This window comes from Ovis canadensis, chromosome X, assembly GCF_042477335.2.
Source record: "Ovis canadensis isolate MfBH-ARS-UI-01 breed Bighorn chromosome X, ARS-UI_OviCan_v2, whole genome shotgun sequence".
In the NCBI taxonomy this organism is placed as follows: domain Eukaryota; kingdom Metazoa; phylum Chordata; class Mammalia; order Artiodactyla; family Bovidae; genus Ovis; species Ovis canadensis.
This window is the reverse complement of record NC_091727.1, coordinates 130,793,186-130,894,832: the sequence shown is the minus strand read 5'-3', so window position 1 is coordinate 130,894,832 and position 101,647 is coordinate 130,793,186. Positions and strand designations below refer to the sequence as shown.

The window sequence follows — 101,647 nt, the reverse complement described above, 5'->3', positions numbered from 1 at the left end:
CCAGTGTTACATAGATATCTAGAGGATGTTTCATAAAAATATGAAATCTTTATAAAGAGTGAGCTCATGACAAAAATTATTTGGGTCCATTTAATAAATTAAATGTTCTGGGAAATGATCTGTTTTTTATGACTAATGCTTTTAGTAAAAACTGGTAGAAACCTAGTCAAGGCCTTAGGATGTCAAAACTGCAATGATTAAATTCCTGGTTGCCCTGCATTCTAGAACTGAATTAAATCCAACCTACATTTACTTGTATGTATTTTTAGCTTTTAAATGGAAATATAAATTGAGTTCTTTTCCTCAGAGCAGTCAATTCAGTGATGGAGGCTGAGTAGAAGGAGTGGAGAATCAGTCAAATAGGATGTCTGACATTATTTTAGCTCTAAAAAAATACTTTCATGGACCAAATAACCATTTGTCAAATTAATTTTCCCACTGATTATTTTTATTAGCCTCTTATAGGATATAACCGCATCTAAATGCTCAGTAACTTGTGTATGGTAAAGATCAGTTGCAATTGGAGGCCACAGTGGTTAATTCTTAGAAATGTATTACTATTTCAACCATACAGGGAAATGTTCTTAGAAAATTAGTCTTGTTAAAAAGCCAGGATATGCAGAAAGGCCATATTTACCAGAGGGCTTTGTGGAGAATTCTTGGAACAGAACTCAGATGGAGAGAGGGGTTAGTTGCATTTTGGCTGAAGGAAGATGTATGGGTTCTCTGATCATTTCACAAAGAACACATCCTTTCTCCTCAGAAAACTGCAGCTCTTTGTCTGAACAAGAGAAGGAAGCTTAAAGAAGGCCTAAAGAGAAATGCTAGGGCCCTAACCTGATGCATATTATACATGACACCTCCCCCATCACTCCTGGGATACAACAGGTGAGGTTAAACACTAGGGCATAAAACCCTTGGGTGCCACTCGTCCTTGTTTACACATTCATAACCTGGGCCTAGGGATAGCTCTGCAGTGAGCTTACTAAGCTTACTGAGCTTACTAAGATGTAAGCTCCTAGGGAAAGCAAGTTCTGGTTGACAATTGGGTTGTCTAACATGGGAATAGAAAGAGACATAAAATGTGGGGTCTTTTTTTTTTTTTAATCTAAAAAGCAAGGATTTACTTATTCATTTAACAAATACGTGCAAGGACCAACTATCGGTCCTATCTTCCCAAATTTTACATTTCATAGCTCACTTGCTCTCAGCCTTCAAAAATGTTACAAGGGCTCTATGAGAAGCAGTGGCATGTCATAGTGATTTAGGGCATTGGGCTTGGTAGGGAGACAGATCTGGATTTGAATATAAGCTCTACTGTTTGTTTTCTAGCTGTGTGATCTTGAACAGGTTATTTAACTTCTCTGAATTCCAGTCTTCTCATCTTAGTTATCTCATTTGTAAAGTGGGTATACTGCAGTACTACCTTATAGCATGGTTGTAAGGATCAAATGAGATAACACATGTAAAGAAAGCACTTAGCATGGTGCCTATTCTATCATAGACACTCAAAAATTTGTAATAGTAGGATGATGATGATGAAGTAATTCCACTTCTTGATTTATTCCCTCTCTTTTCCTATCCAGTTCTTTCTCACTTTAAACTCTTGGCCAAAATTTATGTCCCAATGAAGACTTTCTTGACTAACAACTTACCCTGATCTCTCCTTTGCTGTGGTGGTTTGGTCACTAAGCCATGTCCGACTCTTGTGACCCCATGGGCTGTAGCCCCACCAGGCTCCTCTGTCCTTCGGATTTTCAAGGCAAGAACACTGGAGTAGGTTGCCATTCCTTTCTCCACGGGATCTTCCCAACCCAGGGATTGAACCCATGTCTCCTACATTGGCAGGCAGACTCTTTATCACTGAGCCACTAGGGAAGCCCAACAGATACCATCAGTTCAGTTCAGTTCAGTCACTCAGTCATGTCCGACTCTTTGCAACCCCATGAACCGCAGCATGCCAGGCCTCCCTGTCCATCACAACTCCCAGAGTCCACCCAAACCCATGTCCGTCGAGTCGGTGATGCTATCCAACCATCTTATCCTCTGTCGTCCCCTTCTCCTCCTGCCCTCAATCTTTCTCAGCATCAGGGTCTTTTCCAATCAGTCAGCTCTTCGCATCAGGTGGCCAAAGTATTGGAGTTTGAGCTTCAACATCAGTCCTTCCAATGAACACCCAGGACTGATCTCCTTTAGGATGGACTGGTTGGATCTCCTTGCAGCCCAAGGGACTCTCAAGAGTCTTCTCCAACACCACAGTTCAAAAGCATCAATTCTTCAGCACTCAGCTTTCTTTATAGTCCAACTCTCACATCCATACATGACCACTGGAAAAACCATAGCCTTGACTAGACGGACTTTTGTTGACAAAGTAATGTCTCTGCTTTTTGATATGCTCTCTAGGTTGGTCATAACTTTCCTTCCAAGGAGTAAGCGTCTTTTAATTTCATGGCTGCAATCATCATCCGCAGTGATTTTGGAGCCCAGAAAAATAAAGTCCGACACTGTTTCCACTGTTTCCCCATCTATTTGCCATGAAGTGATGGGACCAGATGCCATGATCTTCGTCTTCTGATTGTTGAGCTTTAAGCCAACTTTTTCACTCCCCTCTTCCACTTTCATCAAGAGGCTCTTTTGTTCTTCTTCACTTTCTGCCATAAGGGTGGTGTCATCTGCATATCTGAGGTTATTTATATTTCTCGCGGCAATCTTGGTTCCAGCTTGTGCTTCCTCCAGCACAGCATTTCTCATGAAGTACTCTGATATAAGTTAAATAAGCAGGGTGACAATATACAGCCTTGATGTACTCTTTTTCCTATTTGGATACCATAGCAAGGATTAATTCACTGATAGTGACTTGAGTGCAAAATGGCAGATGGGATGAGCTGTGACCTAGATGCAGTACTAGACAGTTGGAGATCCAGGGACCTTGTTTCTTTCATGTCAATATACATAGCACTTAGCACAGTAACAGACTAACACTAAGCCCTCACTGATGATTGATGAATGAGGCTAAAAAGAGAAGCGTATACTCTCCCAAACAAATATTACCTACTTCACAATTCTATCTATAGTAATACCAGAAGTATTGGGGTTCCTCAACTTAGTAATAGCCTTGCTGGCTATTAACATGTTCTTTTTATCTCCATCGTCTCTCCCTGAAGCTATTTGGTGTCTCACCTTCAGCTGGCAGTCAGGACATGACTTTTGCTAGGCTGCTTCTATATAAAGCCCTGGCAATAGGAACTGCCTAGATTACCACCAGTGATTCACACACCTACACAGAGGGCTTACACCCACACAGGGTCATGGGGTGGAGGATCCAAATTCCAGTTCAGGTCTTGTTTTACTGCACAATATCATGGAATTAAAATGACTCTTTCATTTCTTTTTATAAACTATTGTAGATGTAGTGATCTGTACATACTATGTGAATTTGGGTAGCATGTAAGAAAAACCTCATTAATTCTCACCACTGTTTAAGTTAAAAGTGTGGGGTTGGCACTTAGAAGGGTGGGGAGATGATTAACTGCTTCAAAGAATAGAAAACTGTTTTTATGCGGTACATAAAAGCAACTATTTTCCTGCAAACAATCTTTGCCTGTTCATTAAACGATCCCCAGTAGTGCTTCTCTTTGACATGATTTTAGTACCAATTCATTTGTGTTATTGTATTACTTGAAAATAATAAAGCTGCATTTCGTATGTTGTTAAAATTTTAATAGGAAGGCTTGTGTGACAGGAAATCACTGAACTCTGGAAGGGCATTTGAAAGAATATTTTTTTCAGGCATATAACAGTAATGTAATCAAAGCTAATGAAATATAGAAATCTGTTCAGAGAACAGTGAAAATGATTTTAATTAATAGTCTAATTGCTTTTATGTAAATGAATGCTTCCTAAGGCACTAGAAAAATTGGTTTTCTTGTACAAGGTAACTATTCTCAGTGCAGAACTTATCTACATCATAAATTTCCCTTCATCACAGAATGAGCCCTAGCCCTTCTCCAAAATAATGAAATATTATTCTATAATTCCAATTATAGCACTTGCCAACTTCAAGCAAGTCTGATTTAGTAAAGTTTTTCTCTCTGCAAAATAACTTCATAATGAAAGTAGAGCTCTATTTTCTTTATTCTATATACTTGGACTGTATTTCTGGCAATGAAAAAAGTTAAATCTAAAAGAATATCCACATTGTTCATTTGTGAAAATTGTTTTAACTCTTGGATATCCTATTAATACTTCTCTGAAAAAAAATCAATGTCCACAGCCCATTAATCCTCACTCTGTGAATACTTAAAATGTTAGTAAAGTGGTAAATAAAAGATGCATCTCTTTCAAGCACTAATACTTCACATACCTGGTCCCTTAGGCTGCCATTTAATGGACCTATGCTCTTAACCTGTAATTACATTTTAAAAACAGGCAGTTGTGGTGTTCAGTGGTTTTTTCCTGACATTTATCTGGGACATTTTTATGCTATAACTTCTTATGGGAATATTTCCATTCCCTTACAATAAGATCTTGGAGACAGTACATACTGGGTTGACCAAAAAGTTAGTTCAGGTTTTTCCATAAGATGGGATGGAAAAACCCAAATGAACTTTTTGTCCAATCCATATTTTTATTTTTTATTTTTATTTATTTTATTTATTTATTTTTTTAAATTTTAAAATCTTTAATTCTTACATGCATTCCCAAACATGAACCCCCCTCCCACCTCCCTCCCCACAACATCTCTCTGGGTCCAATCCATATTTTTAAAATACCTTCTCAAATTATGTACCTATTGCACGTGAGAGAAAGAAAATCTTTGCTCAGAGCAGGAGGGTAATTCAAGACTTCTTTGCATTCAGCAAACAAAAGGGCAAAAAAACAAAAACACAAACCACCTATTGTCTTAAATGTACCTGCAGATAAATTTAATTACTGCATAGATTGTAGTATTCTGATTTCTGAAAGGCTACACAGTAAAGCACCATGTTCTACTGAAATATGAAAAAAAAGGTAATCTAAATTCCTTTAGTATGTTTGTTTTCCTGTCCTGTAGTTAGTTTCACCCTTGTCTTTGACATACCACTAACATTCATAACAAAAGGAAAGCAGCAAAGACTAATATACACCACAAGGCAGATTTCTATAATGCTCCAATCATTATCTTTGCAGTTATTATTTATTTTGTTAATAGCAGAAGCAATTGGATGCTTCAGAAAACTCAGAGTACAATGATTTCATTGAGGGCATTGACTTAAATGAGTCTGGAAGAAGTGTCAGTTTGATAAAAATGATGACCTTTTTGACTCCTTTTTGACTCCTAGGGCTCCAAGAGCTGATCTTGGTGCCTTAGCAAGAAATTCATTAAAAAAAAAAAGCCAGTTATATTCTGGCCAGTTCTATTTTTTTGAGTGCCAGTTGGCACTGGGTAGAGGAGAAGCAATAGTCTCTGGATTTTGTCTATTTTCATGATTTGCTTCTTCTGAAGCTATAAGCAGGAGCATGTGGTCAACTAAAATGTGGCAATTATAGTTTCTACAAATGAACTATGTACACCCCCATTTGACTGTAAGGAATTTGTGGGAAAGATCCTTGCTGGATATTTGTTACTATAACATAGAGGATATTAAAAAATATTTTGATGCAACAAAAATATGAAAATAATTTTCGCTTAAAGAAAAAACACTGAACCTAAATCTCCATTCTTCTCTAAAATCCAAACACCCTCTTAATTTATAGGAAGGAACACCTACTGATTCATAGGATTTGGTCTCAGATAAAACCCTGGGGATGGGGGGAGGGGATAGGTAGAAATGCATCTTTGCAAACCCTGCACAAATCTTGAATTAAAATTCATCTCTTCACGGATATTCTCTTGTAGCACAATGATTTAGTTGTAATAATGTAAAAATCACACAAAATATAATAATAGTAGAATTGTTTCATTGGTTTACATATTTTTGGAGCGATTTCCTGACAACGAGACGCTCTTGCTTCATAAAACACAAGGGAATTTCCAAATGCATGATGAAGTCTTCGTTTCTTTGGGTCGAGATAACGTTTAAATCTTCCTTTTGAAACCAGCTAAGTGAGCCAGACTTATTCATGCCAGAAAGACTCATGAATCTGTACTTAGGGTTTATTCATTGCATGTGATCATTGTGGGGAATTTCTTTTCTCAACCCGCTGTACAACCAGATGACATAGCATTTTTCAATTCCAATCTTATAAAAGAAAGGCCCAGCAGAGGGCATGTTGAGCATTTTTATGGCTAATCCAAACACCTTGGTACTTGCCTCAAGGATATTTAAGCAGTAACATGCTATATTTGCATCTGAAGTAAAATTTCCAGTGTCTTCTGATGTCATATGGCAATTCTTTCAATTAAGAGAACACCAACATACTCAGTCAAGTTCAGCCAAATAGATTTAAATAAAACAAAAATCAATATAATTGATTACTTTAAAACCAACTACCTTGAAGATGTGAATAAATTCCCAGAATGAATAAGACCAGTGAGTTCATAGATCCTCTTTAGTGGTTACATGCTCATGGGAGTAAGGCGATAGACAGAATATAAATATGCTAAGTTATGCCATTAATTTAATTATCTGCATGCAGCTAGTCCACTGGCAGTGTTTAAATCTCAGGCTAATTTTCTTTGATCACTCAAGCTACTTCAGAGTCACCTCTTATGGGTCTGAAGGGAATGCCTGCATAAAACATAAGATTAAAATGTGCTGAAAAATGCATTTCAAAGCCAACTCCAAGTGTCTTTGATAATCTGCTCTTTTGTATTATCTGGATCACTGCTTCCCATATACTTGTATCTATAACTGAGATCTGCCTCAACTCTTTCTCAGGGGACTAATAAACAGTGACCCTAAGAAATCTAAACCTTCAGTAGAGTAATTCTGGTGAGCACCTAGTTTAGGTGGAAAATGAAATTCAATTAAAAAATTTTAAAGTTGATTCCAATATTTGAAGGAGAAAGCCAGACAGGCAAGAATATTATTTGCATTTTAAGAATATAATTCTAATAAGAGAAAGATCATCAGAGCTTTGGTAAATGACCACTACTTTAAGCATGAGTGCCCTCTATTTCTAAATACTTGACAAACTGCAATGAATGAGAAAATTGCAAGACACCAGTTCTCTTACATTTTTCTCCATCTTTTTTTCTGCCCTCACATCTAAAATGTTATTCAACTCAGCTATTTATCTTCCCATCACAGGAGTTAAAAATCTTGCTTCCCCTCTCAGTCTTAATAACCCTTTGCCACAGTTAGTATCATATATGTTTACATGACACCAAAATAAATAAAAAATACTAGTTGAACAAGGCAACTGAATGTTCTACTTTTAGCCAGGTGTTTTGCTATTATGTAGGTAAGCTTGACTCTTGAATATCTCCTGAAATTATTCATCTGTATCTCTGTTGTCTTCCAAAATAATGCACTTGAAACAATTCTTCCTATTTGCAAGTGCCAGCCTTGTTTTCTTCTGCCATTATATATAACAATTTAAATGGTAAACATTCAGTGTCTAGAGCCTACCTAGTTCACAGGCATCTCAGTTAGTCCCTTGGTTAAGACCAATACAAAAATAAACATTTGTGGATAAAATAGAATCGATCTAAAGGAGGAATTCTTAAGCTGCAGTCCTTGGAGATGCACAGATAGGTCATACAAAGTCTCTATGCAGCTGAAGTATTTTTTTTTTTTGGCCACGTGGCATGTGGGATCTTGGTTTCCTGACCAGGAATCAAACCTGCACCTTGTGCACTAAAAGGGTGGAATCTTAACCACTGAGCCACCAGGGAAGTACCAAGGTAAAGTATTCTTGAAGTTACCAGTACATGGAGTCGATTTTTTTAAAAATCATTCTAAATGTCAAGAGCAATGCAGTCCAATAGAACATTCTGCAATGATACAAACTTCTATCTCCATGCAGTCCAATATATATAGCCACAGCCTTTTGTGGCGGTTGAGCACTTGAAATGTGGCTAATGTGCTTGAAGAACTGAATTTTTACTTTTATTAAATTTAAATAGGCACAGGAGGTTGTTGACTACTGTATTGAACAGTTCAGCACTAGATGAACATTAACACAGGGTCACTGGGATAAACTTCATGAGGTCCATGGAGTCCTTGAAACTGTGCACATATTTGTGTGTGTTCATTTACTCTGTACATAAGTTTCATCAATGGACATGGGTTTGAGCAAACTCCAGGAGATAGTGAAGGGCATGGAAGCCCGGCATGCTATATAGTCCGTGGGGTTACAAAGAGTCAGACACGACTGAGCAACTGAACAACAACAAAGTTTCATCAAAGTTTCAGAAGGAACTCTGGCCCACCAAAAAGTTAAGAATCATTGCAAAAACAGAGGTAGTGCCCCTGTTTGGGTTGTATGCCTCCTAACAACATAGTTAGAACTAGAAACTTGGTGAATTTTATTGTTTTTTCAAAAATGTAATGTCTTATGAAAGCATCTGAATCCCTCGGCAAAAAAAAAAAAAAAAAAAGAAAAAAGAAAAGAAACGTGGGGGGAGATAATTTCCTAGAGTTAAATTCATTTCTACAACCAACACACATTTCTCTTTTCAAAAAACTTATTTTGAGATAATTGTAGATTTATGTGCAGTTGTATGAAATAGAGATCCCATATACCATTCACCTAGTTTCCCTGAATGTTATCACCTTATGTAACTATAGAACAGTATTACAACCAGGAAATTGACATTATTGCAATCCACTGAGCTTATTTAGATTTTACTAGTTTTACATGCACTCATTGCAAGTTCTGGGACTTCCCTGGTGGCTCAGACGGTAAAGCATCTGCCTACAATGTGGGAGACCTGGGTTCAATCCATGGGTTGGGTAGATACCCTGGAGGAGGAAATGGCAACCCACTCCAGAATTCTTGGCTGAAAAATCCCATGGACGGAGGAATCTGGTAGGCTACAGTTCATGGGGTCGCAAAGAGTCAGACATGACTGAGCGACTTCATTTTACTTTCTATTACATCTTCTATGCGGTTTTATCACATGTGATCACCACCACAGTCAAGGTTCAGAACAATTCCATCACTACATTGTTCCCTCATGTGGCCCTTTTATAGTGACACACACCTCCACCCCATACTCTTTCCTTGACTCTGCTGCTGCTGCTAAGTCGCTTCAGTCGTGTCTGACTCTGTGCGACCCCATAGACGGCAGCCCACCAGGCTGCCCCGTCCCTGGGATTCTCCAGGCAAGAACACTGGAGTGGGTTGCCATTTCCTTCTCCAATGCAGGAAAGTGAAAAGTGAAAGGGAAGTCGCTCAGTCATGTCCAACTCTTCGCGACCCCATGGACTGCAGCCCACCAGGCTCCTCCATCCATGGGATTTTCCTGGCAAAAGTACTGGAGTTCCTTGACTCTCAGTTCAGTTCAGTTGCTCAGTCGTGTCCGACTCTTTGCGACCCCATGAATTGCAGCACGCCAGGCCTCCCTGTCCATCGCCAACTCCCGGAGTTCGCTCAGACTTATTTCCATTGAGTCCGTGATGCCATCCAGCCATCTCATCCTCTGTCGTCCCCTTATCCTCCTGCCCTCAATCCCTCCCAGCATCAAAGTCTTTTCCAATGAGTCAACTCTTCGCGTGAGGTGGCCAAAGTACTGGAGTTTCAGCTTTAGCATCATTCCTTCCAAAGAAACCCCAGGGCTGATCTCCTTCAGAATGGACTGGTTGGATCTCCTTGCAGTCCAAGGGACTCTCAAGAGTCTTTGCCAGCACCACAGTTCAAAAGCATCAATTCTTCGGCGCTCAGCCTTCTTCACAGTCCAACTCTCACATCCATACATGACTATTGGAAAAACCATAGCCTTGACTAGACGGACCTTAGTCGGCAAAGTAATGTCTCTGCTTTTGAATATGCTATCTAGGCAACCATTAATCTGTTCTTCATTACTACAGTTCTTCATCTCAAAAATGTTATATAAATGGGGTCATACTGTCTGTAATTTTTGTAGATTGGCTTTTTTCACTCAGTGTAATTCTCTGGAGATCCGTTCAGATTGTTGCATATATTCATAGTTCATTCTTTTTTATTGCTGAGTAGTAATCCATGGTATGGATGTATCACAATTGGTTAACTATTCACCTATCAAAGAATATTTGATTTCTTTCCAGTGTGGGGCAACTATGAATGAAGCTGCTATAAATGTTCATATACATATATTTTAGTGAACATAATTTTTCATTTATTTAAGATAGAGGCCCAAGACTAGTATTGCTGAGTTATATGGTAGTTATACGTTTAATTTTATAAGAAACTCCAAGACTCTTCCAAATTTGCTATACCATTTTACATTCTCACTGACTGTGTGTGATGCACTTTCTCCACGTTCTCACCATCATTTGGTGTGGTCATTTTTTTAAGCCATTCTGATAGGTATGCAGTGATATCACATTGTGGTTTTAACAAACATTCCCCTAATGGCTAATAATGTTGAACATCTTTTCATGTGCTTATTTACCATCTATATATCCTCTTTGGTGAAATGTGTGTTCTTGTCCCAGGGGGGAAAAAAGCATCGCAAATAAGAATGGGGTTTTTTTACATAGGAACTTGAATAATACCAGTGAATAATATAGTTTTATAAAAGAAAGAAATGCTATTCAATCAGGAATTTTTACTGGCTATCTGCTAAGATAGAAGCCTTAACATTAATTGATACTTACAGTGGCTCAACGGTAAAGAATCCTCCCACCAATGTAGGAGACATGGGTTCAATCCCTGGATCAGGAAGATTCTCTGGAGAAGGAAATGGCAACCCACTCCAGAATTCTTGCCAGGAAAATCCCATGGACAGAGGAGCCTTGCGGGCTATGGTCCACGGGGTTGCAAAGAGTCAGACATGACTGAAGTGACTAAACCACAACCACCACCACCATCCCGGTGAAGATGTTTCTGTGGAGAAGCAGAAAAATAGAATCCAGGAACAATACTTGGCTTTTTGATTCCTTGACCTAGAGAGAATTGAGAGAATACAAATGAATGGAGAGATAAGAGAGCTTTTGGTTAAGTATTAGATTAGGTCATTTCATGAACATGTTTTCTAGCAAGTGATATCTTTCTAGCAAGTACCACAAATATTTTATATCTTTGGTATGCTTTTGATATATTTAGATGTCATTTGTGGCCTTGTTTCTTGGGTCACAGTTGTATATACTCACCCAGATAGAGAGCTGTTTACTTCAGCTCAGGCAGAGCAGATTAGGTCATTTCATGAACATGTTTTCTAGCAAGTACCAGTACCACAAATATTTTATATCTTTGGTATGCTTTTGATATATTTAGATGTCATTTGTGGCCTTATTTCTTGGGTCACAGTTGTATATACTCATCCAGATAGACAGCCATCTACTTCAACTCAGGCAGGGCAGCAGAATTACCTGCAGGCAGAACTATTACTCTCCTCTAAGAAGAGCTTGAATCAAATACCTGCAATGATGATTCGGGCATGCGTGCTAAGTCACTTCATTCCCGTCCGACTCTTTTTGACCCCATTGACTGTAGCCAGCCAGGCTCCTCTGTCCATGGGATTTCCCAGGCAAGAATACTGGAGAGGGATGCCATGCCATCCTCCAGGGGATCTTCCCAAATCAGGGATCAAACCCAGTACTCTTACATCTCCTGCATTGGCAGGCGTGTTCTTTACCACCACCGCCAAATAAATCAAGACCAAATTCCTAAATACATTATTCAAGATCAATAAAGTCCTAACCTACCTTTTCTGTCCTGTCTCCCAATACTCCTCCTCTTATGCTTAAACAAACTGAAATAATGTTCCCTCAATCCCCCTGCTCTTTCCTGACTCTGAGCTTCTGTTTCTGCTATATCCTTTACTAAAATATCTTCTCTCACCTATAAAAATCCCACCTACCCACCCCTCAAGGCCCTGCTCAGACAGATGCTACTTTCTCTATGAAATCTTCCCCCAAATCATTAAGCCAAAAGCAAACATTCCCCCATCTGCATTCACATAGGACTTTGTACCCCCTTCCAGCATCCATCTCTCTAACCACTCTTTCGTTTCAGTGTCTTGCCATTGCAATAACATAGATGAGTCTCAAATGCATTTTACTAAGAAATCAGATGCAAAAAAACAACATACTTAGTGATTCCGTTTACATGACATTCTAGAAAAGGAAAAAAAATATATAGGGACAGAAAACAGATGAAGGGGTGCCAGGTGTAAAGGATGGGTGCAGGGGGAGAGTTGACTATAAAGGCATAGTATGTGGAATTTGAGGGAGTGATGAAACTTCTATATTTTGATTGTGGTAGTGGCTACATGACTGTATATTTGCTAAAATTTATGGAATTGTATACTAAAAAAAAGGGAAGTTTATTGTGTGTAAATTATACCTTAACAAACACAGTAGGAAAAAATTAATACCAGCTAGTCAGCAAACTGAAGAGGTTGCCCTACAGTTCTTGCCATCCGCTTGCATGTGTGTGCTTAGTCATGTCCAACTCTTTGGGACCCCATGGGCTACATGTAGCCTGCTAGGCTCCTCTGTCCATGGAATTTTCCAGGCAAGAATACTGGATTGGGCTGCAATTTCCTCCTTCAGGGAATCTTCTGACCCACGGATCAAACCCATGTGTCCTGCATTGGCAGGCAGGTTCTTTACCACTGAGCCACCTGGGAAATCCTGCCATCCATTTACTGTTTTTCAAATATATTCTAATGTGCCAGGCTAAAAGCTGGGGCTACAAAGAAGAAAAATACATGATCCTTTCTCCCAAGGAACTCAGTCTCTGATGGAGAAGATATGTAAATAAATAAATGCACCATAGCATGGAAGATACTGTATATGATACAGTGGAGGTATAAAGGAGACAGTGGTCAGATGGACCTAGATTGTTGAGGTCCTAGCCCTCGAAGCTTAGAAATTTCTACTCTATTCAATATACGATGAGAAGTAACATAATCATAGCTATGTTTTAGAAAGTACAGTATGGCAGTAATATGAAGGGTGACTTGGAGTGGGGCAGAGACTAAAAGCCGGGAGATCAATTAGAAGGCTATTTACAGTTGTCTAGAAAATTAATATCACTTTTATTCCTTATTAGTAGGCTATCGAGATTAGACTAGGCTTTCAACTAAAGCTTTTATTGCCTATAATCTAGATGCACATAGGCGAAAACAAAAAAAGGGCTCACAAAATTTTCCTTGGTAAAACTGACTCCCAGTAGACTAAGATACTTAAAGGAGGGATCTGGTTGCAACTATCATAAGACTTTGTAGACATTAGAAGCTCTAAAAAATATTTATTATTCTAATGAATAAATTCAAGAATGTGTGAATTTTATTTTAAGTCACTGAAGTTCCAAAAGAGAAAATCATAAATCCTGCATGCTCAGTGATGCTTATCACTTAACATTTTGTATGTCATTTGACAGGCCAGAGGGTCAAGGTTAGTGAAACATTTTATTTTTCTAATTTGAATACTGACTGCAGTGATCAGGTGGGATTAGTCTAGCACATTTTTTCCCTGGAAAGTCCATTCTATGCTTGTTCACTGCTATGTAACACGACTTGCAGTGACAGGGCTAAGATTCTGTTTTAAAAAATAAGATAACAGCAGGCATTATAAATCTACACTAGAACTACCCTTAGACTTCCCAGGTGGAAAGTTAAGTGAAAGTGAAAGTGAAAGTTGCTCAGTCGTGTCCAACTCTTTGTGACCCCATGGACTATACAGTCCATGGAATTCTCCAGGCCAGAATCCTAGGTGGAGCTAATGATAAAGAACCTGCCTCCCAATGCAGGAGATGCAGAAGACACCAGTTCGATCCCTGAGTCTGGAAGATTCCTTGAAGAAGGAAATGGCAACCCACTCCTGTATTCTTGCATGGAGAATCCCATGGAAAGAGAAGCCTGGCCGGCTACAGTCCATGGGGTTGCAAAGAGTCAGACACGACTGAAGCGACTTACCATGCACACACTACCCTTAAGCAATTGACTATTCCATCTATTCTTGGAACTCGAAAATCTCTGCTGAAAATACCATATGTGCGGCAGAGTTGAAGGCACTGATCTGAGATAGCCTGGTTCCTGGAATGTACGTGCTGAAAAGTGTTTATCCTGTCCTGAATCCAAACAAACAGAAGGTCCTAAAACCAGCAGGATGTTGGGCCCGAAACACCTTGTAAAACCCAAACATGCTCTCATCGGGTCTGTAAACAAACATCTCAACCATCGCCACCTCAGCAAAACTAAGATGTTTAATGAACTGGTGGGATTATTAACATAAACTTGATGAACCTCTTCAAACAAATAGGAGTTCAGGCTTTCAGTGTCTACTTGCTCCCTCTTTTTCCCCCACCACACAAAAACCAAACATTGCTAAGCCACTTCATTGCCTCTGCTAAAAGGCTTTCTGTGGTATCAGAGCTGACAACATCCAGAATATTAAGCAGTCACGGGTCTCTGCATCCAAACTACTTTGCTCTAAAGAACATGAAGGATACTGATCCGATCTGCCCCCAGAGTTACACAGACACAGTTTAGAAAAGAGTGTATCCACTCTCTGCTAACTAGAAGATTAGCAGCTAGGAGAGAATTTATTTTATGGATTCCTGGATGTGCTATGGTTCAGTGGATCTGGGCATTTTTTCCTTGTGATGGTTCTGTTAGTACTTTTCGTCATTAAAGTTCCTATACTTTATATGGCATGATTTGTGATAAAGTCAAACCAAAGTAAGTTTTGTAGTCACAAAATCCCCTTTTGTTGAAGATGTGCCTGTCTCTTGCCTGTTTCCTGTGACCAACACAGTTGTGACACTTATCTAATTCTGGTGTGACTAAACTTAATTACTGTGTGAATCATGAGTGGGAGACCAGCTAATTTCAGTTGTCTCAACTGTGTGTTAGTACCAGATCGTTATTGCCAGATGCTTGTTTACTCCCAGTTTTTGATCGATTTTGAGCTCTGGCCAGCAGCAGCTAATCCTAATGCATATTGTTGGCAGCTGTGAATTTTTGACTTTGCCCCTTGGAATACAAAGGCCACCTTTGCGCACACTTTAGTTTCTAAACAGTAAACCTTGGCCTCACAGGTGATTGTGCTTATGCACTACACTATAACTATGTTTATTCTTAAATTGCTTTTCGGAAGCTTCAGTTTTACTAGGAATTACCGAATCAGGCGCCTATTGAAAAGGAATTCTATTCTGTCTGTAGGTTAAAAAAAATACTGCCCATGTACATTTTGAAGAACTTAACCCCTCCCTAATTTAGTAAACTGATCTTCTCCAGGCCTGCCAGGCCCACTCCCTTCTCCAGCAGTTCTATCATTTGCCCTAGGCAGTGATAAAATCTTAGATAATTTATTTTAGCTACCCTAGCTGATCTGGTAGGCTTTAATCTGAAGGAACACTAAGTGGTTCAGAATATATCTACACAATTTTTTCATTATTATTATCCCTATTTTGTAGCTGAGAAAGAAGAAACAGAAACTTCCTCGGTGTCACATAACCAGTCCACAACAAAGTTAAAAATAACAACAGGATCTAGTCTACTGAGTAGCACAAACAGATTGGAAATAAACCTCAGATATGTGGCCATATCCGTAGGGCTGCTGCTGCTGCTAAGTCACTTCAGTCATGTCCGACTCTGTGTGACCCTACAGACGACAGCCCACCAGGCTCCGCCATCCCTGGGATTCTCCAGGCAAGAACACTGGAGTGGGTTGCCATTTCCTTCTCTAATGCATGAAAGTGAAAAGTGAAAGGGAATTTGCTCAGTCGTGTCTGACTCTTCGTGACCCCATGGACTGCAGCCCACCAGGGTCCCCCATCCATGGGATTTGCTAGGCAAGACTAGTGGAGTGGGGTGCCATCACCTTCTCTGATCTGTAGGGCACGATTCATTAAAAACATTTTCCCCAAGCAGTTGTTTTTCTTTCTTTTAATATACAGAAATCTCTTGTGTTCACAGATTTAATTCTTTGAAAGTCATCTTACTAGAAACCTACAAAGAGAGAGTTAGAGAGAAAAGATTGCATGAGAACAGATTAATTTCCCAAGTATTTGGTTGAACAAAAATTTCTTTCAGGTTTTTCTGTAAGACTTTATGGAAAAACCCAACAAATTTTTTGGCCAACCCGATAACATTGTCCTGATACTGCAGGTGAGGGTAAAAATCACTCACATCCATCATTCCCTCCAAGCACCTCCCTTGCCCAACTTTCCCCTTGAAACCATTGCTGACCCCATGCCTTGGGCTCTTCCCTACTCATATCCCTTTTTAGCGATCTGGGATCCCCACAGTCATCCCCCCAAACTCAAGATAGCTAACTTGATTCCCCTTCCCCATAGCAGTCAACTTGTCACAATTCACTTCCAATTTTCTTCACTGTCCTTATCAGTATGATTCCTTTCTGTACTAGTTTGCATCAGTGAACAGAAAACACCCTTTCCACACATAACACATGTTCAAGCACTCCTCTCCACACAAGCACAGGGGCCAGTGTGTACAACTCGATGTAGACATTTATAAAGGATGATGAAGCACTTGACTAAATGGACTTTCATTATCTCTGTTATCTAGGATTTTTAGGGCTGCTCAGCAAGAAATCAGTGCACTCTGGTGAAGGGGTTCTTAGTAGGTTGAATGTGTTACTGGATCTGACTGAAAAACAACAAATCTTTCCCCCTTGTAGTAATACCCTCACTATGTATGTGGAGAAGTACAGCAAAGTGAACATGGCATAGAATTTGGAGTCAAATATAACTCCCATGTGAATTCCAACTCTGCCACTTATTAGCTGTGTGACCTTCAGCAAGAAACTTCACTTTTCTGAGCCTCATTTTGCTCATCTGAAAATAACAGGATTTTATTACTTGTTGTAAGAATCAAATGATATAATTAATACATGTAAAGTGTCTGGCACATAGTAAGTTCTCAATAAATATGTTTCCTTCCTACTCCTACTTTGGTAGGTAGTTTATGGAATGAAAAGTTGTACAAGAAGAGTGTAGTTTTGTTCTAAGACATGGAGTCAAATTCCAATTCGACCATTAGGTTATTCCCTAATGGGTGACCTCAGCAAGTTACTTAACCTGAGCACACATTTCTCCTCTGGTAAGATGTAGCATATAATACTTAACACATGGGTATAACGTGTCTGGCTCCTGGCAGGTTCTCAATGGTAGCTATTACTGTTACAGGCATGAGAAGACTGTTCTTAGATTCAGATATAGCACACCTACCTGTTGTAAAGCCCCTCTCTGAAATTCTGTCTTTTCTTTGAGTGCATGAAATCTTTGTTTAAAAAAATATCCGTTGTTTTCTAACGGTTGTATACCCACTTGAGCTGACTGAAGTTTACCTGCACTTGCAGGTCATGGGACATAATTTGAAAGTATGCATTGGCACCACATTTGGGGTTTAGGGTTCTGTTTCGTTTGGCTGTTTGCTCTCTCTGCACTGCCATCTTCTTCTTGCTATTGTGACCCCATGGACTGCAGCCCACCAGGGTCCTCCATCCATGGGATTTGCTAGGCAAGAGTACTGGAGTGGGGTGCCATCGCCTTCTCTAATCTAAAGGGTAACTGCCTCAAGTGGAAATTTGTTGCCATATATTCTCTGCACCTATATTATCGAGCAGTTTGGCTACAGCATGGATTTGATGCCAGGTCACCAGTTGTCCAAGATGGTACTCTGCCACTTATTTAATGGTAAGAAGCCAGATGTGGTGTCTCATTTCCTGGAGATATGTTAAAGGGCTGAACGCTCTTGTCCATCTCTGCACCACCACAGAAACTCCGTGAGACCGGAAACTTAGTCAGCTGCTGTGGTACCCTGCTGTTGCTTCTGCAGTATGCTGCTCCGTTTACCAGTTCATCATTAGATAGGCACTGCTCAGGGTGGCTTTCAGTTCAGTGTTGCTGATATAGATATTTGGCAAGGCTAGCCTTTGCGGTAGGATTTGAAGAGCTGAAAAAGACTCCTGGCCCAAATATATCTCTGTCACTGATCACAGTGACTGAAATGCATGCAAGAAACTTTTCACATGAACTTTCCTTCTTGGGTGTAAGGCAGTGTTAGAATGCAAATACCACTCTCGAGAGGAAAGATACTGGGTCATTATTGGCTAGTAATACTTAAAGTCAGAAGTACATTGAAATCCTGACTCTATTACTAGCTATATAAGTTTATGGAGTCGCTAATCCTCTCTGCCAAGAGTTGACTCATTGGAAAAGACTCTGATGCTGGAAGGGATTGGGGGCAGTAGGAAAAGGGGACGACAGAAGATGAGATGGCTGGATGGCATCACCGACTCGATGGACATGAGTTTGAGTGAACTCTGGGAGTTGGTGATGGACAGGGAGGCCTGGCGTGCTGCGATTCATGGGGTCGCAAAGAGTCAGACACGACTGAGTGACTGAAATGAACTAAACTGAATCCTCTCTGAAACAGTTTTTTTTTTTCTGAAAATAAGGAAAATTGCAGACTTCCCTGGTGGTCCAGTGGTTAAAACTCTGCTTTCCAAGGCAGGGGGTTGGGTTCTATCCCTGGTGGGGGAACTAAGATCCCACATGCCAAAGGTGCAGCAAAAAAAATTTTTTTAATGAAAATAAGGATAATAATGGAGGGTTGTGAGAATTTAATGAGATAATGCATGTAAAGAGCATAGTAAATGCTCAACGAACAGTAGCTCTTATTAGCCTTGGAGACAGTAGGACCCGGAAGGAATACATCTGGAACTGGTAAACTCAGTTTGAGAGCCAGGAAAAGTTGAAGTCTGGTACAGGGAAACTGCTCATAGCAAAGACCCTGGTGGAGTGCTGATAATACAGCTAAGGAAGAACATGGAAACTCTGGGGAGCTGGGGTAGGAAGAATTGGATGGGAGGAAGAGGAAAGACTGAAGCAAAATTGCAGTACATCTCTAGGAACTTTCAGGATGCAGTGCTCTGGGAGGTAGTAAGCTCTGACACTGGGAGTGTTCAAGCAGAGGCTGGGTGCTGGCTATCTGTCAGAAATACTCTAGTCTACCCCAGAGTAGACTACAAATCACCTGGGAATTTTGTTTAAATGCAGATTCTGATTCAGCAGATCTGGGTGGAACCTGAGAATCTTCACTTCTCAGGAGTTCCCTGACGATACTGATACTCCCGATCAACAGATCTCACTCTTAGTAGCAAAGGCTCTGTTGCAGTTTGAAGAGAAATCATAGTGAGACAGAGGGATTTGGTTAGGGAAAGCCAGAGAGTTACCCAGTCAAGGCTCCATAAAATGGGAGCACTCTAATGCAGTCAGGATCTACAGTCTGGTCCTTAGCTTCAAAAGCTTTGCAATATGATTCGTAGTATAACCAGAGCCTGGGCTCCTGGGGACTGACTCATGCTTAACCAAATTCACAAGAGACCCATATACAAGTCAGAATGCCAACTGATTAATTTCTAATGAGAAGTATAATTTCCAAGAGGAACAGATACTAGTGTTTTCTGATCAGTGCATTATCGCCCTGCAGGCATATTTATATGAGGAGCTAAATGATAATAAGAAGGTTGCTTGGTGAGGGTGGACTCATAGCAAGGGGAGTTCATAGGATGATTTTAACAGTTCATATCATCAGTCTATGATAGTCTGATACCTCCATCTCCACCACTGGGCTAGAATGGTCTAGGGTGAGGGTGTTAGCCTCAATACCAAGTCTGTTTTACCCTCATACAATTCGCATGATATATGTAAGCCTAGGTCTGATAATATCATTCCTTTGATCCGCTTCAATATAAATTTACAATCTAAACTCATCATTGCGAAAAGTTTAAAATATAGAGAAAAGGTGAAAAAATATTATAGCAAGCACCTATATACCCACCAAGTAGATTCAACAATTATTATCATTTTGCCATATTTACTTTATGTCTCTGTGTGCACACATGTGCATTGAGCCTACACTGTTTAACATAGATTGCTGAACTCTTCATGCTCCGGCACAACCCACTTGACCTGCTCCACTCCTCCTGGCTCCCCCTTTGCTCCCCAGACATACCTAACTATTGAATGGGAGTTCCCGAATGTTCCCTGCTATTTATTATCTATTGCCTATGTCTGAATATCCTTATTTTCTTTTTCCTTGATTAATTCTATTTGTTCATAAAGACAGCTATGTCCATATTGCATCCTATACTCTTCTCAGTGATAACATGTATTACACTATGCTGTTATTTGCTTGCCTCTCTTCGTGGCTCACATGGTAAAGAATCTACCTGCAATGTGGGAGACCCGGGTTCAATCCCTGGGTAGGGAAGATCCCCTGGAGAAGGAAATGGCAACCCACTCCAGTATTCTTGCCTGGAGAATCCCATGGACAGAGGATCCTGTTAGGTTATAGTCTATGGGGTCGCAAAGAGTCGGATGCAACTGACTAACACTTTGACTTTCTTACTAAACTATGAACTCCTTGAGGGCAGGGAATGTTTCATTTGTCCCTGTATACCTGTACCTCTCAAGTGTCTTGTGCTTAGTAGGTGTTCAGTAATTAGAAAATTCAACTGCCAGCTGGACAGTTCTACCTAGTTATATCATGGGTACCTTGAATTCAACATGTCTAAACTGAAATAATTTCTCTTCCTACCAACTCTACATATTTAAAACCCTCCTCCTAATTAAATGACATTCAGTCTTCCAAGTCAAAAACCTCAGAGCAGTCCCTAACTCTTCCCTCTCATTCATCCTCCAAACAAGTCTTACTGATTCTATCTCCAAAATATACTATAATCTGTCCATTTCTCTTTATGTCCACTACCTATTTAGTCTGGGCCACCTTCATTTCTCACCTGGAGAGCACTGGGTTCCCTGCAGACAGAGGATTCCCTGCAGGAGACTCTTGTCTCCTCCAAATTTTTATTCACAGAAAAGCCAAAAAATTCAGATCTGAGTTTATTACTCCCTGCTTAAACCCTGATTATATTACTCCTTGCTTTTGGATCAAGTTCAAACTCCTTAACTTTACCCAAAGGACTCTCAAGAACTGACCCGTTTGAACCTCTATAACTTTATCTCTTGTACTCCGGCTTCCAAACACTTGGTGTTTATAGTGTTTATAGAATGTGTAGTACTTGTTGTTTCTCAACATTTTCAGTTTCATGCGTCAATGCCTTTTCTTGTATTGTTCTCTGTCTAGAAAGGCTGACACTTTCAAAATCAGCACAATTGTAACCTCCTCTGGGAAGCTTTTTCTTAACTTCCCAGTCTGAGTTAGTTCCTCTTCTCTAACACCCACTACTGCCCTACACCTACCTCTAGCATATCTCTTACACTATATACATCCAGCTCTGTATACATAGTACAATGATCAGTCTGCTTATTTGTCTCATCAAAAATAATTTATGAGCTTTCTGAGAGCAGAGTTAATGTCTTATTTTTTTTTTTTATCCCAATGCTTAGCCCATGATTGACATATAGGAGATTGCAGTAAATATTTAAGAAAAGACAGAATGAATATTAATAAATGTCTCTCCAAACTTCATTATTGTAAACACCTCATAAAAGATCTCTTTTCTTTTGAACACATTGTTTCCTCAAAGTACCATAGAGTTGTTTGTCACACAAGTAATATTGATTGAATGTTGAGTGCCCTTTACCAGCAATTTCAGACAATTTCTGGAATCATACCATTTCTTTAGATGGCAGATGCTATCCTTTTATTTTACTCTAGGTAATTTTTATCTAAGAGAGTAACATAATCAGTAGTTGGGGGTGCCATAATATTGGTCCCATATACTTCCCTTGACCTCTAAAGTCTCTTTCAACACCTACAGTTCATGGTTCACAAAATTGCCCGTTTATTTGGATTCTAGGTGCTGTTTAGTTATGGTATTAATTTTCCTCTAGGTTTCTCTCAAACCATAAGGGTATCAAGTACAGAATTGTCCCATGCTTAATCTTTGCGAATAATATTGATTAAGTAAACGTTGGGCCATGGGTGTGAAATGATTGATTAGGAACCTAACAAATGTTGGGCTGGATAAAGTAAATTATATTTATTTGAACTGAAAAAATTGTTAAAACTAAACATTCTGAACATTACTTTCTCTGATTATTACCTCAAAGTAACAACCTTGGTATTCTTTAAAAAGTATTGGGTCCCTGACTGTTTCATAATAATAGTATTTAACAGATATAATTTTTCTATTCTGCTAGTGAAGTGAAAGCCTCTCAGTCCTGTCTGACTCTTTGCGACCCCATGGACTATACAGTACATGGCACTCTCCAGGCCAGAATACTGGAGTGGGTAGCCTTTCCCTTCTCCAGGGGATCTTCCCAACCCAGGGATCCAACCCAGGTCTCCCACATTGCAGGCAGATTCTTTACCAGCTGAGCTACAAGGGAAGCCCTATTCTCTGCTAAGCACTGTTCTAAGGGCTTTATGTGTATGAACTCATTTGATCTGGACAAGTCTATGAGGTAGGTACTATTATCACCCCCATTTTATAGATGATGAGGAAACTGAGGCACGGAGAAGTAATTTTGCCAAGGTTGAAGGTTATCCATGTGTCAGACACCAGAAGTATTAATTCAGTTTAATCCATGCTTATTTATTGAGCACATACTAAATTAATAACTAACAGGGTAAACGAAAATTGTATACTTAAAATAAGGAGAAATCTTAACGCCAAAGTGCCATGAGCGAATTGTCAAGGTGAATCAGGCTCATTTTTGTTAGTGGGCAATGGAGAATGATTGTGTAGATAAGGTCATGAGTTGGCGGAGACATATCCGGTTGGGTAAATCTGGTTTGTGGAAGATGGAAGAGGTTTAGTTTCAAGGAGTATGAAAACAGTCAATCTTTTTTTGAGAGCTAAGATTAGCTTTAGAAGGGGCATCTAATGCAGTAGATTTAGGATGAGGTAAAGGTGAAAGAAAATACACAGGTATGACGCTTGTTTAGAGCAGGAAAGGAAAAATTAAAAAAAAAAATAAGATAATGGGTTCTTCCTGCCCCTCCCCCCCTTAGAAGATTAGTAAATAGCCTGCCTAGGTACCACCCACCTACCCAAATTCTCTGGACTGCAACTCAGACCCTTCAGATCTGGGCTTTTTAGAAGTGCTTTTCGCATTCTGGCACCTTAAGCCTGAACAGCCTTGTGGGCAAACGTTACGAGGGAAAAAATACATTCTTGCAGTTCAAAATGGACTCGAATCCTACCAGCGAGCGTTTCTGTTCGCGCTGATTCCACAGTTCCTCACCTGTCCGTTTTTCATACTACGACTCGACACACCTGACCACACAGCTTCCGATCTTAGTCTAAAGCCTTCCCTTCCTGCTACCCTTTTAAGAGGCGGTCCCGCAGTGTCCTTTCCTCCCTCCCAGCCACCTCTACCCCCGGTCGGCGGGGCGGGGCTTCGCGCTAAAACCCCGGAGCCCGACGCGGCCCCGGCAGTCGCGGAGAGGAGTCGAGCCACAAAGGGCTTCCTCTGCGGCAACATCTCCGGCGCGCTACGTGCCCGCCGGCTCTGACCCAGCCCGCCGCGCGCGCCAGTCTCTCCCCGTCCTCTCCCTACCTGGCGCGCACCTGGCCCGGGCCGGGGTCCCGCCGAGAGTCGGGAAGGCGCGTGCGAGGGGCCCTAGGGAACCTCAGAGCGCGCATACCATGGGGCCGCTGCCGGGGGCCGGGGTCTTCTGCCGCGGTGGTTGTGGCTTTTCCCGATTGCTGGCCTGGTGCTTCCTGCTGGTTCTGAGTCCGCAAACCCCCGGCTCCAGGGGAGCCGAAGCCGTGTGGACCGCGTACCTCAACGTGTCCTGGCGGGTTCCGCACACCGGAGTGAACCGCACCGTGTGGGAGCTGAGCGAGGAGGGCGTGTACGGCCAGGATTCGCCGCTCGAGCCCGTGGCTGGGGTCCTGGTACCGCCCGACGGGCCGGGGGCGCTCAATGCCTGTAACCCGCACACGAATTTCACGGTGCCCACGGTCCCGGGGGACTGGGGCAGCAGCGTGCAAGTGTCTTGGTTGGCCCTCATCCAGCGCGGTGGGGGTTGCACCTTCGCAGACAAAATCCATCTGGCTTACGAGAGAGGGGCGTCTGGAGCCGTCATCTTTAACTTCCCGGGGACCCGCAATGAGGTCATCCCCATGTCTCACCCGGGTGAGTGCAGCTATCCAATTGCGCCCCATCAAACCCCTGCCGAGGCCATTTTTCCCATATTTCTCTCAGGGTATTCCTCCCCCTATCCCCTTGCTCCGAAGGAGAACGAGTGTCCTTTCTGTCCCCATCGAGTGAGGCAGGGTCCTCTCTTCCCCAAGCTGCACCCTGCATGGGGGGTTGGGCGGGAAAATCCTTCAGAATTTGCCTCTTTGGTGGAAAAGGGTAAAAACCAACGGATTGCGGGGGCTGGCAACTCGAGAACTGTTGGGGTTCTTTGCGTCGTCTTTTCCTGCTGTTTGTGAGGGTGCTTGCATGGGGTGGGCATTGGTGGTGGGCACTGGGTTTGATATGACTGGGAGGCAGCCTAACCGAGAAGCCCATCTGGAAAATCTCTTCCTCAGCCTTGTCCTGATTCACAGCCTCAGGCCCGCCGCAGATTTTTTTCCCTCCGCTCTCCCTGTTTTCTCTGCGTGTTTCCTCGAATCAGGTACAAGATTGTGTTACTGTGCCCTGTTAACCTCATTCCAGTTTTGTTGGAAACTATGTTCAGCCCTTGGATCCTTCTCTGCCCCTGGGTCTCAGGTCCCAAGTGACTGTTGGCATCGCTGCTTTCCTTGGCCTCTGGGGGAAAAAAAAAATCTGATTTAGTTTATTGAGTGACAAAACAGGTGCCATTAGTGTTACTTAAAAGGGAGAGGTTTATGCACGAGGCTAGCAAGGACCTAGACTTTGGAAAATGTAATCCAGGTAGATCTTACATTTGTGCAGATGAGGTGGGTTACTCTTTTTCCCTTTTCAGTTATCCTTCCAGAAACCTTCTCCCTGTTGAGGTATTCATACCATGTGTACATAGTGATCCTAGGCCCCAAAAGACAAAGAAAAAAATGTGGGGGGATAAAAAGGCAGAGACACATACTGGCAGTATATCATAGTTGTTGAGAGCTGGGCCTCAAGTCAGATGTTGGTTAAATTCTCGCTCGGTTGCTTGCTAGTCCTGTGACCTTGAGCAACTTATTTGAAGTCTAGCCTGGGTTCCCTCCTCAATCAAATGGAAAAGAACTAAGAATGAACCACTCCCACAGGTTTGCCAGGAGGATGAAGTGATTGTCCTTTTAGGAGTCACTGGAGAGATGAATCTGCTTGTTTAGCTGCTGGAGGTTTTGTGTTTTTCCTAAAACAGTGTGTCTGGCCCTGCCTAGAGAGCACTTGTAGAGTGGCTGGGTGGTATAATGGAAAGGGTACTGAACTGGAACTCAGGAGATTTGAGCTCATTTTAGTCCCTTCTGTGCCTGTACCAGCTTTGTGACCTTGTACAGGTTACTCACTTAGTCAAATGATAGTACAGAGGTAGGAGGGGGAGGCCAAGTTGCAGATTGTGCAGAGACAAAAATGAACCAAATAAACTCCCTTCCAGCTCTAAAGTGCTGTGATTCTTAGATTTTATATTGAGTAAAGATAGCCGCAACTCTGTCTCTTTTGGTTGATAATTCATTGATTAGAATGAAAAGACTTTTTAAAGGCTGATAGAAAGGAAGAATAAGGACTCATAAATTTTAAAGTCCTTCCATTTCAATTGGCTACTTACATGCAAGGTTTTGACTTTGCCTCCTCTAAATAAGATTCGTTTGCACGGATGATTTGGAATTGAAAAGTACTCTTTAATTAGAGTTCTGGTTTAGACTGCTTTCATCCTACTTCTGTTTAAGGATATAAGCTTATATTTATCTGATAGTTTTAGGGGACAATAAAATTAATTTTTTTGCATTCCTACTATGTTCCAGGCACTCTGCATACATCTTACTTATACTTTGTGGAGAGATACTTTTGTGGTGTACTAGGAAAAGCACAGGCATTGTAGTCAAGAATGAGAATCAAATTCTGAATTTACCACATAATAGTTTTGTGTCCTTGGTCAGATTTTTTAACTTTACTGAGTCTCAGTTTTCCCATATATAAGATGGAGATATTTACATTGCTGTGATCATTAAGGATAATGTATGTAAACTACCTAGCAGATAATAAATACTTAGTTAAAAGTTAGTTATTATAATAGGCTAATGCTAACAAGATGCAAAAAAATTAATGAGCAAACATAGGCGTACACAACTGTCAGGGTAAAGACAAATACACTGGGAATCTAAGCATGGCTCTTTTGTTTCAGAATACTATATAGAAATAAAGCCCTAAATAGCGATCACTTAATTAAAACTCAGAAGAGTGTTTTGATACTTTAAAAAATGAATTATTATCTGAGATATAGCAATGAATTATTATCTGACTGTAACAATGTTACACTTAGGTTAACTAGCTGAAAGAGCTAGCTAGTTACTTGAGAAATGGAATCACATTTCTCCCTTTAACTCCGGAGAAACTACTTTTCAACACAGGGGGAAATCACTTTGCATTTCATCCATGTATGTTGGTAAATATTTTGTTTGCAAAGTGCTGTGTTGTTTGCTTTGCTCATTCCTGAGAGTAATCACAGGTTTCGTTGTAATCTCTGGTCAAAAAACGATTTCTCTTGGATCCTAGTGGCAAAGAGGTAAGACTGAAGTTTAAGTGTTGATTAACTTAATATATATTGCCATGAATTCTACAAGGGCCGCCGAATATGGAAAAGTCATTGCTGTGGACTTTGTTTTACAAAACCTTTCTCCACCCCCTCTCACAGGGGTCTGTGCTTGAATTGTCCTTCACTGGAATTAGTGCTGATCATCCACACTCCTACCTATCACAGTTCTGTGACCATGAATATCCATTTGTTTCAAGTAATAGAGCTAACTGGTTTAGAACAGTAGCTTTAACACTTCTGTATATTGGAGAGAAACTCCAATATCTAACAGCAACCAATTAGAAATTCAGGCTGTTTTTATGGATAACAAATTTTCCCAAAGGGTAGCTATAGCCTTGCAGCAACCTAGCAGTTTATTTCTGTATACTATTTTCCAGAAAATCTTGATTCTTTCAGATAAAAAATTATAAATGATAGATTTCTATTAACAGCTGATCCTGCAATCTCTGGATATTTTTCATTCAAATTGATCCAGAAACGGGGAAGAAAGTTCAGAGAAAATGTTGGTTTCACAGTTAAATCACTATTCGTGTCTTATTTAAATAAGAAAATCAGATAAGAAGCGGCCAAAACTTAGAGTAAGCACTAAAGCCGTCTAAAATGCAGGGTTGTCACGATGAGACACGTTGCGCATGCTCTCGTTATTGCACAACTAACTAGACTGCTTTCCCAAGCAGATGAGCCTGAGCCTTGCATGCTTTCTAATTGAACACAGCCCACGGGTTGAAGTGGTGTCAGTACTTCCTTGTATAGTTTTCCTTGAGTCAACATGTGCAGGCATGAGTTTATTGAAAGACCTGTGCAAAGCTTCCACCTTCATAATCCATGCCGTGCTCACCAGAACTTGAAACATATCAAAAGGATGGCAGGAGAAGCATTATTCCTGAGTGCTGTAAAAAAGTGAATGAACCAAGCCATTTAAGCTAATGAATGATTTGGTGGTCTCCCTTGGAATAGAGTTTGCTATATAAAACAGTTGCTTGTTGTATACATTGTTGGAAGACTTCTTAGAGCATATTAAGAAGATGACCTTTGCCACTTTTTCTTTATTTATTTTTTATTTTTTGGCTGCTCAGTGCAGCATGTGGGATCTTAGTTCCCCAACCAGGGATAGAACCTGTGCCCCCTCCAGTGGGAGTCAGGAGTCTTAACTGCTGGACTGCCAAGGAAGTCCCCAGGTTTTTTTTCTTTAATTGAAATATACTTGTGTGTTGATTTACAGTGTTGTGTTAATTTCAGGTGTATAGCACAGTGATTCAGATGTGCACACACACACACACATATTCTTATTCAGATTCTTTTCCCTTATGTGCCATGCTTAGTTGCTTTAGTCATGTCTGACTCTTTGTGACCCCATGGACCATAGCCCGCCAGGCTCCTCGGTTGGTGGGATTTTTCCGGCAAGAATGCTGGAGTGGATTGCTATGCCCTCCTCCAGGAGATCTTCCCGACCCAGTGATCAAATCCACGTCTCCTGCATTACAGGTGGATTATTTGCCTGCTGAGCCATTGGGAAGGCCCAATTCCCTTGTAGTTTATAATGATATATTGAGTATAGTTCCCTGTGCTATACAGTAGTAGGTCCTTGTTATTTTATATAAAGTACTATGTATATGTAAATCCCAAACTCCCTCCCCGTGCCACTTACTATTTTTAAAATCTTAGGCCAGTATTTTACTTCTCTATGTCTTAGTTTTCTCCTATGTAAGATGGACATAATAAAAAACTTGCCTGATAAGGTTAATGGAATTAAATGATATAATACAGATAAAGTGTTTAACACAAAGCCTGACATTTAGGAAGCAACTATAATTTTTCTTAGGATAGGATAGTATTTTAGAAATACATTTGGAGTTAGGATAGGGATAGTTAAATGTATTTTAGAAAATGAAAATTGATTTGTATGTTTGTGGTATATAATTTGAAAATGAATAGCCACGAGTACTCCAAGGTCCATATTATCTGATATCTAACTGTAACTCTTTAGGAATAAGTTGAGTAAACTAAATGCTTTACAAGAAAATAATCTTTTGGCCTGCATATGTTTGTCATTCTTCTCTCAAATAACTGCTTGTCCCTTGAGTAACCAGTCTCTTTTCCATTCACAAGGACTTTGGAATAGGATTTTCCACTGGTTTATTACCACTCAGTTCCTTCTCAACCATTTGACATTTAGTTTCTATTCTGTTTTGAGTTTTGCTGTTGTTGTTGTTTGCTTTTTAATTTTTATTTTTTACCCCCTAGTAAGTTGACATCAAAAAGAACCTCTTTAGGCTCAAAAAGAAGTTGAGAAGAGATTGGGTGGTGATGATTTACCAAGGTAAAATACCATTCCAAAATCTATTCTCACGTTCATCCTTTTTGATCTCTCTGCAGAACTCTATTTGATATTGTTGACTGCTCCTTCTTTGAAACTCCTTCCCAAGCAGTCTCTTGCTTCTCTTTCGTTTCATTTCTGTTATTTTATTAACACATTCATCTCACACCTTTTCTCCCTTGCATTCACATCCAGGCCCCCAACACTATCCCTCTAATAAGTATCTGCCACGTCCAGTTGATTTAAACTTTTCCTTCTCACATATGTTCCCTTCTCCCTCACAATTGTTATTACACTGCTTACGGTTCCAAATGTCTTCTAGTGGAAACAAATGCTTAGCCTCCTAATTGGTCTCCCTGCCCTCAGTCACTTCTTCCTTTCAGTTCTTCTTCCATGTGGCCACTGGAACATAGCTCTGGACACATATATGCCATTACTCAAGAGCCCATTACTTATAATTTTTAGATTATGTTTCTCAGCGTGGCATATACACTCTTAATAATCTAGTCCCAACCTATTTTTGAAGCTTTATGTACCTCTTGTCTCATATTGATCCTGAAACATATTCTCTACCCTTTCCCATTATCATTCCTTTGCTCATACTTCTGCTTTTGCCTATGTACCCTTTTCTTCCCAGCTCTGTTGATCAGAAACTCACCCATCCTTCAAAACCCAACACAGATGCCTCCTCATCGTTGAAGGTTTTCATAATTCCTTCTTTTCCCCTTCTCACCACAGCCCCCACAACCAAAAACAAAATAATCTCTTATCTCCCATAGAATTCCATCCATTATAAATACTTTCTGCATTTTGCTGGTAGTTTTTGTTCATGTATTTTCTCTTCCTACTGTATTGTAATCATTTTAATGTTTTATTAATTTCATATTCCCCATAGGAACCTTTATTAACTTCCCTGTTGGCTCAGTGGTAAACAATCTGCCTGCCAATGCAGGAGATGCAGATTCCATCCCTGGGTTGGGAAGATCTCCTGGGGGAGGAAATGGCAACCCACTCCAGTATTCTTGCCTGGAAGATCCTGCGGACAGAAGAGCCTGACGAGTATACATGGGATAGTAAAAGAGTGGGACTTGACTTAGTGGCTAAACAACAACAATTTAGAAACCTTTTTACTGTATGTGCTCTGCAAATAGTTGTTGAGTGGCCTTAAATACATAAGAATGACAAAGGATCATAAGGTTCCCTAGAAAACTATCTAAAAAAAGGGATTGAAACTCAATTCACTGAACATTTATCAAGGGTCTACTGTATGCTAAGTACTGAGTTTCCTGCCTCAATATACAAAAAAAGAAATAAGATTATATAAATACTTTAAGATTGCAAGCACCCTAATTTATATGGTGGTCATCATCATGTGCTAGTTTATGGTTTTTAAATAGTAATATGACCTAGATAACAAAGAAATAATGACAGTAAGTATTTCTGTTGAACCTTCCCTTTTCTATTTTTTTAATATTAAAAAATTTGATTTATACCATTAAATTTATGTCTCCAACTAAAATGCTTCCATTGAACATGTTGGTGAATGTTGAATTCCATAATATAAAAATTCCATAATATAAAAATCAATATAGCTTGATTGAGGAATTGTTTTTCCCCTAGTCCATGGAAGATGTGTGGTGTCTCATCTAGAATGCATTTAGTCTCTATTCTTAGGCTTCAGTGGAGGACATAGAGGAGAGTACCAAAGATATTGTCTAAATTATTTTCTGATTATAAACTTAACTATGCTTCTTGCAGAAAACTTGGAAAATACAGAAAACTAAAAATAAGAGCTCCACATAATTCTACAATGCAGAGACGGTATCGTTAATATCCCTTCTTGTCTCTTTTTCCATATATAGGTATAGTTTGGTATCCTACTTTTATCATGAATATTAATACAGTATTAAGAAAATACAATTTAAAGGAAAACAGAAAAAACCATAAATGTAACCATTTTACCATTTGGGGGTGCTTTTGTTGTCATTTTCTCCCTTTGCTCTGTATATGTATTATGTAAAGAATTATAATTATATACTAGATATGCAGTTTTGTATCCTACTTCTTGTTGTAAGCATTTTCCTGTGTAATTAAAAATAGAAAGAGGGTTTTCTTATAAGCTGAAGATGGCAGTCTTTGGTGGGGGTGGGAATTGAGCTTCTTTTCCAATAACTAGCAAAAAGAAGTGCAGAAATGGTGATGGGGAGGGATGTGAATTGGAACATTTAAAACAAAAATATACCCCAGAGAGCTTTATATAAAATATGCTAACTAGTCAAAAACATGATCTGGTCTAACACATATTCATTGCCTATTGTGGCCTTGGCCTTTTGAAAGATTTGATCACCATTTGTGCCTTAGTTCCTCTTCTCCTACAGTATTCTTATAATATTCCTATATTATAGGAATTAGGTCACAAATGAAGTTTACACCCAGTTTCCTTGTTGCTTGGTTAAGCAGCACCTCATTGACTAAAATGGCTTTTCTTATTCATGATGGCCACTGAACTATAAACTATTGTTGGGTTTTCCCCAAAGTTTGCCTGATAGGGTACCACGAGTACTGCTTAGGGGTGAATAATTTATTGTATATGTAAATTTTATTGACGAATAATGTACATACCAAAAAGGTATGGAAATAATTAGTGTATAGATCAGTGAATTTTCACAAAGTGAGCACACTTGTGTAACCAGCACCTGGATCAAGAGGCAGGATAGTCCCAGAACCCCAGAAGGCTACCTTACACCCCACAGTGAAGACCCTTTGAAGCAGCACAATTGTCAACTTTGTCTTCAGAGGAAATGACTTCTTACAGCATGTGGTAGGAGCCCACTCGCCCACAGAAACAAATCCTACACTGCACTGGAGCTAGTTAACGGTGGTTGATCCTCAGCTACACATTATAGGGAGTTATTTCCAAGCACTTTTTGACAAAGTTTTTAAGCCAGTTCAGAATTGCCACATTGAGCTGTTAACACCCACTTTGGAGCCCTGTGGGCAAAGCAGAGCACAAGGGCTCTTTGTTATTTTTCCATTTCCTGTTCTGCCTCTTTCAGCTGTGTGTACGTCTTTCTGTATATCATGACATATAATTATTGCCTGAATTTACCCCTAGGCTTGTTACATTATTGATTGCTTCCAGAAAGAAAGTTTGGTGATTTATGCCCGACTTCATGGAGGCTGTTAGGTTCAGAACCTAGACATGAGTTACTTGGTTTTAATGCTTGAATGCTCAAGTTAGATACAAATCAGTGATTTTGAGTTAACCCTATTTATTTTGACCTTTTTTGAAAGAAGATGGTGCTTGAACTCACTTGGTGTGTGTGTGTGTTTCTCTCAGAATATCAGTCATTATCATTTCAGATAAAATGTTGAATAAGCTTAGTTAAATGCTGCCTGCAACTAAAAAGTCTTAGCCTTTGAAAAGAAAACACACCAAAATGTTAACCGTGGTTATATCCAGTTGCTGGAGTTATAGGTGATTATTGTTCTCTTCATTATAATTTGTCTCTATTTTATGAATTTCTTAAAATGAATGTTTTGTACTTATAATCAGAAAAATAATGTTATTTAAAAATCCAAAATACTCCTATAGTGTTCATAAATCCAAAAGAAAGCATTAATTATGTGACTATACCAATAGCAGGAACAAAGCATACCTAATGATAGAAATGATTTATAGACTATTATTAGAATTTAAAGAAGAATTACTTTGGTTTTTTGAATATATCTAACTCACAGAATTGTTAGCATGGTCCTTTCTTGTTAATACTGATTTTTCTGTATGTAAAATAAGCCTTGAACACTAAAGAACTTTAAAGACTGACTTTTTCAGTTTATAATATAGAATGTTTCTCTTCTCTTTACCCTTTGTATTATGATTGGTATTTTTCCTTTCCCCCCTTTTGTACATACCTTACCTTTCTTTTTTTTTTTCATCTGTTTATTTTCCATAAGAGTCCTGCTTGCCCTCACAAGCCCTCTTCAATATCTTTTCTACTCAATACTTTTAAAATTAATGCTAAATTTAATAGCTTAATATGAAGAATCCGATATATTGGCAGTTTTCACCCATGACACACTTGAGTTCATCTGATGACAATTTGTTGTTCAGTCACTCAGTCATGTCCAACTATTTGAGACCACACGGGCTGCAGCACCCCAGGCCTTGTCGTTTACTATCTCCTGGAGTTTGCTCAAATTCACATTCATTGAGTTGGTGATGCCATCCAACCATTTCATCCTCTGTCATTCCCTTCTCTTTCTGTCTTCAATCTTTCCCAGCATCAGGGTCTTTTCCAATGAGTCAGCTCTTCGCATCAGGTGGCCAAAGTATTGGAGCTTCAGTCTCAGCATCAGTCTTTCCAATGAATATTCAGGGTTGCTTTACTTTAGGAAGGACTGGTTTGATCTCCTTGCAGTCCAAGGGACTCTCAAGAGTTTTCTCCAACACCACAGTTTAAAAGCATCAATCTTTGGTGCTCAGCCTTCTTTATGGTCCAACTCTCACATCCGTACATGACTACTGGAAAGACCATAGCTTTGACTATATGGACCTTTGTCAGCAAAGTGATGTCTCTGCTTTTTAATATGCTGCCTAGGTTTGTCATAGATTTCTTTCAAAGAGCAAGTATCTTAATTTCATGGCTGCAGTCACCATTCGCAGTGATTTTGGAGCCCAATAAAATAAAGTCTGTCACTGTTTCCATTGTTTCCTCATCTATTTGCCATGAAGTGATGGGACCAGATGCCATGATCTTAGTTTTTTGAAAGCTACATTTTAAGCCAGCTTATTCACTCTTCCTCTTTCACCTTCATCAAGAGGCTCTTTAATTCATCCTTACTTTCTGCCATAAGGGTGGTATCATCTGTGTATCTGAGGTTATTCATATTTCTCCCTGCAGTCTTAATTCCAGCTTATGCTTCATCCAGCCTGGCATTTCACGTGATGTACTCTGCATAGAAGTTAAATAAGCAGGATGACAGTATAAAACCTTGATGTACTCCTTTTCCAATTTTGAACCAGTCCATTGTTCCATGTCTGGTTCTAACTGTTGCTTCCTGACCTGCATATAGGTTTCTCAAGAGGCAGGTCAGGTGGTCTTGTATTCCCATCTCTTTAATAATCTTCCACGGTTTGTTGTGATCCACACAGTCAAAGGCTTTAGCATAGTCAATGAAGCAGAAGTAGATGTTTTTCTGGAACTCTCTTCCTTTTTCTAGGATCCAGTGAATGTTGGCAATATGATCTCTGGTTCCTCTGCCTTTTCTAAATCCAGCTTGAACATCTGGGAGTTCTTGGTTTACGTACTGTTGAAGCCTATCTAGGAGAATTTTGACCGTGACCTTGCTAACATGTGAAATGAGTGCAATTGTGTGGTAGTTTGAATATTCTTTGGCATTACCTTTCTTTGGCATTGGAGCGAAAACTGACCTTTTCCAGTCCTGTGGCGGCTGCTGAGTTTTCCAAATTTGCTGGCTTATTGAGTGTAGCACTTTTACAGCGTCATCATTTAGAATTTGAAATAGCTCAGCTGGAATTCCACCACCTCCACTAGCTTTGCTCGTAATGATGTTTCCTTAGGCCCACTCCACTTTGCACTTGAGGATGTCTGGCTCTAGGTGAGTGATCACACTATCATAGTTATCTGGTGGCTCAAATCATGAACTCATTATGGCAAAATTCAGACTTAAATTGAAGAAATAGGGAAAACCACTAGGCCATTCAGGTATGACCTGAATCAAATCCCTTACGATTATACAGTGAAAGTGACAAATAGATTCAAGGGATTAGATCTGAAAGACAGAATTCCTGAAGAACTGTGGATGGATGGAAGTTTGTAACATGGTACAGGAGGCACTGATGACTTAGCTTTTGTCATTCTAGAAAAGAGGAAGAAACTTTATGAGAATAAGGGCAAAGGAGAATCATGGTATTCTTATTTTACAGTTTATTAATGATGTGCAGAACATACAAGCTCAATCAAAATAGTATTTAACACATCATTAAAATTGAATTACAGATCTTCCTTGACATGATGGAGTTACATCCTGGTAAACCCATCATAAATGGAAAATATCATAAGTCAAAAATGCATTTAATACACCTAACCTGCCTAACATGATAGCATATTCTTTAATATGCTCAGAACATTTATATTAGCCTACAGTTGTGCAAAATCATCTAACACAAAGCCTATTTGATAATAAAGTGTTGATTATCTCATGTAATTTATCGAACACTGTACTGAAAGTGAAAAACAATTATTGTATGGATACACAGTGGTTGTAAGTATATTAGTTGTTTACTTTCATGGTAATATGGCTGACTGCTGCTGCTCAGTGAGGATCGTACCACTCAAAAGTCACACCATCGTAAGTTGGGAACCTTCTGTGCTTGTTTTTTGGGGGCTTCCCAGGTGGCGCAGTGGTAAAGAATCTGCCTGCCAATGCAGGAGATGCAAGAAATGCTGGTTCGATACCTGAGTTAGGAATATCCCTTGGAACAGGAAATGGCAACCCCCTGCAGCATTCTTGCCTGGAAAATCCTATGGACAGACGAGCTTGTGGGCTACAGTCCATGAGATTGCAAAGAGTCGGACACAACTGAGCATGCGTGTATTTGTTTTTTAAATTGGCATTTCCTTTGAAATAATACTTTGCTATGCACAGGTTGGTGGTTTGCACAAGAAATTGTCAAATTCAAGGGTAGCGGTTATACCACTTCTTTTCCTCTTAGGATACATTTTGTGTCCTACTTTTCTACATGCTTCCTTTGCCTTTCATAGCTCAATCAATTCCACCTTAGATATAGTCTCTCTCTCTTGCTTTCGCTTTTATTCTGTCTTGCTGAGTCCCATTTTTACAAAAAAATTTGAGCTTCTTTCTGTGTGATGCCATTTCTTTTGAAGTGAAATTAGGCATAAAGAAGCCAGTGCTGTCAATATCTTAACAATCTTAAATGTGTCCGTAACTACTCCCACAGTCTCTACAAAAACTTCCCATCAACCATTTAATCCTCCTGATTAAATATGCATTTTCTCATGTCCCAGCATTTAAGATATTTTAAATGTTTTGGATTTTTTGCTTGCTTGCCTAAGTATTTCTGAGATTTTTTTTTTCTGAGAAGTTTTATTATAAATTTGGGTTTTTAAGTAATAATTTATATTTGCTTTGAAGTTTTTAGTCCTCAAAGCATTTCCCATGGAAATAATCTGGGGATTAATTTGGGAGCTCAAACTCTGTTTACCAACATTACTGTGGGAAAATGTATTGTCTCTAGTTCCAAACAACTCATTTGCAGATGAATTTCTGAAACACAACCCATCAGTGTTTCTGTTGTGGTTTTTGTTCATAATGATAGCTCCATTAAATATGGTTTATTAGGTTCTCCCCAATCATGCTAGTTTAGAGAGATTTCTCTACTTAATCAGTTTCTTTGCGATGTTGACCAAAGCACTACCTCACTTTTACATGTGTTTTACCTTAAGGAATCCCCATTTTGTTTTCCTAACCTATGATCATCTTGGAGGTTGGCTTATTTTAATAGCATTTGTAATGTTCCCAAAAGTTTCAAGAATGTAATTTTGATTTGTGGCTTAGCCATTAACAGATTTCCAAGTCCTTACATCTTTTCTCATTTTAGAGGATTTCAACAGTCATTCAGATGAAGGCTAAAAAAGTGTGATTATATTGAGTAAAGTTTTCATTAGTAGATATACACAAGCAACCTATATTTCACAAAATTCCAAAGTGCTTTGAGTTATAGGAGTGCTTCAAAGTTTTGCATCCCACCACCATCATTTCATCTTGGCAAGAGAGCAGGATGTGTAAAAGAAACGGAAACTGGCCAGTGCAAAAGCATCAGTCACTCCCTTGCCCTAGACCTCAACCCTCCCCCTACTTTGCTGCTGCTGTCTGGCTAATGTCTTTTGGTTGAACTGGCAATCAAGATAAGGAAATTGACTTACTTTGACTAATGTAATTAAAGGTTAAGAGATTACCCTTTGTTAGCAAGGAAAGATACATGATTACTCTTTTTTATTTCAACCTATTGTGCTAGAGGTGAATGTTCTATTTGAAATTGGGAGATAGCATACTGCAATGGAAAAACAGATGTCCTTGAGTCAGACTGCTCTTTTTGAATTTCAGCCCTACTAATTAATATATATGTAGTCTTGGGCGAGTTTTTGACCTGGACTTCATTTATCTTGATTTATATAAAGGAGGGGTAATTAATGCCCATTTCCTGTGATACTGTAAATAAAGTATTTGGCCTGAGGTAGGTGTTTTGTGACTGTTAGTTCTCTTGAACCTTTTGTTGACAGTTTTTTCTTTTTTTAACTAAACATAATATTTCAACTTTGATTATTACAGCTGTTCACCACCTCATTTTGAAATAAGTAATTGCTTTATATGTAAAAGTAGGGAAAAAAATGTGGCATCTAAATTGCTATTTTTCTGGCAGTTTTTGAAAAATGCAGGTAGAAATCACATAATCAAGAAACTGAAACAACTCTTGTCCTTCTCCCCTGTGTATTTCCGTTTTAAGCAGCAGCAGGACCTTAAAATCAAGATGTTAAGCTCTAACAATAGAAATGGCTTTGAACCTTTTGAGGGCTAAGTGGTCCAAAGATCAGGAACTAAGGAATGAGGTAGATTTTAACTTAAATCCCAGATCTATCATGTAATAGCTTTGTGACCTTAACCAAATTATTCTCTATAACAGGAGTCCCCAACCTCTGAGATCGAATGCCTAATGATCTGAGGTGGAGCTGATGTAATACTAATAAGTTAATAATAATTATTAATAGTAAATTAATAATTTCTATTAATAAAGTGCACAATAAATGTAATGCACTTGAATCATCCTGAAACCATCCTCCCACCAACCCCAGTCCATGGATAAATTGTTTTCCGTGAAACTGGTGCCTGGTCTCAAAATGGTTGGAGATCACTGCTCTATAAGACTCATCTATTGAACGGGGGATGATAGTTGTACCTGTTTCATAGGGTTATTATGAGACATAAATTAGACAATATATAATACACTTAGTACATAGCTTTGTTCATTAAAAAATAGCTTAACCACCTCCTTATCCTCATGTATAGCCCTATCTGGAGACTGGCAGTATATATCTCTGCGGGACTTCTCAGAACCTCTGAGAAGTATAGATGAATCTAAAACACTTTAACTTTGTCTAATGCATTATTTTCTAAACTTATTTATCTATAGAATGCTTTTTATCTCAGAATACTAAACATCTGAAATATAAATTGGAAAACACTGATTACCAAGCACTTGATAACTTCTTTCCTCTCTTTCGTTCTCTCCCCCTCCCCCTCCCCCTGTCTTTCTGTGTCTCTCTTAGACTGACCTCATACTTTAACTGTACCAAAGTCCTATCAGTGTCAAGGAGTGACTACACCAGTTATCTCACTATGATAAGAAAGAATGTTTTCAGCTGTGATGACAAACATTTATGTTTCTTGGTACTAATATGGTACCTTTTAATTCAAGTTAATGTAACTTTATAGTTGCACAGGTTTATTCTCCTTATTGACTCTCAGAAACAACTTATTGTGAAAAGATAAAAACAAATTAGACAGGTTTGTGTTTTTGTGTTCGTTTTTATAAATTAGTGTATGGGCCTAACTTAGCTTAGCCTTTGCAATAATTAATACAGGAGGAAATTTAGTATTCTCAGCTGTCAGAGGGTCCTTATTTATGAATTTTTTATACTAAATGGTACCACAATTTCTGTAGAGGCATACCAAATTCTCTTTTTCTCTGATTCAGATACCTAATAGAATACTAATTTAACATCTGTAACTTTTGCCTACGTAGGTTCTTGTGACAGGATCAAAATGAATACCTTATCTCTCAACATAATGCTCTTTCTGATTTAATGATTAATGCAATTTCCAATCTAATTCCCCTGTTATAAACTGTACGTGAAGAGAAGACACACAAAAAGAGGTTCCAATTGCAGCAAAAGTTTGAATACCCCTTTATGACCAGCCTTGTGACTGGATATTGTAGTAGGAGAATAGTAACAGGAAGTAGGTGAAGATAAACAATGACCTGGTCCTTACATTTTCAGCCTGTGTTGCCTATTTTGTGGCTAATAGTGATATTTTTGTTTGGCACTCAAATATCAATAACGGTAGGGCTTTTTGTTGTTGAGTTGCTCAGTCACGTCTGACTCTTTGCGACCTTATGGACTGCAGCACGCCAGGCTTCCCTGTCCTTTACCATCTCCCAGAGCTCGCTCAAACTCATGTCCATTGAGTTGGTGATACCATCCAACCATCTTTTCCTCTGTCCTCTCCTCCTCCTGCATTCTATCTTTCTCAGTTTCAGAGTTTTTTCCAGTAAGTTGGATCTTTGCCTCAGGTGGCCAAAGCATTGGAGCTTCAGCTTCAACATCAGTCCTTCCAATGATATTCAGGACTGATTTCCTTTAGGGTGGACTGATTGGATCTCCTTGCAGTCCAAGGGACTCTCAAGAGTCTTCTCCAACACCACAGTTCAAAAGCATCAATTCTTCAGTGCTCAGCCTTCTTTATGATCCAACTCTTACATCCATACATGGACTACTAGAAAAACTATAGCTTTGACTATACAGACTTTTATAGGCAAAGTAATGTCTCTGCTTTTTAATATGCTCTCTAGGTTTGTTGTGTCTTTTCTTCCAAGGAGCAAGCATCTTTTAATTTCATGGCTGCAGTCACTAAGGCTTTTGGATCAACACAAAAATGTCACTCTCTAGAGTCTGGCCATATTTAAGGTTCCGAGTACATTTTCCTTTCTAGTTTCACATGATCTGGAAATTTGAGGGTTAAGTGGCAAGTGATGGAGGCCATATCTGAATTTTATTTTATGCCTAGGCTATGGCCTCCTTTTGTGCTCATCCCATCCCCCACCCAATACGGTAGTAATTTATTCAGTGGAATTCTCCTTCTCAAGGTCTCACATTACAAGAAAACAGAATCAATGACTACAAGGAGAAAAGAGCACTATAATTTTCTAACATTTGTTTGTATAAGTTTTCTTTCCTTGAAACCCTAAATCTCCTGTTTAACTTTTTTTTTAAACTGCTCAATAAAGATCAGGTTATTATTAACCTGTGATGTATATATTGTAAGTCAGTAATTCCTTTACCTTGAGCCATTAAATATTCTTATCTCTGAATAGTTCTGGATATTGTGTAGTTTATTATCCCAAAGGATTGAATACATTGATGTTATGGAGTTTACTGACTAGCATTCCTCTGGAAAACAGTAATAAATAGCAACAACAAATGTTGAATTGGTTTCTCAAAATCTTACCTCCCCCAAACAAAAACTGTAGCAATGGAAAACTTTAGCATAAACATTTTAATGCGATCACAGAATACCCTTTTAACCAAATAACATACATCCTAGAATTTCTGCCTGGCCTGGCAATAGCATATCTTATTATTTTCTTTTCCTCAGTATCAGCACAAATTTAAGGTGGTATAAATACTCAACCTGTTCCAATACTTCAAGACCTTTTATGTTCTCTGAACTTCCTCATAAGTGCCCAAACAACCAATCTCCTAGTGAACCAGGATGGCTGTCTGGGTTCTAACTTGAACTTGGCACTAAAATGATATCTGTCCAGCTCCTGAATGCAATTGTGAAACTATAGTGAACTAAAACCGCAGGATGGAGAGGGATTATTGCGATCATTAATACTGCTCTGGCTCTATGTTGATTTCAGTGGCATCAGCACTGAAGCAGTAACCGTCACACTGAACCCAAGATCTGCAGAGTAGGATTAGATTAGTATTTAATTTGTTGCTTATTATAGATATGTCCTTGCTGTAGGCAGATGTGTCTTGAAGATATGCCATTGTTGAACGTAGGGAGGTGATTCATCTTAGACTGTTCATACAATTATCTTTAATGATGAATTTGTTTCCAGATTCAATCAATATTCAAATTGTCACTAAATATAGCATTCTTAAATTGCATTCATCAAACATTTGACGTGTGTTATGTGCCAGGCACTCTGTTAGACATTGTAGTTTCAGTGATAAAAAACCCAGTCCCTAATGTGAAAGAGTCCATAATTTAGTGAAACTCAGGTAAATCAGATAACCTCAAGGAAGCCTGCACTAGACAGTGTAAAACCTGACTATCTAATGTAGATGAGTCAGGATCTTACGAAAGGAGGCTGAACTTTATTTTGTAGGTGAATTAAGCTACAGAGCTTTATGGAGTCCGGTTAGGGATCTTTGGCAAAGAACTCTTTAAGAGCCTTTGGCAAAGGAATTACGTGAACATTTTTCCCATTTAGAAAAATTTATCTGGTAGCCATGAGGGGACTGAATTGAAGGACTGAGACTGGTAGCTTGGAAACTAGCTAGCAGGTTGTTACAGTGATTTAGGTGGCACTAATGCAAGGAGATCCACCAGTCCATCCTAAAGGAGATCAGTCCTGGGTGTTCATTGGAAGGACTGACGTTGAAGCTGAAACTCCAATACTTTGGCCACCTGATGCGAAGAGCTGACTCATTTGAAAAGACCCTGATGCTGAGAAAGATTGAGGGCAGGAGGAGAAGGGGACGACAGGATGAGATGGTTAGATGGCATCATCGACTCAATGGACATGGGTTTGGGTGGACTCTGGGAGTTGGTGATGGATAGGGAGGCCTGGTGTGCTGTGGTTCACGGGGTCGCAAAGAGTCAGACACAACTGAGCGACTGAACTGAACTGAACTGAAGTGGTAAAGAACCCACCAGCCAATGCAGGAGATGTAAGAAATGCAAGTTTGATTCCTAGGTCAGGAAGGTTCCCTGGAGGAGGGAATGGCAAGCCACTCCAGTATTCTTGCCTGGAGAATCCCATGGACAGAGGACCCTGGTGGGCTATAGTCCATGGGGTTGCAAAGATTTGGATACAACTGGAGTGACTTAGCACAGCACAGTGATTTAGGTGAGACACAATGGTGACAATGGAGCTGTGTTAGAAAAGAAATGGGCCTGTTTCTTATGTGGCTGATTTTCTAACTTCTCTCTATGAAGTACTTACTGATAAAATAAGTCTATTGGCAAAGTCTTTCTGTGCAGAGTCAAGGATTGGCATTGTTCTAGCTAGAGTGACTGGACCACTGTCTTGAAACTCCTTGGCCATAACATCAGTCAAGTTATAACCAAACTTCAGCCAATGTTTCTAGAAGTATGGGTCACAGACTACATGCAATCAATGAACCCACAGAACTTGTTAAACTGCAGTTTCCCGAGCCTCACCCCAGACATACTGAATTAGGGAATGGGGCCCAGGAATTTCAATGTTTTAACAAGTTTCCTAGGTAATCTCATGCATGTTAAAGTTTGAGGATCATTGATCTAGTCCCATAGTTTTCAAAATATGATCTCGGAGCACTGTTCCCTGTGATTCTTTCAGGGAACCATGAGGTCAAAACTGTTTTCATAATACCATGTAGACATTATTTGCAGAATTCACTGTGTTGACATTTACACGGATGGTTTAAAAGCAGTGATGGGTAAAAGCTGCTGGCACCTTAGCACCAATTAAGACAGAAGCAGCAAACTATATTGTATACGTTCTATGCATTTGCAGTAAAAAGCAAATGCCAGTTTCACTTAGGACTGTTCTTGATGTAACAGTAAGAATAATTAATTTTTTTGAATCTCTACACAACTTTTTTTTTTTTTACCTGTTCTGTGTGGTGACAATGGGAAGTAGTTGCAAAGCACTCATATGACTGAGTTGTGAGCCAAACTAGTTGTTGTCTCCAAACAACTGCTTTTTAATTTGAAAGAACTACGGACAAACAATAGTTATGTAGCCTTTTGTCAAAAATGAGCTAAATGAATCTGTCCTTTGTATGCCAAGTCGCTTCAGTCATGTCCAGCTCTTCGTGACCCTATGGATTGTAGCCTGCCAGGCTCCTCTGCCCATGGGATTCTTCAGGCAAGAGTACTGGAGTGCTTAGCCACACCCTCCTCCAGGGGATATTCCTGACCCAGGGATCAAACCTGTGGCTCTTGCAGCTCCTGCATTGCAGGAGATTCTTTACCACCGCTGAGCCCCCAGGGAAGCCCTTTCAAAGAAAACAAATGACAACATTTGCTGCTAATGATAAAATTCAAGTGTTCAAGCAAAAATTAGGATTTTGGAAAACTTTTACCTACCACATGACCTGACAGTTTCTAAAACTTAGACTTTTCCAGTGAAAACTGTAGCAATATTAACAACCATGATTTTTTTTTATATTATATAATCTTGAAATGAGTCATCATTTTAAAAATCTGCATAATTCAGTGAATCAGTATTCTCCAGATGACCAATGCATGGTATCACAAAACCATGCATAGATAAAGGATCCATTCAATATATTAGATCAATTGATTTTCATTTAGCTAAGTAGAAAGAATTGATTGATAGGATTTCAAATTCTCCCTTGCACCTAATATTTAAGAAACTACCACTTATTGAGTTTTGTTGTAACATAAAAGAAGAATATGTACAATTATTTGAAAATGCTATTAAAACACTCTTCAATCTTCTGATTACATATTTGTGTGAGTACAGATTTACCTTCATATATTTCAACCAGAAAAACAGTTAGGTCTAATGCAGAAGCAGGTATGAAGATCCAGCTGTCTTCTATTGTCTGACATTAAAGAGGTTTGCACAAATGAAAATGCCATCATGACATTTTTTGGAAAAATAGTTATTTTTAATAAAAATGTTAATTACATTAATATATATTTATAGCTGTTACATATGAATGAATAAATATTTCTAAAATTCCTGTTAATTTCTAATATGGTTTATATGAATAGAAATAATCTACATAAACAAAAGTTCTTTGGAGAGTTTAAAGGAATCCTAAATCCATAAATTTAGGGAAATGTTGATCTAGCCCTTGGGTTCTTAACAATGTGCTAAACATTACCACTTGTGGAAATCAGAATAGGCCTGGCAGGACTAGGTTTTTTAAATAAGAATCCTAAAAATTGTTTACCTGTGAATATGGTATCAAAAAATTATGCATCTGTGACATTTTGAACAGTATTGTTTCTAATTTTCTAGTGCCTTTAATATGCTATTTCCTGAAAGTTCCAGCTGCCTGAAAATTTTTGGTGCCATAGCAAATCTGTCACCTAATCTCTAAAGTATTATTACCTTCGAAATCTTACAGCAGAAGTACTTGGGGATACAGGGCAGAAAGAAAGTCAACTTATTGAACTACCCATGGCTGTGTGCCTCTGTTTCACTTGTTGGCTTAAAAGAATGATAATAATAAAAGATGATTTTGGTCATCTTCACTGCCACCACCCTTCCCTCAAAAAGATGATTTGTAACAGTGCAAAAAGTTAAGAACCATGGCTTTAACCAACAGGCAACCTGTACTAAAAGCTGTTTCATATTCTGCAATAGACTAGAATTTGCCTAAAGGCTAGTTAGGAGTGTCCGTCTGTCCTAAGTCACTTCAGTCATGACCGACTCTTTGTGACCCTATGGATTATAGCCCACCAGGCTGCTCTGTCCATGGGATTCTCCAGGCAAGAATACTGGAGTGGGTTGCCGTGCCCTCCTCCAGGGGATCTTCCTGATCGAGGGAGGAAACCAGTGCCTCCCTGCATTCCTGCAAGAACTTCTGCAGTTCCTGCATTTCAGGTGAATTCTTTACCTCTAAGCCACCAGGAAAGCCCCATAACACATTTAAGGGATGTGCAGTACTGGTTTGTCTGGTTCCCAGTAAACCACAAACATATATTTCCAGATACTTTTAAGAAAGCACTTGTATATTTGTTTGTTGAGGTGCAATGAAAAAAACTATTTTTTTTTAATTGAGAGCTGCTATAAAGCAGTCAATTGAAGAAACTAAATTTGGTTTGTTGGTAACTGGTAGTAACCAGAAGCGAGCAAAAAACAAGTTGTCACAAAACAGGAATTTGCGTAATTGGCTTAAAAGTTTAGATAATTTTTTTTTTTTTACTCATTTAAAAAAAATTCCACTTAGGACTGCTTGGTTTGGGGAGCCTTGGTATCCCTCTTTGAAGTACATTGACCTTCCCCAGTTGTCCAAAGAGTTTGGGCTATAGGGAAGGAAACTGGGAAACTGAGCCTTTAAAAGCTACTTGGTGAGGACTTCCCTGGTGGTGCAGTGGTTGAGACTGTGCTTCCACTGCAAGGGTCCAGGTTCAAGGCCTGGGTCGTGAACTAAGGTCCCAAATGCCATGGTGGTGTGGGCCAAAAAAAAGGCTACTGTGGACAAATGAATATTCAAGAGGTTCACTTGAATTGGTTCCAGATTTTCTAAAGGAGGAAATGTTTGTTAGAAAATTATGTTGAAATTCACCACACCTAGATCTTGTTCATTCCATATACAAGCGAATTCAGGAGCGTTGACCCCACTGTATCATCAGAATGAATGTGAGCTTAGTTTTTTAAGAGTTCTTAGTTTTAGTTTTTTGGCTTTCAGTTGCCCTTATTATTTATAAGTCACTCATTGTGAAGATTTCTTTTCTAATATTAACAGTGAAAAACTTGTTGAAAGAGATATTAGAACAGCTTTCCTCAGCTCCTTGTATTTTGTATTTGAATGCCAAGATGCTGTAAGTATGTCATCATTATGCTTAGGATATTTCATATTTTATAAAATATTTTAGAGTTCATTTTACATTTTGACACGTTAATATTAAAGTGTGTGAGGAAAAGATCCTGAAGCACAGAGCTCACTACATAGTTTGCATTTGACAAATAATTTATTCAATGAGTTTGTCTGTGTTCACAAATAAATAAGATTAGACCCAGACCATAATATCATTGGAGATATTGGAGAAGAAAATGACAACCCACTCCAGTATTCTTGCCTGGAGAATCCCATGGACAGAGGAGCCTGGTGGGTTACAGTCCATGGAGTCACAAAGAGTTGGATACGACTAAGGCAAATAAAGCAAGCATAATATCATTGGGCTTCCCTAGTGGTGCACGGGTAAAGAATCCTGTCAATGCAGGAGATGTGGGTTCAATCCCTGGGTTGGGAAGATCCCCTGGAGAAGGGAATAGCTACCCACTCCAGTGTTCTTGCCTGGGAGATCCCATGGACAGAGGAGCCTTGCAGGCTACAGTCCATGGGGCCACAAAAGCGTCAAACATGACTTAATGACTAAACAACAACAATAATTTTGTTAGTTTTTTGAAAGAAATGAATGTGATTGGTCACCAGCAGGATCCTAGTGTCAAATTTCTATATATTATGAATAATAACTATGAAGTGTTTTTTGCCAGTAGTGATGAGGATGCTAATTGAATGATGTTTTAATTGAATGATATTCAGTAACAGTAGTAAGAGTTGCTGCAGCCTATTTTATTACGTTTGTTCCCAAGATAAGCACATGCCAAAACCTTTATTCATTGTTTTTTTTTTCCTCAAACTTTAAACTTTTTATTTTGTGTTGGTGTGTGGCCAGTTAACACTAGAAGTAAAGGATGCACCTGCAAGTATTAGAGACTTGGGTTTGAGATGCTGGTTCGATCCCTAAGTTGGGAAGATTCCTTGGAGGAGGAAATGGCAACCTACTCCAGTATTCTTGCCTGGAAAATTCCATGGACAGAGGAGCTTAGCAGGCTAAAGTCCATGGAGCCACAAAGAGTCGGACATGACTGAGCACACACACACATATAGCCAGTTAACAATGTTATGGTAGTTTTAGGTGAACAGCGAAGGGACTCAGCCATACATATACATGTATCCATTATTCATTGGTGAACATTTGAGATTAGAGTCTAAATTTCCTCTTATGCTAAATTATCATCTATTCCTAATCTGTCTCTTCTCCCAAAATACCATAGATAGCAGAGTTAAAATGTGACAAACTTGAGCCACATCATATTATTAATGGTTTTTAAGTGGAAAGTTCAAGGATTCCCTATAGAATTGAGTAACTGCTACATTTTGTCTATCAAGATAATTGTCAAAGTTCTGCTGGAACCCGGAACGTGTATTTAAGCAACAAGGGTTCAGATTGGCTATTCTTGACCATTAAATTGTCGACTATAAGAATTGTAAACATGACAGCTTTTCCTTTTTGCTTTTCAACTTTGAAAATTTATCAGAGACAAAGCATTAAAATTTATAAATAAGTCCATGAAACAAAGTGCAGATTTAGAGAGATTTAAATCCTGAAATGACAGCTGTTCTGTGATCATCAGGGTTTATGCCATTAACGTTTGTTCTCCAATTAATGATCAGTTTTCTTCATATGACACTTTTAGTCTATTAAAGATTTTCCTTTTGGCAGGGAAGAGGTGCTATGATTTTTGGAAAAACAATGAAATTAATACATAGCTGGTTTGAAAATTCCATAAAGGTAGCAGGAGAAAGTTGTCTTATTCCTTTGCCAGAATTTATTTTAGAAGTTTTCATACAGCCCTGTCTACTTCAGGCAAAAGCTGCAACCCAGTGGTGTGGTTCCCACTTCAAAGTTATTTTTTGCCACATTATACTTCTTCCCTCCCTCAAACTCTAGGCCATTTCTGGTTTCCAATTTTTAAATAAAGAGTTCTACTAAGTTCAGAAATTTCAAAACAAGTATAGTTTGTTATATTACAAATTACTGAACATTGAAAGAAAATAGTCTTTTTTATGTAGGAAGCAATTCTACTAACCCAGGATCAGTTCAGAATGCAGTTTGGAAATTATTGTTTTCTACTACTGACCATGAAAATGGATACGTACAATTCATTTTTCAGGCTTAGTTCATAGTCCTAATGGTGAAAGGCTAATATACAGGAGACATCTGCAAATGCCTAGAGGGCAAGGACTATATTTTATTCCTTTTTGTGGCCCCAAGGCCTAGCATAGTGTCTGTCATGTGTGTAAATACTTAATGAGTTTTGAGGTGTTATCTTGTGTATAAGTGATCCACAAGAAGATTAACTGAACCATAGCCTTGATCTTTTTAACACTATGTTGTAATTAGCTGAGCTGTGCAACCCATATTTGGCTTCCTAGGCTTGGTCCTTTCCAAAGGAGATAGTTGTTATAGCAAAGTTGTTGGATAGAAAAGTGGAACGCTTGACAACTTGTTTAAGAATATGTATTAGTGCACTAACATTGGTTTTAAATATCAACTGTAAGAATGGTTTAAGGAAATAACAATAATATTAAAGATCGTGGTAAAAATATTTGCATGATTGTACTACTATGAGAGAATAAACTGATTTGCAAAATTCTACAGCATAAGGAACAGATTCAGTGATATAGGCTATATAATAATGACTAACTTTTTATACAGAATATGCTGTGTGAGACTTTAAAAAATCACTTACAAAGTTATTAATTTTAATTTGAGAGGTTTGGAATCAGCTGACGCATAATAACAGCCTCCTATATCTCCAATATTTTAAAGAAAGAAGAAAGCTTAAGGGAGAAAAAGACTTGGTATGCCTGCTGTGGCAAGACACACACAGACTCATTCATACGCCCCAGTCAGAAAAAGGTGTTTTTTTTCTTTTCCACAAAAAGAAGTCTGACTGTTCTTCTTTGAAGTTTTGGGGTACATATTCTTTGAGTTTTAACAGAGTAGCAAGTAGGAAAACAAATTTAACTTGGCTGTACATGAACTTTGACTGACTTTTTAAAGTAAGTATGAAAAAGTGACAAGAATAAGCAAAGTATTAATAGTTTTGTTATAATTGTATTCTACATGTATTTCGGTTTTGACTCTATAATGTCCAGTGGTGCACTGGAGTTTTCTGACTCAGCCAATTGTACCCATATTTTCCTAACTCCACATTTTTATGGCCATTGTTGTTTGTTGTTTAGTCAGTAAGTCACATCTGATTCTTTTGTGACCCCATGGGCCATAGCCCATCAAGTTCCTCTGTCCATGGGATTTCCCAGGCAAGAATACTGGAGTAGATTGTCATTTCCTTCTCCAGGGGATCTTCTTGACCCAGGGATTGAACCCGCGTCTTCTGCTTGGCAGGCAGATTCCTTACCACTGGAGCCACCAGGGAAGGCACTTATATAGCCACGGGAGTAATATTTATGACATGGAAATTGGCACACCCTACAAATCAAGGCTTTTTCCATCTCCCTTAAGAGCCAGTCATTAAATCTTACCACTCCCTCCTCCAATGTACCTATTTAATTTTCATTTTTTACTGTCAAATAATAGCTTTAGGTTTCACTGAAGATAGAGAACTGATGTAGAATGATGGTGAAGAGCAGAGGCACTGAAGCCAAACTGCCTGGGTTCAGATACCAGTTCTGCATGTATTAGCTTGTGTTATCCTAGGCAAGTTAGTCAGTCTTATCTCTAATGGGATAATAGCAATGCCTACCTTGTAGGGTTGATATAAGGATTAAATATGTTAATGCAGGTAAAACACTTAGAATAAAGTCTAGTTTATAGATCTTATCTGGCAACTTTAATTGTCCAGAAAGCAGCCAGGATTCAGGAAGTTAACAAAAATATCACTGAGCAACCAATCTAAATATCAGAGGGTACTTGCCCCAAACCCCTCAAGTTCTCTCTGGAAGCCTGTTTTACACTTTGCTTAGATCCAAGCTTGATTGACTTTTCAGAGCTGACAGTAGATTAGAGGTATAAAATTAGAAAGAGTAAAAAAGACAAGGTCTCTCCCCCCAAAAAATTACCCAAAGTGAGAGCTCATAAATGAGTCAGACTGGATGATCTCTAAGGTTGATTCTAGCTCCCCAAATCTGGAATTTGCTGGAAAATCATAACAGTTTAGGGACAAATAACCTAACTACTATATTAAATAATGGTTTTCAAAGATGATCCACTATCAATAGTAAATCATAATTAGTGTATCCTAGTTAGGAAAGTAGGGCAGTATGGATGGCTTTTTAAAATGTCCATTCAAAATTGTTGAAATTAAGTATTTGTATGAAACTTTTTTGTTAAACTTGGGAATTTGGCTTATATGGAATACCTAATTCCCTGACAATACTAGATAAAGGAGAGTGTTGCTATAGTTAACTAAAAGACAGAGGGAGTATGGCATGCCAATTGAAATGCAGAAGAAAATGAAGTACTAGCTAAAAGTTAAAACCCAAGGGACAGGGGAACAAAGAGGAAATATTTACATTCTCACTTGGAACTTGTGGGGGAGGAATAGCATAGAAGACAACATTTGAACTGAGAGGTAAGTAATACATAGGCAGAAAAGGGAGGAGGAGTGTCAGCAGATGTAGGACATTTTAGGCTGAGAGAACAGAATGAACAAAAGGAAAGTTATGAAAAGTGAAAGATACTAGCTGATCCTATGTGACTGGAGGGATCCAAGTGTTTATGAGATATGGTTGTAGTGGAGATACATCAAACTGGAAAAGTTGGTGTGGGACCAAATCATATAAGGCTTTAAATACTAGGCCAAGAAGTCAAAAATTTAATGAGTTATAAGGTGCCGCTAAAGCTTTTTGAGCAGGGAAGAGTCATGATCCAACTACATAATGGCAGAAGTCAACCAGGAAGGTAAACACTGGTGAAACTTTAAGGGAAGGGGGAAATTTGGAGTTAAGAGTGACCAGTTAGGTTACTAAAGTAGTTCAGTCAAAGAAATTATGAGGGCCTGTTATATAGGCAACAGGAACAGAATGGAGGTTCTGAAAATGAGAGATGCTAAGGAGGTTTTATCTATTGCACACATGCATGCTCAGTTGTTAAGTCGTTTCTGACTCTTTGGGACCCTGTGGACTGTAGGCTGCCAGGCTCCTGTGTCTATGGGATTTCCCAGGCAAGAATACTGGAGTCGGTTGCCATTTCCTCCTCCAGGGGATCTTCCTGACCCAGGGGTCGAACCTGTGGCTCCTGCCTCGTCTGCTGCATTGCAGGCTAATTCTTGACCACTGAGCCACACAGGAAGCCCGTATTATCTATTGGGCTGGCAAAAATGTTAATTTGGGTTTTTCCGTATGATGTTCTGGAAAAACCGAAGGGAACTTTTTAGCCAACCCAATACATGACTGACTAGGTTAGCAGGGGGTATTCAAATGTGATTCTGATGTCACTAAACCTGGTGACCAGTGGGTTGTGATGCCATTAACTAACCAGGAACAGTGGAGGGGGAGCAGTTTTTAAATAGTCGCAAGGGTATAGAAACTAGGGGATGTATAATAATGCTTAGAAATAGGACTTTTATATGATTAGAAAGCTGATTCAATAGATAGTTGTACTACATATAGCATATATGAATATGAATTGGGGTGATTGAAGCACAGCATTGTTCCTTATGTGTGGACAATGTACATTTCTTGACTGTCCTCATTTTTTAATCTCCATTTGACCACAAAGGCCAGTATATTCCTGAGCATCCACCCCTGCCACCCACCCCATATCTTCTAAAAGAATGAAAATGTACTTCTATTAGTAAAAAAACATTTAGAAAGACACATCTGTGATTTAAAAAGAAGTCTTTAGAAATATCATATATTCCTAAACCTCGTTTTTAGAATGATCTATACAAATATTATACATTTTACAGTATCAGAAGTGAATGCTATAGTTAATCAAAACTTTATAACCAGAAGCTTTCCTGACAGATAGCTTGTAGAGAAAAGCTAAAAAATTACAAAATAGAATTGAAATAATTTCTGTGCTTTTAGTGCCAAGGCTAGAAACTTAAAGCTCCTAAATAAAGAGAGAAATCAGCCTCTCTCTTGCAAAATAGCCAGTTATTTAGGACCATTTGCATTATATACTGATAGAGGAAAGAGACACAACAGAAGACATTTTAGCCTCCTTCACTTCCTGCTGCTTTTGAAATTTTATTTATATAAGTGAGGAGAAAGTGAGTCTTCAGTGTTACCAAACTGAGTAATGGCAAATGAGTCAGCAGTAATAAAAAAGGGTTTAACTGAATGGCTATCCTGTGATAAAATAATGTCTTTTGGAACTTCAAGGATCTCTAATACCCTATGAATATATTTTTTGAGTTAGTATCTTCAAGTGAGGGGAAAATCTTGATCTTTCGTAGACTTTGGCCACTGGGGGCCATAAATTGAGGAGATTATTTAGGTAATAATTCTGTTATAGACATTGCCATTTGAGGTTTGTACTCTTGATTTGATCATTGAAAGTGTGAATAGTAAAGAACTCTAATCTTTTCCTAAACATTACCGGTCTCAGGTCATTTAAACTAGAAGGAATACAAACCATGATAAGCATTGGACTGGTAAGAGTAACATTCTCACACCATTGGGAAAGATTGGGAAAGATAATATCTGTCCTTTATTTTTATCACAAGGTTTATAAAGTTGGTAAAGCGGGAGATGTTACAGAGATTTAGCCTTTTAGACTAAGACTTATAGACTATTACACTAAGTAAAAAGTTCAGTCTAATTTCAGACTTGACTTTAGTTGGAGTTGAATGGAAACACATTTCTATCAATTGTACATGTTACATTCATTGCTAACCTGATTGCTGCTGCTGCTGCTGCTAAGTCGCTTCAGGCGTGTCTGACTCTGTGCGACCCTAGATGGCAGCCTACCAGGCTCCTCCATCCCTGGGATTCTCCAGGCAAGAACACTGGAGTGGGTTGCCATTTCCTTCTCCAATGCGTGAAAGTGAAGTCACTCAGTCATGTCCCACTCTTAGCGACCCCATGGACTGCAGCCTACCAGGCTCCTCCATCCATGGGATTTTCCAGGCAAGAGTGCTGGAGCAGGTTGCCATTGCCTTCTCCAGCTAACCTGATTATGTCTATACAAAACCTTAGGGCACCTTGGACAAATTTTATATTGCTTTTGAGGATATAGAAAAATGGCACATGGACATATATATATATATATATATATATATATATATATACACACACACACATGTATATACTATATGTACTATATGTGTGTGTGTGTGTGTGTATGTATAGGTTGTCCATTTGGGCTGTACTCATTATCACAAATTATTAATCCTGATATATATATATATCCTTATACATTTTATTTTTCTTTATTTTTTTGACTGTGTTGCATATGGGATGTGGAATCTTAGTTCCCCAACCAGGAATCAAACCCATGCCCCCAGAAGTGGAAGTGTGGAGTCTTAACCACCGGATCTCAAGGGAAGTCCCTTCCTTATACATTTTAGTAGCAGGCTCATGAGATAGTCTATCACTTTATAAATTCAGAAATATACAGTTAAATTTTTCATTTTTCCCGTATCTCACATTGTCTAGGAGAATTCTGTGCTATCCAGGTGACTACTTTAAGAAAACCTTCATGTAAGAGGCAAATTGGGCTCCAAACCCAATACTTTTGAATTGTATGTAGCAAACCTGAGAAGGGGGGAGGTATTTATTATATATCAATATCATGGCTTCCTTACTAAACTCTGAGTTCCTTAAGGTCAGTAACCAAGTCTCAGTATGCTTATATTCCCTGTAACTTACGTATACATATGTGCCCAGTAAATGTTAATTGAATGAAGGATTGTCCTTCCTTTGTCTCATTGAGTGTCCATTGGATTTTTATACTAAGGAAAATTTTATACTTTAGCTTTACCAAACTAAAACTGAATTCCTTTTCTTTTACAGGTGCAGGAGACATTGTTGCAATCATGATTGGCAATCTGAAAGGCACCAAAATTCTGCAATCTATTCAAAAAGGCATACAAGTAACAATGGTCATTGAAGTAGGGAAAAAACATGGTCCTTGGGTGAATCACTATTCGATTTTTTTTGTTTCCGTGTCCTTTTTCATTATTACGGCAGCAACTGTGGGCTATTTTATCTTTTATTCTGCTCGAAGATTACGGAATGCAAGAGCTCAAAGCAGAAAGCAGGTTTGTAATGATCCTTTCTTCCAGTTTAAAAATATTTTACTGTTTTAATTGTAGATTCAGTGTCATGCATTTTAATATGCTTCCCTTGCTAGACAATGATCCATGCGTGTATTTTGTGAAAACTGGTAGTTTTTAAAAGTATGTCAGCATCTGTACTCTCAGATCTTTTATTTTCTGAAACTGGTCTAAGGCCTTAATCCTACTGGGTTAAATCTTCTAATACTTTATTAGAGAGCACAGCAAACATTTAAGTATATATGGGTATAAATACATATGTTCTTTTGCACATTTTTCTAAATGACAAAAGCATTTCATATGCAATATAGAAAATTTAGAAACTAGAAAGTACAAGGTGGTGGTTTAGTCACTAAGTCGTGTCCCATTCTTGCGACCCCATGGACTGAAGCCTGCCAGGCTCCTCTGTCTATCCATGGAATTCTCCAGGCAAGGAGAATTCTGGATCCAATCCAATCCATTCAATCTCCAATCCAATACTGGAGTGGGTTGCCATTACCTTCTCCTATGTGCCTATGCATGTGTTCATTTTCATTTGGGGGCTGGGCTGGGAAGAGAGACTAGGCTGAATATTATGAGTAGGCAAATTTAAAGATCTAACTGTGTATAATATAGTGCTTGATTCCAAACAGAGTGACAGAGTCATAATTTCTCCCATATATTAACAACTGGTGTATAAACAAGTACAGATATAGAAATAATAGAACAAAAATACTGAAGTATCATTGAACAGGGAAGTACCTGTTTGTCTAATGTTGATCCTACTACCTTTAAACTGCCCCTCATCCCTCTGATATCCTCAGTTCTCTTCCTTACTCAGCTTAACTGCCATAGCCATTCCCATGCATGTATCTTCGGTTTCCTTGGCCCTTCTCTCTCTTTGTTATACTTGCTGTCAAAACCCAATCCTGATTACATCCTACTTCCCACCTATTCTGTGCCTGTTCTTTGCTTAGCTGAAGTAGCAGAAAAACATTAGCATCTCTACAACTGGCTAATCTCACTTTAAATTTGTAACTACAAACTCAGAGTGAGTTTGCTTAATGCTGCTCAACAATCATACCATCTTTTCTTAGCCATTTCTTCTTCTTTCATAGATGACTAATCATACACATTCCTTTCTCTTCACATCTCTAGTACTTACCCCCAGTTTTACTCTCAACATGTACTTTGGGTCTTATTCCACTGAGAAAATTGAAGTAATCAAGAGTACTTCCACAAGCGTCTACCACATTTCTGCATCTGTGTCTATACCCGCTTTCCTCTGCTTTGTCTTCTGTTACTGTAGACACCCAAACATACTAGTAATTGCTTCCATTTTCAAAAGAACTTCTTTTGATCCCAGGCCAGAAAACTTGGAGTTAATTCTTTATTCTTCTCTTTCTCTCACTTCCTGTATAACCTCTGTCAGTAAGTCCTTTGTTTCTACCTTCATTGTATATCCAGGATCTGATTACTTCTTAGCACTTCCTTTGCTTCCACTCTGATCCACACCACAATCGTTTCCTAACCTCCTCTCCCTCTCAAGAATTCTAAACACAACAGCAAAGCAGTGTGCCATGTCTCCAGAATGCTCACTAGGGATTTAAGGCTTTCAGCTGATCACATAGTGGGGGGGAAGATTATATTTTATATGTACTTAAAAGTTTCTCCAAAGACAGATTCTGACCATTTCATGAACTTTTTCTCCAATAAGCAAAGATTAACCCAATTTATTTGAGAGTGGGGGAGCAGTGAGGATTTCTGGACAGCAAGAAAATAAGCATAGGAATAGATGAAAAATTAAAATCTTATTATAAAACCCTTGTAAAGATGTAGACACCAGCATAAGGTAAGGAGTGATGATTTTCTCAGTTTTTAAAGTTAATTGACTTCTGTGCTTCTCTTTAAAGAAGCAGCTTATCACATTGGTTGCAGGTTCAGCTTGTTACTAGTTGTGGTCAAAAGGATGCTTAAAATTCCTGTGCCAGACGATTCAGTAGTCTCACACTGTGTCAATATTTGACATTTGTATATTGTGCTGGTTTTTATCTCTGAGATTGGAAAGAAAGTGGTGTCCAGTATAATGAGCTATTCAAAGGTTATAGTTACAATGAGAAGAGTGTTTGGTTTGTGAATGTTCACAGTGAGGTAAGTATTTCTGTTCTCCAAGTGCTATGTAAAGTCTATTAACACGGCACTAAACCCCATAAGCAAATAATATAGTTCATAAAGAACTACCTGGTGTTGCATAAGCTACATTGATATTTAACTCTGATCTCATCACTTGTTTAAGTAGTTTTCATAGTTTTATTTCTTAAAAAAGTTAACTTCTGTACAAATAGTTAAGAATAGCATTAAAACTTCTCACCTTTTAGAGAAGGCTTTGAGAGGTCTTTCACTATTTAATGGGCTATATCTGATTATTCTTTGGTGACTAAAAGATTAAATATATGAGACTGATGATCCCTTTTGCTTACATATACTTGAGAGTGCTGAAATGTTATTTACATGTTATTTAATTTTCATAACTTCCTATTCATTTTTAAAATGTAGAGCTTGATGCATATGATAGTTATAACTATCACTAAATATTTGACTGCATTATCTCCACTTCACTGGTCGAAATGGTGCTGAAACTGAGCCATAAAAATTTACCTTCATTAAAACATTAGGAATTGATTAAATTATTTAGTATATCTTCCCTCTGAACCATTTTGACACATAGCAGATAATGTGAGGCAAATCGATAAATGTATAACCATAAATTTGATGACCAAAATGCCAAAGTATATTGGATAGCATGTAGTGGTTGTATGCCTGACAAACCACAGTATGCTGTGTCAGAACACACATTATCCCTGGTTTTGTGGATGGAAAGCTTTTAAACAAGATGAAAAGTATCAATGGGTTGTGAATGAAAATAACATATTAGGCATTATATGGTGGATTCAGGGAGAAGGCAGTGGCAACCCACTCCAGTACTCTTGCCTGGAAAATCCCATGGATGGTGGAGCGTGGTAGGCTGCAGTCCATAGAGTTGTGAAGAGTCAGACCCTGAGCGACTTCCCTTTCACTTTTCACTTTCATGCATTGGAGAAGGAAATGGCAAGCCACTCCAGTGTTCTTGCCTGGAGAATCCCAGGGACAGAGGAGCCTGATGGGCTGCCATCTATGGGATCGCACAGAGTCAGACACGACTGAAGCGACTTAGCAGCAGCAGCAGGTGGATTCATGTTTTCACTGGGGACCACCCTAACCTAAGACAAGAAAGAGTATGGAAAACCTTATGGCATGATCAGACTAAACTGAATTTGGGAGTGACCACTATACACATGACTCTGGCTTGGGATTCCCTCTATTTTGGGGATACAGTGCGTGCACCTTAACCTTGTTCAAGGAATCAATACTCAATGGAAACAAGATACGTGTTGGGTTAAACATCGGCCAGTGAAACCAAAGAGGGCTCTAGGTGAAATAGAAGCTTGTCTTGGTTTAATGGAACAAGCTGAATTCACTTTTAGTGAAAAGTGTCTTTCAGAAGAAAAGAAACTAATCTGACATAGACGAATTGGTCGGAATCATCTTCCAAGAGCAAAGAAAAGAATGGGAATCTACTTGGAAAGATGATAAAGACTTGGTAATATGGTCACACAGAGCCAATAATAATGCTAGAGAGTGCTAGCATTCAGCACTGGGAAAGAGCATATACTCTGACACGACTGGGTCTGTTAACTATTTTACTTTGAATGGAGATCCAAGTAGTCATGGGGTAATGGCTTTCCATTTTTACTTATGGAAGTTGAAGAGCATCTTTGAGACACATGCAGATCCTCAAGCTTATGGAAATTTTCTGGGTGAAATTGTAACTTATATTACTGATCTCTGACTTTTACCAAAGGATGGACCAATGAGATGAGGTGTAGGAATAATGCTGAATGATACACATGTTTTCCCCATGGAAGGGAGACGGTCTTGCTGCACAACAGTCAGTGGGAAAACTGTATAATAGTGTGACTTGAAACAAATGATGGGCTTTGTCCTCAGCTAACATGGAACCTAGAAATGACATCATCACTGGTAATAACACTTGTCCATGATATCTGATATGTGGGCAAAGAACAATTATTCTAGGAAGATTTAATAAACACTTCTGTGATACTTCCCAATTTCTTTTGTAACCAAATGAAACTGTATCATAACTATATTGTGATGGTGTAATACTGGTATTGTTGGTAAGATTCACCTGCCTTATATAAACAAATTTTATGATAATCAAATGTATTGGGAAACTGAACTAAAACCTCCCAGCATGTGATGTCAATGGAGAGTAACTAGCCTGAGGAAGAATTAGATGTAGTTCATTACTTTAAATAGCTCTGTACAAGGTTATCACCAAGTTCAAGTGGCCATAGATCAAGGGAGTAAACAGATAATTAAATTGTTACATCAATATAAAGATGTCTTAAATGGTCTTACTATTACTAGAAGAATAATTTATTTGAGCCTATTTTCATCCTTCATTGCCTTCTGCAAGTATTAGATACGGTTATGTTGCTCTTGCTTAGCTTATATATAAACGCTATACTAATTGTAAAAGCCCAAATATGACTATTTCATTGTTAAAAAGACCTTGATTAAAAGAGAGGGAGTGGATTGTAAAGAGACAATACAATAGATTTAGTTGCTTACTCCTTGGGAGTCTCCCAGGAAATCATGCTTGGCCCTTAGCCAACCCTGGGAAAATGATCCTCAAGGTGGTTTTATTTTGTTTGTTTTGTTTGATTTTCTGTTGTTTTTTTTTTTCACTTTTATTGAGATATAATTGACATAAAGCTCTGTGTAAGTTTAAGGTGTACAACATAATGATTTGACTTACATACATCCTGAAATGATGACCACAGCAGGTTTAGTGAACATCCGTCATCTCATGTAGATACTCATTAAAGAGATAGAAAAAAACATTTTTTTTTTACTTGTGATGAGAACTCTTAGGATTTGCTCTCTTAATAACTTTCAATTATAATATATAACTGTGTTAATTATACTTGTCATATAGTACATTATATCCCTAGTACATACTTATTTTATAATTAGTAGTTTGTAGCTTTTGAGTACTTTTATCTAATCCCCTCTCCCCCCAGTATCTGCCTCTGGTAGTCACAAATCTGACCTCTTTTTCTATAAGTTTGTTTTTGAAGTATAATTGACCCATAGCACTATGTTAGTTCCTGGTACGTAACACAATGATTTGATATTTCTGTGCATTTCAAAATGATCACCATGATTGTATAGTTGTTACTTGTCACCATAAAAAGATACTGAATAATTATTGATGGCTTCCAGATGGCGCTAGTGGTAAAGAACCTTCCTGCCAATGCAGGAGACTTGAGTTTGATCCCTGGGTTGGGAAGATCCCCTGTAGAAGGAAATGGCAATCTACTCTAGTATTCTTGCCTAGAGAGTTGACTTAGCATGCACACACTCATAATTACTGACTATATTCCACACACTGTGCATTTTATACCTGTTACTCATTTATTTTGTAACTGAAATTTGTACCTCTTTATCTCCTATATACAGTGAAATATTATTCAGCCATAAAAAGAATGGAATCTTAACCACTTGCGACAACATGAATGGACCTAGAAGATATTATGCTAAGTGAAGTAAATCAGGCAGAGAAAGACAAATAGTGTATGATTTCACTTACATGTGGATTCTAAAGAACAAAACAAATGAACAAACATAACCAAATAGGCACAGAGTCATAGATACAGAGAACAAATAGGTGGTTGTCAAAGGTGAGGGGGATCCGGCTGGGGGGCAGAAATAGATGATGGAGATTAAGTGGTATAGACTTTAATTTACAAAATAGATTAGTCAAAGTGTTCTTTATGTGAACGGTTGATGATTTTGTTATATACATCTGAAGCAATGGACCATGTTGTACCAGTTTGTCATGGGTGCTTGGCATAATAATCAAGATAAATAATATGCACTTGGCTTCATTGTTGGGGTCCTGAGTTTGGGGCAGCATGGCCTACTGCTAGCAGAATTATGTAGTGACCAGTCAGTTCCCCATCTAAGCCTCACATCCTGAGATTCAAATTGGCTTCCTGAGCAGAGATCTGTCACATGTGTCCTTGAAGTTTGCTGCCAAAGAGATAGCACTCCTGTGTGGTCTCAGATGAGGAAGAACTTAGCTACATTAATATCTTAAAATTTGTCCTTGAACTTAAAGCATGACTAAAAATATCTGAAACATTTCTAGTCGGTCACATTAAGTTTTCTCTGCTCTCCTAGTATATGAAATTAACTGGAAGACTTACCAGGTGTCTGCATACTGTACCAGTATCTATCTATCTATCTATCTATCTATCTATCTATATAGATATCTATCTATAGAGATATATATGTTTATAGTGGGTGCATTTGTATGTGTCTGTTCCTGCTTAAATTTGAGGTTTAGAACCCTTTACAAAACTACTGGTTTGGTTCTTACATGAGAAGAGCAGATTAAACAAATTCTTATCTGAGTAGGACCTAGTTTTATAGTCTTTCTGTGATTTTCTCATTGAACAAAAGGAAGCTCTTACAATGAGTCTCTCAGGACTTAAAAAAAAATATTCACTTACTATAATAAAGGTTTTGATTGTGTCTTTGAAAAAATGCTATAATCTGAGTCATAACCTATCCCCTGGGTCAAATTCCCCCTTTTCTCAATGCTCTTCCTTACAGTGTATTTCTTCACACTGTTCACAGGGATCATCTTCATGCAAATGATCTGTACTCGTATTTCTGTAATTCCATAGACTTATGGGAAGCTGTGTTACAGTCTGCAGCTCCTCTTTCCTTTAGGAATCCTCCCATTCAAATATTATACATAGGGGTGTCTTTGCTTACTCCTTTTAAAAATTATTTTTATTTATTTGGCTGTGTCAGATCTTTGTTGCAGCATGTGGAATCTTCAGTTGCAGCATGCAAACTTTAACTTTTCAAATTGAAGTATAATTGACATACAATATTATATTAGTTTCAGATGTATGACACAGTGATTCGATGCATAGGTTTTTGATTGGGGAACAAATAGATTTCTCTCAGTTCTCATATATCAAAATAGCCACAACACTCAGATTTTGATTTTGTTCACAAGAATCTGAGTAAAAGAATCCTCTTACCATAATTCTTGATTTTAAGTTTTCTGTTTTATAAATTCTGAGCCAAATTTTTATGAAAGTTTTTATTTTTAAAAAAGTGGTGGCTTAAGAACAGGAAAATCTAGTTTGCTTATATCCATGTTCTTTTCTTTCTTTTATATACTCACCCTACCCAGCCCCCCATCAAGTAATTAGTTTTGACTACATGCCTAGTTATTTATGTGGGTTTCAGTTAAACTGAAAGCTGAATACCTTGGGGCCAAGAATCAGGCTGACAAATAACCAGACTAAAACATTTATTTCACTTAGTTCAATATAAATTCATAGGTAAAATAGGTAGAATATCTTTGTGTTCACTGTAATTTAAAAATTGAACATTGTAATATAGGATGAGAATTGCTGCAAATCTTCATTTTCGGCCCACTTAAAGTGTCACTCAGAACAACAACAAAAGAAACTGTACAGCTGAAATTCGTCAGTGACTAGAACCATCTCAGCTTTTGAATAATGACATTAAGCTTCTGTTAACAAAATTGGCCAACAACCAAGCTGCTTTGAATCAGTCTTCTACTCTGCCAAATTTTCTTAGACCAGGTATCTCTTAGAACTGGGGAAGAGGTGGGTAGAATATGTTGATATAAAATACTTGTTTAAGAGAGTTCCCCAAATCACAGTAAGTAGTCAAATGAAGAAGGATTTGAAGATTGGATAATAGCTGACTTTGAGGGGTTTTTTTCTTTCATTTATCTTCTTCACAAGGAATGTGAAGCCCTTTAAAGGCTTCTTTGCTGCTACACAATGGAGGCAGTGTACTATAGTGGAGAGATCATGGGCTTTAAAGCCAGATAGAACCTGGGCTTGAATTGAATCACAGCTCTGCAACTAACCAGCTGCCTGGCCTTTAGTCAAGCTTCAGGACCTTTTCTTGTCTATAAAATTTGGATATTAAAATGCCTATTCCATAAGGTTGTTACTGTTTAAACAAGATGGCACTTGTAAAACTTAGGGTTAAACCTGAGGCATGGCAGGAGTCCAATACATGTTCTCTAAACCTTTTTTTCCCCTCAAAATTGATTGAGTAGAGGCTTTTAATGAATAAAACTTAGATGAGAAAATCTCTTTTTCTAAATTCAAAAGCTATTCTTTGAACAAAGATTAAGCATTATGGGGATTTTAAAAAAAAATAATTAAGGCCCAGTCTTCCACCTACTCACAACCTACTAGGAGAAAAAGACACACGAATAATACAACTACAGAATATAAGAGGTGGAAACCACGTGCTGTTGGAATTTATAGGATAGGAATTCTGATATGATGGAGAGGTACTGAAAAGGTGTCCGAAGTAATTTGTGTAGCAAAGTAGATAAACTCTTGAAGTTCTGTTTTTTAAGAAGTAAAACATAAATTATAGTTTGCATTAGGCACATTGTCTTTAAATATTAAAGCATAAAGGGGGATCCAAAGGTTTGACTTAATATTATTCAAACGTGTTGTTTAGTTACTAAGTTGTGTCTGACACTTTTGCGACTGTAGCCCACCAGGCTCCTCTATCTATGGCATTTCCCAGGCAAGAATACTAGAGTGGGTTGCCATTTTTTTCTCTAGGTGATCTTCCCAACCCAGGGATTGAACCTGTGTCTCTTATGTTTCCTGCATTGACAGGTGAATTCTTTACTGCTGAGCCACCAGGGAAGCCCAAAATATTGTTGTAACAATCCTATATAGGATTATTAGTATTCCTACTTACTGGTGAGGGGACAGAATTGGAGAGATATTTCCCAAAACGTTAATTTCTTAGTCATGTCCGACTTCTTGTGACCCCATGAATTGTAGCCTGAAAAGCTCCTCTGTCCGTGGAATTCTCCAGACAAGAATCCTGGATTGTGTTTCCATTCCCTTCTCCAGGGGATCTTTTTGACCCAGGGATTGAACTGGGGTCTCCTGCATTGTGGGCAGATGCTTTGCTGTCTGAGCCACCAGCGAAATCTCAATGTATTTAATGTATTTAATTATAAACTGTACTGTGCTGTGCTCATTCGTGTCTGACTCTTTGCGGTCCCATGGACTGTAGCCCACCAGGTTCCTCTGCCCATGGAATTTTTCCAGGTAAGGATACTGGAGTGAGGTGCCATCTCTTACTCCAGATCTTCCCAGCGCAGGGATTGAACCTGCATTGGCAGTCAGATTCTATACAACTACCGCCACCTGTTGTTGTTCAGTTGCTCAGTCGTGCCTGACTCTGCGACCCCACGGACTGTAGCACACCAGGTTTACTCTTTGTGTCTTACTCTTTGTGACCCCATGGACAGTAGCATGCCAGCCTTGCCTGTCCTTCACCATCTCCTGGAGTTTGCTCAAACTCTTGTCCATTGAGTCAGTGATGCCATCCAACCATCTCATCCTCTGTTGTCCCCTTCTCCCCCTGGGAAGCCCTTAATATAAACTACTTGGTCTTAATCTTGTTCTCGTATGTCAGTATTTAGAGGAATGGGCGCATCTTGGAAACTCCTCCTATCAATGTGACAGTGAAATATTAATATTTTGAGTGCTGATGGCAGTTTAAAAACCTTTATTCAGGTTCTAAAAATTGTGCTTCTTAACAAAACCACAAGTCACACCTCCGTATTGAAAGAAATATATTTTCCTTATAAAAGCTTGGTAGGAGTTATTGGAAACATTCAGATTTCCTTTCAAAGGCTTTTTAAAATCCTAGGGCTGCTTCCTTAAACACTGGTATATGCTGTGCTACAAAATCTTTTAGAGATCCTTCATAATCAAGTCCCTTGCTTAGGATATTTAAAGTTTGCTTTTGATCCCACCTCTCAAATTAATTTGCAGTTAGTCTTGGATATAATCAAAGTTGTATAGTTAGCATTCATCCCTAATGAACTGATAAGCACTAGCACTGGAGGCTCATGTATTTATATTTTGTTGAATATTTTGGAATGAGAAATCAAACTGTGCAGGCTTAATCATGTAAATACACTAGAGATGTATCACTTCCTTGTGAGTACATTTCCCCAGTTGTCGTGGAGCTGGCTGCTTAAACCTAAGTCAGAAGTGCTCTAAAGACAAAGTGCAAAATGGTTGTCAAAAACTTCTCATCAACTTTACTTTTTCCTTCTCTTATTTCACTTTCTCTTGTTTTCTCTTGTTGGCTCTGTTTTTGTATCATATGCATTTTTCTCTTCTTCATGTCGAAATAGCTTATGTTTTATAGGAAACGAAAGTAGTAATGCTTGGAAGTTTAGGCTGAGGCCAGAGCCCTGTGGGCATACTGCTTGTTCACTATAAGAACTGGCCACAATTTGCCAGACCATAGAATCTAGGAGTTGGTAAAACTTCAAATGATTTTGGATGGCTGTATTATAATGGAATCTTGGGGTATGAAGAGCAGACTTCCTGCACTAACTCTGTCGTTTAGAGGTTGCATTCCCTTTTGGACAAATTATTTTACTTTTGCAAGCCTCCATTTGAATGACATTAAAATAGAGATATTGTCTCCTTTAGGGGCTATTGTGAGGATTAAGTGAGGTAATAGATATCACAAATAATTTTAAATTATATAAAAGGTATTTTCTAAGTCTCCTGTAAATGTGCTATCATAACTTCCACAATTTAAAAAAAAATAAAAAAGAAAGAAAAAACAAACTAAAAAATTTTTAAATAATTATATAAATATAAGGAAGTAGTAGTACTAGCTTCCTACTTCAAGCCACAGTAAACAAAAGATGACTACCTTGATGTCATATTTAGGCTCAAAATTAAGTACCATCATAAAATTCCCCTTGTGAGTGAATTCCATGATTAAGTCTTCCAAACAGGGAGTGAAAGGGCTTCAATTATTCTAAGGGCTAGGCCTTCCTATTAACTGTTTCTATGAGCTATGTTTGCCTGTCAGATAACAATCTGAGAAGTTTCTGCTGCTACTGTGACAGCAGAAAAATACTTTGGCAGGAATCACCTTGGCATCCTTTCACAAAATGATATCTTACATAGGAGGCGGATTTGGGTATTAAGGAATAGCTTCACATACCTATACTCATGGATTATTCTCATCCAAAATATATTTGCTACAGACAGGCATAAATATGCTTATTGATGAAAATATTTTATATTTTCATTTAATAAACATTTTATTGAGTGTCTGCTATCAGCCAGACATTATGCTGGATACTTTACTTACATAGCTTTCCTGGTGGTTCAGATGGTATAGAATCTGCCTGCAATGTGGGAGACCCGGGTTTGATCCCTGGGTTGGGAAGATCCCCCTGGAGAAGGAAATGGCAACTTGCTCCAGTATTCTTGCCTGGGAAATCCCATGGACAGAGCAGCCTGGTGGGTTACAGTCCATGAGATCACAGAGAGTGGGACACGACTGAGTGACAAACACTTAAATTATCTCTAATTTTCATATAGCCTTGATGTCCACTAGGGGGTCTCCCTGCTGGGGATGGAGGTACATACAGGGGGATGAGGAAGCTGTTGACATTCTCACAGACTTCTGGTTCTACCCATCTACTTTTTGCTGAATTTCTCTAAGTTTGTTCATTTCACAATACAAAATAGGAAGATTGCTTATCATCTTGCCCTGCTAAACATGCTATCTCTCTATTCCACACAGCATCCACCCAGGCATGAAACCTGGCCTCTTCTTCAATTTACACATATATTATCTTTTCTTGAGGCATTCATATATGTGGTAGATTTTTACTGAAATAGAAGGAAGGTTTATTTGTGGCATCACAAATAATTTCAAATTAACACTGAATGTCTCATACTACCTGGCTTTCTCCCCACCCCCACCCGCCAGTGCATCCCACACAAAGAGATAGTCTCTCATTGATTCCTTTCCTTCTCACTTTTCCCTCGCCTTTTAGATTTCCCCCATACTTTTTTAAATTTAATTTTTAAATTTATTTTTATTTGAAGGATAATTGCTTTACAGTGTTGCATTGATTTCTGCCCTACATCAACATGAATCAGCCTTAGGTATACATAGGCTCCCTCCCTCTTGCACCTCCCTCCCATCTCCCACCCCATCCAACCCCTCTAGGTTGTCACAGAGCAGCAGGTTGAGCTCCCTGTGTTAATACAGCAACTTCCCACTAGCTGTTTGTTTTGCACATGATAATATGTATACATTTCAATGCTACTGTCTCAATTTTTCCCAGCCTCTCCTGCCCCCGCTATGTCTATAAGTCTATTCTCTATGTCTGAGTCTCTATTCTTCCCCTACAAATAGGTTCATTGGTACCATTTTTCTAGATTCCATATTAAAACCTCACTTTTGATTCAAATATATACATATGTGTATATATGAATAGATAGATATAAATGTAATATTTTAGTCCTTATTCCCTAAATGAACCATGGACTTGCCTTTGCATATCCAGACTCATCTAGGTATATGTTAAGTGAAATAAACCAAAAACTCTCAGAATCCACCCACCTTACAAGGCAGTAGTGGTTATAAACAGCAATTTTTTCCCCCTGGTACTGAATAACACTGGAAGGATTGATGTTGCCCTAACTTTATAGATGAGTAAACAAGCACAAGAATTTAATGACTTGTCCAGGATTTTTCATTTCATGAGTGACAAAGTCAGAGTTTGAATCTAGGTTCATTTGACTCCAAATCCTATGCACTTTCTACCAAACAAGACACTATTCAAAAAAAAAAAAGAGAAAGAAATTGGAAAATATGTACTCTAAGACCTTCTGGGCTTTTGAAAATAGGAAAACTGCTTTGAAAATTCATAGCATCTGAATTCATTTGAAATAGGGACATAGAGCTTTATCATTGTGGCCCAAAGCTGCTGTTTAAGAAGGTAGGAAATATAAGGTTTCAGTAATTTTAAAAATTCCTGTTTGATATGAGATAAATGGACATTTTTTATGGTTAATTAAATTGTGCCTTTCAGCATTTACTTATACACTGACTTTTACCTTATAAATATTTATTAATCCTCTCTAACTCTTTTATCATATTTGTTTAAATTTTTTTTTCTAATACATGCTATTTTTTATTACAGAGACAGTTAAAGGCAGATGCTAAAAAAGCTATTGGAAGGCTTCAACTCCGTACACTGAAGCAAGGAGACAAGGTGCATTTATGACTTTTAAATGCTATTTTTTTAAAGCAGTGCTACCAATCCATTTTTTAAAGTTCATGTTCTTCCAAAGTATGATTTTAGTTGGAATTTATAAATATAACTGATTTTTTAATCTATTTAATGCTGGAGGTTGGCTGAATAATGATCCCCAAGGACATCTAGGTTTTTTTTTTTAATCCCTGGAGCCTGTAAATGTTATCTTATATGGCAAAAAAGACTTTGCAGATGTGATTAAGGTAAGGATCTTGAGATGGGAAGATTATCCTAGATTATCCAAGTGAAAGTGAAGTCCCTCAGTCATGTCCGACTCTTTGCAACCCCATGGACTGTAGCCTACCAGGCTCCTCTGTCGGATTTTGCAGGCAAGATACTGGAGTGGGTTGCCATTGCCTTCTCCAGGGGATCATCCAAGTGGGGCCTAAATATAATCACAGTGTTCTTATACGAGGGAGGAAAGAGGAGATTTGACAGTGAAGTAGGAGATGTGACAATGGAAGTAAGAGATTGGAGTGGTACAAGAAATGGTCCATGAGCAATAACACCCAGAGTATAAGTTTGTGTCATTTTAAGCCACTAAGTTATTGTAATTTGTTATAGCAACAACAGAAGATCAATATAGTACTTAAGTACAACTTTACTTGAACATCAATTTTCAGATTCAGCACAGTTGAAAAGTACCATTGATGTTTAAAACCCATATAAAAAATTGCTATAGAGGTTTGTACTACAATGAAATTATAGCTATAGAACTTAACTGAAATAGAAAAAAAATACCATCTATAATAGCACCAAAACCATTGTATACTTAGGTATACATCTTATAAAATATGTATAAGATCTATATGCTGAAAACTGCAAAATATCAAAGAAAGAAAAAAATCAAAGAAGACCTAAAGGAATGGGGATATACCATGTTCATGAGTTAGAAGACTCTTCCCAAACTAAAGATTCAATACCGTTTCAATCAAAATATTAGTTGCATCTTTTGTAGAAATTGACAAGTTGATTCTGAGTTTGTTTGGAAAAGCAAGAGAACTAGAATAACCAAAATAATTCTGATAAACAACAAGTTTGGATAACTAATGTTTCCTGATTTGCATAGTTTTTTTTAAAGTTACAGTAGTCAAGAAGGTGTGGTATTAGGAAAAGGCTGGACCTTTAGATCTTTGGAACAGAAGAGACAGTCCAGAAATAGACCTACACATATAAGATCAATTGATTTTAGACAAAGATGCAAAAGCAGTTAAAAAGAAAAGGACAGCCATTTGTTGGCTCAGCATAAACAATGACTGAATATCCATATACAGAAAAAATGAAAAATGAACCTCAGCCCATGCTTTATACTCTCTGTAAAAATTAACTCAAAATGGACCACAGACTTAAATATAAAACCTAGAACTATGAAGTTTTATAAGAGAACTTTGAAAAAAAATATCTCTGTTGCTTGAGTTAGGCAAAAATTATTTAGATATGATACCAAAAACAAGTCCATTAAAGAAAAAAATGAGAAATTTGACTGTTAAAATTAGCTTTTGCTCTTTGAAAGACACTGTTAAGATACTGAAAAGATGAGCCACGGACTTGGAGAATATATTTGCAAATCCATATCTGATAAAGGACTGTATCCAGAATATATAAAGAACTCTCAAAATTCAACAAAAGAAAAAGCAACCTAGTGTAAAAATGGGCAAAACAGACATTTTACCAAAGAAATATATGGTTGGCAAAGAAGCACATAAAATGTTGCTCAACATCGTTCATCATTAGGGAAGTGCAAATTAAAACCGCAGTGTGATACCCACAGCACATTTATTAGAATGGCTAAAACCAGTTGAACCTACAATACCAATAGCTGGTCAGATGTGGAACAGCTGGAACTTTCATGCGTTTGGTGGTGAGAATGCAATATACAGCCAGTTTGGAAAGTGATTTGGCAATTTTATGAAGTCAAATATACATTCTCCAAAGAACCCAGCAATCTCACGGCTAAGTTTTTACCCATTCATGCTTGTTCAGAATTGTTCAGGGAAGCTTTACTGATGATTACCCAAAACTGAAAAGAAGCCAAATGTCCTTCAAATGGTGAATGGATAAAAAACTGTGGTACATCTATATTAAAGAGTACTACTTAGCCATAAAAACAGCAGAACCCTACTGATGTATTCACCAACAGGGATGAATTGTAAATGCGTTAAGTAAAAGAAGCCAGACTCAAAGGCTATATAATACACAATTCCACTTATAAGATACCCTGGATAAGCCAAAATAGAAGGCACTGAAAAACAAATCAGTGGGTAACAGAAGATAGAGGTAAAAGGAGGGGGTTAATTACAAAGGGATATAGAGGAATTTATTGGAGTACCAGGACTATCCTGTGTCTTGATTATGGTGGGAATTAAGTGACTGCATGCTTCTCCAAACTTGCAAAACTGTTTACTCAACATTTAGAATGAATTTAACTTCATGTGAATTATACCTTAATTTTTTTAATGGAAAAACATAGCCAAAGAACTTATACTGCTGCTGCTAAGTCGCTTCAGTCATGTCTGACTCTGTGCGACCCCATAGACAGAAGCCCACCAGTCTCCCCCATCCCTGGGATTCTCCAGGCAAGAACACTGGGCTGGGTTGCCATTTCCTTCTCCAATGCGTGAAAGTGAAAAGTGAAAGTGAAGTCACTCAGTCGTGTCCGACTCTTAGCGACCCCATGGACTGCAGCCTACCAGGCTCTGCCGTCAGTGGGATTTTCCAGGCAAGAGTGCTGGAGTGCGGTGCCATTGCCTTCTCCGAAAGAACTTATGGCACTGAGTAAATTCTAAAACCAAGAAAAAGTTTACGTCAGTGCTACATGTTTCTCTTTATACTATTCCTCTTGGGTTGACTTTATTCTTTTACATTTATTTATTTATTTCTGCCATGCTACATGGCTTGCAAGATCTGAGTTCCCCGACTAGGAATTGAACCCAGGTTATGGCAGTGAAGAGTTGACTCATTGGAAAAGACCCTGATGCTGGGAGGGATTGGGGCAGGAAGAGAAGGGGATGACAGAGGATGAGATGGTTGGATGGCATCACTGACTCGATGGACATGAGTTTGGGTAAACTCCAGGAGTTGGTGATGGACAGGGAGGCCTGGTGTGCTGCGATTCATGGGGTTGTAAAGAGTCGGACACAACTGAGCAACTGAACTGAACTGAACTGATGGCAGTGAAAGCCCAGAATCCTAACCACCAGGCTACTCAGGAATCCTCTGCTTTTACTTTTTAAATTCTAAGTATTTTATTTTCTAATTTCAATTACATAATACACAGTGTTATCAACTCTCATCACCATGTATTATATTAGATCTTCAGACCTCATAGTTGAAAATTTGTACCCTTTTACTAACTTCTCCCTATTTTCCCCACTCCTTAGCCCTTGGAAACTACTTTTCTACTCTGTTTCTATAAGTTTGGCTTTTTTTTAAGATTTCAGTTAAGTCTAGATAATTTTAAATTTTTTATTGAAAGTCATTTTAGTAATATGATGCTCCTTCTGTAGGAATTTAAGTAATGTATTAAATACATGTATATTCTGATCTTGCTCTGTAGTTTAGTGTATTTTTCTTATCCATCAGAATAACAGTAGTAACTCTTTGCTCTTAGGAAATTGGCCCTGATGGAGATAGCTGTGCCGTGTGTATTGAACTATATAAACCAAATGATTTGGTGCGCATCTTAACCTGCAAGTAAGTTTGATTTTCTTTTATGTTGTTAAAAAATAGCTGATTTACAAAAATGATTATAGTGCAGGAAACTATTTTGAATGTCTCCAAATAAAGAAAGTGTTTGTTTTTAACTTCTTTTCACTCAAATACAGATGATTACTTTATTTTTAATATCATTGGAAATAGTATAAGGCTAATTATATGAAGTTTCCATAATCTGGTAATTTGGAAACTACCTCTGTAAAAAACTGAGAACCTAGCTAGCACCACTGTTTATTGTGTGTGTGTGTGTGTGTGTGTGTGTGTGTGTGTGTAGCCAGCTTGTGCGGTACTGGATAATTTAATTAAAAAGACTTCTGCCCATCCTGTTGAGAAAAAAATGAAATCAATTTATGAGCACCTATTTGGAAGTCTTCATTAGCTTCTCATTATCCATCTCCTGGAAGTTATTCTTAACATTCTTCCTTTTTGCTATTAAATAATGGTATTCTTGGAATTTGTCACATTTCCTAAATTATCAGAATTATTTTGAACTCAATACTTTTGTCTATATTATAAAGAATGACTGACTAACTGTACCATTTTATAGTTCAGTTCAGTCGCTCAGTCACGTCCAACTCTTTGCGACCCCATGAGTCGCAGTACGCCAGGCCTCCCTGTCCATCACCAACTCCTGGAGTTCACTCAAATTCACGTCCATCAAGACAGTGATACCATCCAGCCATCTCATCCTCTGTCTTCCCCTTCTCCTCCTGCCCCCAATTCCTCCCAGCATCAGAGTCTTTTCCAGTGAGTCAACCCTTTGCATGAGGTGGCCAAAGTATTGGAGTTTCAGCTTTAGCATCATTCCTTCCAAAGAACACCCAGGACTGATCTCCTTTAGAATGGACTGGTTGGATCTCCTTGCAGTCCAAGGGACTCTCAAGAGTCTTCTCCAACACCACAGTTCAAAAGCATTAATTCTTTGATGTTCAGCTTTCTTCACAGTCCAACTCACATCCATACATGACCACTGGAAAAACCATAGCCTTGACTAGATGGACCTTTGTTGGTAAAGTAATGTCTCTGCTTTTGAATATGCTATCTAGGTTGGTCATAACTTTCCTTCCAAGGAGTAAGCGTCTTTTAATTTCATGGCTGCAGTCACCATCTGCAGTGATTTTGGAGCCCCCCAAAATAAAGTCTGACACTGTTTCTACTGTTTCCCCATCTATTTCCCATGAAGTGATGGGACCAGATGCCATGATCTTTGTTTTCTGAATGTTGAGCTTTAAGCCAACTTTTTCATTCTCCTCTTTCACTTTCATCAAGAGGCCTTTCAGTTCCTCGTCGCTTTCTGCCATAAGGGTGGTGTCATCTGCGTATCTGAGGTTATTGATATTTCTCCCAGCAATCTTGATTCCAGCTTGTGCTTCTTCCATCCCGGCGTTTCTCATGATGTACTCTGCATATAAGTTAAATAAGCAGGGTGACAATATACAGCCTTGACGTACTCTTTTTCCTATTTGGAACCAGTCTGTTGTTCCATGTCCAGTTCTAACTGTTGCTCCCTGACCTGCATATAGATTTCTCAAGAGGCCGGTCAGGTGGTCTGGTATTCCCATCTCTTTCAGAATTTTCCACAGTTTATTGTGATCTACACAGTCAAAGGCTTTACCATAGTCAATAAAGCAGAAATAGATGTTTTTCTGGAACTCTCTTGCTTTTTCCATGATCCAGCAGATGTTGGCAATTTGATCTCTGGTTCCTCTGCCTTTTCTAAAACCAGCTTGAACATCTGGAAGTTCACAGTTCATGTATTGCTGAAGCCTGGCTTGGAGAATTTTGAGCATTACTTTACTAGCGTGTGAGATGAGTGCAACTGTGCAGTAGTTTGAGCATTCTTTGGCCTTGCCTTTTTTGGGGATTGGAATGAAAACTGACCTTTTCCAGTCCTGTGGCCACTGCTGAGTTTTCCAAATTTGCTGGCATATTGAGTGCAGCACTTTCACAGCATCATCTTTCAGGATTTGAAACAGCTCAACTGGAATTCCATCACCTCCACTAGCGTTGTTCGTAGTGATGCTTTCTAAGGCCCACTTGACTTCACACCACTTGATCACACCATCGTGATTATCTTGGTCATGAAGATCTTTTGTGTACAGTTCTGTGTATTCTTGCCACCTCTTCTTAATATCTTCTGCTTCTGTTAGGTCCATACCATTTTTGTCCTTTATCGAGCCCATCTTTGCATGAAATGTTCCCTTGGTATCTCTAATTTTCTTGAAGAGATCTCTAGTCTTTCCCATTCTGTTCTTTTCCTCTATTTCTTTGCAGTGATCACTGAGGAAGGCTTTCTTATCTCTCCTTATTATTCTTTGGAATTCTGCATTCAGATGCTTATATCTTTCCTTTTCTCCTTTGCTTTTCACTTCTCTTCTTTTCACAGCTATTTGTAAGGCCTCCCCAGACAGCCATTTTGCTTTTTTGCATTTCTTTTCCATGGGGATGGTCTTGATCCCTGTCTCCTGTACAGTGTCGTGAACCTCCATCCATAGTTCATCAGGCACTCTATCTATCAGATCTAGTCCCTTAAATCTATTTCTCACTTCCACCGTATAAGCATAAGGAATTTGATTTAGGTCATACCTGAATGGTCTAGTTAGGGTATAACAAAAAAATCAAGATCCAAATTACTGTCCATGTTAGGTCAGGCAATATCTTAACTATTTTTTAAGTAAGTGGTATTGAAAATAGTTTTTATGAAGCTAGTGTAATGAGGCTTTTATATTTAAAAGTACTGTATTATGAAATTTCTAAATTTTGATTCTGTAATTGTGTGTTTTAAAGGGAAAAAAGTCATTTGTTAAAAGACCAAGTAAACTTAGAGAGTAACCTGTTAGTATATTAGGCAAAGTGTTGTTGCTATTTCACAACAGATAACCAATTTATATGTTTTTTCCTTCATTAGCCACATTTTCCATAAGACATGTGTTGACCCATGGCTGTTAGAACACAGGACTTGCCCCATGTGCAAATGTGACATACTCAAAGCTTTGGGAATTGAGGTAGGCATTGCTAAACTATTTATACAAAGGAACTTAAGCAGTGTGTTATTTATATATCTTAACCTTCAGGAAGTTATCATGCTATTTTTAAACTATACAATGTGCTAGACTTATAGGTTATACCAAAAATGGGAACTACTTATATCATAGTGACAGTGAGATGCCATGTTGGACCACCTCTATTTTCCTCCTTCTTCCCCCTCCTCAAATGTACTTATTATGTGGTCAGAACTTGAAGTGATAACCCCAGCTGACTTCTGATACCCCTTGTTGTTTTTTACTATCTTACTATTGCATTGCAACCAAACTTGTAGTTAAATGACCATGTAAAGTTTGAGAAAGTATAATAAATATTGAATTATATTTCATAAGTGAAAAAACTACCTGTTTCACAATATGCACAACAGAGAGTCAAGCTCAACAGAATCTTCCTGACTTGAGATATATAGATGACAGTGATTCTCAGTACTCCTAGGGGACAGCATAGGAATTTGTCTTTTGAGTGCGTTCCTTGTCTCAGGCATTATATTATGAAGTGTTCACCCAAATAAACATGTCAAATGTTTATTTGATGACAGTCTGCCTGTAACATCTTTCACCCCATTGGAACCTGTTAGTCCAGTGCTCTGGCTGGGACCAGCAAGAGATGTTTGTGATCATCAAAAAATGGATTGTAAGTTTCAAAAGTCAAGAAACCTTGCTCTAAGAAGTCACCTATGAAGAAACTTGGTAATAATATGTCAAGGAAAAGCATGTACTCTCAGAGCCTGTTAATGTGGTCAAATGCTTTCCACAGGTGGATGTTGAAGATGGGTCAGTGTCTTTACAAGTTCCTGTATCCAATGAAACTTCCAGTAATGCCTCTCCTCATGAAGAGGATAACCACAGTGAGACGGCTTCATCTGGATATGCTTCAGTTCAGGGAGCAGATGAACCACCTTTGGAGGAACATGCACACTCAGCAAGTGAGCACCAGGCTGAGGGGCCCCAAGTGCCCCACAAATGATCCGCTGGAGATTAGACACCCAGGCAGTGTACTCCTGTTTTTTAGCATTTATTCTGTTCATCCATTAACACAATTAACACATTCCAGGTTTTTTCTAGTGACAGTGATGCAATGCAGGATGCACCCCTCTTTTGACTTAATATACACATATTGAAATATACCTGAAACAGATGAAATGCATTAAGAATGGGGATTATTCACAGATGAAAAGATTTTTCATTGGAAAGTTGCTCTCCAATGCATTTAAGTGTTGATTTATTAACTTACAGAGGCTAAGGACAAGTTTTCAACTTTAGAAGCCATTCTTTATTGCATATCAACCAGAAATTATGATAAAGAAGTTATGTAATGATAAAATATAATTTAATTTCCATAACCTTGATTTATACACAACTTCTCCAGAACCACCCCCTCCTTTTTTTCCCAGATGGGAAACTGTGTTTTAAGAACAGTGTGCTGCCACCTGTTATTTGCCATGAAATGAACAAACTTTGGAAACTAAAAGTGAATATATTAATTTCAAAATAGTAATGCCATACCAGTAGAGAGATTTTAGGGAATTCTGTTACTTTTTTCCTTAGAGAAAACCCCTATACAGATTATTTTCTCTTTCTTTAACTTCTACCTTTGTCTTTTGGTTTTTGTTGGTTTGATAGTTTTTCCTCAGTCCCCATTTTGAGATGACCTAATTCTGGCCTAAAAAATACGAGGAAAACGAAATGTCAGGATGACTTGTAAAAGTTGCAGCTTCCTATGACATGAACCTTTGTCCTTGGTAGGCTTATCAGTGCCATAGATACCATTTGTACAGAGGTCATGAGGAATACTACCATGCAAACGCAAACCTCATATTATAATCTAATCTTTGAACATTTCACAGAGTACAAAGTAGTCATAAGAATCTTAATAATCTACCTATAATAGATAATCATTGTCTCTTAGCCTCAGATGAATTTTTGGTTCCTGTAACTGTGTGCTAATAGAATCCAGTGAAGAGAAAGGAGAGGGTATGGCATAATTCAGTTTAGCAGCATTGGTAGTTCAGTGGTAGAATTCTTGCCTGCTCTGCAGGAGGCCTGAGTGTATGGGATAATTCAGTTTATTGCCAGGTCAGTTTAAAAGAAGAAGAAAAGTCCCAACCTACTATTTTGGTGTTCTGTTTTTATGGGGGAGGGTGGAAGGCAGAACAGTTTTTGCAGAGAATTTGAAAAGCAAATAAAATGACAATTCATATTCCTTCTCCTGTATTCTTTATCTGCATAAATGGTAGGAACACCAACCCAAGTGCCTCAATCCAGAAACTTAGGGAGAATCCTAGATTCTTCCCTCTCCCTTTCCTTTTGATTCAATATAATTTTTCCTTTAATCCATCTCCTAATTTCTAACCTTAATTCAACAGTCATAGTTTGAACCACTGTCTTCTTTCTGCCCATTCCTTCCACTCTTCCTCCACCAAGAAATTGGGGAAGTCAAGCCCAACTCCTGTTCCTCCTTTAAAACTTGCTCCCCTTTGAGTTTGGAGGAGAATGGATACATATATATGGATGGCTGAGTCCCTTTGCTGTTCACCTGAAACTATCACAACATTGTTAATCAGCTTTCAGTTCAGTTCAGTTCAGTTCATTTCAGTTGCTCAGTCATGTCCGACTCTTTGCGACCCCAGGAACTGCAGCACGCCAGGCCTCCCTGTCCATCACCAACTCCCGGAGTTCACTCAAACTCACATCCATCGAGTTGGTGATGCCATCCAGCCATCTCATCCTCGGTCATCCCCTTTTCCTCCTGCCCCCAGTCCCTCCCAGCATCAGTCTTTTCCAATGAGTCAGCTCTTCTCATGAGGTGGCCAAAGTATTGGAGTTTCAGCTTTAGCATCATTCCTTCCAAAGAAATCCCAGGACTGATCTCCTTTAGAATGGACTAGTTGGATCTCCTTGCAGTCCAAAGGATTCTCAAGAGTCTTCTCCAACACCACAGTTCAAAAGCATCGATTCTTCGGCACTCAGCTTTCTTCACAGTCCAACTCTCACATCCATACATGACCACTGGAAAAACCATAGCCTTGACTAGATGGACCTTTGTTGGCAAAGTAATGTCTCTGCTTTTGAATATGCTATCTAGGTTGGTCATAACTTTCCTTCCAAGGAGTAAGCGTCTTTTAATTTCATGGCCGCAGTCACCATCTGCAGTGATTTTGGAGCCCAGAAAAATAAAGGCTGACACTGTTTCCACTGTTTTCCCATCTATTTCCCATGAAGTGATGGGACCAGATGCCATGATCTTAGTTTTCTGTATCTTAGTTTTATTTTGCATTTGTATCTTAGTTTTATTTTGTATTGGGCTTTAGCCCAATACAAAATAAAATGTTGAAAAGAAAACTTGCTCCCCTGAGAAGCCTATCTTTAGTTACATGTGTGGCCCTACTGTCACTTCCACAGAACTTATATCATTGCACTTATTGCACTGAATTATATTAAAACCTTTTAAAAGTCCATTTGGGTAGGGACAGTGTTTTATTGTTCACTATTGTACACCCAGCACCTAGTACAAGCTTCCTCACAGCAAATACTCAAATAAGTATTGAATGAGTGACCACACAGAATAAATAAATAAAATAAAAAGAATAATAGTTTAACCCACATAAATGGTGTTTGTTTGCCTTAATAAGAATAAAGTAATATGTTTCCTGTAATTATAAATTAGACAGAGATGTTTAAGCTGTGTGGAGTAGATTTGTTTCAACATTAAGAAACCAGAAGTTTTATTAAATATAAAATTAGTCCTGATTTAAAATCATGTATTTTAAGATAAGCTTCTGATATCTAAGGGAAGTATTTCTTTGTATTTTAGTTGTAATTTTTTATTTTACAGTTCAACTGTGGCCCCCAGTCATCATTATTATGCTGAGATTGTGAGATATTCTAATTTACATCTAATAGTTTGTAGAAAAGTTGCACATATAGAAATATTCATCTTTACCCTGCCTTTTCTTCACTTTTAGAAGCCATATGCTATTTCTAAAGTCAGTAACAGATACCAAAAACCAAACCAGTCTAAGAATACCCATTATAAAGTCAACAACCTATGTTACTTCCTCATATGATTGGATTTTTCTCAGACACTAAATGTTTGAGGCATGCCAAATATACAATCATCACAAGTGTGAGCACCCAAATAAATGGATATATAGAATTGGTATGGCCTTGGGGTAAAATCCTCCCATTCAGAGAGTCAGAGCAAAAATAAAAGTTAAGAAATTTAAGCTTAGTTTCCTAATACTTTATTATGCTCTTCAAACAAATCAAATATTAAATGGACTTAAACCAACATCTTTGAAGGTGAATGTGTTAGTGTGACTTTTGTGACTACTTAAAATGTAATCATGGATAGAAGTGGCACACTTGCCATTCCTTTTATATATTGATATTTGGGGTTTCATAATTTAAGTGTTACTTTTCCTTCTTGGCTACTTCTATAGTTCAGAGATACTGCTAATAGATAAATTGGTGCCTCGGTCATATGTCTTAAATTAAGAGAATATACTTTGCTTTGAGGGAAAAGGAGATAGCAACCCACTCCAGTATTCTTGCCTGGAGAGTCCCATGGATGGAGGAGCCTGGCAGGCTGCAGTCCATGGGATCACAAGAGTCGGACATGATTGAGTGACTAAACCACCACCACCACTTTGGTTTGAGATCAGATGACAACTGTGAATTTTTAAATTGGTTTTGCAAAAACATTAGAACAGCAAAATTTAACATTAATAATAAAGTAGACTTGTCAACTAGAGGAGGAAATGGCAACCCATTCCAGTATTCATGCCTGGAAAATCCCGTGGACAGAGGAGCCTGGTGGGCTATGGTCCACAGGGTTGCAAAGAGTCAGACTCAACTGAGCACACACACATACTGACACACAATTATATAATAATTGTTTTGGCATATTTGCTATTAACCACTGATTATTATGGTGATAGTTGGTTTAAATAGCTTCGAAAACATACAGTTGGTTAGTTTGTGCCTGTGTGTTCCATCATTGTGCTGAGTTGTATTAGAGCACTGGTTTTCAAACTTAAGCATACCTTGAGTCACCTAGAGGGCTTGTTTAAACAGAGGGGAGGGCCTTCCCTGGTTCAGTGGTTAAGAATCTGCCTTGCAGTGCAGCGGACACAGGTTCAAATCCCTGGTCTAGGAAGATCCCACATGCTGCGGGCCAACTAAGCCCCTGCACTGCAACTTGAAGCCAGCGCTATAGAGCCCATGCTCTACAAGGACAAGCCACAGCAACGAGAAACCCATGCATTGCAACTAGAGAGTAGCCCCCACTTGCTGCAACTAGAGAAAGCTCGTGCACAGCAACAAAGACCCAACACAGCCAAAGTAAATGAATAAAAGTTTATTAAAAAAAAAAAACAGAGTGGCAACCACTAGTTTCTGACTCAATAGGTTTGAGAAGAGCCCTGAGAATTTTCATTTCTAAGAAGTTTCCAGGTGGTAATGATACTGCTTATCCAGGGACCACACTTTGAGAACCACAGAATAGGGCCCCTAGTTCTTAATCCTTGCTGCACATTAGAATCACCCAGAAGAACTTTAAACATTACTGATACCTGGACTCTACCCCAGAATAGTTCAATCAGAATCCATGAGATGTGGGGCCCAAACACAGGTTGTTTTTTTTTTTTTTAATAGTTTCAGCCTGACTTTAAAAATGTTTCAAAAATAGTAAAAAGAATGCCAATCACTGAACTTCTCCAAGTATTAACATTGTATATAACCATATACAGTTATCAAAATCGGGAAATTGTATGATAAAATGTTGGTAACTAAATTGAACTTACTCAAATTTCACCAGTTGACCCATTAATGTACTTCTTCTGTCCTAGGATCCCACATTGCATTTCCTCTTCTCTCATTTCCCCCCAATTTTATTGACACATACTTGACATATAACCAGAGAAAGATTAGTCACCAAATCTATCATCTCAAATAATTACAAATTGTGTGTGTGTAGGTGTGGTGAGAACATTTAAGATCTACACTTAGCAACTTTCAAGTATTTACTACAGTATTGTTAACTGTAGTCACCATGCTATATATTAAATTCCCAAGAACTTACTCATCTTATAACTGGAAACTTGTATCCTTTGATGGACATTTCTCCATTCCCCCCCTGCTTCTAGCCTCTTGGAACCACCATTCTGTTTCTATGACTTTGACTTTTTAAAAAAAAGATTCCACATATAAGTGTTATCATGCAGTGTTTGTCTTTCTCTGTGTGGCTTATTTCACTTAGCACAGTGTCCTCAAGATCTATCAGTGTTGTTGCAAATGGCAGTATCTCCTTCTTTCTCATGGCTGAGTAATATTCCTGTTGTGTATGTGTACATATATATGTATCTCACATTTTCTATATCTGTTGATCAGTCAATAGAAGCAGGTTACTTCTGTGTCTGGCTATTGTGAATAATGGCAGTGAACATGGAGGTGCAGCTGTCTCTTCAGGATAATGCTTTCATTTCCTTTGCGTATATACCCAGAAGTTGGATTGCTGGATGATATGGTAGTTCTATTTTTAGTTTTTTGAGAACATGTTTCCCATAGTGCTGTACCAATATACATTCCCACCAACTGTGCACCAGAGTTCCCTTTTCTTCACATCCTTGCCAACAACACTCATCTGTTATCATTTTGATAATAGCTATTCTAACAAGCGTGAGGCAATATCACATTGTGGTTTTGATTTGCATTTCCCTGATGATTAGCGATGAACATCTTTTCATGTACTTGTTGGCCATTTGTATCCACATATCTTCTTTGGGGTGCTTCCCAGATGGGTCAGCAGTAAATATTCTGCCTGCCAATGCAGGAGCCACAGGAGATGCAGGTTCAATCCCTGGGTCAGGAAGATCCCCTGGAGGAGGAAATGGCATCCCACTCCAATGTTCTTGTCTGGAAAGTCCTTTGGACAGAGGAGCCTGATGGGCTGCAGTCCATGGGGGCAAAGAGTTGGAGATGACTGAGCAACTGAGCATGCACACATGTCTTCTTTGGGAAAATATCTTTTCCCCCCAAAATTTCAATTCTGCCCAGTTTTAAATCAGATTATTTACTTTTCTGCTATTGAATTATATGAGTTCCTTATATATTTTGGATATTAACTCCTTATCTGATATGTGGTTTGCAAATATTTTCTCCCATTTTGTAGCTTGCCTTTTCATTCTTTTGATTATTTCTTTTGCTGAGCAGAAGCTTTTTGGTTTGATGTAGTCCCATTTGTTATTTTGGCATTTTAAGTCCTTAATCTATTTAGAGTTCATTTTAATTTAAATTTATTTATTTTAATTGGAGGCTAATTACTTTACAATATTGTATTGGTTTTGCCATACATCAACATGAATCCACCATGGGTGTACATGTGTTCCTGATCCTGAACCCCCCTCCCACCTCCCTCCCCTTACCATCCCTCTGGGGAAGTGGTGTGAGATGGGAGTCTGGTTTCATTCTGTTGCGTATTTATCCAGGTTACCCAACACCATTTATTGAAGACTGTCTTCCCCACTGGATGTTTTTGGTTCCCTTGTCAAATATTAGTTCATCTCACGCATGTGAGGCATGTGAGATCTTAGCTCCCTGACCAGGGATCCAACCCATACCCCCTGCATTGAAAGCTTGGAATCTTAACCACTGTACCACCAGGGAAGTCCCTATATACGTCCTTTATGTTTGGATATGTTCTTTCTATACCGAATCTGCTGAGAGGTCCACATTACATTTAACTGTCATGTCCTTTTAGTCTTAATATGTGACTGTTTCTAAGTCTTCATTTTTCTTGGCTCTGACACCTTTGAAGGCCACCAGTTAGTTACTTTGAAGAATATCCTTCAATTTGGAATTGTCTGCTGTTTCCCAATGATTAAATTCATTGTCTATTTCTGGCAAGAAAACCACATATCTTATCTTGTCTGCTTGATATCATATAATGAGGCACATTATGCCCATGTCTTATTATCACTGCTTTTAACTTTGTTCACTTGGTTAAGGTGGTATCTGCCAAGCCTCTTCTTTTAAAGTTATTATTTTTCCCTTTATTGTTTTATAGGCACTTGGAAACTATGCAAATGTCCTGTTTCTCATCATAATTTTTACCTACTAATTTTAGCAATCATTGATAGTTCTTGCTTGCAATAATTATTACTGAAGTGTGTGCCAAATGGTGATTTTCTATTTCCATCCTTCTTTCTACATTAATTAAGCTTCTAATTTAAAGAAGAGCTATCATTTCTCCACTTATTTATTCAACTGTTTATAATAATATGGACTCACAGACTCACTTCTTTTTCTCCATAATATTATTCTCATGATTTATTCATGCTTAGATTGTTCTAGATTTGGTCATTGGGAACTCCCTCAAGTTGGTTGATTTTCTTTCAAAATAATGCTCCCCCCCCCCCTTTTTGAGTACTTCCTTACTTTCTATCATCACAAGATGGTCTAGGCCAAGGAGTGGCAAACTTTTTCTGTATAGGGCCAGATAATAAGTATTTTAGGCTTTGAAGACTTTAGGTCTTTGTTGCTTTGGGGGCTGGGACAGTGTTGTTTTATCTTCCAACCTCTTAAAAATGTCAAAATCACTCTTAGCTATGGATTTGGCTTGCAAGCTGTAGTTTGCTGGCCCCTAGGAGAATCCCAGGGACGGGGGAGCCTGGTAGGCTACCGTCTATGGGGTTGCACAGAGTTGGACACGACTGAAGTGACTTAGCAGCAGCAGCAGGCTAGAATCTAGGTTAATCTTCTCTCTTGCCCTAACCCTAAAATCAGGGAGTGGGGGCTTTTATTGGAGAACAGCACCTCAGAGTCAAGATCAGGCATTAGGTATGCTCATTGCTTTTGGAGTATCATTGCTATTAGTTTCAAGGAACAAAGTGAGGAAATATGTGTATGTACTCACACAAATATACACACATCTACATTTACCTATCTGAAGAACAGCTAGTTCATACTGATGTATGATTCTAATCCAACATCACAGAGTTTATTCTAGCCTTCCTCTTTCCTTACTTTTAACTCCATTCTTGGACATTGAGAAACCCGGCTGTTATTATCCTCAGTATATTTACTTATTTGTTCAATCCTAAAGTACATGTAAGTTGTAACATTGCCAATGTACCCTGTGAAGAACAATTTCACTAACCAGTGTAGTTCTTTGGTTTTAACCTTATAGGATATAGTCAAAATATCATTTTCCAAAATTACTTAGGTTAGTTCTTTTCTTTCCCACTCTCTTCTGAACTCTCTATATTTCATTTGTAAAATAATTATATTCACTTGTTACTACTTGTATTCCATTTTGGGAACTCCCTTCACAACTTCCTGGTTGATTAGCTTTAGTCCTTCTGTCTATCTATCTATCAGTTGGTAAAGAATCTTCCTGCAATGCAGGAGACACAGGAGATGTGGGTTCAATCCCTGGATTGGGAAGATCCCCTGGAGAAGGAAATGACAACCAGTATTTTTGGCTGGGAAATCCCATAGACAGAGGAACCTGGAAGGCTACAGTCCATGGGGTCACAAAGAGTTGGACTTGACTGAGCATATACACAGATCTATCTTATCAGTCTCTCTATGTATATGAAAAAGCATAGATAATTTTTTAAAGTGCTCAGGTGATTCAAACATGAAGTTGATTTTAAGAGCTATTATATTTAGAATAGAGAAGAAGCAGAAGACATAACTGTTGCTCTTAAGGATGCTATAATGTAGGTAAAAATAAACACATGTATGAATCAACAAAATAGTAATTGTAAATTAATATAATGCCATAAATGCTTTAGGGCTTCCCTGGGTGCAGTGGTAAAGAACCCGCCTGCCAATGCAGAAGATACCAGAGGCAAGGGTTCGATTCCTGGGTTGGGAAGATCCCCTGGAGGAGGAAATAGCAACCCACTCCAGTATTCTTGCCTGGGAAATCCCATAGACAGAGGAGCCTGGCAGGCTATAATCCATAGGGTCACAAAGAGTCAGGCACGACTGAAGTGACTGAGCACACACATATAAGTGCTTTATGTAAGGCAGCAAAATCATATTAAAGAAACAGGGAATTAGTGTGATAATCAGAGTGTGATTGAATTAGATAAGAAAGACTTCTTAGACATGTGTGTTGAATTTTGTCTTAAAGAACAGAGGGGTATTTTCTTTCTGACTAACTTCACTCTGTATAACAGGCTCCAGTTTCATCCACCTCATTAGAACTGATTCAAATGTATTCTTTTTAATGGCTGAGTAATACTCTATTGTGTATATGACCAATACAGTATACTAACGCATATATATGGAATTTAAAAGATGGTAACAATAACCCAGTATGTGAGACAGCAAAAGAGACACAGATGTATAGAACGGTGTTTTGGACTCTGTGGGAGAAGGCGAGGGCAGGATGATATGGGAGAATGGCATTGAAACATGTATAATATCATATACGAATCACCAGTCTAGGTTTGATGCAGGATACAGGATGCTTGGGGCTGGTGCACTGGGATGACCAAGAGGGATGGTACGGGGAGGGAGGCGGGAGGGGGATTCAGAATTGGGAACACGTGTACACCTATGGTAGATTCATGTTGATGTATGGCAAAACCAATACAATATTGTAAAGTTAAAAAATAAATATTTTTTAAAAAAAGAAAAACAGAGGGGTAAAAGCATCCTAAAATTGCCATTTAACAATTTTAATTGGAGACTAATTACTTTACAGTCTTGTGGTGGGTTTTGCCATACATTGACATGAATCAGCCACAGGTATACGTGCGTCCCCCATCCTGAAGCCCCCCCCCACCTCCCTCCCCATCCCATCCCTCTGGGTTGTCCCAGTGCACTGGCTCTGAGTGCCCTGTTTCCTGCATTGAACTGGGACTGGTCATGTATTTCACATATGGTAATATACATGTTTCAGTGCTATTCTCTCAAATCATTCCACCCTCGCCTTCTCCCACAGAGTCGAAAAGTCCACTCTTATATCTGTGTCTCTTTTGCTGTCTCACATATAGGGTCATCGTTACCATCTTTCTAAATTCCATATATCTGCGTTAGTATACTGTATTGGTGTTTTTCTTTCTGACTTACTTCACTCTATATAATAGGCTCCAGTTTCATCCACCTCATTAGAACTGATTCAAATGCCATTTTTTTTTTAAGATGAAAATCTACAGCTGGTAAACCATGAAGCAAATTCCATGGCAGTGGATGTTGTTCCTCACGTTGACAACCCAACCTTTGAAGAAGATGAAAGTCCTGATCAGGAGACCACTGTTCGAGAAATTAAATCATAAAATCTGTATCAATAGAAAACTTGAACCTTTAGTAATAACAGAACTGCCAATCAGGGCCTAGTTTACTACTAAGGAACTGGATAAACTTAATAAAATAAGAATGATACTGAAAGTGCTGAGATAACTAATATTATGCTATAGTTAAATGACTTAAAATATTAAACCTATTAACTTTTTCCACAAACACATTATAATATTTTTCATAGGCAAGTTTCCTCTTGATAGCAGTAGCAACATTTTTAAACATTCAAAACTCTTGTCAAGTAATCATGTTTTCCATTTATAACAATTTTCTTATCAAAACATGTTGCTTTTAAAATGTGGAATAGCTATAATCACTTTATTTTATGATAGTATCTTAATTAAAAATAATACTACTTTAGCTTGGGCTATATGTGTCAGGGTTTTTCTCCAGGTGCTTATATTGATCTGGAATTGTAATTTAAAAAACAATGCAAACTTAGGCTAGTACTTCGTGAAATATCTATTTAAACTGCATTAAGTTGATAGAAAAAGATTAAAGCAAAATACTCATTTTAACAATTTCTTATTTTAAAAATCAGGCTAAATTTACTTCATTTGAGTGTCAAGCATAGTTTTTTAGAGAATATGGACTGGACTGGATTGATTGGTATATTAATGACACCAATTTGACAAAAGATCATAGACATAAACTTTCCTTACAAAAACACTGTATAACTATTTCTCAAACTTTACTTATGGGACTTTCAAAAGTAGAACATATAAATCATCATGCCATTTGAGAATGATTTTGAATAAGTCACACAAAAATTGGTAGTTGATCTCTGTGTATGAATTTGTCTACAGAAATTAGTCTATAGAAAATGTTTTCCAAATAAAGTTGACTGAAAATTGAGTTTACATTTTACCAAAATGGGCTTTATAAAATAACATTAGGTAAAATAAAATTCTATCTATGTAGCTATAAATTTCGTGAATGCATTTTCTTGGTGTTTGAAAAAGAATTGGTGTTGGGGGGTAGAATTCCAGGTGCCTTAATATAAAGTTTGAAGCTTCATCCACCAAAGTTAAATAGAGCTATTATAAAAATGCACTTTATATTTTCTGTGGCTTATCTTTGGTTTTAGAGTTTTGTTTCCAGTACAAATTCCAGCAGAATTTAAGCAAAAGCAGAATAGACATGTATTTTTGTTGGCTAAATATAGAGTGGATGAAACCATTGCATTCTTGTACACTGATTTGAAATGCTGTAAATAGGTCCCGATTTATATTGATTCTCTTTAAATATAAAACGTAAATAAAATATTCCAATAAAAGTTTGTGTCTGGTATTTAGTAATCATATCCTAACTTTTAACATATGCTTGGATTTAGGAGGAAAAAGGTTTAATGTAAATATTTGTTGATATATTTGATTAATAAAAACTAAAACTTCAGTATTTGGGCTTCCCTGGTGGCTCAGATGGTAAAAAAAATTCACCTGCAATGCGGGAGAACTGTCTTCTATTCCTGGGTTGGGAAGATCCCCTGGAGGAGGTCATGGCAACCCACTCCAGTATTCTTGCCTGGAGAATCCCCATGGACAGAGGAACCTGGCAGGCTGCAATCCATGGGGTCACAGAGTCGTACATGACTGAGCAACTAAGCACAGCACAGCGTGTTTACATATTTCACTACATAGTGAGGAACTGCTGCCATTATAAAATAACTGAATCTATCATGAATTATTTTTAAATGTCAACAAGGTAAATAATGAGGTTGACCACTGATAAGTTTTTTTCTTTTTCTTTTTTTATTGGAGGACAATTGCTCTACAATATTGTGTTGGCCTCTGCCATACATCAACACAGATCAGTCACAGGTATACATATGTCCCCTCTCTCCAGAACCCTCCTCCTATTGATCACTGAAAATTTAGGGTTAGAAAAGGACCATGATGCCAGTCCATCTTTACACTGCTGCTGCTGCTTAGTCGCTTCAGTCATGTCTGACTCTGTGTGACCCTATGGATTATGGCCCGCCAGCCTCCTCTGTCCATGGGGATTCTCCAGGCAAAAATTCTGGGGTAGATTGTCATGCCCTCCTTCAGGGGATCTTCCCAACCCAGGGATCAAACCCAGGTCTCCTGCACTGCAGGCAGATTCTTTATCACTAACTAAGCCACCAGGGAAATGTCCATCTTTATATTACAGAAAACATAAGGCCACTTTATTGCTTTATAATTACCTTTTCCTTCAGTCTTCTCTTTGGAAGTATCATTCTTTGGATGCTATTAATGGGTTAAAAGCAGCTCTTTATTTTGGCAAACATATTAAGAATAAACAGTTGTTTGAAACACTTCAGAACCATGATTATGAAATCCAGGATATACATAATGTCTTCTGTGGCAATATGCCCAATGTGTGTGATGCCACACTATAAAGTTTCTCTATATTCTTGGGAAGTTTCTCTATATTCTTAGGAAGTTAATCATCTCAAGCTTTGCAGCAGTTCTGCTGGGGAGGCACTTATAATTTTTGAATATTTACTAGCTGTATGAACATATAATTTAGATACCAAAAATTCAGCCCTTGTAAATGTATGGTTCTAAAGATGGATAGAATTGTGCCCACCACAAGTGAATTTGAGAACATTACATTAACCAGGAGATCAGTCCTGGGTGTTCATTGGTAGGACTGACACTGAAGCTGAAACTCCAATACTTTGGCCATCTCATGTGAAGAGTTGACTCTGAAAAAGATCCTGATGCTGGGAAAGATTGAGGGCAGGAGGAGAAGGGGTCAACAGAGGATGAGATGGTTGGATGGCATCACCAACTCAATGGACATGGGTTTAGGTGGACTCTGGGAGTTGGTGATAGACAGGGAGGCCTGGCATGCTGTGGTTCATGGGGGTCACAAAGAGTCAGACACAACTGAGCGACTGAACTGACTGACTGACATTATCCCCTAAAATCCCTTCATATCCATTTTTAGTCAGTTTCTGCTCCCATTCCTAGCCCCCGGGAACCATCAATTAGCCTTTTGTCTCTATGGATTTGCCTATTCTGGACATTACATTTAAATGGAATCACACAATATACGGTCTTTTGTGACTGCCTTCTTCTACTTAGCATATTTTCAAGGTTTATCCATGTTGAAGCATGCATCAGTATTTCATCCTTTTTAATTGCTGAATAATATTCCAGTCTATGGGTATTCCATATTTGGTTATCCATTCATCAGCTAAAGAAAACTTGGATCGTTACCACTTTATGGCCATTATGGCTAATGTTCCTATGAACATTCATGTACAAGTCCTTGTGTAGATTTATGCTTTCAATTCTCTTGGGTATATGCAAAGAAGAGGAATCCATGTCACTTGTGAATTTTCTTCCTGGTATTATATTTTGATATAAATAAGAGTTTGAGCAACAGACTTTATTATTTTCACATAGTCAAAATATAGGGCTTCCCTGGTGGCTCAGTGGTAAAGAATCTGCTTGCCAATGCAGGAGATAGGGGTTCAATCCTTGGGTCGGGGAGATCTCCTGGAGAGGAAATGGCAACCCACTCCATTCTTCCTGCTGAGAAATCCCATGGACAGAGGAGCTTCGCAGGCTACAGTCCATGAGGTTGCAAAAGTGTTGGATACAACTTAGAAACTAAACAACAACATGACATTCAAAATATAGGCTGATATTTTTAAACAGTGACAGTAGATATAGTTGTATGTATAGGTAGTCTCCAACTTAAGATGGTGGGGTTTTATGAGAATTCATTTGTAAAAGTCACGTTGTGTTAAGATCATGGAAGAAATCAAAAAGGAAAGCAAAATATGCATAAAAACAAATGAAAATGAAAACATGACAACCCGAAACCTATAAAAGCAATGCTAAGAGGGAGGTTCATAGCAATACAAGCCTACCTCAAGAAACAAGAGAAACATCAAATAAATAACATAACTGTACACCTAAAGCAACTAGAAAAAGAAGAACAGAAGAAAGCCAAAGTTAGTAGAAGGAAAGAAATCATAAAAATTAGGGCAGAAATAACTGAAAGAGAAATGGAGACTATAGCAAAAATCAACAAAACTAAAAGCTGGATCTTTGAGATGATAAATAGACAAACTGTTAGCCAGACTCATCAAGAAAAAAAAGGAGAAGAATCAAATCAATAAAATTAGAAATGAAAATGGAGAAATCATGACAACACAGAAATACAAAAGATTATAAGAGACTACTATGACCAATTATATGCCAATAAAATGGACAACTTGCATGAAATTGACAAATTCTTAGAAAAGTATAACATTCCAAAACTGAACCAGGAAGAAACAGAGAATCTTAACAGACCCATCACAAGCATGGAAATCAAACTGTAATCAAAAATCTTCCAACAAAGAAAAGCCCAGGACCAGATGGCTTCACAGGTATATCCTACCAAAAATTTAGAGAAGAGCTAACACCTATCCTATTCAAACTCTTCCAGAAAATTGCAGAGGAAGGGAAACTCTCAAACTCATTCTATGAGGCCACCATCACCCTAATACCATAGTCAGACAAAGGTGCCACACACATACACACACACACACACACACACACACAAACTACAGGCCAATATCAATGATGAACATATATGCAAAACCCTCAACAAAATGCTAGTAAACAGAATCCAACAACATATTAAAAAGATCATACATCATGATCAAGCGGGTTTTATTCCAAGGATACATTCTTCAATATCACAAATCAAACAATGTGATACACCATTATTACAAATTGAAAGACAAAAACCATTTGATTATCTTAATATATGCAGAGAAAGCCCTTGACAAAATTCAACACCCATTTATGATAAAAAAAAAAAAAAACTCTCCAGAAAGCAAGCATGGAAGGATCAGACCTAAACAAAATAAAAGCCTTATACAACAAACTGACAGCAAACATTATCCTCAATGGTGAAAAATTGAAAGCACTTCCTCTAAAATCAGGAACAAGACAAGTGTGCCCACTCTCACCACTACTATTCAACATAGTTTTGGAAGTCCTAGCCACAGCATTCAGAGAAGAAAAAGAAATAAAAGGAATCCAGATTGGAAAAGCAAAAGTAAAACTCTCACTGTTTGCAGATGACATGATCCTCTACATAGAAAACCCTAAAGATACCACCAGAAAATTGCTAGAGCTAATAAATGAATATAGTAAAATTGCAGGATATAAAATTAATACACAGAAATCCCTTGCATTCCTATACACTAAAAATGAAAAAACAGAAAGAGAAATTAAGGAAACAATCCCATTCACCATTGCAACAAAAATAATAAAATACTTAGGAATAAATTTACCTAAAGAAAAAAAAGGCCTATATATAGAAAACTACAAAATAGTGATGAAAGAAATCAAAGGTGACACAAATAGATGGAGAAACATACCATGTTCATGGATCAGAAGGATCAATATAGTGAAAATGAATATATACCCTAACCAATCTATAGATTCAATAGATTGAAGCTACCAACAGTATTTTTCACAGAATTAGAACTGTCAGGGAACATTTAACAGAAGGATTCCTGCATGCTGTTTGTTTTCTATTTCTCAAGGATTCTCTGTTCCTTATCAGTTCCTATTCTGAGAATGAATAGAGCTGCACGCAGTTCTCAGGACTGAAATCATGGGAAAGGGTATCTGCTTGGATTCCTTTCAGCAACTCCCTTCAGTGACTCTTTTCAGCGTCAGCGACCTTGTATGTATTAGACTATCCATATTGTGGCTATTGATAAAATTTCATCCTGTGTAATAGCTGAGTAATCATCTTACTAAAGATATGTAAGCCTACATTTCTGCTAATAAAGCACCCTTGCTCCATCAGAGCTTGGGTCCCCATGTCTTTCCTTCTCTTTTTCTTTCTTTCTCTCTCTCTCTTTCTCTCTTTTACTTTCTTATTATCGACTCTGGACCACCAGGTTCCGGTCCATTAAAGGACCACAACAAGTGGCCCCCAGAACAGGGACCTGGTATATGTGGCATTTCAGACGGAGTGACTCAGGGCCTGTTGAGGTCGGTAAGTACTCAGACATGGATTAAACGGCTGAAAAGCCCCATCATTTCTCTACTTTACTTCACCATTTGTTTAAAGCTCAGGGACTTTTGGTTTCATGCAAACTAATAGAGGCTTGCCTTCAAACAGTGGTTGAGTGTAATCCTTGGTTCCCTGATAAAAGCAGTTTTGATTTAGAAATTTGGCACTGGGTCAAAGAAAATGTTGAATGAGCCACCAGACGGATAAAAAATATTCCAATTGATTTCTGGCCCTTACGAGCTCTCATTAAAGCTGCAATTCTGCCATTTCAAGGTAATTCTAGCCCTCATGATATTCGACAACAGACATAAAATTTGTTACATAAATATGAATTAGATGATGAAACTTTACAAAAGGCCCAATTAGAACAACATAAAATATTTCAGAACTTTCCTACAAATCCTTCCCCGGCTGCTCCAAATGTTCCTCCTCTGCCAGCAGACACAAATCCAAAAGTCTCTCCTTTGCTAGACTTACTGGCTCTCCTTGAAATTCTCCTATTTTTGTTATAAAAAAGAAATCTAACAAATGACGTCTCTTGACAGACCTTAGAAAAGTTAATGAAAGGAGATCCTAATTTAAAGAGCCCTCATTCACTTTCTCAAGAGACACAAGAGGAACTCTATTTAGTGCAAAATAAACTACAAAAACAGTTTCTTACTCGCATCAGACTAGATTTACCTCTAAAATTATTTGTACTCCCTCTCTTCATTCTCCCATGGGACTTCCTGACCCAACAGCTCCAACCTTGATACAACAAAAACATGCCTAGGTAAAAACATGCCTAGGTAAAAGCTTATATCTTATCACATTATTGAAATAGACAACCTACTTTGCCTGAGATGTCAGCCTTAGACAGATGAGTACAACTTCAAGCCAGAAAAAAAAAGTGGGAGACAAACAGACCTTTTAAATCTTAAAGCAGAAAACTATGAGATCTCTGTCTGTCTAGATATGTATGTATGTCTTTACCTCTGGATAATATTGCTGAGGTTAATTTATAAATGAGCTAAACAACAGTTCATGGTTTCTAAAAAAAAGGTACAATACATATTTTCAGTAAAAAAAAGGTATAAGAAATGAAACTACATTTTATTAAGAAAACAAAGAAGTATGGCTTATAGATGGCTATTCTATGAATGGACAAATAAAGTGATGAATACAGAAAGTGTAAAAAAGGTTTGTGGAAAGTGTAACCCAGAAAGAAAGTTCTATATGAGAAAAAAAAATGTACAGATAAATACAAAAAGTATACAAAAGGTTTATGACAAGTAGAAAAGTGTTTTATGCATGATACGGGTTTCTTAAGACATGATTTTACTAATAAGTGCTAACTATAGCTATATTATTTTCTATGTCACTTGTTTCAGAAGAATTTCTTACGTTAACAAATGTATGACTGAGCCTGTGATATAATGCTGATATGCAGTTCCATATGACATCAATGATTGTAACAATGTAACTCTAGATGTGGGAAAAAACAACAAGAGAAAATATTTTCCTGGACCGAGAGGCTAGTAAGACAGTGGTCTAGAGACTTTTGCTACTTGCAAAGCCTGGTCCAATAACAGCACACTGAGTGGCCTATCAATGGAATCTTCCCTAAACCTGGGAATGAGCTTTCCCAACACCGTGAGACACAATGGCCATAAAATGCCCCCCAAACACGGTCAAATATGTGGCTATGAAGGGACCCTACTGACTGAAAGTTGATACTCACCAGCTGCCTCTACAAAGATTACATCATGACCACTGCAAGCTGCTGACCTTCAACACCCCCTGAAAGGAGTTCAGGGCAGAAATCAAAAATAAGACACTCTATGCTCTGGGAAAAAAAACCCAAAAAAACAAAAAACAAAAAACAGAAAAACCAGCCTTCAGACAGTCAGATGTTTTCAGATAAAGATTTTATGAGCCCAAATTCTTGCATCTTCTCATACCTAGAGAAACATTAATGTCATGAACCCAATGTCTGGTCCTAGTTCTCCTGGTAGCCCCTAAACAGCTTTTCTACTTCTCTTAATCTTTGGGCCATATACCTTTAACTTTCTTGTTAAGTGTTTCTTCCAGAATACAACAAATTTCCACATGGTAGTATGACAAAAATATTCCCTGACCAACACCTAGACAATGCTGAAAAAAGTCACCTTATCATTCCATGGACTCTCATCTCCCTCTGTTAATACACCCTGACAGAAAACAGGCAAAGGAAACTCAAAACCCCATGATGCCCCTGTACAGCCTGAAAAAGCCAGAGTGGTCATCACCCCCTTTCCCCTGAGACTGGATTCCCAAATGCCTAAAAAGGAAAATAGGTAGACAGTTAGACATGAACAGGATATCAAAAGGGACCAAAATCCAAAATCAAGAAAATTTATGTTTATGGCTAATCATACAATTGTCGATTGGAGACCCCATGGTATGTGGTTATCTAACTGCTCAGATGATATTAACAGTACTATGTATGACTGTGCTACTCAAGTAACATAAAAAGTTACTAATACTATGATAAAACATTACCATGACAAAGGACTTCTTGGCTGGCTTGACGATAAAATGACACCCCCCTCATCCTCGAATTGTCGTCGATAAACAGATTGGGCCTGAACAATGAGACATCTGAAAACTTGCTGTGAACACCAAAGAACTTAGAACTTAGACTGGACATTTCACAGAGAGTAATTATAGTCATAGTAACTATTTCTTTCATTATAATCAATCATATTTCATACAAGCTTGTATTCCCCTTCCTTTTGTTACAATTATATTTGTTGTTTACCATTGCCTTTATGCAAAAATTGTTAAAACTAAACAACCTCAATTAGTCAAGACCCTTTTAACAAATATAATAAATAAGGGTAAGTTGTCAGGGAACATTTAACAGGAGGATTCCTGCATGCTGTTTTCTATTTCTCAAGGATTCTCTGTTCCTTATCAGTTCCTATTCTGAGAACGAGTAGAGCTGTGTGCAAGTCTCAGGACTGAGGTCGTGGGAAAGGGTATCTGCTTGGATTCCTTTCAGTAACTCCCTTCAGTGACTCTTTTCAGCGTCAGCGAGCTTGTATGTATTAGACTATCCATATTGTGGCTATTGATAAATTTCATCCTGTGTAATAGCTGAGTAATCATCTTACTAAAGATATATAAGCCTACATTTCTGCTAATAAAGCACGCTTGCTCCATCAGAGCTTGGGTCCCCATGTCTTTCTCTCTCTTTCTCTCTTTCATTTTCTTATCGTCAACTCCAGACCGCCAAGTTCTGTTCCATTAAAGGACCACAACATAGAACAAATAATTTTACAATTTGTATGGAAACACAGTTTAGTTCAGTTCAGTTGCTCAGTCGTGTCCGACTCTTTGCAACCCCATGAATCACAGCACGCCAGGCCTCTCTGTCCATCACCATCTCCCGGAGATTACTCAGACTCATGTCCATCGAGTCCGTGATGCCATCCAGCCATCTCATCTTCGGTCGTCCCCTTCTCCTCCTGCCCCCAATCCCTCCCAGCATCACAGTCTTTTCCAATGAGTCAACTCTTCGCATGAGGTGGCCAAAGTACTGGAGCTTCAGCTTTAGCATCATTCCTTCCAAAGAAATCCCAGGGCTGATCTCCTTCAGAATGGACTGGTTGGGTCTCCTTGCAGTCCAAGGGACTCTCAAGAGTCTTCTCCAACACCACAGTTCAAAAGCATTAATTCTTCAGCACTCAGCCTTCTTCACAGTCCAACTCTCACATCCATACATGACCACAGGAAAAACCATAGCCTTGACTAGACGGACCCTAGTCGGCAAAGTAATGTCTCTGCTTTTGAATATACTATCTAGGTTGGTCATAACTTTTCTTCCAAGGAGTAAGTGTCTTTTAATTCCATGGCAGCAGTCACCATCTGCAGTGATTTCGGAGCCCCCCAAAATAAAGTCTGACACTGTTTCTACTGTTTCCCCATCTATTTCCCATGAAGTGATGGGACCAGATGCCATGATCTTCGTTTTCTGAATGTTGAGCTTTAAGCCAACTTTTTCACTCTCCTCTTTCACTTTCATCAAGCGGCTTTTTAGCGCCTCTTCACTTTCTGCCAAAAAAGTGGTGTCATCTGCATATCTGAGGTTATTGATATTTCTCCCAGCAATCTTGATTCCAGTTTGTGCTTCTTCCAGCCCAGGGTTTCTCATGATGTACTCTGCATAGAAGTTAAATAAACAGGGTGACAATATACAGCCTTGACGTACTCCTTTTCCTATTTGGAACCAGTCTGTTGTTCCATGTCCAGTTCTAACTGTTGCTTCCTGGCCTGCATACAGATTTCTCAAGAGGCAAGTTAGGTGGTCTAGTATTACCATCTCTTTCAGAATTTTCCACAGTTTATTGTGATCCACACAGTCAAAGGCTTTGGCATAATCAATAAAGCAGAAATAGATGTTTTTCTGGAACTCTGCTTTTTCCATGATCCAGCAGATGTTGGCAATTTGATTTCTGGTTCCTCTGCCTTTTCTAAAACCAGCTTGAACATCTGGAAGGTCACAGTTCACGTATTGCTGAAGCCTGGCTTGGAGAATTTTGAGCATTACTTTACTAGCATGTGAGATGAGTGCAATTGTGCAGTAGTTTGGGCATTCTTTGGCATTGCCTTTTTTTGGGATTGGAATGAAAACTGACCTTTTCCAGTCCTCTGGCCACTGCTGAGTTTTCCAAATTTGCTGGCATATTGAGTGCAGCACTTTCACAGCATCATCTTTCAGGATTTGAAACAGCTCAACTGGAATTCCATCACCTCCACTAGCTTTGTTCGTAGTGATGCTTTCTAAGGCCCACTTGACTTCACATTCCAAGTTGTCTGGCTCTAGATTAGTGATCACATCATCATGATTACCTGGGTCGTGAAGATCTTTTTTGTACAGTTCTTCTGTGTATTCTTGCAACTTCTTAATATCTTCTGCTTCTGTTAGATCCATACCATTTTTGTCCTTTATCAAGCTCATCTTTGCATGAAATGTTCCCTTGGTATCTCTAATTTTCTTGAAGAGATCTCTAGTCTTTCCCATTCTGTTCTTTTCCTCTATTTCTTTGCATTGATCGCTGAAGAAGGCTTTCTTATCTCTTCTTGCTATTCTTTGGAACTCTGCATTCAGATGCTTATATCTTTCCTTTTCTCCTTTGCTTTTCACCTCTCTTCTTTTCACAGCTATTTGTAAGGCCTCCCCAGACAGCCATTTTGCTTTTTTGCATTTCTTTTCCATGGGGATGGTCTTGATCCCTGTCTCCTGTACAATGTCACAAACCTCTTTCCATAGTTCATCAGGCACTCTATCTATCAGATCTAGGCCCTTAAAACTATTTCTCACTTCCACTGTATAATCATAAAGGATTGATTTAGGTCATACCTGAATGGTCTAGCGGTTTTCCCTGCTTTCTTCAATTTGAGTCTGAATTTGGTAATAAGGAGTTCATGATCTGAGCCACAGTCAGCTCCAGGTCTTGTTTTTGTTGCCAGTATAGAGCTTCTCCATCTTTGGCTGCAAAGAATATAATCAAACTGATTTCAGTGTTGACCATCTGGTGATGTTCATGTGTAGAGTCTTCTCTTGTGTTGTTGGAAGAGGGTGTTTACCCTGACCAGTGCATTTTCTTGGCAAAACTCTATTAGTCTTTGCCCTGCTTCGTTCCACATTCCAAGGCCAAATTTGCCTGTTACTCCAGGTGTTTCTTGACTTCCTACTTTTGCATTCCAGTCCCCTATAATGGAAAGGACATCTTTTGGGGGTGTTAGTTCTAAAAGGTCTTGTAGGTCTTCATAAAACCATTCAGCTTCTTCAGCGTTATTGGTTGGGGCATAGACTTGCATAACTGTGATATTGAATGGTTTGCCTTGGAGACGAACAGAGATCATTCTGTCGTTTTTGAGATTGCATCCACGTACTGCATTTTGGACTCTTTTGTTGACCATGATGGCTACTCCATTTCTTCTGAGGGATTTCTGCCCGCAGTAGTAGATATAATGGCCGTCTGAATTAAATTCACCCATTCCAGTCAATTTTTGTTCGCTGATTCCTAGAATGTCGACATTCACCCTTGCCATCTCTTGTTTGACCACTTCCAATTTGCCTTGATTCATGGACCTGACATTCCAGGTTCCTATGCAATATTGCTCTTTACAGCATCAGATCTTGCTTCTATCACCAGTCACATCCACAGCTGGGTATTGTTTTTGCTTTGGCTCCATCCCTTCATTCTTTCTGGAGTTATTTCCCCACTGATCTCTAGTAGCATATTGGGCACCTAATGACCTGGGGAGTTCCTCTTTTGGTATCCTATCATTTTGCCTTTTCATACTGTTCATGGGGTTCTCAAGGCAAGAATATTGAAGTGGCTTGCCATTCCCTTCTCCAGTGGACCACATTCTGTCAGACCTCTCCACCATGACCCGCGGGCATGGCTTGGTTTCATTGAGTTAGACAAGGCTGTGGTCCTAGTGTGATTAGATTGACTAGTTTTCTGTGAGTATGGTTTCAGTGTGTCTGCCTTCTGATGCCCTCTTGCAACACCTTCCATCTTACTTGGGTTTCTCTTACCTTGGGCGTGGGGTATCTCTTACTTTGGGCATGGGGTATCTCTTCACGGCTACTCCAGCAAAGCACAGCTGCTGCTCCTTACCTTGGATGAGGGGTATCTCCTTACCGCCACTGTTCCTGACCTTCAATGTGGGATAGCTCCTCTAGGCCCTCCTGTGCCTGCGCAGCCACCACTCAATTAGAGAATCTAAAACTTTAATATTCCTACAAATTACCAGGATCTTGTTAAAATGCACGCTCTCATTCTAAGGCCTGGAATGGGTTCTGAGATTCTGAATTTCTTTCACTTTTGCACCAACCTAGTAGCAAGCTCCCTGGTAATGCAGATTTTGGTGGTCCAGGGTCTGTACTTTGAGTACTAAAGTTTTAGATGGCTCTCCTCTAGCAATGCTCCACCTGTTTTGAATCTTACTGCTTCTAAATCTGCTTCAGACTGTAAAATATCAACTAAGCTTGTGAAATTCACTTCAAATAAGAATCCAGTGGAATCTTGAGTGACAGCCTAAGCCTTTGCATGGCACAGGGTTTGGAAATGCTATTTGGTGTTTCCCAGTACCTTTCACATAGGTGTTTGAGACTCTGATTTAGAAGGCTGAGTCAGCTGGGAGACTGAATTTTGGATAAATGGTGTATTCAGCCCTGCATTGTATAACATTGTGTCCATAAATATGTGGCTTGGATAAATCAGAAAACGAGCATGGTAGTAGACAAATGAGTTGGGAGACTATTACAGTGCAGCAGAAAAGTGATGTGAGGCTTATCTGAAGTGATAATAGGAGGGTGGAATGGACTTTTGAAAAGAAAAAGAGTAGTGTGTGTGTGTAACAGTGCAGGTGGTGAGAGTAGGAAGTTTAAGACTATTCTCAGTGCACCCCTTACATGCACCCCAGTGTTCATAGCAACACTATTCATAATAACCAAGATGTAGAAACAACCTAAGTGCCCATCAAGAAATGAATGGATAGAGAAGATGTGGTATACATATATATATAAATAAACACACATGAGAGAATATTACTCAGTCATAAAAAAGGAATGGAGTAATACCATCTGTAGTAACATGGATGGACCTATAAAATATCATACTAAGTGAAGTAAACCAGACATAGAAAGACAAATATAGGATAACAATAAAAATGAATCTATTTACAGAACAAATAGAGTCACAGATACAGAAAACACTTTTCTCCAAAAAGAAAGGGGGATAGATAAATTAGGAGTATGGGACTAACAGATCCACACTATTATATATAAAATAGACAAGCAATAAGTATTTATTGTATAACACAGGGAACAAGGTTCAATATCTTATAGTAATCTATAATGGAAAATAATCTTATGTATATAAAACTGAATCACCTTGCTGTACACCTGAAACTAACACCTCATTTTTTTAAATGTAAAAAAGGTGGGGGGAGGGAAGACTATTCCAAGGTTCTTAGCTTGAGCATCTTGGTAAACAGTGGTGCTTGGAACTATGAGAATGTAGTAGAAGAGACAACTTTGGGGAGGGAGGATACTAGAGAAAAAAATTACGCTTTGGACATATTGTCTTTGAGGTATCTATAAACCATATTATCAGACATATTGTACTCAGACAAACCCAGGTTCAAACCCTAGCTCCACCATTTATTTAGTTATCTGATTTTAGGCAAGTTAATTTCTTTGAGCCTCCTGTTCATCTGCAAACTAAGGATGTTAAAATGTACAAGTTTATTAATGAGGGTCAAATGACTATCTGTGCATCCAGTCATAGATAGATATAGATATTACCAGCACAGTACCAGCAGTGATATCCATGGCAGTTTGTAATTCTTGTCCTTCTTCCCTAAAAAATAATGTACACTAATATACACAATTGAATAGTGACATGGTCTATTTTCTAAGTCATTTTAAGAAAAATACTTCTATTTGCAAAGGCTTGAAATATAGTAGATGATCAAGACAAAATGTTATATTCCAGGAGTAATTTAAACGTGTTTTATTTTATTCACAACAGCGGGAGCTCTCTAAATGCCCTGCTTCAAGCCAAAAGTGGGTCCACTTCTGTAACAGGGAGCATGTGGGTTTATCTGAATAGAGTTGCCCAGTAAAGAGACAGAAGAATCATCCAGCTCTGCACAGCCCTTGCCACAACTCTTACAGTTTAAGGGTATTGGAAAAGAATGTGGCTTGATGAGGAAGTAAAAAGGAGAAGGAAAGGTAAAAAATAAAGGATACTTCACACCTCTTTTTATTTGCCACATTTACTGATCTTTCACCAGGAAGATTTAAGAAATTATCTTCCTTAATACATATCCAAATTAGGATGGCTTTCCCCAAGGATACATTGCAGTTCTGGCTCTGGGAAGATTGCTGTCCACTGCCACCACTCCCCCAACACCGACCACCCCTGCCCCCCGCCTCCAAAAAGCTGCCTTGGGACTAATAACTGCATTTTAGAAAAAAAGAATCCCAAATTGGCCTTTTTTTCACTTTCAAGAAAAATCCCTGCTTGTAGTACACACCTGCTTTCTTTGAACTGGCCCACGTTTTGTGAGGGTTAAGCCACAGATGCTGCTCTGAGGCAGAGTTTTATGGCTCCTTGGCATCCGGGTGTGCCCCACCCCATTTTTTTTAAGTCATATTTTTGAGGCTTCATTCTCAATATAGCTTGCCAAGAGACCCCCCCTTTTTTTTCGTACGCTGCCTCTCAACTCTTTCCTTCCTATAAACGTTTTCACTTTCAGTTGTTCTGTGTTAGTTGCTCAGCCTTATCTGACTCTGCGACCCCATGGACTGTAGCCTCTGTCCATGGAATTCTCCAGGCAAGAATACTGGAGTGGGTTGCCATTTTCTTCTCCAGAGGATCTTCCAGACCCAGGGATTGAACCCAGGTCTCCTGCATTGCAGACAGATTCTTTCCCGTCTGAGCCACCAGAGAAGCCTCTTTAATTCTGGTGGGCTTAGTGACAGCAGTAAATAAAAATGTCCCTCAAATAATTTCTCATAATGATGTTTCACAAAGTACCGACTTCAAAGTGTTTAAGCAGCTGCATATCATTAACAAGGTACAGGCTGCCCTGAAAGGGATTCTTAAAGAACTGAAGAAAAAAATTGCTCAAAAATTATTATATCCAGTAAAGCAAAGTTGGACGACATTTTCTGTGGCTGATTACAATATTTAGAACAAATCTGGGAAGGAAGGAGCACACGGTGTGAAAAACACTATATGGTTTCTGGGGATTTTATATTTTTATTGTATGGGCAGAAAATTCAAGAAAAGATTTTTCAATCAGACAATGAATAGTATCAGGCTCCACTTTCTGTGTAACTCTGGCTAAGTCACTCCAGACTGCACATTTGTTTATGTACAGAGTGGGGAATGAGATATACATTGTGAGACTTCTGTAAGGATTATGTCAGACATTGTAAGTGAAATCGCTTTAGTACACGGTAAGAGAAGGCAATGGCACCCCACTCCAGTACTCTTGCCTGGAAAATCCCATGGACGGAGGAGCCTGGTGGGCAGTCCATGGGGTCGCTAAGAGTCGGACAGGACTGAGCGACTTCACTTTCTCCTTTCACTTTCATGTATTGGAGCAGGAAATGGCAACCCACTCCAGTGTTCTTGCCTGGGGAATCCCAGCGACGGGGGAGCCTGGTGGGCTTCCGTCTATGGGGTCGCACAGAGTCGGACACGACTGAAGCGACTTAGCAGCAGCAGCAGCAGCAGCAGCAGCAGCAGCAGCAGCAGCAGCAGCAGCAGCAGCAGCAAGAGCTCATTAAACGTTAGTTCTGGAGAAGGAAATGGCAACCCACTCCAGTATTCTTGCCTGG

General features: G+C 38.5%; 1 protein-coding gene across 1 annotated transcript; it reads left to right on the top strand.

The window, feature by feature from the left end:
- The first annotated feature begins 23,341 nt into the window (after positions 1–23,341).
- Positions 23,342–86,515, top strand: RNF128 (ring finger protein 128). The gene is made up of 7 exons (XM_070292165.1): positions 23,342–24,156; positions 53,618–53,865; positions 67,055–67,126; positions 70,779–70,861; positions 73,791–73,887; positions 74,684–74,852; positions 85,084–86,515. Exons 1-7 carry the CDS (start codon positions 23,664–23,666, stop codon positions 85,215–85,217), a joined length of 1,296 nt encoding a protein of 431 aa, XP_070148266.1. The 5' UTR covers positions 23,342–23,663; the 3' UTR covers positions 85,218–86,515.
- The last annotated feature ends 15,132 nt before the right edge of the window (positions 86,516–101,647 follow it).

Excerpts from the sequence above, each read along its gene's own strand:
- RNF128 (XM_070292165.1), top strand. The coding sequence starts at position 23,664 with ATGGGGCCGCTGCCGGGGGCCGGGGTCTTCTGCCGCGGTGGTTGTGGC. Across the intron at positions 53,866-67,054 it reads GAGCTCAAAGCAGAAAGCAG|AGACAGTTAAAGGCAGATGC; the intron begins GTTTGTAATGAT and ends TTTTTATTACAG. Across the intron at positions 70,862-73,790 it reads GTGCGCATCTTAACCTGCAA|CCACATTTTCCATAAGACAT; the intron begins GTAAGTTTGATT and ends TTCCTTCATTAG.